At 41.5% G+C, this 122,414-nt stretch overlaps 2 protein-coding genes across 5 annotated transcripts; one reads left to right on the top strand and one right to left on the bottom strand.

Annotated features, from left to right (window-relative positions):
• Positions 1 to 13,081: 13,081 nt before the first annotated feature.
• cacna2d3a (calcium channel, voltage-dependent, alpha 2/delta subunit 3a) lies at positions 13,082 to 121,454 on the bottom strand. Of its 4 annotated transcripts, none has more exons than XM_069526665.1 (37): positions 120,790 to 121,454; positions 120,511 to 120,592; positions 98,116 to 98,232; positions 86,208 to 86,267; positions 76,251 to 76,413; positions 72,406 to 72,537; positions 71,375 to 71,586; positions 70,272 to 70,346; positions 66,684 to 66,773; positions 66,057 to 66,170; positions 61,457 to 61,535; positions 58,679 to 58,812; positions 56,931 to 56,948; positions 51,281 to 51,352; positions 50,887 to 50,967; positions 50,310 to 50,384; positions 48,170 to 48,253; positions 47,996 to 48,067; positions 47,239 to 47,300; positions 47,029 to 47,096; positions 44,651 to 44,696; positions 44,090 to 44,187; positions 43,884 to 43,977; positions 43,634 to 43,729; positions 42,870 to 42,991; positions 41,945 to 42,022; positions 28,482 to 28,543; positions 28,030 to 28,074; positions 27,888 to 27,950; positions 25,942 to 26,012; positions 23,239 to 23,314; positions 23,064 to 23,116; positions 21,972 to 22,027; positions 19,433 to 19,571; positions 15,286 to 15,398; positions 14,088 to 14,170; positions 13,082 to 13,963 (listed from the first exon to the last, which is right to left on the bottom strand). In XM_069526665.1, the coding sequence occupies exons 1-37, from the start codon at positions 120,912 to 120,914 to the stop codon at positions 13,871 to 13,873; spliced, it is 3,303 nt and encodes a 1,100-aa protein (XP_069382766.1). In that variant the 5' UTR covers positions 120,915 to 121,454; the 3' UTR covers positions 13,082 to 13,870. The 4 variants fall into 4 exon arrangements, with proteins under 4 accessions (XP_069382766.1, XP_069382768.1, XP_069382767.1 ...); XM_069526667.1 differs by having other exon boundaries at positions 19,457 to 19,571; positions 120,790 to 121,451; XM_069526666.1 differs by lacking the exon at positions 56,931 to 56,948 and having other exon boundaries at positions 120,790 to 121,452.
• Positions 33,020 to 39,544, top strand: LOC109635319 (leucine-rich repeat and transmembrane domain-containing protein 1). Its single transcript, XM_020096454.2, has 4 exons — positions 33,020 to 33,807; positions 35,592 to 35,976; positions 36,107 to 36,312; positions 37,579 to 39,544. Exons 1-4 carry the CDS (start codon positions 33,771 to 33,773, stop codon positions 38,097 to 38,099), a joined length of 1,149 nt encoding a protein of 382 aa, XP_019952013.2. The 5' UTR covers positions 33,020 to 33,770; the 3' UTR covers positions 38,100 to 39,544.
• Positions 121,455 to 122,414: the final 960 nt, after the last annotated feature.

Raw genomic sequence — 122,414 nt, 5'->3', positions numbered from 1 at the left:
TCTCCTCTGGTTGATGCATTAGTCGTCAATCATATGTGTTCTGTCTCTTTTGCTCCAAACACAAACTGTTCACCTGCAGGCAACCTAACCTGCTCAAACGTGATTGGTCAAACTAGAAATGGAAACCAGAAAGCCCCGGCCCCAAAGTCTTGTCCCTTGCCAATCGACTCTGCATATTCATATGCAGAATCTATCAGCAGAATTTATTGAGATGAATTATCAATCATTTACATTTTTATTTGTAGTCACAAATCACAATTTGCCTCAGAGGCTTCAGAAAGAGAGATGCAAGCAAGAGATGCCTTTCCCAGGATGGATAGAGGTGCAAGAGGTGTTGCGTTTAGCAAAGCACATCAAAATAATAATATTTTCAACATTCATAAGAAAAGAAAGTGTCCCATATAAATGGAGACAGGAGTAGATTATAAAGGTATCCTTTTTATACAGCTTGGCTAGGGCCTAATTAGGTAGCAAGGATCAAAAACACACAATTTAGTTTGACGTCTTGAGGAGTCAGGTATTACAGTTTGTCTATGCATGGACTACGCTTGCATCTGAACGTTGTGGGGAAATCTCAGACTTAATAAATCTGAATTATGTCTAAAGACCTCCTGTGCATTCAATAGGATTTCCCCCCAAGCTACAATAATGAGGAAGTCGCCAGCAAGGCCCAACATACAGATCTGCCCATGCAGGAGAAAACCTTTTCACTGCTGCGCCCGATCATGCTGTTCCGCTCACTTTGCTCCTCCTGCTGAGGGAACCAGAGGAAGACCAGTAAAACCAGTCACCCATCCCTGTGGCAGTCCAGTGGGAGCATGCAGACATGCTGCAGACCTATACAAATAACTCACTGTGTACAGAAGAAAAAAGGCAGAGGAGTTTTTTTTTTTTTTTTGGAAGCGTAGAGCGTTTTTGGATCTTGTCCATCTCATCTCACGTGGATAGTATTTCATTGCACTTTACATATTGAGGGCAAAGACACAAAAAATACTGCTGATGGTGGAAAAGATGACTCAAGCTATGCAGTAAATGCAGCATTTATATGGAATTTTGTATTGATGTGTGTGTGTGTGTGTGTGTAAGCACAAATGGCTTTTATGCATATTTGTGTGTGCATGTGTGTTTAGCCTATGCATGTGTGTTTGTGTGAAAGCGGACATTCATGAATGTGTATGTTGGATCAGGATGTTGAAACTCTCTGTACACTGGCCTGTATACGGTGCAGGTGTTTTCAGTCAGACCGTGGTTCCTAAGTCCTTACCCGAAGGGTTTTAAGAGACTGACATTCCTTTTAGACCTGTCCCTCTGCTCTGTAGCTCTGGGGAGACGGTGTACTAACTTAACCTACTGCAGCCACCAACACATATACTTCTCTTACTGTTCATTTACTGTGAAATTCTACAGATCTTTATTTCACAGCATAGCAGTGATATCATTTTTTTTTTTTTTAAATATCTCTGCAACTATCATCGCGACATCAAATGCATTCAGCAACCTCCGCTGTAAAAAAAACCAGACAGCATAACATCCGTGGTACAATATGTTAACCACATAGTCTGCCATTTCAAGCTTATGCTGTTCTGAGAAAAGGATTGCGGGACAAAGGAAAAGGTTGAGGAGGGGCAGAGACAGGAGAAGGACATGGTTGTCTTCTCCTCTATGGTAATATATGGCCGTTCCCTTGAGCACAGGGGGTTTTAAGAGAACACAAATCATCACCCTGCATAGTTGTAAGCTAACACACAGACTCACAGATAGTCACACGGACATGGCTTTGAGCTTTAGGTGGGTTTAAGATGAGCCCATAGCTTGTAGAGGTATATTTAAAGGTAACAGATCTATGATGCAGACTCAGGAAGAAGAGGTGGCAGTCACAATTTAGCATAGTTTAGAATCCATGTCTCTGGCTTTGCCTTAACATCACTAGGAAATCAAGTGTTTTTTTTGTCTAATTCTGCTTACGTTTAACTGACTATCCAACACTAAGTATAAATGAGCGGGAGGCAGCAGTAGGAGCTGTCAGTGGTGTCCTGGAGTAACACGATCCCTCCATGGGGGGGGGATTTCACTGCAGCCTAACACAACCTGATCATTTGAAAACCCACAAACAGCAGCGCAGATTAAAGCGATCAGTGCTGGCTTTAGCAGACCTGCAGTTATGTTATGTCACAAGTCAAATGGTATGCAGAGTGATAGATTCAATCTGACAGGGTAAAGTAAAATGAAGCTGCCACACTTCAGACTGCAGGTACACACACACACACAATTTGTTTTGATTGCGTCTCCGAAATACGACTGACTCATGAAACTTGTATGAGTTCCTGCAAAAATTCCAGCCGCAGCGTATTTAGTCTATCTGGTTTTGTTTTGAGAAACCAAAAAATGTGTACTAGTGATGTCCAGAGCAAAAGATTTAAGTGTGAGATTTAAGAGTTTTCAATCAGAAACAAGTATAAACCTGTCTGTGCACAAACCTTTTTTAGTGTTCTGGGAACTTGAGTCCTCAAAGGAGCTTAAACCATATTTCTGCTATGATAAGAATTATCTGTGCACGGGTGTAGATCACACTCTAAGTCACTGTACTTGCACTTTGTTTGCCTGACGAGCTCAGACACCCACTCCTGTGGTTAACAAATCAAGCTGTGTTTAAATGCCATGATACGGTGTGCACACGGAGCATTTTCAGCACTCACATTTGTTTTATTGATAGAGACCTGAGGTGAAAATTCCATATTTCTTTTATTACATGTCGAATTGCTAAGAATGTGAGCTAAAACATCCCATATGCAGGCGGCTTTCATCTCTTTTTATATAAAGTGCTTTTGATTTATGAGCCCGCAATGTCTTTTTCCTGCATGAAATAAATTATGGAGGTGAATTCCAAAAACAGAAAGAGAGAGATGGAGACACACGGAGAGAAACAGAGACAGAAAACTACAGGGAGTACGGCTAGAGAAAGACAAGGGAAGTCCTCAAACCAAAGTCCAAGTCTGACATGCCAGGTTTGGACGGCGTATCGGCCGTCCAGGTTTTTATAAGAAGGTATGAGTATGTGCGGGACAGCTCAGCTGTTTAACAGCTTGACTGTTTATCTTTCTTGTGCTTAGCCGGGAGATTAATGGGGGAAGTGGGTATTCATTAAACATTTACAAAAATAAACTTTGGTGAGTTTTATCATAGAACATAGTTCATGTTATGAAAACATTACGTTTTAGGTGTTCAGCTGACACTCTTATCCAGAGAGCTTCACTTCTCTCTCATTACACCTAGAGGCGACCATTAGGGGAAATATCTTTTTCTTTTTATCTTTGTATTTTTAAGTCTCTGGAATCATTTTTAAAAGACTATTTACACTTGACAGTTTGACTTTTTACCCAGTACACTGTAGCCGTCGCTCACACCACCACTGCTTGCTGATGTTTCTGCAGATGTGTGTCAATATTTGTGACTTGTGTTTGCTAAGGGGATGTTGTTTTTTTCCTCAAACCTTGTGAAACGTCACACCAGATTATACAAATTGAGGATTACCGGCCAAACATCATGTAGCCATTAGCAGGAGTGACTAAATATTTTAGACTCCGCAGTGGTATCTGCAGCAGATTGTTCAACATATGAAACATCGTAGATACACTTATAGTAGACATATCGAGAGGAAGAGAAGGAAACCAAAACACGGTGCTTGAACAATGAAGTCTTTTGATGATTTTTGGTCCAATGAATAAGAAGAATCTTGTGGATAGTAACACTTATAAAGGCGACACCCTGCGTTTGTGTGTGTGGTTGGTCAGATCAGGAATGAGATGTACATGAAATCTCAGAAATGACCCCGAAATGCTGCATTGTCGATTTCAATGCTGTTGGCAACAGATGTGGGTTGGAATTTGAATAATGATCTATTACATGGTATGTCTGCACAGAGGAGATCGTATCCAACAACATATCATCAGGTAACTCACGTTCTCACTGTGGTCCAGCTGTGTCCTCATGCAGTGCACCGACGCACGCACATACTCAGTGAGGACACTCATTGACATAATACATTCCCTAGCCCCTTATCCTAACCTTACCCATTCAAACTAAATGCCAAAACCCAACCCTAACCTAAACCCAATCCTAACTCTAACACCAAGTCTTAACCTTCAAACAGCCCATTGAAAAAATGAGGACTGGTCGACATGTCCTCATTTTCCAAAAGTGTCCTCATTCTAGGGTCTATACTTCAAATGGTCCTCACAAAGATATACTGTAAGTACCACCCTGGTGGCCAGCTGAAGTATAGGTCATAAACCCAACCTTCTCTATGTTAATGTTAAATAACGGCGAGACTTTGACTGTACACGTGTGCATATGATGATTTTACTGGAAAGAAACCAGAAACTATTGGGGGATAAGTTTTGCGAGGCAACTCAAAAATATTGCATGGTAACGCAAATTATATTGCAAAGGAATGTATAAGTTTCCTCTAAAAAAAATCTCCATATCACACTGATGCATTTTCAAGTGATGATTTTTCAGGAAAGATTGGTTTGAATTAGTTATTTGATGCTTTAAAAATTGGGAGAAACTTCAAGGTTGACAGGCGAGACTGACTCGCAATTGTTGACATGTGTGTATTGCTGGGGACTTCATACCACGATCAGTACTACACAGACACTGGAACCAAATAACATCCAAAGTGCAAGATGCGAGGAAGTGGAGACGCATTGTCCATCTATGCAAGAGACACACTTGCCTACTGGGACCAGTTTCTGAACTTCACTGACACCTGGCAAGTAACACACAAACACACACACAGACACACACACACACACACACACACACACACACACACACTGGCCATGGAGGTTCCACCAGAGCGGGAAAATAAACCAAAAAAATGTACAATCCCCAGAGTAACAGAAGCAAAATGTGGATTCAGTGCATGTGCCTACGCAATTTATGCCTATATCACCTTCAGTTCACCTTCACCCAAGGGTGTAATTTACATTTCAACTTCTGTGGAGACATAAGGGAAATACTCAAGGCTCGTCAATTATAGTCTAATTCATGTTCATAAGACACTGAGCATACTATGTAACCCTTTGGAACTCAAGACAAATTAGTGGTATATAAACATAATTTCTAGGTGACAGAGCTGCACTTAACTTGACATCCTGCCCTGGACAGTGTATAGAGAGAAAGGAAGTAAACTGTAATTCTGATTTACACAGTAGTGCTGATCATATCATAAAAATGCCACTTTGTCAGTTGTGATGAATCAATTATATAACACATACATAAATTAAAATTTTCATAAATATTCATAATTAAACTGGGTATAACTTTGGTGTTGAAATACGTCAGCTGTTAAAATCAGCACCTTCAGTGTTGCACAAGACCAAGGAAGGTTCTTGGATGTTTTATGACATGTTTTTTTTTTTTTCCCCCAACACAGGGAAATGTGTTTTTTATTAAGACATTTCTTTAAAGTTCCAGATGGGATTTTAAGCCATGACCTCTTTTTAAGCAAACCTGTCTCATAACCAGGGATCTCTTCAGGAGTTCAAGTGCGACAGAGTTGGGTGAGAGGAGGATTGATCCAGAAGGTCTCATGAGGGTTGGCGCTCCTCGCTGACAGCCTGCTGCATGTACCGATACAAGAGAATTGCAAATCCCTCTTTTCCAGGCCCACACACACAGTGTGTTTAGATCTAAGCTAATAAAGTTAATCCTCGGTATTAAATAAAATGCATGCGTACTGGGAGACTTTGCTTTTTGGTCAAACAATGTCCACTGAGAAATAAGTTTGTTGATGCTAAACATTTTTGAAGTGCTTTGACGCTTCTATTGTGCACACAGCAGGTGATTATTATTTCTCTACATATACAGCAACATTCTGTTTCGTCAGTATTAGCAAAGCTAGGTCAATGCAGTTTGAGGCCAGAACCCTGATGATTCTGTGTGGTTCAAGAAATCCAAACAACCAAAACTATTTTCTCACCTAACCGAGAATAATCAGCCGGGCATATCTATGGACCCTCACAATGAAAATAGAGAAGTAGTGGAATCTAATACTACAATTATTTCACTGTATTCTTCCTCTTATTATGCAATTTTTACCGTAACACTATACATCTAACATATTTTTGGCAGTGAGCACAGTGACGCTCTGGTAAACACTGGCGCCTAACTGCAAGAAGGTTATTGGTTTGAATCCTGGTTCACCCAGGTAATCTGGCTTCTCCCCACAGCCGAAAGTCACGGAGATGGGCCGAGCAATGCCTGTGCCTAGTTGTTTGTGTGTGAGTTGCGCTGCAAGTACACAGCTGAAGTGCCAGTGGCAGTAGAGATTCTATATGCTGGTATTGAGTGTCTTCCAGTAAGCTTATTTACAAATTCTCTGGCGTCTGTTATCTTCAGAACAATGGCCAGTGTTACTTATTGGATCATGTTGGAGCTGAAAGATTTTGAAGAGCATTTACTTTTTCTTAAAGAACTGCAACAAAGAAAAGTTCCTTCAACTCAATAAAAAAATGGCAGCGAGTCTGCAGGAAAAGTGACGCAACCAAGCGAACCAATAACAGCTCGTGGTCTGCGTCACCTTGACACGTAATTTCATTTTTGGGGAGGTGCACATCTGGGTATAGCATAGGGCTCTGAGTAGGGTACACATAGGCTACGACGTAGCTTCGATGCAGAAGCATGAATTTGACTTAACCTTCCTCTAAGAATTTAACTTTTCACTGTTAATCAAGCTTTAGTTATAATCACCATCCACAGCAATGCTTTGCTTAAAAGTAGCAGTGGTGTGATTGTATAACACAGCTGATATTTAGCAAACCACGCACAATGTTTACACCAGGGAGATAATCAAAAAAGATATATATATAAACAGATAGCCATAATTACTATTCTCACTCTACTTGTTACCCTCAGTGCATAAATACACAGTTTATTAGGACCAGGACCATTTCTACTCCATCAACACAATGGCAAAGACATTTGGCGAGTGAAACTGGGTTGGTCTTTGTTTACAAAGTCATTATTTTCTCAGATAAACAGCTCCAGGCCACAGAGTTGATTGGGAGGCACTGCATACAGCAGCAGCTCCCTCCTGTGCCCTCGACTGTGGCTGTGACACTGGCAGAGGGAGAAGTGTGATGAAGATGTTTATGTGTGAGGACAAGCTGAGATCAGTTTCTGGGGATTTATAAACTTGGATCTTTGTGTTCAGCTTTAACGATATGCATTTGTGAAGCACATTGTACAGATTCTTTTTGGGCAAAAAAGGAACTCGTCACAATCAACTCAAAGTTTGAACCTGTTTGGAAGATGATGATGAAGTGTGAGAAGAAGAGGAGGAAATAAAAAAGTTCAGAGGAGGGGGAGAAAAAAGGTTCAGTGAAAAGGGGAGGAAATAGGGTCAAGAGGAAAGTGAAGTACAGTAACGGGAGAAGGAGGAAAAAATAAAGGAAGAAATATGCTCGGAAGGGAAGGGAACAGTGAGGGATATATGGAGGAGAAGAAATGCTCATCCAAGAAGAGGATGAAAAAGGTGAGAATGGGAGGAAAAGAATACAATTTTAAGTGGAGGACAAGGGGTGAACACATGGACAAGATTGAAGGGGAGGAAATAAAGTCAAGTGAAAGGGGAGGAAATATGAAGCAGAGGAAATGTAGGTCCAAGAAGCGGATGATAAAAATGTAAGAATGGGAGGAAATAAACTGTTGAGAAGTGGAGGAAATAAGGAGTTTGAAGGGTAAGAAATAGTCACCATGTTTTAAGGGTAGAGGAAATAAGGATCTGTTCGAAAGGTAGGAAAAAATGATTAATTTTAAGGGTGTAGGAAATAAGGACCAATTTGAAGGGGTGGAAATAAACTCCAGTGAGCAGCACAGGAAATAAGGTTGATTAGGAAAGGGAGGACTCTTCCAGGTAGTGTGGGGAGGGATCACATCAGCAGATGTGTTCTGGACTCGGGCTGAACCAGAGATGTGTGTAGTAACACATAAAGGTCAAAGGACTGTATGTGTGTGTGTGTACTGTAACTGTGTGCAATTTATTTCTCACGTTTTATAAATCATGACAGGTTTTAGGAAAATGACTGCAATTGTGTACACTCAAAAAAGCACAATTAACCGTTTCTCTGTGTGTGTGTCTTGTAACACAAAACGCAGACACAAACATTTAACGGCCAAACACTATTACCATCCCCTTTGCTATATTCTGACCTTTTCTTTCTTTCTGTCTCTTGTAGCCTCACCCTCTTGTCCTCTTTCGACATGACGTTTGGCGAACACCCAAACCAGCTTGTGTTTGCTTCCTCTGCTCCTCTCCCAGTAATGACACACTCTGTGAATCTTTGGATTACACAGCTCATTAATAATACACTTCATACACCCACGGAAAAGAAAAAGAATCTCAAACACATATTTTACCACTGACATGCAAGCGCGCGCACACACACACACACACACACACACACAGCCACAATGCCTCTGAGCTATGATGTGATCATATCCCTGAGTATATCATAACGCTGATTATTTTTAATTACAACACGGCCTTTAACTGTGGAGCTACAACAGTTACACAAACGAAAGCCCTAATCAAGTGGCTCCCCGGGCCTCCCGTCCAACTGCGGATCTCAAAAAAACAAACAGACGGCGTCACAGCCCCGCTCGCCTGCACCACAAAGCACACGTCAGCGCCCAACATTACCCCGCTGTGATGTCATGTCCTCTAAATGCTCCAGACAGTTAGAGTGAGTGAGAGCAGGAGGACCGCATGAAGGAAGTAAAGACACACACAGTCACACATGCAAATACACACACAAATGAATGCTGTATGCACACATGTGTGGAACAAGGGCCCATGTGCACGCTCACTAACAGATCAGGAATACAGAGCAGGGGTGTGATGGTGGTTGGAGTGAGAGAGAGCAGGAGGACGTGCAGAGCTGCGGTTGATGTCAAGAGCAAGGCTTTGGATATTGCTACGGTCAAGAGGGTAATGATGGGTGAGGGCAGGGTGAGAGAGGGGGTGAGTGGGGGACACTAGGGCATATAAATGTCACATTGCTGCAGTGATTTTTCTGTCAGAGCCTGTGGTTGTAACCTTAGCCTTCCTTTCACTGCTCTGCTATGCAGAATAAGGGCGCTCAAATCCCAGGGCCAGGCATACGCAGAACATGCGGCTCATTGGCTGGGCCAAGTGTACGCACACACACACAGACACATGCATACAAACACACACACACCTTTGATCAGGCACTCATGTAAACATGAACACAAACCATACAGAAATTAAATGCAGATACAAATTAGATTTATGGCTGTTTATTCACTATACACTGCATGAATAAAGCAAAACCAGCTTGACATACACACCTACGCTAATGTGCCAATAAGAGCAACCATTTAGTCCTGTCCACACTGAGTTCATAGAGGCTTCGCAGGAGCCACTCTCCAGCTGGGGGATACAGATACTAATCAAACACGACAGATGGACACACACACGCACATGCACAGACTTCTATAAAAGTTTGATGTAACCACACCATGCCCAGAGACGCCATGTACGAAAAAAAACAAAACACTGCATCAATTATCACATCAAAATTCAGCCTTCATCAGCACAGCGGGATTTATTACAGGCAGGGGGGAGCCAACAGCAAATAGTCCCTAACTCATTGATCAGTCCGTCATCCAAGACAAACATGGTGATGCTGATGAGCTGTGATCTGATGGAACTCCACAACGCTCATGATACTTATAGCGGTTCTCAATCCAAATCCAGCGCAGAGACCTGGGGACAGACCGAGGCCGCGGGCCAATGATGTTGCTTTCCTGCGAGCCATGATATGGTGAGACCACCTACTCCGCTGCAATCAGCCCGCCTTCTCCCTCCGTTGCCTCCCTGACCTCCAATCTTGCTTTTCTCCTTCCCTCGCTTTCCCTCCCCTCCTGCGTCTCTCTCCGCTGCTGACTGTCCATTCTGTTAAGCTGGCCTACGCTCTAAAAACAGCCTGGGTGCTTTTGAGTGGCAGAGGCGAGGCGGGGGGGCTCCGGGGTCTCCATTTAGCCACTTCCTTCTCAGAGGGAGCCAATGTGTATGCCCCTCCAGGCCATTGCTTAGCTTTCCATGTGTAACAGAATGAGGCATTTTTCGTAAACTTGACGAGCTGGCAGGGCTCAGGTCGCAGCTACAAAGTCGGCTGAATATGCAAATGTTGAAAAATCTCCCTCAGCATGTTTGCACAAACACAGAGTGGAATGCTAAATATATGTGCCTATGATTTGTTCTGGTTTTGTTATTCAATATTTGGCTGATGAGAGTTCAATGCCTGCAGAAAAGTGATGAACTACAAGCTGGTGAATAATGTGCACGATTCTTTCCAAACATATACTGCACGCTAAATCTAATCAGAGCACACAAACAATGAGATATAGTTTCTCACACACAAACACACACATGGACAAACACACGCATTATTAGTACAGCTGGCTGTCAGGTCTTTAAGCTCACCAAGAGGTCCATACTGAAGGCTACTCTTCCTGTCACAGTATGGGGTATACAGCTAAATCAGTGTATGTGCATATGCGTGTGTGTTTGTGTGTGTGTGTGTGTGTGTGTCAGTGGAGAGGGTATGTTTTCAGCTGGCACCTCTCAACCTTGGCAGCAGCGTGTCTCCTGGCACCCGCAGGAGCAAATTTGTCTTTGGGGTTTGGTTCAGTTTTCGTCTCACATGTATGTGTGCGTGTGTGTGTGGGTACATGCATGTGTGGGTGAGGTAGTCGAGAGGCCTGGTCATTATCACCACTGCAGCCACTGAGCATGTGGCCAGACTAGCAGGGAAAAGGGTAACTCAGGGCGGAAGGAGGAGGTAAATGAGGACAGAGCTTATAATTAGAGGCCGAGGGGTGAAAAGAACGACCACATTTAAAAAAAAATCGAATGCAAACAGACAATTCACACAATAAATCATAAAATCCTTCGGAGCTCAATTCTGAAAAACAAACGCCAAGTCCTCTCTCCTTTTTTTTATTGTTTCTCTAAAATTAAGATATTCACTACTGTAAACTTATCCTCTGTGCAAACATGAGAATACATGCACACAGTAAGTTGCAGGGCTGATATTTTGTTAGTCGCCCAGTGGAATGCTGTATGAATCGTATGTGTGTTTTCCCAGCTTGTCTTAGCTGTGGCGTGTTGTGGTCACCGGGCCTGTGTGTGGTCCTGGTGTGGTTCAGCTGCTCAGAATCATTTCCATTTAAACATATCTGTGGTCTTCAAAGCAAACCACCACTGTTATCCACTCCATTGGAGGCAACACCAAGAGCATTGCCCTCTGTGTGACCGCCTCTGTGTGTGTGTACTCTGTGTGTGTGTACTCTGTGTGCATATACGTGCTTGTGTTAATGCACCGTTACGACTGTGAGTGCATGCACAAATGTTGCGATTTACTGTCATCCGTCTTCCGGGTTATTAGCAAAAGAGATCTCTCATGTAGTCAAGATAATGGAGAGCAAACAGGATTGGAGGAGTGCGAGGGCTGATGGATGGGTGTGTTTTTCTACTGCAGGGCCCCTTCAGGGCATTGTGTCCCAGTGATCAGTGGCTCCTCTCTCAGGGGTTCCTTCCCACCACAAACAGCAGCGCAGTTCGGATCATTTGGGAAGGAATGTGGACGCCTTCTCATAAAACACCTTCATTGATGTTTCCCTCGCTCGCTGCGTCTTTGAATGTGTCTCTTTTGATGGACGGGGGTTATAGGTGTGACCTGGCTTGTCCACGTTAACATTTCTTTACCGAGCCAAACCTGTGAAGGCACACATGTCTGTTTCTATAAAAAAAAAAAAAAAAAGAGGCAGACAGAATACACCTTTTTCTTTTTACATTATTTTCTTTTTCAGCTGCTTTTCCTTTTTTCTCTAGAGCCCCAACTGAATCTCATTGTCACCCATGTTTGCTAGAACAGGACGCTGTGTGTGTTGTGGGAAATCTGGAAAAATGTGCCTGTACACATTTGTGCAATTTTTTTAGCATCTGCATGGATTAAGTTCCCCCCCACCTGTGTGTGGAGAAAACAGTTTATAGAAAACAGAGATGAGGATTTATCAGTCACAGGAGCTCAAGGTGGCAACAGGGTTTCTATTGTGGCGTCTGCCCAGAAAGAAGATTGCTTTCTGCCTTTTGTACACACACTGAATGCACTTTCCCATAACTCATCTGGCAAACAGGAAGGAAACTGACCAGATTAGATCCGTGTTGACTCAAAACACCTCTGATCCCATTATGCTGTGATAAGTGGCCCATCAGCAAGTCAGGGAGTCTTTGGACCATAAAAAGAGGAAGAGAGCAGGATGAGCTGAGAATGATTAGAGACTCAGACGGTTCTGCTCGAGGCACAAGATCAGCAAAGCAGTTTGAGCGCAGGCCGCTGGGATGGTGAGAATTACCTCGTCAGGGGAGGAGGAAGTGGTAGAACTGGCGAGCAGAGAGGTGGGGAAAGAGATACAGACGAGGCATTTGCACTTGTGGACCGCAGGAACCTTGGTGTTGACGTGGAGACCACAGCAGAGTGGCCTCCTTCTGGGACTGATAGAAAACGTTTGTTGTTATTGTTTTTACTTATTGTGCTCCACACACACACACACACACACACACACACGTTTGTCAGAAAATGTGATTGTTTGCATCTATTTTCTAAACAAATACAGATGTATGTTGTGGTTGGCCTTCCATTTCCAGTGTCATGGTCTTCATTGTGTGTCTTTGTGTGGGGGATGAGCCTCTGGGAGAGGCAGAGGCAGAGACATGAATGACAGAAGAACAAAATGCCAGATGCACACGCACACAAATGCATGCATGTGCGCGCACGCAAACACACAAAAAGAAATCCAGCCACATCTCATGTGGAGGCCGAAAAGCAGCCAAACATTCCCCTTAACATTTAAGCAGATACCGTATTAATCAGTCAACAACAATAGAACAATCTATAGGGATGAGAGCTGAGCTTTCATAATAAGTCTATTGTTCTTGTCAAGGTCTGTTTTATAGAAGAGCCTCTCAAGAACAGGGCTTTTAACGACAGCATCGATTTTATACATCATTTTATTTCAAAAGTACACAAACAGGACCAATATCGTTCAATAAGGCAAAGCTCAAATATTAATAACCACTCACATCAGAGGACTCAAAATCTCATAGTCACAGTTTATGGGTACCACTTGCAAATCATAAATAAAACTCTTTATCTTCATATTTATAACCAGAGCTTTTTTTTTTTTTTCTCAACATGAAAAAAGACCATTACAACCCCATTACAACCCCAGCCACATATAATCATCTTCAGTATTATTTTTTTTCTTCTGAATCATTATTGTCCATGAAAAGTCAGAGTGGGCAGAGGAAAGGTGCGCCTGTCTTTCTCCACATTGGTGTTACGTGGCTCTAATGCCCAGTTCCAAGCCCAGCTACAGAACCAAGCCCTTAGCTGCTACCTGAAAGGACTGAGCATATAGAGGTGAGTGTCAGTGGGTATAACTGGGACACATGTGCAGTTTTAAGCTACTAAGTGCATTGTAAGCTTTATAACTATGTCTGAAACTTTGCATCTCCCCAGAAAACTTTCCGTGCAGCTCGGGCTAAAGCACACTAATGATCACTATTCAACAGGTGTCCATTCTCAATCCTTTCAAATAAGTACCTTGTAGGGACGCACCTCTGGGCTTGGGGCTTTGTAGGTGGTGAGTTGAAATTGGGCACATTTTTATTAGGGGCAGCAGGAGTGCTCTTTTTCTGTGGCATCGTTGCGATTCTTTTGTGTGCAGAGCCAAGCCGATCCAAGTCGAGTGCTGGATGGAGAGGCGTGGCCAGCTCTGGTCACCTGGGGAACAGAGCCAGCAGGAAGCAGAGCAGCATCGCCGCAAGAGACGGAGTGAGAGAACCAGCGCCTCCACACTCCATTGAGTTTTCCTGGAGACAGAAAGAGGCATTGTATGGACTGATATGGAATAATTTAGTAAACAAATAAAAAAGCATGAATTAATGGAGGAGACATTGTAAAAGAGTACTCTGTGTGTGTGTGTGGTGCAAATACCTCAGGGTGAAAGGGGTGACAGGTATCTGGGCGCCTCCTGTCCTTTTGCATCTTCAATCTCTCGCACTTAAGAGATTCATTATGTGCAGCTGAAGTCAAGGTCAATAATTCAACAGCAGACTGTGTGTACCCTCTGCAGGGCGTTTTCCTGCTCAACTGTATTTCTTGTGCATAATGGAAAGGAATGCATTATACCATAGAACGAGGTAGGGAGATTTTCCATAGAGCATGACGTGCAAAAAGAAAAGGCTTTGAGCAATGTTTGATGATTTTTTTTTTTTTTGCATGACAACATGCAGGTTTTTGGCAGCAAGATCTCTACAACAAAATAATCAGTGGTTGACATATAAAATATATGTACAGAGCATGAATCTACAGTGAATTAAACCTGTGGTAGGGTGCTGTATTGGATTCAGATTCATCCATCCGTCCATCCATCGGCAGTAAACTAAGTAAGGTATTCCAGAAGTCCCTCCCGCCAGCAACGACTTCCAGCTCTTCCTGGGGGATCGTGAGGCCTTCCCAGGCCAGATGGGATACATAATCGCTCCTGTTTCAGATGTTGTCCCACACACTGTCCCAATCTCTTTCATTCTCAGAAGAGGCACGGGGCAAATAAACTCCCCGAAGCTTCCCCACAAAATAAATGCTCTTCATTATTCCCACCAAATTACCTCCATGGACATATGCTGGCTATAATGTTTCTGTGCAGGAAGAAAAGAAACGGGTCCAATAATAATAAAAACATAAGGTAATAAAGATGATGAGGTAATAGTGATATTTTTCTCGGTGGGGAGAAACAGTCAATCTAGGAAATTTGCAACAGGTTGGCTGTATCACCCATTTAAGATCACATTCAAGAACCATCCATCCATTCAATTATTTATTCATTAGATTGTTCATTCATTCTTTATAAACCTCTACCCAGCATGTCTTGGGTGGAGACGCCACTCTGAATCTTATCAGCAAAGCGACACATCCCCTCCCTTATATTATAGTATTATAGTATTTAATGCGTTTGATGACAGTATAACTCATTCTCAAGTCCCAGTTGTTTCTTTGATCCAAATCATGAAAAGGCCATTTTCTTTCATTCAGGAGAAATGAATCAAAGAAACTTTGCAAAGTGTTGTCCTGCAATAACCTCCCAACCACCCCCCCACCCCCAGCTCTCCAGTCTTTGGCCAGCGAAGGATATACATGATTTCGATGGGGTCCATGGTGATTGGCTCGAACATGCTGCAGTCGCACTTGCTGTCCACCACCACCATGAAGAGATTACTGCTGGGGATCTGCTGGATCACAAAGGACCTGCCAATCACAGCGCAGACAGCCAGAAACAGGGAGATGAGTCAGGGGGGGAGAGGAGAGGGAGCAAGCGAGGTCAGAGTTGGATTGGCAAGTAGACAAGGTGCATGGTTATGATGTAAATTTCCATGTGTGTCGGAGGATTTGTGTTACGAGTGTTCACATTCTCCCCTGGTAGAGGGGAGATGAACTGAGGAGACTTCACTGGATGGATGTCAAGAAGATGACTGGTCTCACCGCCAGCTGTCAATAAACAGACAGAGACGTAGACGCGCTCACAACAAGAGACACACAGATAAAGTACTCTAGCATATTTCTCTAACTCACTCCATCCGCTCTTCTTCCTCATCCTCTTCCCGTCTTTTGTCTTTGTTATATTCCATCCAAGGCGAGCACCAATGAAGTGTTACTGAATATAAAACACTCCAAAGGCAGACAAATGGGAACCACACTTCTGTGCTCATAGCTTCCCATGGCTGTGTTTTACTGGACTGAAAGATCAGGCCTCGCCTCAGCCTCCTGGCCAGTGATTTACGACCACGGATAAGCTTTATGAAGAGGAGAGGTCATAAAGATGATCTCTTCTTTCTGTCACCCTTTCTTTCTTTATCTCTCGCCTCTCTCCCTTCCTCTCTTCTGCCACAGCTGGGTGATTTATCAAGTTCTCCGCGAGGCATTTATCAGACACGTATGAGAACATGCACGTGTGATGGAGCGAACACACACAGATGTAAAAATAGATGCTTGTGCACTTTCTCGACTCGTGTCAAGGAGGACAGGAACTAAGACAAAGAGGGAGAGACCTGATGGATCAAAACAAACTTAATATCTACGGGAATATCTCCATCCTCTAATTTAATACCATGACCAATTTCATCTGACCACAAATGGCCTCCAATCCCTGAGTAGCACCAATCCACCGCACCGTAATGCAGTTATCCCACCGTGACCGACCAAACCCAACCAAACCAGCCCAGCAAATGGGCCAAGCCAGTTCCAATCAGGGTGAATTAGGATCTGCTGATGTTTAATAATCCTTGCTCACCCCTGCACAGTGCCGGGCCCGCCCAACTCAGCCCGCTGATAGAAAGCAGAGCAAGTGATCTTGGAGAAAAGACTTAAATGTATCCTGACAGCACAGCTGCTGGCCTTGAACATACTCGGTGCTGGGAAAGGGAGCGCTACACCCTATACGAATGCACACACACATACATGAACGTTTACAATACACTGTGCATAGATTCACAGAGACAGATATCCGTGCACGCTCTCTTGCACAAACACAGACGGCATAGACAGATATTCTAGACATGGTGTCCTAATGCTGTTTCTTCCAGGGATTTTGGTCAAGAGAGAAACAGAACAGAGACATGAACACAGAGACAGAGTGACAGAGAGGAGGAGAACCATCTGAGCGACATAAAGACTGACGGCAAGAAAGATAAATCAGCAAAAGAGAAAGAAATCAAGAGTTAGATTGATGTAACAGCTGATGTACTGTAATAAAAGATAAAGAGACACGATGGCATGATGACAGATTGTGTCACAAATCGCACAATCTGTTGCTGATCTGATAAAATCTTGTACAGATTATCGTCAGATTTTTGGTCACTGAGAAAATTTTTTAAACTTTGCAGCGTTATCGTCACTGATCCTCATTTTAGTGGTCAGAGCTTCAACGAGATGAGTTTAATCACGGCACATTTACTAAACAGGTTTTTTGAACTTTTCATGTTTCACATTTTCTGTGCTCAGCTTTGGCTTAATGAAATACTTTGTGTGTGTGTGTTCTGTGGATAAGTTTTCCAACAATTTAATCACTGGATAACTGAACCATAACTGCACGCACTCTATGGCTTTAAGAAATATCTGTCATCACCATTGGGAAATGTGACCAGTAATTACTGTGAGTAATTTAACAATTATTAATTCAGTGAGCTGAAATTGCTCCAATAAAATCTCAATAAACACACTGGTGGGTTTTCAGAGTAATGCCGTCATTTATTTCCATTTCTCGCTATGACTTCTGGGGAAAATGGGCACCATGAATATAGAATTGAATTTATATTTTCAAGGGGATGGATACCATGATACTTTTCTATAGATTTAATTTTCCTTTATATTTCTATCTACAAGAAGCTCTAGGTGCAAACGCCGCGATGGATATGTGGCTGAGAGAGATTAGTCATGAGAAAAATCATGTTACATGAATACAAAATGTTAAAAGGGGACAATTTTAAAGTATTTAAACAAAAAAAATAAATAATGGGACTTAATTTACCATAAAATAAATACTTAATTTAACATTTTAAACTTGGAGACAATTAAAACATCAAGATAATATAAATGATGAATATAAAACAGATCGTATAATTGCTAGTTTTGCAGCAAAAGTTTTCTTCATCCTTTCTGTTAGATACTATCTGATCTGAAAAGCTCTTCTCTTCTGCAACTGTAGCATAGGCATCTATTTAAAAAGCTGAGTGGAAGAAAGTATGGCCTATAGCATGTTCAGAGTTACAACATAATAAACACAATTATCTCAGCAATGCCACAATTATTGTTGTTGCCATGGAAAAAGGAGACAGTTTTTTACTTCTAAGAGATGAAACCACGTCTACGTGTGCGACTGTAGACTTAGAGCTCATTGCAAATCGAAACAGTCGACAGTCGGACAGTCTGGGGAAACGAGAAGGAGCCTGTGGAGGGGCAGGATATATAGCCACGAGAATTGTCACTAATAGTCCCCTCAAAGACCTTCTCTGGTTGGAGACATGACACACATGTCCTACATCTCATGTTACAGTCTGGAGAAGCTGGCTCCATACCGACACTTAAACTATAATATCATTCACATGATTTTGATGGTTTTTTTGCTCTATCGCTGTTTCAGCCATCAGGAAGTCATAGACAAATACAAATACCCACATCACACACACACAGATTCAAACAGTGCAGTAAAGAGAGGTTTAACAGGCGAGCTCTTAGGGTATATTTCCTAGAGCATAAAGTACACACACGTGTCCCAATGAAAATATGAGAGAAAGGCCTCAGTCAGTCTGTAACGTGAAACAGATGTTTATCACCAATATCCTCTATTACTAATATGAGCTATAAAGTTCCATATAACCAAAATAAAAACTCCATTTTACTTTGTCAAATTCATTGTGCTTTAAAAAAGATTTATTAGAGGGCGACGCTTTGCCCAGAGCCCAGAGCCCAGAGCCCAGAGCTCTGCCAACTAATCCCCGTTCTGGTGTCATCATTGGAGATGGGGGCCTTTATTTTTATTTTTTTAAACATGCTTATGTCATGTCTTGTCGTGTGTGTGTGTGTGTGTGTGTGTGTGTGTGTGTGCGTGCGTGTGTGTTTGGGGTCTGACAGCATCCCCAAACCTCATTTTGCTCCTGGCACCCAGGGCAGTGGTTACCCTGCTGACCTTGTGGGGCTGTACCGGCTGCAGACACACAATGAAAACACTTGCAAGGGCACGCACACACACGTGCACTCATGCATGCACGCACACACACCCACTCACTCACACACAGACACACATAGACTTCCCTGGCAGTTCCACAGCTGGGAGCAATGATGGACCCATTGGAGGGATCCAGAGAACACCCCACAATTGCCTGACAGAAAAGCCCAAATTGTTAATGGGGACCACACTCATTTTCCCATTTTTAAAGGAAGCATTTTTTTTTCCACCTCTCTCCCTCATCTCTAAATGCCTTGTATTTCAAACTGCCAAAGGAGAGAGTGAGTGTCCGTGAGCGGCGGTGTGTTTATTTGTGATGGATTGCCGGGATAAAAGTGTTTTCAATGGACAACAAATGATTTAAATGTGTTTCTCGTTATCAGAGATTATGCAGATAAAAATATTTCACCAACACAAGAGTTAACAGGATAATTCATTTCCCTTGTTTGCTTGTTTTTTGAAGTGCGGCAGCCAGCTTACATCCAACAAGTTTCATGCTGCAACATTCAGAAATTTTGGTTATTGTTGACGTGACTTATTGTTGTTTATTTATGTTCACCGGGTCTGTTTGTGTGCGTCATACTTGATGCAGCCGTCACAATCGATGTTGCCTGTGTTCTCTTTGATGGTTCTCTCAGAGACGAAAGCCGGGTACTCTGTGTCACATGGTACCTGCGTGGTCCGACCCAACCTCTGAGCTGAGGGCAGGAAGGACACAAGGAAGGAAGGAGAGAAAGAAAGTAAGAAAGAAAGAATGAGAAAGAAGAGATGAGAGAAAGAAGAAAAGAGAACATGAGTCAGAGTCTGTGAGTAAGTCATGGAACAACCATCTCAAAGTCAAATATATATTTAAAATAGTTATGCAAATATATTGCAAGCTAACAGTTAAACAGACCACATCCTTACAAACATACACGTTTGAAAGAAAGCAGCATTTCTGGAGCGGAGCTGTCTCCTGTCCTGCCCCAGACGTTTCCAGTGTGAATCTAGGCCAACCGCTCATGCAACATTGCTTGAACTCTCCTGCCACCTAGAGGTTTGAAACTATACTGCAGAGAGAAATAGACTAAAGAGGGGAAAACCCTAAATTTTTATGTTTGGGATGTTTTTTTTTTATAAAGCAGGCTTATTAAAACAGGGACTGATTGGCCTAATTAGCATAATGCACATTAAAATTCAAATACATGTGGTTTTATTTTGTATGCTCAGTTGTATCACAGAGATCAACACGTATTTTTTATTTTTTTTACAACATACAAAAATTTCTAAAGATGGTGGAATCACGAGTGTAATTTGAATGGAGAGGTTTAATTACAGGGTGTCAGCAGCGCGGCAGCATGAAAAAATGTGTGTGTGTGTGTGTGTGTGCAGTTGTGTATTAAGTATACATGTGAGGAAAGCAGCCTACATGTATAAACGTCTGGGATTAGTTCGGCTCGAGGGGCTGTGGAGATTGGGTTACGGGCTGCTAAGTTGGGGTGTTTCAGCTGTGTGTCACCGGCCTGTGTCTCTATTGTAAAGAGATATAGAAAGTGCTGCTAAGACCTGGGGCTAGCCAGCTGTGAAATTGTCTTGACTGCTTGGCGAGCAGCGATGCCCAGCTTCACTTCACTCAGGATAAGAGTGTGCAAGGAAAGCATTTTATACACTGTCGTGTTGTGGTTCTCGCACCCCCCCAACCTCCCTCACTCTCTCTTTCTTTCTCTCTCTCACACACCCAGATTCAAATATGAAATATTTTCATATTAGTTTTGGCTGGAGTTAATACTACAATGTGACAACGCTTAGTGAAACAGCATTCAACACTCCATAAAACATAAGGCATCAAAATATAGCTTGGCAGCAATAATATGGGAACGTGTGTGTGTGTGTGTGTGTTCATGGGAGAGAAAAAAGTGAGACTGGAAAAGAAAAGAAAGACATAAAATAGAGAAGGAGAGAAAGAGAGTGTCTGAGTGAGAAAAAGAGCGAGTGAGAAGCCTTTTTTCTCCTGTTACAAAGCGGATATTGCTTTCCACCGCTACCAATATGACACACATCCTCACAGATCATAAAACCATTAAGTATAGCCCCTCTGGACACACAAACAAATACATATATATGTGTAGACAGACATGCACGCACACACACACACAAGCTCTTGCTCTCACACTGAGGTCACTCGAGGTAATCTCATGTTCTGCCATTTTTACTTTTGGGTTTTGGATTGTGCCTCTTTATTCTGTTTTTCCAGTGGTCACACTGACTCAGACTGAGAGGAAATGGAGGGGAGATGGTGAACATGGAGACAGAAGGTCAGTGCTGGGGACGCTGGCTGTTGTTTTTTTTCTGTGCGCAGGAGAAATTTTTCCATGTGAATTCAACCCAAAGTATGAAAAACGGTCATGTTTCGGTCAGCGTTTGATTTTAGCCTTGGGTTGTTCTATCAGAAATACACATTACATCATTTTAAATGAGATTCCAAACTTGAAAAACATTATGATGTGTTCTTTGGCCGATGTTCAAATATAACAAAAAATAAAACCGAATAGAATTTTTTTTCTGTCTTTTGAATTTTCCAGAAAAAAATAAAACTGTGTAAATTTACTAATAAGCCTTGAAAGGGTTTTTGTTTGATGTTTCAAGTTTAAAATGATTATGTAAGGTAAACCGTTAGAGAACTGTGAGATTCATAGGAATAATGTGTCTGTGCTGTGTCCAAATACAATATCTGCAATATACTAACTTTGTTTAACAAAAAATAATATTGGCCATTTCTAGAAAAGGGAAAACATTTTTCGATCTTTCAAAGTAATTCAAATGATATTTAACTTTTCTTTTGCCTTTTTTTTTTTACTTGTTTATTTTTTTTTAAACAATCAAATCCAAGAGCAATAAATTCCTGACATCCATGTGAAATTATAAATTAAGTATTACGTATAAAAGTGTGTGGTAAGAACAAAAAACTACACAATTATTTTCATTTATTTAGTTTCATTGGATCTATCAGTGATTATTAACAGGGATTTTGTTTTTCCAATTTATGTGTCTTATATGTCAACTGAGTTTATATGTGTGTGTGTTTGATAGAGACGGTATATGATGGAGTGTGTTCTTACCTTTAGCTGTGATGTCAGAATACCACCAGCTGTACAAGTTGAACTCGACCAGGAATCTAAATATGGAGACACATCGACCATAACAATCCACTCCAACACATGCTTATATAACACGCTCTGTAGCAATCTCTCCTGCAGCCATTTTTTTTACCAGCATGTTTAAAGTTTCTGCAGACGTACACAGGAGAAAAACGTATTCTCTTTCAAACTATAAATAATAAAAGGAACCATGGCACACACATGAATCTTTGCTAATTGCCAGTTATCGAAGTTGAAATGTAATCATGTTTATACATTTTAATCGAATCAATCATATTTTTTTAATGTGTGTAAAATATCCAATGAGAACTCTTGTTTATGATTTGCCTGCCACATCTTCAGGTTAGTGCTCGATCTGACTCTTGCAAATCAGACTGTTAAAAGTATCAGTGTTGTGTAACTTGTCAGATCATGAGCTTGTAAAAAAGTTTGTATAATTATTGTTTTTAAGTTTAAATATGATTGTACTTTCCCAGTTGATACAGTAATTCAATAAATAACTTTCATAAATATGTCTTAAATATGCAGAGTATTAAAGCATTTAAACTTTTATAAATTTTAGTATACACGTTATATATAATTATATATATATATTTACATCTGTAATTTGATAATGCACAATTAATGAATTAGTGGGAAATGAAGGACATGAAAAACCTTTTATAAGACATTATATAAACATTTTCTAAGACAAAAAACGTTTGCGCTGTGACAGACTGTAAAATTGCAACTGACAACTCAATCTTCCCATGATGCACTGTTGCGACAACAGACCACCCAGAACACTGCACAACGTGGCATCACCCGGGCTACAGGAAACATCAGGTAGCCATTACTGCTCACGATCACGGATGATCACGTTGACGTACAAGCGAAGGCACTTGTAAACAAACATACAGGATACATATATATATATATATATATACTCACAAACATGCGCTTAACCTCAGACAGGAGAGGCCACCGTGCGACTCTCAGGAAAACACATGTATGCAGCATGTGTATGCTATTAGCAACAGATACAAGACACTCTCGCGCACACAGAAGTCTTACATGACAAGCTCGGTCAGGATCCACTTCACGGCTGAGAAGAAAGCAAAGTAAGGCTGCGAGGGGAAAAAAAGAGAGAAAGAAAATATTGATCCTTGATGCTAAATACACAGAGTATGTTGCCTCCACTTTGCGTTGCAGAGTGCAAACAAAAAGTGTTAAAATATGGGGTACTCACATCCAGCAGTGTGTGTCCACTGCCGCTGCTCTCTGAAAAAACCCAACAAAGAGCCTGGTAGTCGTACAGAGTGACCCTGGGTGGATAAATATAGAAAAGAGAGGACAAAGAGCGAGACAGACACATCAGACACAGAGTTTAAGTGAGGAAGATAGAGGTAGAATATTTTTAGAGCTTGACGTTTCCTAATAATGCTTTTGTCAGGTCAATAAAGCGCGGATAAGTTAAGTCTTGATTCATACAACCCTCCACTATTAAATGCCTGCGGGCCGTTTGGACTGCTGTGTGGGAGCAGGAAGGAAAGATCCCACCTCTGCTATAAATGCTGCTTTACCTACGGATAATATATTGGATGGATGTGGCAAGAATGGGAAAAGGAAAGCAACGAAAAACCGAGGGCTTCCCACGAGGTCCCTCAAAGTGATGTAGGGAGGTGGGTGTGTGTGTGTAGATGATTTGGGGATATTGGGGGGGATATCAGGGGATTTAAGGGTTTAGTAGACCCCGAGGGTGTGAGGTCTGGGTCTGCCTGCATGGGTGAGGTTATTGAGGGGGTTCGTAACACAAATACACACACACACACACATTCAGGACACTCATTCTCATAGCCTGCAGACAGCTCCCTATATACTTGACAATACTTTGAGTGCGAACGTGTGAGCGAGCACGTGTGTGATGTCTGAGTGGGCCCAGTCTATCCGCAGCCCTGGGCGATGTTCAAACCTCAGTCACAGCACTGGTGACACGTAGCTCCGACACACCGCCAGGAACCAATTAGTGCTAAGCCAGGCCACATAATGGTGTTAGCAGCAGACCCAGACCGATGTCATATTTGTATATTTGAGTGTGTCTTTTTGCCTGGGTGCACAACAAAGATTCCATCCTCTACGGCTTGGTTTAAAAGATTGATAAGTTAACTGACAATACAGTGGTTTGCCAACATTTGTGTTCATCTACGGTCTTTATGCTGACAGTTGAATTCAAGCCGCCAGCTCGTGCCAACTGTAAGTGGCACACTTTAAAATGTCTTCTATGCTTTTTTAATCAAGAGAAAAACTGTGCTTCAACTCGGCACGTTAATTCCCCACAGATGGCACCGAGTTAAGACAGATCGTATCGGATTCATTAGTGTTAAGATCTATAAGCTCTATTACTCATCATGCTAATACTCCACTGACACGAGTTATATTAAACATTCATCATACGTCGCACTCAATTTTAAATAATCCCTCATCATCTGACATTAAAGATCCAGTAGAGAAAGCTCTCTTAGGCCTCTTTGTCTTTATGAGTGGGACCGTAAACCATCTGCTGTCAGCTTTTGAGTTTCATCCCCATGATAAACAGGCGTGGTCGTCTACATGTGCAATGATTTGTCACCCGTGATTTTTATACACTAAGACAGCATGGCAACTAGAATTACTGCCTCGTGGTTGTACGCCTCCGCCAGCCAGTCAAGTGGCAGCTTACGTCCATTTCTGTCCAGACTCTAGTGAAGACTTGAAGGGAATTTAATAAAAGCGATGAAGGCTGTTGTCATAATTAGCCTGGACCAGAAACAATGACCTTGACCCTTGATCACTAAAAGTTAATCTTTGAAATGGATATTTGTGCCAAATGTAATGAAATTCTCTCTATTCAGAAGAATAGAAAATAACTATCCACCCGTATGGGTTAATAGATGGATGGACGGACAACCCAAAAACATGTTGTCATAATTACCATGTGAAGAATAGAGTTCAGCCAGAAACAGGAGATTCTCTGGGATTCTCAGATGCATTATGCAAAAATGTGTAAACATTTAGACGAGGGGATGCATCTAGAGATTCTGCTGCGGAAATCACTCATTTCTGTTTACAGCACATCGACACTGGCCACAGCTCTTATCACCAAAACCTCTTGATGTCTTGATGCTGCATTTACAGTGACCTTGACCACCAAACTTGTCCTTTGTCAAGGCATTACTGAGATATTGTGTTTATGACAACCCTAAAAAAGAGACTGCCTCAGGCGCCGAATGTTGCTGGTGAAAAAGGGATAAAGTTCTCCTCACGCACATGAAAAACACAGAGCTGAATGCTGGGTAAAGTCCTGCTGGAATGTGGTTATAAGCTTCTGTGCAAATCTGAATTTACACTTAACTGTGCTATGGTTCCACAAATATTAAAACACAGCACTGTGACTTCACATTCAAAGTACAGTATGTGACTGTCAGTGTTGGCTTCTCTGTGTTTCTGCTCTGTAATTCTAAAAAAAGGTAACATCCTCCTCACTTAAATTTCCGAATGAATTGCAGAATGTCACCACCCACTGCTCCTGGCTTTTTCCAGGAGACACTGATCTAAAACAAGCTGTACATGCGTGAATGTACTATGTGTGCGTGTCCGTGTGTATGCAACTTCAAGTTTCTCCTAATTCCATCATTTCAGGAAAAGATTTGCTGTAATCCCCTAACGGAGAACTCTGCTGAGCGAGGGGTCAGAGGTCAGCGCTGAATAGCTCAACAGGATTGGCCACGTTAAGAGCTGTCAGCACCAGGGGAGACGTGCTCTCATTCTGCAGCCCGCTTGACATTAGGCACATACATTTACACGCACACATATGTGTTGGCACATATATGGAGACATTCATACACTCTCACACACAAAGACACACACAAATTCATACACACACACACACACACACACAGTTTGAAGTCCTTACCTCTTAAAAGAGCCCATCTGCAGAAGCTTACTCATTACAGCTCCTTCTGCTTCTCCAAAAAATTTCCCTGTCTGAGAAGGAAAACAAAGAGATTTTCTAAAATAAAACAAATTATGATAAAAATGTAACTAACTTTGAAAATACGAGTTTAAAGATCGACACATTCACAGTGAAGAACATCCACAAAGAAAACTTAAATTCAGAGACTTTCTGGGAACTGAACTAAGAATACATTTTTTCACACAAAGCCTTTCAGGATCTCATATCCCACATGTTCCAATCACGCACAAATAACCTGTTGACATTATTCTGCAGAGCTTTATCGACCCGTCTCCTTTAATTAAGAAAGTTAATTTGCTCACTTCCACAGAAGATTCTATTTCTGTTCTGTCCTAGATTTCTGTTCTCTTCGATAAAGCTACAACTAACAACTGAGAAGTGTTTTTTTTCTGTAGTCTGATCCACAGCCCAAAAAACTAAGATAAAAAAAAAATGCATATTTGAGAAGCTGACAAGAGAAGATTAATTTTGTGGCTTGATTAGTTAATTGAACTTTAAACAACTATTAGAATGGCACCCTAAACTGCATATTTCCACATATAAATTCACTGGATCCTGAAATGTATTTGCATTCACACCTAATTGTGACACTCTGTAATGGTTCCCTAAAAAGTCTGATTTGTTTCATTAAGATCCATCCATCTGAGAAATGACAGAAAATCTCACAATACTAAAGACAGTGAAAAAAAATTCCTTGATCCATCCCCTGATCCAGATCTGTACTAAAATGAAATGGGTTCTCTCCTCACCCATTCTGCTGTTGTTTTTGTTTATTCCTCCTGACGTACTATCAAACAAAGGCCAATGACAACATATCGTCCTTCACTGAGGTGTCTCGGTAATATTGACTGTTACCCGTCAATTCCTGACTGCAATAGTGTTTTATGAGGTCTCAGTTCCGGCCTGTGCACACTACCTCAAGCCAGGTGATCCCACCAGACATAAAACAAAACACTATGAAACATTTTCATCCATACACCATATGAGACATCTTGGAGGCAAACGATCTGACCTCAGCTGCTCCTTGCCCGTGTAACCACTTCCCAGAAACAACACAACATAGCCTGATATGACCCAGCCTGGTATAGAGCCTCTGGATTATCTGCTCAGACCTAATCAAGACCCTTCACACATTTTAAAAACAACAGTTTGACAGACCACATTCGTGTCACCTTGTTAGTCGATGACATTTCCGCTCGATAACGAAGAATGACAGGAAACAACCTGATGAGAGGAAGCCTAAATGCTCTGTCACCTTCAAATTAACAACGAATAAAGGATGGGAGCCGGCAAGTGAGAGATACGAGAAAAGAACATGCAGGGGAAGGGAAGGGCAGTGACGGCCAGCGGACTGGCTCCTGGATGAGCCAAAACCAGAGTGACAGCATGTCTGGTGACAGCTGAGCAGAGAGTACACGCTGGGGCAGCACTGTGTCTCCTTGCGAGCGGCCAAATCAACAACATTGTGCATCACATGCAAAAAAAAAATCATTAGAAACATATCGAGGAGATAAACATGCACCGTGGATTATAATGTAAGGTCAGCTCTGGATTTGCACAAGTTATTTATAACTTCAATAAAAATGCAAAAGCATGACGCACATTCTATCCAAACTTACCACTCATACATAATTCACCCAGATTTAATATGAATTGTAGACCTCAAACTCACAATTCACTAATAATCTGGCACAAAAACAGTTGTGTCTGTAATGTTCCTGTAATCAGATTTAGTTTTCAGATCTTCTTGATTTGAAGGAACATTGAAATTTCTGTGTTTTTTCAACATGCACCGGGAAACACAAATAAATTCCATCAACACCCACTTTTTAGGCAATATCAGCACACGCTCATTTTTATTGATTTTGCCTGTGTGCATGTCTTACCAGAGTATAGTCCTCGGCCACCAGAATGAAGCCATTGTTGTCAATGAGGTAGCAGTTGATATTCTGTGAAACAGAAAGTGTTGTGAGAAGCAAAAGTGACAGAATCATGGAGGGTTGGCTGAGGAAAGGAAGAACGACTGACCTCATCATCACAGCTGATGGAGCATTTCCCATCCAAAGCTGCACACTATAAGAAAAGAATATATATCTGCACATACTGTATCTGAATGTCACACCAAATCGTTTTTTTGTAAGGAAACAAACTGACGACCTTCTGCATCAAAAGTTCTCCCAAGTTCATAGGTCTGTGAGTCGTTAAATATTCTTAACATGTGGAGACGTTAACAAAGGCTGCTTTATGAAAATGTGTGCTACATATTCATAAGTAGGCAGCTAGGGATAAGATCAACATGGTTCATGTTTTCTCTTTTGACTTTACTCCCCTTTATGTTTAATTTGTATGTATTTTTGTGCGACTTTGGGCAGCCAGGGTCAATTGGCCAAGTCGACATGGGTTATTTTAGTTTTACAAGTGTGTTTGTATTATATGTGTAAATGTGCAAACATGCTGGATGTGTGTTTATGCATATGTACCTGTCTGCTGGCTGTCCAGAACTTCCTCTGAAAGAACTCCAGTTTCATCTGGATACCCACAGCTGAAAGAGAGACGACACAGTCACTGAGGTGTATCAACAGGGCGTGTGTGTGTGTCTGTGTGTTGTGTATGTGTGTGTCTATGTGTGTGTGTGTGCCTCTCAGCTCGTTGAGGTGCAGCAGCACAATGATCTTTATCAGAGGTCATTTCATTAACCCCCCCAAACTGACAGAAAAGGCAATCCCCTGCTGGACAAAAGGGGCCATGACGGCAATTACACCCTGCATCATACATGCATCAGCTAATTTAGCTGGAAGGTGTGTGCACGTTTGTGTGTGTGTTGTATAGTACAATCTGCACACATCTGCCGCTAACCACACTCAAAATGCAGTTTCACACGATTCTAAACCAGACCTCTCTCTCTCTTTGCCCACATGAAATCCATCCAATTCCTCAGTCTGCCTCCCTGTAGTTATCCCAACAGACATTTCCACAGTTGGTACACAGAGCTGCTCTTACTTCCATAAGCCTCATCACAGCAGGTCCCTCAACGCACAGATCTGACCAGAATTCCTTGCGTTGGAAAAAAAACACCCGCTGACATTAAATATGTCAACTTTTTCAGAGTTGGCGCAGGAAAGATTGACATTCACCACAGGCTTTAACTTCCCTCCTCTCCTCTGCGTCCTGCGCTCCCACTACCCCCTGCTTCTAAGACTCAGAGGACCCTAGCTTCTCAGTGGGGGTTTGCAATGCTTTTTTTTTGGGGGGGGGGGGGGTTAAGTATTTCCAGGAGCAAAATTTAGAGCTTGATCCAAGTGCGCAGCCACAGGTAGTAAACTAAATGCAAACGAATGCAGCATTTAACTACAGATATGGAAGTAGTATTGATTGGCCTTTTAATTTGATAAAATATACACCAGTCAGCCACAACATTAACATATACAACAATGAGCAAAATAATGTTACGTTCCAACTAAAATTGGCAATTAAAAAATAATGAAGCCTAGAACCAGGTATGGACAGGCCTCTGACACAGGAGTCAAAGGATGCTCTGACTATGTACAGAACATCCTGAGGTTCACTGTGGTTGTGTGCCTTCACCAACTAGTGCAGTTTCTGTCCACATATTTTTACTTTTATCCCCCGGATTCATTCTATGTCACTGTGAACTTAGACCTAATCAGTTCATCTTTGAGTCAAAGTGAAAACTGATCAAAGTTCCCTCATGGCAGTCATGAGAGATCCGGTTTTTGGAGTCCACTGTGACCTTGACCTTTGACCACCAAAATCGAATCATTTAATCAGTGAGTCCAAGTGAACATGTTCCAAATGTGAAAGAACCTTAATATGTTTGTGACATATTACATCCACGAGGCATAACATGTGTTTGAGAGGTCACAGTCACCTTTTCAGCTTTGACCACCAAATTCTTATCAGGTCAAGCATGAGTCCAAGTGGATTGTGCCAGATGTCATGAAATTCCCTGTGGGCAGTCCTGATATATAACATTCACTTGGACATGAGGTCACTGTGACCTTGACCTTTGACCTCCAAGCACCAAAATCCATTTGTATCAAGATGAGATGTTCATAAAAATATAAACATACTTTATGAGGCAAACGTGACCTTTGATTAGTTCCTCCTTGAGTCCAAGTGAATGTTTGTGCCTGATGAGAAAAGATTCCTTCAGTGCGCAGTTACAGGGCAAAAATATATCTTTGTGAGGCCACTGTGACCTTCACCTGCTGAATTTGAAGAAAGGGTTAAATTGCTAAAGGCTTTCTTTTGATATCCTGTTCACGGAAACGGGATTGACGACAACCGGAAAACATCCAGCAACTGGCCTTCGCTGGCATGGAGACATAAAGGAAAAATGTGCCAGTGCAACAGGCAAACAAACAGCAACTGTATGATAAAAGTACATAATCAGTCATGGAACTTTATTTATTCTGTCTACAAGTTCCCAAACAAACATGTAACATCCAAACTTGTCGTCCCCGATCTGCACGTGGTAAATAATCCAAGGATGTATTCATTTATGGGAGATTTATTTGGGAGAAGGTATTAGACAGTTTAATGGGAGCACAGATGATAAACTTAATGGTAACTAAAGTGGTATCCTGTCAATCTGTTATATGACATATATGATGCAGTTTAGATTTATTCTGAAAAATTGATAAAACTAGTTTTATATTTCTCAAATTTGGTTTTAGTCTTATTGAATTTGAATTCTATACTTTCATGCTATGTATATGCTGTAGGCCATCAGCAGTAGTATAGTACAAGTGCTGTAGTAGTGGTAGCAAATGTAAACTGATGGTGGTTTTGAGTCTAAAACAGTGTTTCAGTAGAGTCACATTTGGAGAAACAAAGTAAAAGAGGAATGACAGTGAGAGATACAATGAAGTGAGTGGACATACAATCAGGATCGAAATGAAAAAATAAAAAGTCTCACTTAAAGCTGTATGTTGAACATGTGAAGGGAACGTGATCGGTATTGGTGAGGAATGTTCCACTGGTTTGCACTTCTTTTAGTGTGATTGCATGTTTGCGTGATTGTTTAAACACAGAGGGGTGCTGCTGTGGCCTGTTTTAGCCCTTGCCCAGAGAAACAGGTGCAGATTATCCCATCATAAGCTTTGCCAGATCCTTTCAGCAGCCCACAGTTTCTACACCCACATGGAAAACCCAGGAGGAAAGTCTAATTTAAGATGCTGGGCAACAGCAATGGAAACACACATGGTATAAAATAGAGAGTGAACCTTTATCATTATGCCAATAAAAGATAAAGGGTCATGAACCCTAAATAAATAAAAGAGAGAGATGCAGAAGGAAAATAAGCTCATTTGATAGTTGAAATAGTCGATTGATATCAAATGCTCAAATGCAGCTCAGGAAGGAAAATAACTCAAGGAAACATACATCAAACATGAGCAGTGCATGGGTTTGCTCGAGAAAAGGCTATTAGAGGTTAGAAGTGCGCGGATGTTGGCTGGTACCTGAAAGTCAGCTCAGAACAAAGACAAAAGCCCAAATCTGTCTCACTAATGCCTGGGAATTTTTCTGTATTACAGGGGAACATTTAATTTCCCTAGGTATGGTTTATGAACTTGGGGGTATTTATGCCCTGAGCTGGTTTTATGAGTCCAAAGATGAAGAGACATCAAATCCACTCCAAATCCCCCCCATCACCCGTCTCCTATCAGCGCAATCCCAGGCAGGGAGAGATGACAAGCACTTTAAAGCCTGCAGATATTTGGGAATCTACTAAAGATTGCATTCATGTATACATCCATTAGCACAAGGGAGCATCTGAGTTTGTTTATGCACGTGCTTGTGTGCAGTGCTAGGACGAGCATAGACTCACATACAAGTGTCACAACCAAACAGCGCTGTGGGAGAGATGTGATGATTTGCAGATTTGGTGCTCCACGGCAGCTACACAGCGCAGGGTCAAGATGCTGAGGAACATTCAGAGGCTGAGCAGAACAGGAGGCTGCTGTCAAGGATGCCAGCAGTCTGCAAAACTTAGACTCCTCTGACCTTTTCTTCCAGAGCGTTCTTCTCAATAATATAATCAAAGTTTTTTTACCTAAATCTCAGAATGAACAAGACGATGCAATAGAAACAATCGTATCCAAATCAGGCAAATCATCTTTGTATTTTGCCCTTAAGGCTTTGATGCCACATGCGTCACAGGAGATACACATAAGTCACATGGTAGTGATAGCATTCTGGTCACAGGAGGAATAGAATAGGGTGTATTCTCTCCTTCTCTCTCTTGTAATTTGACGCCTAACATTTTTAGACGTTGCAGCACAAACACATCAGACTGTCTGGACACATCAACCATATGGGCTCTTGGCAAATATTAAGGTGTCATCACACATTTGATGATGAAATTCCCTTTGTTGGTACATGCCCGCTCAAGTGTGCATGTGAGTGTGGAGTGTGCACACTTATGCAGGTGCAGGCCCCTATACATGCATTTATGTTTTCTTTTAACCCATCCTCATGAGTGCATTATTTGCTCAAGGCTGATATCTTCACACATTTAGCCCAGTAAAGCTAAACTAGATATGAGCTGGTGCCACATATTGACTTTTTATTATTTATGACAGGATGAAAATAATTGTTATGCCCCTCAGCGGAAGAAAGGATATAAACACGGACGGACAGGAGGGCAAACAGGAAGGGAACAGAAAGCCAAGGTCATCGTGTAAGCTTAATCATTTTCATCGTTAAAAATGATTCAATCATTAATCTCTCTGTCTCTTCCTTTTATCATTTTTTGCTTCTCCTTGAAGCGACCGATAAGCTTGTACAAGCTTAACAGTCAATCCATTTACATGCAAAAAAAATATTCCATGTAAATTTCCCGCAACAGCTTAATATCCTGCTGTGTGCATGTGCATGTGTATGTGTGCATTCGTGCGTTCTGTGTTGCTGTGCTGGGGGCGTGTTCTGTCAGCCCTCCTGCCCACGGCTCATGCATATTATCTTCGGAGCATGCCACAGCAACGGGCATCCTCCGACCGCGCTCACTGCGTTTGAGCATTTGTTTAGACACGCTGCAATCCAGATCTAATTTTGTCTTGTTCAGCTCTTGCCAGAGTAATAGGAGGTAACGTGAATGTCAGTGAATTTGTGCGAGCTGTGATTTAAGAGGCACAGCTGTCCACGGGGAGATGACACACCATCCCACTCTCCAATACAACTGGGGACAGGGAAAGCGAGCAAGCAAAACAGAGAGTAAGAGAGAAACATAGAGAAAGAGAGAGTGAGCAGGGCAAAGGAGCAGAAATTAAACAAAATCAAGCAAGAGAAAAGGGAAAATAGAATCACAGGCACAAATAAGCATGAAGAAAAATACAATAGACAGAATTAGAGGGTGAGAGACTGTGAGAGAGCAACAGAGAGAGATACAGAGTGAGCTTGATAGAGAGAGAGGGGGACAGAGAGCGAGAGAGAGAGAGAGAGAGAGAGAGAGGCAGATCTCCCTGTTACTCCAGTGATTCCCAGACTGGCTGGCTGGCAGGAAGCTCTGTGCTCTGATCTGCCTGCTCTGATGGGCTTTCATGCCCGTGCAAGCAATGCTGGGGATCCTGAGGGCAACACAGGTTTCTGCTGCTGCTGATCTCAGCCTCTTCAATTACTGCCTATTGACCATATCAGCCAACGCAGGTGAGACTCAGGAAAAGCTCAGCTCACCCTTACTGATGGCTAATGGATCATCAGCCAATCAGTGGTGCTAGACTCCAAAAAGGGCGCTAAAAGAAGACCGAATGCAAGCGGCCCAAGGACGACTGGCAGATATGAGAGGTAGGACCCCCGTGGGTAAATATGAATACTTTGGTTTACACGTGTGTTTTTGTGGTCTGGCTAGGTGGGCCGCCATTAGCTAGTGTGTATATGTGTTGTGTAAATTGTTGTATAACTGAGTGGTGATGATACAACACTTTGCTAATGCAGTTCCTGACTTTAAACGGTGCAGTGACATGTGCAACACACATCAACTTTACATCAACACTTTTATGTTAATAGCTGTGCATTAACATTGGCTCTGAATATTTCCTGTTGCAAATAGGTATTGACATTGGTACTGAGCCGATTCAAAATGGCACTTGCTGTGGGTTGTGTGTACATGTCATTACAAGCATCTCTGTGTGTACTTTGGGCTGAAGAGACACTCTCCTGTGTTGACCTCATTCCGGAGCTGCTGCCACAACGCTCCACTGAGCCGATGCTCTATTTACGCGTCTCTGTGTATGCATTTTATGTACATGAGTTTTTTTATGAGTATAGAACATGCACACATGTGTAAGCATATGTGAGCCAAATGCATTCTAGCATACAATTCATTAACAAGGATGCAATTAACACATGGCTTTGCACCACAGTGCACTAAATCTCAACTCAACCATGTTCTGATGGTTTTTTTTGTTTATGAAGCAGGCAACATAATATCATAACAGCAACATCAACACCTGAGATTAGATCTAAGAACGCCTGCACCTTGATATTTATGTAAATCACAATCCACTTCAGGAAGCCAGGCAAGGACAAAATAATGATTACACAATTTTAAAAGAAAGCCTGTTAATCAGGTTTGTCTATGATACAACAGTGTTTATTCAAAGAGGTTAGGAAAAGCAGTAAAAAGGCTTTTTTATGTTTTACATGATACTGCTGGCTAACTGCTGTATGCTAAATAGTAGATGCTTGAGATTAGTCTGCAACTAAAGATTTTATACACAATCCTGATAATAGTAACATAATTTAATGCTCAATTATTACTGTTAACAGATAAACACTGATCCTTGGTTCTATTACTTAAAGCTGCCTTATGAACAAGGTGAACATGGAGGTAGATGTTGCCTGGTACAGGGGGAAAACAAATAATTGCCTTTTGAGAAAACATTGAATATTCCCAATGGATAAAATGGCTGTTGAACTGCTCATTTTAAATATTGTGCCTATGGAAACAAAAACACTGCGCAGCTTGTTTATCTGTCCAGGATCTATGAGTGCAACTTGTGAGCTACATTTGCAGGTGCTGCTCTGAGCTTCATTTCGTTGAGCCCTGTGTTGGTCCAGCCAGTGCTATAAATACTGTTGTAATGCACCAGAAGGAATGGACATGTGAAGTCATCTCAAAGGGAATCAGACACCCAGTATCTGCTGTATATGGATTTGTGTGTGGGTGAGGGGTTATAAGGCCTTTGTGAAGAGGGGCCACTGTCTAAGGGGGGGATTGGAGGTGGGTGTTATTAAGTAATAAGTTTACTTTCTTGTTTATTAGATAAAGGATGGTGCAATTTGAGGAAAAGGAAAAAGTGGACCAAATTCTTTACATAGTCATTTCATATATTCATGCCAATACAAAACAAACAATCCTGGAATTTCCTTTATCATTTATTCTCGTTTTTTGGTGATTGAGACATTTTGGTGGTTTCCTGACATAGGTCACATCTACAGTTAAGTTTGAAAATGTTATGCAGTTAGGGTTAGTCCAGTATTTAGAAACAACTGCAAATACTAGTATGCAAGTACATGCAGGTACTTTTATTTGTCTAATTCAATATTATGTTCCCCTGTCTCCTCAGTGGTTCTCGTCTGTGCCCTGCTACCCCTCCTCTCTGCGTCACATGCCTGTCCGAAGGAGTGTAGCTGCAACAGCAACACCAAAGTAGTAGACTGCAGGGGTCAAGGTCTGTATGACATCCCCCGACGACTGCATCCTGACACCCAAGAACTGTATCTGCAAGATAACCGTATCAGGGGGCTGGGATCAATGGCGTTCAGAGAAATACCCCTTGTACGCATTGTGGATTTGTCCAATAACTCTATAACATCTGTTTCACCAACTGCTCTGCTGGGTCTCCGGACTCTACAGCGCCTCAGCCTCGCACACAACAGCCTGAGAGAGCTCGACAAGCGATTGCTTGGTTCTATACGCTCGCTTTCACACCTTGACGTCTCACACAACAGGTAAAGCAACAAAACTAGAACAGATCAAATTTGTTATTTGTCCTTCTGTCAAACAATAGCCACTGAAAACTTTATGCAACATTCCTCAATGCATATTCTCCCATTTTCTTGCCATGTCCCCTCCTCGCAGCTTGTGGGGTTTACCTGGAGCCATGGGGGACAGTTTGAGGAACCTCAGCCACTTGGGGCTTGCATACAACAGGCTAACACGGATGGACCGCTCCCTTTTAGAGGCCCTGACCCGCCTGGACAGCATCACACTACGAGGCAACCCCTTGAGGTGTGACTGCCAACTCATAGGCCTCAAACTCTGGCTGGAGACCTACCTCTTTAAAGGTTAGACCACTCGTAGCTCTAGGCAGTGGCTCGGGGAATGTCTGCAATGTTCCCAACCGTCATTCATCACACTGCCTTTTTTGTTGGGCATAGTATTAAATTATGGTAATGTTTAATTATGGTAATACTGACCTTTAACACAGGACAGTATGCTAAGACTTGTAGAGTAGGAACAGCTGTTCTCCGTATTGAGAGACTGAGAATGACCCACCCCAAACATTTGTTTTTAAAGACATTGACATAGTGGAGTAAGTTGGATCGTACTTCAAGTTGTTTGGGGTGTAGCTGTGAAAGAAATATGTAGCTCTTGCTTTTATACTACCATCAAATAATCAGTAATGTTGGGGAATGTAACCAAAAGCATATCAGATAATTGAAAGCATTGTGGTGGCAATTCACATTTACACTTGTCTTTAATGTAACTCTTGGTATTGACTGAGCTTAGGCAAATGGTGAGATACATCAGTGAGAATGTATTGCATACTGGCGTGATGTGAGGCACTCCACACAGCAGTTCTTACAATGGTGGTAATCTCTACAACCAGTGATTCCACACGGGGTGATAAAGAGTTAAATTGCCAACCGCATTATTTTCCATGCTAGACCAACCCCTGCAAGCATTAGATAACAAAATAACCACTGTGCAGTGAAAGCTGGGCTCACTCTGAGTTGGCCAGTCCGCCTACATTCCAGTGTAACCCTGACACAGCTTTCGTTTTAAAGTCTGAAAATTCTAATTAGTGCAAACCAGAACAATGGACCCAGATACTAGGATGTATGCTTAATAGAAAGCCGGTGTTTAATCAGGCAAGCGGAAAGGAAACGTGTGACAGAGCTTGCTCGACATGAATACAGAGAAATGAATAATAAAGAGATTTACAGGGCACACAGGGGGCAGCTGATGAAGTCTTACCTCCACTCTCTCCCCAACAGAGTCGATTTATTCAGCTCCAGTGATCCAACAGAGACTCATATTTGAGCTGTTAATCATGTAACACTTGCACTGCGGCCCATAAAGTGAGCAGTTACACCCTAGATTAATAAAAAAACATATTATTATTAATTAAAAAGTAATGGGTTGGTTCAGGCTCAGATATGATTATGATTTTGGCCTCCTGTAAAAAGCTGCTGCAAAAAGCAATGGCCGATTAAAAGCAGGTAATGTGCTTATAACACACATGAACTGACTGTTGACATCCTCTGCACTCCTACCCCTTTGTCTGTCTGTTACTATCACCCTCTGATTAATCTAACTCTGATGTCAAGGTGGAGTGGTGGATGAGGTCCTTTGCTCCCAGCCGGAAGAAATGAAGGGCAGAGAACTGCAGAAAGTCCCTTACCAGCTCTTTCATGCCTGCATGACCACAAGCTACCATTATCTGTTCGCCAACATACACCACCTGGAGTCTGAGAGGCTCCTTCGAGGCCACACCCATGGCAACCACGCTCATCCCTCAAGCCACACTCTCCACGTCCCCATGGCAATGGGGGAGGGCTTCGGCGGCGGGGGAGGCGGAGGAGGAGGGAGCCTGCCAGAGTGTGAACCTAAGCAGAGGCCGCGGCCTGTCAACTTGCGCCACGCCATTGCCACAGTGATCATCACCGGCGTGGTGTGCGGAATTGTGTGTCTGATGATGCTGGCTGCAGCGGTATATGGCTGCGCCTACGCCGCTATCATGGCCAAATATCAGCGGGAGCTCAAGAAGAACGAGGAGCTGGCAGCGGTGCAGGGGGCAGATAATGCCACAGCAGATGAGAAGGAACCTCTTGAGAACGCTATTGCCTAGGGGATGAAAACATGAACCCTGGACTTTAAAAACCTGGGCCTCAACCCTTTAACCTAATCGTCTCTGGATGCCATGTGTGTGCTTGTGCATGTATGTTTGGGGAAAAAAAGAAAAGAGTGTGAAATCCTTTGTGTGCGTCTTGTGCGTTTACCTCATTTCTGAGACTTGGGTAGCTAAATTCCACAGGTATTTGACTATGCACTGACGATAGTATCGTGTACTGTGTGCGGGTTTGATGGGCAGGCCAAAGAAATCAAACGTATCAATTCCATTTTGTCTAAGAGATGTATATCAGAGATAGGAACAAATTTATATATTTATAATTGTGTATTTGTAAGTAGAGTTGTAGAGCAATGCTATTTAAAAAAAGTGGATTTCAGAATTAGGTTGTCTTTTGGTTGTTGTTCATAATTTAGAGTCTGATTTTGAGGTAACTTTGAAAACTCATATGTAGGCAGCTGCTGTCATGTTAAGATCTGTTCTAAGTTTCTTGTATCATTAATGTGAGTGTGTGAGGAAAAAAGAATGAAAGTGTTTGTGTCAGTGTTTCATGTGTGCGTTTGTGTGTGTGTGCAGAAGTACAATGTATGCACATATTTACAGATGATTTAAGTCTGTGCCTAATAATGTGATATCATTTTCAGGAGGAAACATGTTTTCATAAAAAAGCATATTTTTCTGACAGCTGGAGTGAAGGTGGGAAATTCGTTGAAGCAATAATGAAACAAACTAAAATGAAAAAAAAAAAATACTGGACTCAGCCTTGTTGCTTTTCTACGACTTTACAGATTCATGAGTCTGCGCTCGGTCACACAATCTTTCAGAACTACACTTTTTGAGATCAGTCCTACTTGTGAGTTAATGCTGATTATGTCCTCTTATATGTATTATATAATATAAAGAAGAGATGTTTTAATTGATTACTGTGTGGAATACTGACAATCTATTTGAGAAAGCATGCATTCTTACATGGAGAAAGCGTCATTAGAAGAGGGATATTTTGTCCATTTTTACTGTTAGAGTGCACCTTTCTAATTTTCATGAAGAAACTGCACAATTGGGATTGTACCATTTTAAAATGATGTCAAAATCAGAAGAAAAGCTCAACTCAACGATATTCTATTCTGCAACCTCAAAATCATATTTTCTGAAGCCACTCAACTGAAGAGTAAAACATGTTTGTCAAAAAAAAACTGAAGAATATCCATCATTTGAAGTGTTGCAGTAGAAATCTTGAGTGGTCATTGCATGGCTGTTTCTGTCCCTCTCAGTTCAGTTTGATTCTACTGTGACATTGTTATTTTGGGGTCAATTAAGTTGAAACATTATCGTGTAAAAAATGCTGAAAAGACAAAAAACAATCACATGTCAACGAGAATACTGTGGATTATATTCGGTATTACCTTAATAATTTTATACAACATAAATTTGAAAAGACAAAACAATGTTTGTGTCTTTGACATTTTTATTCTCATGGATATTTACCAACATTCTTTCCCCCCCGATGGAGATCACTGGTACAATTAAAAATGACTTCTACAGTACTGTTAGATAATGCGATAATCAGGTTTCTGTTAAATCTAAATTGTGTCTCTTTATTATTCTATATTATTTATCTATTGATTAGTTATCCATCACATGTGATCTTTAACTCACTCAGTGCCATGTGGAGGCACGTGAATGTAAACAGATGCCTCTGGTCTCAGCCCCTCGCCTGACTTTTACGACTCTGTGTATATTACGGCAGCAGACTCGTGGCACGTGGCTCGGGATGTGACCACAAACTCTGACGCACACGTACACGAGTGTATGTACACACATGATAACATTGTGACTCAAGCGATGTCTGCAGGCCCCCTCGGTGTGTGATGTCATCAGCCTGTCCTGTTCAGTTATCGTATTAGCGTATTCACAAGTCTGCAGCTCGGTGGAGCGCGGGGCAGTGAAAACTGGCCCTAACCGGCCCACACTACATTTGCATTCTAGCCTACATCTCCGCTCCCATCTGACTCTCTTATATAAAATCATTCTTACATACATCCCCGGATCTGACGAGCATGACTGACTCAACATCAGCACCCACAGTAACAACAGGGTCGTGGTGAATCCTTATCACTGATTGGTTATTTGGATTGCTGATAAACAGGATTCAAGAGAACGACATTATCTTAAAAGAACAGTGATGAAGTCAACATGGTCAAATAACACTGTGTGCTGGTGTACACTGTGGGCTGCCTGTGTGCCACATGTGTGTGTGTATTTGTGTGTGTGTATGTGTGTGTTTGGCACCACACAGACTCTCCCATCTTTGTCCTTCTGCTCCAGTGCTTTCCCCCGGGCCAAGAGTACCCACAATGCACCGCTTTCATGTCAACGCATGCAGACACAGTGAAATAATTTTCTCTGTCTCTGCCTTTTTTATTTCTTCTCTTATTTTATCATACGCACTTTGGAAAAATTCTCCTTTTTTTCCCATTTTCTTAACTTTGTCTTTCCTGTGCCCACGTATTTCTCTGTTATTTCTCTGCTGGCATCATTAGCCCTCATGTGACGGGAGAGCTAACACAGATTTTATCTTAAGATAGGTTTAATTTGAAGCAGAAGGCGTGCTCCAGCTTGTTCCTTGGTTTATATACCAAGGAACAATATTGTAAAGTGTATAGAAAGTGTAGAAGGCACCTTACTGCAAGCATAAGAATAGCACTCAGCCTGACATCAGACATCCCTCTGCATATCAAAGCAAATATGTAGCATATAAATTATAATTCTATCAATATTATATATGATATTTTAGTATGATTTTTGTAAACAACGTTTTATTACAATTTTTGGTAATTTGCAAAAAAATATATATATTGCGTATTTCCTAACTTGTCACCCTCGCTATTTCAGTAAAGTATGGTATTAGTCACATATTGACAGATCAATGACTAAAAGTAATTTTGTGTCTTTGGGGAGAGGTGGATGATGATGTCATCTCACAATTTTCCTAAAGATAATACTGTATCTACTGTACTCCATATGTCTCTGTTTCTACCCTCACACTTTTTTCCACCTATGTTTTCCATTTAATCTGTTGTTTCTTTTCCACTGCAACCACGCTGATGGCTAACAGAACAAGAGCCACACTGCATACCATCAACTTGCTGATTGCACCAAGTTATTATATGGGCGTGACATTGTGAGGCTTCTGAGTCACCGGGACGTGAGATGAGGCAGGCCACAGAGAAATCCTCTTGGCCACACTCTGTCTTAAATAAGCACAGAGGCAACGCACCCAACGCGTTTATGAAACTGTTTTCTAGTCATATATCTGGCCATTGTATTTATGGATGCAAACGTCTGTGCGGTGATGAACTCACGCCTTCTGCTGAACATACGCTCATGCAGGGGCTGGCGCTCCGACAAATAAAGCAGCATAGTCGGTATATGTGGGAAGTGAGTGTTTCAACTCAAAGAGGAGAAGACGTCACGGCAGACAACTGGAGACCAGGAAAACAAAGCCTAGCACAGCAGAGAATTTTATGGTTTCAAATATTATGTGTGTGTGTGTGTGTGTGTGTGTGTGTGTGTGTGTGTACTGACTTTACTGAGTGAGGAAATTTAGACCAGTCCTCACTTTTTCAAAGGGTTGTTTGAGGGTTAAGACTCGCTTTTAGGAGCAGGGTTAGAATCAGGCATTTAGTTGTGATGGCAAATGCATTATGAGTGTCCTCACTAAGATGGAAGTACAAGAGTGGGTGTGTGTGTGTGTGTGTGGGTGGGTGGGTGGGTGGGTGGGTGAGAGAGAGAGAGAGAGAGAGAGAGAGAGAGAGAGAGAGAGATCCACTTGAGTTCCCACTTACCCGCAGCTATGGGCGATTTCCTCTCATCCAGAAGCTGAATGGCAGTGCTGGCCAATACAACGCTCTTGTTTTCTGATCCTAAGCCACACACACAAGCACAAAAACACAACACACACACAGTTCGCATCACTGTCACATCATAATTTCTTATATTAGTTCTAAACTGACCACAGGGTGATTGGAGGGAGAAACACTGAACGTAAATACCACAGAGTACTATTTCATGGTTACAGCTAGAACTGCCATGGTCCTGAGAGGAAGAGTGCCGAGTGGAACTACGCAGAGTAAATAAGAGGCTTTCAGATCACTTGTATTAGCTGGCACTAATGGAGAGCCTGAGGCCGAGGACAGACGAGAACACATTCTCCCCCCTTGGAGGAAAAAATCATTTCTCTGAGACGTTGTTGAATATACTGTGTGTCTTTCTGTGAGTGTGTATTTGTGTATTCTGGCCAAGTCACTATGGAAAGGGCTGAACCTCTTCCTAACGTATCTTGTTTCAGCCCACAGCAATCAGTCCTTTCCACAAGAACACAGGCTAGAATTAATAAGAGAGGAAGGGGAGGCAGAGATGCATGGCGAGAGAAAACGAACAAATATGGGTGAAAGAGGAATAAAAGGGATGGAGGATATTTTAAAATGGTCTTTGAAATATAAGTGACTTTATTTGTGCCTGTGAAAAAGTGTAATTCCATTTTTAATTAACTTAGATGTGTCCTGCAGCACTTGCCAGCATTGTTTTTTTTCAGTAATCTTTGCAGACACTTGGTGGTGCCATTCCTATATTCATTTTATTACGCTAGTGACAGCTACTGTGTGGAGCTAGACAGAACTCAAAATTGAACCTGACTTATTTCTATCTATTTGACTCTGTGAGGAGAGTTGATTTTTTTTATCTTTTGTGAATTCCAAAAGAAGCACTGACCTGTGTTGAAAGGTAGAGAGTAGACAAAGGTACCAGGAACTTGTTCTGCCGCTCTCTTGTACCAGAGGGGAAAGTGATCGGCGTTGAACACCCCCTCTTTGTCTTCAGCTGTCAGGAAGTCTCTTGAAGCAGAAAGGAAACAGAGGTGAGAACACAGCACCCAAATAGAGCATGTGTGCACATTGTGTAAACATACTAGAGCGTGAAGAGTAAAACATTTCAGATACCGATATATCTGCAGATACATATATTCAAAGACTGCTTTTGATGAAGAAATGTATTTGAGACTTAATATTCTAAAGTTTAACCATAAACTTTATTATAAACAACTAAACATAAATGAAAACACAAATAAAACTAAATATATACTATTGAATTAAGAAAATAAAGATATTTTTATGTAAAATTTAAACTTAAATGCACATATTTCCTGTGTTGTTGTAAAATAAATGTATATCATCAAACATAATTTATCTACCTATTTATCTTGTGTTTTTTAAGTGCCCTTGTCCTGTTCTGTGTTTTTATTTTGGTTTTTATTGTTTTTTTAATTCTTTTGTATTTTTATTGTATTGTATCCAAATACCGAACTGCTATGATGACCTAATTTCCCTTTGGGGATGAATAAAGTGATCTTTCTATCTATCTATCATAAACAATGATACCAATACGTCTCTTTTTAGCAATTTTATCGGAGACAACCAATGAGTTGTACAGGTCGAAGACATACACACAGACAACATACATAAAGTCAGCATACTTACTGGTTGGTGAGCTGGTCAGGCACCACAAACATGTTGATTCTGGAAAGGCCTGTTCTTGTGCCGAGGTACGCAATCTCCACCCCTTTATCTGAGTTCCTGTGAAATATGACAAATAGATAAACTACAGTTTTGCACAAATACACAGAATCTTTGCTATCTATACTATCAAAAAGCTTCAAATAAATATGAAATAAACCACAAGACTTTTGAATGTTTTCAATGAGAACGTGGAAAAAGAAGAATGACATACTCAGATTTATTTAGCACCAGGCTGGTCCAGTAGGCCTCCAAAGGGGCAGTCACTACTGCATCAAAGAGAACCTCCTGAATCAGCTCCTTGTCACCTAACAAAACAAAGAAATGTATATTTTCACACATAAATCACGCTCATTAGTAACAGACGACCACAAAAACATCTGTTAATGCGCTGAAGGAACGTGGGCAGGTTTAACTCACATTGTAGGTGGGGTTCATGGCCACTGAGGTAAAGTTTGATCGCCTCTATCTGGGACAGGTAGCGATGTTCTGGGTGCTCGTCTGTGTTGCAGTAAGTCCTGTTGTATAATTAAATAGGACAATGCAAACATTTGTCATGATGATACATGAAACGCAGTAACAATTAGCTCTGGATTGTTTTTTTTAGTCGATTCCAGATTTTGTGCCGAGAATTGCAGTTGAACCTCAGTCCTACATTCCAGTTGTTTTTTTAATGCTACTCATCCACAGTGAATAAAACGTGGAGTAAAACAAAGATGGTTTTACAATTTAGGAGCATTAGTTTGAAAAGCGTTTACTGTAATTTGTTTAGATGTTGGTTCCCAATCCTGTTGACCACAAGTCATCAAGTGACACAAACCATCAAGTCAAAGTCCAACAGATCCCTAAGCTGTTGTGTAACTGCTTCATTGCAGTGGAATTGTTTGATTTTACAATTTGGCAGTATATTTAGGACCAGGTCCAATCACAATGTCACTAAAGAATGATGATGTTATCGCAGCGACGTCAGTTTGCTCTTACCATTCGTCTGCCAGCGCTACATCAGGATGCTCCAAGTCATGAAGTCCTGTACCAGAATAAGAACAATGTATCTCAAATTAAATAAGCAAAAGCACACGATATGAACTCATAATAATAGGAATAGGCATCTATAACTCGAACGCACACACTCTAAAACACACACAGAAACACACACTGGGGGTGAAAAATGTGTTTTTTGAATGGAACTGACAGGTCTGATTAGATCAGGAAGAGCCAAGTCATGCTCAGAGGGTTCCTCTTGATGGACATGTTTAGAGAAACACACGCACACGCGCATACGCACACACACAACCACAAATATTAACATGCATGAGGCTTGACATAAAAATAGACGCACATACTCACAGACACACACATACGGACGAAAGACGAAAATAAGTAAAAGAACACACCTAAGGAGCCGCTAAAGAATTTTTTTAACTTCTTGTCCAACTTTGGACGTTTTTTTCTACATTAAGATGGAATGTGTGTGCGAGTGTGTGCGAGCAACAGAAAGACGGAAGAAAATGGGAGAAAGAAAGACCAGATGTAAAATGATGCTGCGTTACGTATATTACTGGTGTGGTGGATTAGTAAAAACATTTTTCTACTTTTGAGCACTTGTACTTTATATATTTTCATTTCATGCTACTTTGAACTTTTAGGCCATTCAACATTTGAGAGAAAATCTACTTGAGCTACTTTGCTACAATTTAAAAACGACAGTGTCAAGTTAGTCCTGTAGACTTTCCATACCAATTATATGATCAGCTTATAAAATATGGTGCATGATTGCTAATTAAACTACCCAAGAGTATAAAGTAGATAAAATTAGCTCCTCATTAAAATTCCCCTGACATTTTAATCCATAAGAAATAATAATCCTATTACATAATAGTATGAAGCTCTGAAAGGGGCCATTCTGCTCAATTTAGAAAACTATGGAGTTCAAACACATAGTTGAATTCTGCATCTTCTGAATGTGGTTATTTCGATTCCTTTTAATTATTTGTTGAAAAGAGTTTGTTACAAAAAAACACATTTGATTTTCATGTGAACTTCAAACTACATGTTAATCAAATCATTAAATCCTTCTACTTCCATCTATGAGACATTTCTAAAATGAAATCTGTTCTCCCTGATTTAGAAAAGCTGATACATGCCTTTGTTTTTTCCCGCCTGGATTATTGCAACACCCTGTATACATGCCTCAGCCAAACCGTGGTAACTCTTTTGCAGCTTGTTCAAAATGCTGCTGCTCGTATTTTAACAAAAACAAAACGTAGGGATTTTTACGGTTCTTTTAATAACTTTTACAGCTCAACATGGGCTGGCCCCCACATACATTTCACAGCTCTTGACTCCCTATACTCCTGGTCGTAACCTGAGATCGGCCAGCCTGTCCCTGTTGGCTGTCCCTATAGGTCAAGGCTGGCTGCTCAAGGTGACCGGGCTTTCTATGTCATGGCCCTGAGGCACTGGAATCCCTGCCTGATGAGATTAGGCTCGCCAACTCACTACCGATCTTTAAATCACTGCTCAAAACACATTTTTATAGGAAAGCATTTCTGTGATGTGACTTGTAATCATTTTCATTACAACAATCAGTCTTAGAGAGTTCAAATGTGACGTTCCTGATTTTTATTGCCTGCCCAGGAACTACAGATGAAAATCAGCCTGTCAATAAAGTAAATAAGTCAAGCACAAGAAGTACGATAAACACTATTGGACGTTTTCATATTCAACAATAGACTGTAAATATACCTCTAGGTCCCACCTTTACACATCCTCAACCCATCATAAGTCAGTCTCAGCTGTCAATCATGACGTTTTATTCCGTTTTTATAGCATCAAAAAATTAATTAAAGCCAAACTTGTCTGATATTAATTGACCAATACTGCAGCCAGCCACCAGGGGCCAATGCAGATGATTTGGCTTCATGTTTTGGGAGCTAGGTACGCACATAGCCTACGCACTGGGCCTACGCCATTGTGAGCATTCGTAGTTGTGTGTAGGTGTTTGTGCGTCGCTTTGCAATTAAACCACCAAAACACTAGTGCCCGTAGAGTTTCTATGCCACTGTGCTGAGTTTCCACTTAATTCATTCTCTGGCGTCTCTGTTTACTTATTAACAACAGCGAGTGCTATCATGTCTGAGCTGATAAATCTTGAAGAGCACTTAGCATAGGCTGGAGCTACATCGCAGATTCCACACAGAGGCATGAATTGGGCTTTTAGAAGTGTGAGTTGAGCGAGAGACACAAATACGTAAGACCATGTAAGACAGCGGGTGAGAATGGGGTTAAGATGTTTAGGCAGACAGATATGATACAGATAGAAAAGAGTAAAAGTGAGTAACAAAGAAAAGGAGACACACCTTCCTCCACAGTGACGTTCCCTCTGAAGAAAAACTTCCCGTGGCCTCTGGAAAGAGCTACACCTAGACTAAAAATAAAAATAACAGAAACAACAACAGGGCTTTTGAATCGATATCATTCCCCAGTTCTTTGTTGTGCAGAGAGAACAGGAAATACTGATCCTTCAGTCTCTCTAAACTTTGTTCACAGCTCACAGAAACGTCTCTTACCTGAAAGGTGTCCCCTTGATATCTGTGTAGTAGTAATCATTATGCAACACCAACACACGCTTCTGAAATAAAACAGAAGAATACATTCTGTGACACACTGCAGTAAACAACAGTTTGTGATGGCTGTTATCTGCTCTGATTCCTTGCACTCTGGCGCCATCCAGTGGTGCAGGCTGAACATGCCTTTAGTTAGCAGTCTGCCTCACGACCTGTTACTCCTCCTGATGGATGTGTAGGTTTTGCAGTGCGAGTGTTTGGATAAGGATTGTAAATTTGCATGTGTGTAGTTTTGAGTGCGTGTATATGTGTGTCTGCAGATATGCATTTACATATTGAATGCTTAATAATCAGGGTAATGTATAATGCTCTCGTCTAAGCTCTAAAAATGCAAAGTACACACACACACATGCACACACTAACGTGCTGCCACACACCTGAATGCCTCTCTCTCTCAGACAGAAGTAAAACAGAATCTCTGGGCTGCTGCTGTCTCTCCCGTATTCAGCCACATGTGCTTGGCGGAGATAACGGGCTCACACACAGACAGACACACACACCCATGCATGCAGGGCAAACCAAAATCAAAAACAAAATCCCCTTGTCGATCCTGTACACGACTGCTCCAAGTGCAGCAACCCCTTGGCAGCATGCACTCTCCCCCTGTCGAGTATTTTCTCTGGCTCACCCAGCGGGACAATTCGAAACGTGTTTGTTAGTGTGTGTGTGTTGTTTCATTTCTGGATGTCAGTGTCCTCACCCCTTTGTCGACGCTCTTCTTCACCTCCATGGAGAAGATCCCCGTCTTCCTGTTGACCATGGCATTTCTCAGCTGGCAACACAGAGCACACACACAGAGATTTCCACACATCAGATTTTTGTTACACTGACGATGTGAAGATGCTTACTGAAGATTTGGCTGCAAGTGTCTCACCGTGTCGTCCTTATCCTCCCATTCCACCTCAGACAGATCCACACTGCTGTAGTTTGGCTTCCTCCGCTTTTTGCCGTCCCCGTACTGGAGACACAGGCCCATGTAAACACACATACAACATCAGGCATAGAGAGATATTGGAAGAAATTAAAAGTATTCTATACTAGACGGCTGCTGGCTGTTACCACCTCTGCCAAGGAGATTATGTTTTCACCTCTGCCCATTTGTTTGATTAAACAAGCAACTACACAGATTACCACAAAATGTGGTGGAAGGATGTGTTATGGGTCAAGGAAGAACCCGTTAAGATTTAGATTTGTTTTTCATTCGCTAAAATATTGCGCAGATTAACGTTTTTCAACATTTTCATCCTGTTCTGATGGAATCATTCATTGATGTTGATTAAAGAAAATCAGGCATAAATGTATCTATGAGTTTGTGAAATTAGCTGCAGCTTGATTGAATTAATGTTATTGATAATTAATGGATCTATTAATGCATTACTGTAATCCTTTTTTATTATGTATGTATCATATCCATTTTTTTATATTATAGTCAGCGAAATATAAAAGAATCAGTGAAGTAAATAATGTGAATGCCAGTAAATACAACCCAGTGAGAGTCAATTCACAATGATTTAAACCAGATAAAATCAGCATATGAGAAGCAGGAAAATGGATGCCACACAAAAGCAGCAAAATTGATTTTCCATCAGAATACGACATAGGAGGAGAGAGACAGAACAGTTAGCTTAGCATAAAGATTGGAAGTACATGGAAGTACTACATGGCGAAATACTCACACTCTAAATCTCATATCTCATATCTAATTTTACACAAGCAGAAATGTTAAAAGGTTAAAGGTTTTGGTTTTCACACAGCATTACATACTTTATAATGTCTTGGTGAGTGCAGCACCTGGGCTGATATCAATCTTCTCATTATTAGGCACAAACTAGCACTCAGAAAAGCTCAAACCACTGCCAAGGCCCAACAGTCCCCTTAAATTCACGCAAGTTGCACCAAATTGTACACAATCAAAATATTTAATGAATGTTAGTCACAATTTTTTGTATCTAGATCCATGCATTACCAGATAGGAAGTTGGTGAAAACAACAAATCACTTCCCATTTTGTAAAATTAAATCAAACTTTAATGGGTTCCTCCATCACTGATACCACATCCAGCAGTTTCATGGTAACCCATCCAGTAGTTTTGTGTAGTGCTGCTAACTAACCAACAAACTTACTCAGTTAGAAACTATTTGGCCGAGGTTTTAAGCTAAATTCCCACAATCTCAAACAATTACTATTTTAGAATAATGACCAAATTCATGCAATGTGTGATGTTCATACTACTATCATTTCTCCTCTCCCTCTTCTCCCCCCCCCCTCTTCCTCTCCTTCTTCCTCTCCTCTCCTCCAGCAGTATTGGGTTTATAAATATGTACTATACTATATGTTTGTCTGTGTGTACACTTGTGAGTCCTCCTCTCCATTCATCTGTCAGTGAGAACAGCTTCCCACCTCTCATTAGTTGTTAAACACTGCTCATTAATGTCTTTAATTAGACCACCATCAAACCATCCGTCTGCCTGTCTCACTGTCTGCTCTGTCTTCTCCTCGTCTGTTCTCTTTCCTTCCCTCCATATCTCTCCATTTTCATCCAGTGCTGCTCCCCACCTTATCGCTCTGCACCTATACTCTCACATTAGGCAGGTTCCTTGCTTTCCTCAATCTCTCTCTCTCTCTGCACTCGCTCCCCTCATCCTCTTGTGGTGGGAGAGGAAGCACAATGGAGTTAATCACAGCCATTCAGAAGCTGTATCTCTGTCTATTCACAGCACAGTGGAAGCCTGGAACATAGTCCCCTCATCTGCATACCACCATGCAGCCAACACACACACACACACATAAACATAGAACACAACCACGCACACATTTATGTCAATCAGCATCACAAAGTGAAAACGAAATCAGTAATCGACTTGACAGGAACTCAAGACTTACTATTCCTCCGTCGTCTGAACAAAATAAATTAATACATTTGGACTTCAACCTCTGAGCTGTAAAATACATTGTTATGATAATAAGATTCATAGTCAAAGTGGTGACAGAGAGATTGAATAGCCAATACTCACAAGTGGCCGTAGATCTGGATGCGTAAGGATGTAGCCATTGTTGGTGATTGCAAAGGCGTAACCGTGAATGCCCAGCTAGGTAATACACATGCAAGACACAGGCAGAATGTTTGTCTTTGCAGTGAAAACTGCAAAATACAAGAGGATGACATCATTTGTCCATATCCAAAATAATGAACTCGCAAAACTGAAAATCTTACACCAAACCAAGGTTTAAACCTACAAGTGGATAAAACAACATCAGGGCATGTGATGAGGCAGGGACAGAATGCATTAGTAAACATAATGTGCATAATTTTCCCGTCGGAGCTGGACATGAGGAATGAGCTGTGAATAATCTGCGTCCAAACATCAGAGAAGCCTCTGATTTAACTGCTTTAGCATTCAGTTACTGCACTGTGGAGCTGGACTGGTGTATGCACAGACCTGAGTCAAAAAAGAATTTCTGATCCAGGTGAAGAGCACATTCACACTGCTCAATCATAAGGTTTAAATGGCAGTAGAAGTCGTGATTGTGAGGAGGAGTAACTCATGTTTATAATTACCCATAAGGACTGAGTGATGTTGAGTGTGGTACCTTATATTTGGGGATGGTCTTAAGCAGCTCAGACACAGGCACATCTGTCCCAACAACTCCCAGAAGGATGCCACGGTTTCTCTGGAAGCACACACATTAAAAAATATTTTGAAAGCAACACGCTTTCTTAGAGATGCACTGTTGAAAAAAATGTCATTGTGCAATATATATTTAATTAGTGATGCTCTCATGCATCGTAATTTACTGACTCCAATCAAAGTAAAATTAGCGTCCATCAAAATGTGCACATAATGAACCATCATTTCACAATTTGCGTTTATACTCTCGAAATCGAATTCCTCTCCAGTTATGCAAAAAGTAATTGATTAAGCTTTCAATTAAAATGCAAGTTCGCAGGAGAAAATAATTCAGGGAGATAGTTGTGGCAAATTACCGTCTCATTCTTTGTGCTGAACACAGGCATTGCCACCGTGGTCATCAGAACCGGACTCTGACCGTCCTCCATCTGAGAGTCATGTGATGCAAAGAGTGAGAGAGACGGCGATGGAGAAAGAGAAAGGGAGACAGGGAGGAGAAAAAGAGGGAAGCTAATGATGAAACATTGTTATAGTCACAAATGAAAGGTAACTGCACATCACACTGCACTGGCAGCACACATACACATGTTGCTTCATAACTCTCAGTGAGTGATTATTTCAAGCTGCAGAAACTCCTCAGCAGTGAACCTGGTAGGAATCCTGCGGCAGACCTAGTTGTGTTATCTTCTTGAGGGACCTGCAAAACTTCCACGACATGTTTTATTCATGTTTATTATTTGCCTTAAAATGTACTCAATCAGAGCCTATGCTTTGATCTCATACAGAACAAGCTTATCCACAGGCAGTTTGGATCTAGGTATCTTCCCTTCCCACAGACTGCTGGAATTATTATGATATTTATCTTTCCGCCGGCCGTCTGTATCTGACGATGATATCCATATTAGATGAAGGCTTAATACTGTCCCATTTTCCTTTTGTTTTGTCCCTTCCCTCGTGTGTGTCCATGTGAGTGTATATGAGTGTGTGTGTGTGTGTTAGTTTCCATCCTGGTGTGGCTCCTGGATTGTTTCCCAATCAACTCACCTCTACACCTTTGCTTCATCAGCCAATCTACTCATCGCTCCTGTTGCCGTATTTAAAGGCGTACTGCACACTTCAATGTATATTTTGAGCTGAATGGGCTGATTTGGCTCATAACACCACCTAGTGTTTTGGACCTTGCAGGGCCAATGCTGACGAAGAGTCAACGGGTCGACCCCATGCTAGGTTATTTATATATTAATTTGAATTTCCCTACGGGATTAATAAAGTACTTCTGATTCTGATTAATAAGTTTTACACCCTCTAATGAAAGGTAGGCAGCCCCCTGCCACCTGGGTGAGCAGGAACCTGGATTGCGGTGGTCATTTTCAAATCTATGCTAAATCGAAACTCTTAACCCCCACATCGTCAGCCTTTAAAGAACGTCCCCCATCCTCTCCTGCCCCTCCATGTCCAAAGATATGGCTGCTTCAGCCATGACCGTCTCACAGCTACCTGCGCAAGATGTTAGAACAGCTCGGGACAACCAAGCTCCAAAGACACGGTTGCTCCAGGTGTCTCAGCACCAGCTGCCTGTGCCAGCATTTCAAAAGGCTTGGGACAACTGTGGTCTTGGGAGTCAGTAAACTCCAGAAGTAAGAAACTGTTGAACTATTTATTAAGATTTTGTTGGGGGTGTGCTCTTAACTGTGACAATGATGTCATGACCCACCACGCTCATGGATTGCACTTAATAAAAGTGAACTCTTCTGGTTCAAATGGTAACGATGTGTTTGTTAGTTAAGTGAAGTAAAGTGTTTAGTTTAATTGACTGGCGGTTTTCTTACCCTCACTATGTCTAGACATTACTGGCACAAAGGTGTGTGTGCTACAACTGGTGTCGTCACTCATAGCTAGACAACTTTGATAACTTAGCACAAGCATAATTTGGGGAATTTCCAGGGAGAGGCATTTCAGCCAAAACTTAGAGGTGAGGTTACACTTAACTCCCGGCTCTGTCTTCTGTTCAGTCACTTTTAGTGGTATTACACTGCTGCACTCCTTCGCCTGTAAATTTGAAATTACTTGTCTGCCAGTTGTTTACACGTGTCTCTGAATCATCGGTACCTGCCTGCCAATATTCCCCCATGCCCTGCCATGTCTTTGTCTGAAACCCTGGATCTGAACCCTGAACAGATCCCTTGCCTGCCTGCCCAGCTCAGTAACCTGGATCTCCTGCCAGCTCTGTAATCCAGAACCTCAGTATTTGTTCCTATCTTGCTTTTTGCTCTCCTTGTATCACTATTGCAAGTTTTTAGCAACAAATTTCTCAGGCTTTGTGTTCAGCAAAAAGTGGTTTGACCTCATCATAAATCATAAATGATGGTCACTTGTGCAATTTGTGTTAGAGCCGTTTCAGGTAAGTGGTGCAAAATGAAACCTGGAAAAAAAAAATTGTTAAATTCTGCAGCAATCAATGGAGTATCGTTTTGTCTGATTCTGCCAAACGCACTTTATCATCAGGTTCCAGCATGGTCAATGCGAACTTTCAAGGGGAACTGCCCATTTAACCAATCATTTCAAAGGAACATTACACACCTCCTGTACCTTCTCCTTCCTCCAGCGCTCACCCCCTTTCCCAGCAGTAATAATGGCTAATGACAGGAAACTGCTAGCATCCATTCGGTCTCCCTCAGATACCGGGGGAAAGCTGAAGTGGTGACCAGAGTTGCGACAGCTGTTAATAGCAATCCAGAGAGCAGTGAGGACTTCAAAGAGAGAACAAAGTACAGCTGCTGTAACAATGGACGGCCTTGCTGCTGCGGAATGGGATCGATCACAGGTCAGGGGAGGCGAGCAGAGCCTCATCTAAGCTCAGATCTATTGGATCATATATCACCGGTCTTGAAACATAAAAAAACGACATTTACTGTGTATCCCCATCAAACGTGTACTCTTTGTACTTAATTCTAAAACCCTGTTCAGACCTGGTATTAACATCCATCCTGAGAGATCCAATCACAAGTGGACAACATTAAGAAAGTGTGTTCACCCTTAGTCTCCTGTGACCACTTGTGATCCAATCTCACTTTCCCGTTCTATATTCAAATAATCATATATGTCATTTGTGTTGGCAAAGACCATATTATGATGTTTTTACCTTGTTTGAGTGTACAGGTTTGCGCCATAACACGGTGTGTGTGTTTGTGTTTGTATTGGTGTGTTGGCACAAGTGAGTAAACAAGAGATAGAGAGAGGTAGACGAGTCAGGATGAATCTTGTACGGCTGTGCGATGAAGAAATATTTTACCATTTAGGAGAAGTATCAATCATTATGTCATGGTTAGTGTTAGTGTCAACGTGTGGGCATGGAGAAGTGTAAAGATGCATTTGATTCATTGTGAAATTATAGTGGGTCAGAGGACATCAGCTGAGGGGGCGGTCCTTCACATAGGCACAGGACGCATTTGCATTGGGTGAGTTCATACCTGCACTGAGAGCTGTCCACATTTGATCAGAACAGATGTTAAAACCAGGTCTGAACAGGGTCTCAGATGCTCTATTTTCTGGATTTGTTGAAAATCAAGCTTTCCCATGCTGCTCTGGGAAATGACTTGGTATAATTAAGCAGGAGATGAAGAAAGGAAGCGAGCGACTGCATCTGCTGGATTCAAAGCCAACATCACACAGATGATCCTCAGTTGCCCTACCCAGGGGATGGAAGCCCTTTAAACCTGTGCTTCATTATCCAAGGAGAGGAAAGAGACACTTCCTTGAACCCTAAATGAGCGTCCTCCAACAAGACCTTGCCCCAAGTCCCAAAGGGAGTGCTCCTTATCTAGAATTTGGCTTATCATACAAAATCTGCAACCTCTGAGTGCAAGGTCAAAACTAAGCACACATTTGGGCCAATTCTGCATCATCGTTGCCTCTGTGGCTTTATCTGTATCCATCAGAGTAAATGAGGTGTGCAAGTCCTTTCTCCTGCTGTGGGTCAAAGAATGAAAAAGAACCCCACTGGGATCTAATGCACTCGCTCCCCGCTGACACAAATACCCACAAGCTTACACCCCTCAGAGAGTTCAGATACACACCCGTGCCCCATGTTTGGTGTCTCACAGGACACCCCTTAATCTAGGTTGCTGTGAAAGATTGCGTGCTGGTGGACGAAATGACTCTTGTTTCCTTGGAGACAGGGCTTAATGATGTTGGTGTGTCTAAGTGCAGGAACCAGAGCCCCCTGTGGGCTCCTACGGGAAAACATACCCGAAGCAGAGCTGGCATGGACCCAGCAGACTGTTATCCTTCACGGGTGTTTTTGGGATTATCTATGAAAGCTCTCAATTACCTCAATCAATGTTATAGAAGCAGACTTTACATTCATCTGTTATGACATTTCGAACAGCTCACAACTCCAATTTATCATCAAAAGGTAATCTATTGCTACTGGCCCTCCAATCTTCCAGTCTTGTTCTTTGAACTTTAGCATTTTTCCTCTCAAACCCACATCCTTCTTTATATCCTCCATATTCTCTTACCCTCTCATACTGCCCTTACACTTGTCCTCAAATTCTACCCCCCCTCCCCCAGACACACACAGACACACACAGACACACACACTCACACTCTTCTCCCTCCTCCTCCACCACCCTCTCATCATTCCTGAGCTCCAGTGTCAGTTCATCTGACAGAGTGGGAAACAAAGCCAAATGAGCCAGAGAATGATGGATGAAGCCAGTGAGACGGAGGATGGGGAGGGAGCAGGAGGGAAATGGTGGAGTGGAGGGATGATCACAGGTGGAGAGACAGAGCTGGAGAGGGAGACGAAAAGCTAAACCGAGAAAGACAGGGGAGATCTGTTTGGAAAGATTATTAGGTTGCGCTGGAGGGTCGGAAGGAGTTAAATTATAGGATGAAGGCTATGTCTGGAAGGACGATACCCATCAGCCCTGGAACGCAAATCTCAGATTCCTCTGACTTTCTTTACACTGGGCCAATCCGAGGAGTTTGATAAGTTCTAGACACTATGACCACGCGGGATGTCAGTTTGTGTGTCTTTATGTCTTTATGTCAATTCAATGTCAGTTTTACTTTTTAGACAACTGTTTGTGTGTGTGTGTCTGTTTGTGTGTGTGTGTGTGTGTGTGTGTGTGTGTGTGTGTGTGTGTGTGTGTGTGTGTGATTTCTTTTAGCAGCCCGAGCTGTGCTGGGATGATTACAGATTCCTGGCTAATCCCAATTATCATGTCTGACAATGTGATATCTATTTCTGTTTTCTGCTGAGCCACTGCGATGTCAATCAGCTCGATTCTATCACACCAAAAGTACCATGTCAGACATATGGCCTGCCAGCTGTCTAACGCGACTGCTCTGTGCTCAGCTCATACTGATAAAAGGGGCATAATAATCTTATGACTATAGAGCTGCTTATCTCAACCCACATATGATTCATAAAGTAATGAAAAACAAAACACTGAAAATGATAAAAAGGCATCAAAACAGATCATCCCACCCGTCATTACAGGCTATTGAATTTTCAACTTCAAGACAACAAAACATCTTATTCTGGAGAATTCCACCAAAACAAATAACATAATATAATCTTGTTTTCACACCAAACTCACACAAGCAAAAGAGCAAAAATGTCGCCTCACATTTACAAACACTGCAAAGCCCAGAGATACTGGCACAGCACGACCAACACAGAATCGTCAGTGATGAATGAGCGCAAGCGTGTGCACAGACGTGCGCGAGTGTGTTTGATCAGACGTGCAGAAGAGAGCGAACGATTGAGCCAATGCCAACAACGATGCATGGTTGGAATCAGGAGGTTGACGGGCAACATACGACACTGACACACAAGAAAATGCCGTCGGTATGGTAGTTAGTTCACCAAAATTACGCCTTGTTCTCACAGAGATCGAGGTCCAAAATGCACATGCACACGGAATGCACATGAACACACAGCAGGCCTCAACACATGACAATACAGCAATGACCTGAAATCAGTTTTTTTTCTTTTACCTTTTGTGCTTGGGGTAGCTAAAGAGAAAAGATTAAGGAGGAGGGAGGAGAAGGCAAAAGAGGAGGAGGAGAGAAAGGGTCAATACGTTTGTGTGAGAAAGTGTCAGAAAGCCTTCCAGTGTAGTTTCCACCGAATGGAGCTCCAGCTCCAGTGGGTGCGTTAAATCCACTGACATTGACTTGACTGCAACTTTAAAAACATTGACTGTGTCAAGAGAGGAGAACTTTATAGCTAGGAGGCTCACGGCAGAGGAAACAACACTTAGGCTGAAAGTGTTGAGTCACTGCTGAGTGCATGCACTTTGACTGTGATAAATGGACGGGGATAATGAGGACAAAAAATAAGCCGTGAAAGGCAGAGAAAGGTAAAACATGAGGGACATGAAGAGGATTGCGGAGAGAAGAGTTCATTTTCATGTTGTATTGCACTGAATGCCTGTGGGCATTTCTGCTGGAGGGCACTCACCTTTGTCTCCTTACATTTATGAAGCTCTCTGTCTCTTGATCTATTTAGAAACAACTGAGGACAAATGGCTGCCGTTCACTCTCTCTGACCAAAAACAATAACTTGAACAAAAGAGGATTCCTGTGGATGCATGAATACCACAGTTCATTGTGTATAGATTATGCATTTCAGAGAATCCTTTTGTCCGCTACAGAGAACTATAAAGCATGTATAGGGGATCAAGCTGTGATTATCTAATAACAATATTAGATATGTGCCATTTTCATGACTATTTGACCCAGCAGCCACTTTATACCTCTCGCTAAAACTAAACCAGTGAATCCTATCTCCATGAAGCTTGTAATGTTCAATTTTTAAGGAACTGCTTTAGAGAGGTGTTTTAATGATTTGGAGGCGATACAGTCTGTGCTACTTTTGCATTATACTGACAGCTGACTTTATTAATTGGTGCACTGCATTTAGTGAACCGAACATCAGAAACACCTGCCAGCAAACATAAAATAGCACAAAAAACGCCGCACACCCCAGTTTATTGTCATAAAATGAAATGCACTTTCAAAAACAGTCCTAACACGGTGTACCAAAGAAAGTGGAAAGTGGAGTGAATTTAAGGTGTTTGTCTGTGTGGGCTATGAAACAAGGTTGGGAGCTCAGAACCAATGTTCTACTCACGCTACACAACTCCCAAACACACACAGGAGGCTCATTGACTTAATAGTTTCATCTGCTGCGCACACATTCTTTCACACATTCAGGGACATACAAAGGCAATGTGCTTTGTCAACCCACTGCTTTTATTTTATCACTACCATCCAGAGTTTACAATTCATCCCAACAATACACATGTGATAAAACAAAGTGAGTGGTAGATTAAGCTTTCTCATGTAAATCTCTCAATCCATCATTGAGTATTGAAGGACACGTATAACACTTGTCAAACAGCTACCTGCTACAACCCAAACCCTAAAAAGGCCGGGTCACACCAGAGCAGAACATTTCCTACACGCACTGGAGGACACGCCCCAATCACATGGCCAATCAGAGTGGAAGAAGCTTAACAGGAGGGGGCTTAAAACCCAGTGTTTCAGACAGAGGCTGATATGAGGTTCCGCAGCAATGGACAATAAGCAAGAGAAAAGTGATGTGGTTTTGTAAAAACCTGAAAAGGAGCATAATGTCTCTTTTAACGATCCATAATGTGCAGAGTCCAGTGGGCATGTGTGGTTAGAGAGGACGACGGGAACGTCCAGTAGCATGTGAAAGATTGTTGTTGCCAACTCACGGTGTTGTCGATGTAGGCCTCAGTCCACACTGTGTCGTGCTCCCGGTCGATCACCTTGGGACGACTTAGGACATGGAGGTACTCCATCACGTTCTCCTGCACGTCGGCCAATGTGGAAATCTGAGTGAAGTATCCTATTGGGCAGAGAAAGGAAGACGGAGAGAGAAAAATGATGCCGGGGCAACAGGGTCATGTCCTGGCTCATCATTGCTGCCCCCTCAAAAAAGGGGTTAGGGATCTAAAATAAAAAAAATCTAAAATCAGGCCCTGAGTCTCCAAAACTGTCTGTAAGTGTCACGTCCAATATCAGCTTGGCCATCACTCCCATTTTACTTACCGTGGTACCACAGCAGAGAAGTTACATCTGGAATACAGTATGGTAGGCAGCAGAGATTTTGCTTTATGGAGCAGAACCTGGTTGCATACAGGAGTAATAGCTGAAGAATTCCCTGCAGTGATGTACAAGTGAGTGCAAACCAGCATGGGCTTGTGGATGGGTAAGTGGTATGTAAATTTAAACCCAATGTGATGCCATTTTCTGCGATGGTAATGCTGCTATTATGATGCTAATGCACAGGAAGAAATATACCGTTATCTCAGCAGGGCGACAGAAAAGAGGGAGAGGAAGAGAGGGAATCAGGACAGCAGTGAGAGAGAGAGAGAGAGAGAGAGAGAGAGAGAGAGAGAGAGAGAGAGAGAGACCACCACATTTCCATCCATCTGTAATAACAGCAAACTGTCTTCATCACTGTGAAGAAGTCAAGGAGAAAATCATAGCTGGAGGAAATAGATTTTGGGGTCATCTTTCCCAGCGACGACCTTTTACTCCACAGGGAGAAAAGAGCCAACGTCTGGCCTCAATACTGTATGATGTATGTCATACCCCCCCCATATAACTCAGAGGATCCGTCACTGATAATCCAATTTTAAATCTGTCACCAGAAAACAAAAACTTCCAGTGAAAAAGGGTAAACTTTCACATTATATAATTTTTAAAAACTGCAGTCGCTGTAGCATGTGTGACAATTAGAAATCAAATCTTAATTTTAATAAAATCCAAATTTTGTTGATGTAAGCTGCACCACAATCATCATCATTCAGACTTCACCTATTATTCCATCAGACAGTGCACTGACGCCACACACACACACCCACAGACTCACATCACACACAAAGCAGGCTGCCTCAGTCTAACGGCATCGTTCATCACAGAGGTGAGTGAAGAATGACTAGTCCCACTGGGAGGCTGAGGGCGTCCTTCGGGCTGAGCCACCAGGGCCAGAGAGACGAGCGGGGGGGGGGGGGGGTGAACGCTCCTTGCTCTCTGTGACATGGAACACCTGTCGTACAAACAGGACAGGACAAGACAACCTCAGAAGGATGAGGGCATTAATGTATTTTTAAAGGACCTTGGTTTGTGTGACATGTCAGCAAAAATACACACCAAGGTGTCCTCATACATGTAAATAATAGATGAGGTGGAAAATGTCATGACATGAGGCCAAGCCTAACTACACTACAAGAGTATGTCAACACCCTTACATAGACGACATAGACGATGAGTGAACATCAATATTTAGAAACTAAGACATCTAATTTATACTGCTATATGCTTTAAACAGCTTGCTGACATTTTAACTTGCTCTGTCTAATCTAGTGCAACACTACTTGAAACTACTTCTTCTTTGCCAAAACTGTACTTTCCAGGGGAAGTACAGTGCAACTGTTGTTTGTGAGTAGGAGAGATGTAGTGATTTCCAGGAAAAGAAAATGCATTCTCATCTGGGTGAAACTAATATACTATAAAGACGTGGTATTGGATCAGGACATAGAACTGCATACTCGTCGATGCCCGACTTGGCATTTCCAACAGTATCTCTGGCATCCGTATCGGAAGATCTAATATTTTTACCAAAACACATTTTGTAAAAAAAAGTTTAATTATCAGAACCGTAACAATATTATTTGCTGTATTTAAAGGCCACTGGGAGATTTTGACACCACAACCTTCAAGGTAAAGCTGATTCACCTCGACAGCAACTGAAACAGTGAAGAAATGAAACCAAATGTTCTGCTGTAGTTTGGAATAAAGTCGTTGATTTGCCTTGGAAGCAGAGAGAAAAGTGTTGGGCACAGCTCCTGCAGTCTGGAGAAGACGTCACAGTCACAAGCCTGATTCATCATTCAGCAGACACACACACACACACACACACACACACACACACACACAACAGACACACACGTGCATCATCACAACTGACTGGATGGGTTCTCTGATATCACTTCCAAGCAAAGCTATGGATGTCCTTTTCCTCCAGTCTACACACACCCACACACCCACACACCCTTTGTGTGACCTGTGCCTTGCCTGTCTTATCTATCGCAGCCTGAGGAAATGGATCCAGACCGTCTCTGTCACCCACCTCCCAGCTAAATATAGAACATGCTGGAAAGTGCTCTACACACTGAGACAACCATGGCCACACACAAAGCAGCGGAAAAGTGGTTTGAACTTAAGACTTAGAGAAAGATGTAATGTGACATATCTGGTCTGTGCAACTGGGACCAGCTGCCTGCTGTCACATGCACATGCTAATACTGATGAGCACTGACAAAAACTACACGCACACACACACACAAACATACGCCAACAAACCCCCAAACAAATCCTGAGCTCCTTCGTACATTCATTTGCATCTGGTTGACAGCAACATGCAACAACTTTCCTCTGCAAAAAACAGATTATGAGGAGAAAAAAGTACAGCTGTAAAATCCCACCTTTGTTAGCACACGCCATCCATTTCAGATTATCTGCGAAGGCTGACTCTCGACCAATCAGGTAAGGGAATATGCGGACCTGCGGAGAGAGAGCAGATAGCTTCTGTCAGTCATTTTAATCCCATTTTGACACAGCCCACCACACCACCATATAGAAGATCACACTGCCAGCCAAAAGGCTCGCTCTTTATCTTCCGCTGATAAGCAGGCCCATTCTCTTTGTTTAATAGAGTCAATTAAGAATGAATTAAAGTTTTGCATTATTTTATTGAAAGTTTAAATGAGCTTTTTAAATAAGATATGTGTATCAAGAATCTGTAATTATAATGAATACAGATAATAAATTGTATTTTGATTTGAAAAGGCAAAACTCAACTTCACGTTCTAATCCAGAGAATCTTCTTAGCTCTCTGCTGCCAAACCCATTTTTCATGGCAGTGCTCAGTTAGGCTCTATCAGCAGGTGTAGGGGCAGGTTTGTGTGTGTGTGTGTGTGTGTGTGTGTGTGTGTGTGTGTGTGTGTGTGTGTGTGTGTGTGTGTGTGTGTGTGTGTGTGTGTGTGTGTGTGTGTGTGTGCATGCAGCATGTGCGGAGAGCAGGTTGCCAGATTGGAGCAGATGCAAGCCTCTGGGGGCACAGCTGCCATAGCACCCATGCCTGCATTTTTCACTGCCTCCCATCACCCTGACAGCGCGCGCGTGCGTGTGTGTGTGCGTGTGTGCGTGTGTGTGTGTGTGTGCGTGTGTGTGTGTGTGTGTGTGTGTGTGTGTGTGTGTGTGTGTGTGTGTGTGTGTGTGTGTGTGTGAGTATGCACACTCATGTCTAGATGTGGGTATGTTTATGTCTTTATCTGTTTTAGGCTGAAGAGAAGGATTTGAAAATCACAGTAAGTCTATGGGTAGTTCCCTTTTGAGCAATACTTCCGTTCAAATCATATTCATTTCATTGTTAGTGACAGCTTTCAAAGGTCAACACCTTGTAAATTTAGCAGTGATTATAACAGCTTTAGCAAACAAAGATATAAACCACAGACAGACAGTTCTAGCCTCTGATTTTCTAGTATGGATATTGTTGGTCTATTGTCAGCTGTAATGAGTTTTGCTGTGAATAAGAACAATAGTCACACTGTCATTTGTGAGCGGCCCTAATCATCTATAATCATCTTCTATTCATACAGACCTCAGCCGTTTGAACGACTCTGCTGGATTGACAGGAAGACACAACAGACACAACATAATCGTAACTGCCCAGTGTGGCGCTTTGGTTCAGAGGTGTCACAGTGGGAACGCCTTGTTGTGCTTGTGTGTTTTACTTCACTGGTAACCAAGCCTGGGGTCAAACTATAGCAGGCTGGTTATGAAATATGGACGAGGTTTACGGCTCAAGTAAAGTACAGTGGAGAGGGCAGGGGCTCTGGCTACAGCATGCAATCTTCAACCTACTTGACTGCACAAATTTTATATAGGCAGGAATAAAAATACACACGCTCATGAGAATAGAAATGCAAAGACATGCAAGTATACACATCTGTACGTGCCTATGAACGCACACTTACTGGTTTCAGGCCGATGCATATGCTCTGCCCTCATTTACAATGAGCGTCCATACGTGAATGAATGTATTTATTTACACTTTTAGATTTAACTCAACAGTTCATGCAGTTTTTCTGTGTAAACATTGTTTGTAAGCCGTTCAGTTTGAATAATTTTGATTGTCAGGACTACTATCATCGCAAATCCAGATAACCTTAAGCTGCTGATTTTATTTCTCCTTTACTGACTTATCTTTTTCATCTATCATTTGCCTCTAATTAAATTCCTTATCTCAAAATCTGCTTTTGTTCCACCACAACTTTTATCTGGTGAACCAACACTCCTGAATTAGTGCAAACCCAACTTTAATCAGTCTCAGGAAAGATTCTGATGATCATTTCTTTAATTTTTACTCTAATAATATTTGATCAATTTTAATCAACCTGGCATTTTTGAGACTAAAAGCTCAGAGAAGCAGACCGAGATGTTAGTTTAGTTATTACCCCTATAGACCCTCTTTGGACTCTGTCTTTCTTTTTGTCTTAACGCACGTGCCAATGCAGCTGTGCCCTCATTCATGGGGCTGGGTCCTCTTTAGCTTGTTTTACATGCACATACAGTTTGCCCTTTATCTGGTGCTACAGTAGAATTAATACTGGCAGAAAATATACAGGAATCAGTTCTATCTTTGAACACTATATCCAGGTTTTTGCTACAGGTTGATGGTTTCATGACGCATTGTTTCTGTCTGTCGTTCAGCAGATCACTGGTGTATTAGCTCAGGTGGCTAAAGGTTTGGTGCCACTACAGACAGGAACTGGCCAACACTGTTCTAATCAATGTCAAAGCTTGTTTTCAGTTTTCAATTTTATACAGGGCTTTCAAATATTTTCAAGGCTGCACACATTGGTTCTGTTCTGCCAAAATTCAAATAAAGCTTTTGTATATATTTGGTCTCTATTGACAAGTGTTTGTTATGGCCGACTAAAACAAATCAAAAGGTGAAAGACTTACACAGTATTTTGGTTGAACACACAGACAAACTCAAATATAACTGGTTCCAATCATGAAACACAAATTGTACATTGATAAATAAACTGGGAATAGCATCACAAGGCATCATTCAAGTTTGTAGTTGCATTTGTAAGTGCAGTGGGTGTGCAGATATGTCCATATTTATGTTTCGTGTGTGGCTGCAGGCACGCGTTTGGACACCTTAAAGCAAACTAGGAGGGAAATATGTATTAATGACTCATCTGGGAGATCAGATTTCCATGCAAGCCTTTAATTGCACTAAACTTCAGAGAGTCAGGTCAAAGTCAGGTCTTTGGGGAGTACAACATTTAAACCTCCTTCTATTGAGCCTTTTATTTGCATTATAGCTTTTTGAGGTCACGCTGCAAAAAGTAAAGACGAATGCTAAATAACGTCTGAGTCATTATGTACGAACGGCTGTTATCTGGAATTTGTGACAGTATATCTCTAAAAGTAATCACTGGAATATCATGAAACAAAAACTCATTATAGAATATATTTGAAGTTTAACAGTGTTTTAGACATTTCAGCTGTTTTTCATGGCAACGCTTCCTTTATGATCTTATTATCTCTGTAGCTTTTTGGCATAAATATTATCCGCATACTGATATTCAGAAGCTTATTTGCATCCAGGTTTCCCTACGCATGCTTATACGCTCAGTGTGAGGCTATAGAGTGGGGAAGCTGGTTAGAAGGAAGCCATTAAACCCCAGCAGCGGAGGGAAAGAGAGAGAGGGAGACTGACAAAGACTGAAGACTTCTATTATCAGCGGGGCCTCTTTTTTTAAATGGAAGCATCTAGCAGCCTTGTCCCCTCTCCGCGCACTGCTGTACAGCCTTGAGGCAGGAGCGTGTGTGTGTGTGTGTGTGTGTGCAGGAGTGTGTGTGTGTGTGTGTGTGTGCAGGAGTGTGTGCGTGTGTGTGTGTCTTTGTAAAAAAAAAAAAAGGTAACTGGTTTTAATGTTGGCTCATCAGTGTAATATTTTCCAAGGCAGTGTGGCTTGACAAAATATGTGAGGCAATGGGAGCTTGCACTTGACGCACATATGTACGCTTTAAGCTCTGGATGTGCCTGTATAACTGCCTTCAGTATTTCAATCCTCAGCCTTTTAAGGATGAAGACCCTGCAGGCTTTCTTTTACGAAGGAAAATGACCTAAGAATAAGCCTTTTTCTTCCCCTCCATCTCCTCTCTCCCACTCTCCTCCCATTTCATTTCATGGCCTGTCAGTGGAGCACCACAATTACCTTGCAGGACAGCAGAGAGACAGCTCCGACCTCAGAGACAGGGCCATACTTAACTCTTGCTTTAGAAAGGACCTCAATCTGGACCCACTAAATACCTTCTGCTTGTCAAAAACATGTTTTGAAATATGACAACAGAACAGCAAACAGAACGTGTTTTCATATGAACAACACTGATGCTTATCTTTATGGTGATCATGCTTTCAAGACGTTCAGTTTGTAGGAACTGTCTATTTCTATCAGTATCTGATGTATTACAGTTACAGTGATTGTATATAAATTGTAATAAAAGCCCAAATAAAGGGCTGTCACAAGATCAGATTATGCCGGAAATAATTCACAATTACAATGTTTGATATACAAGCTTTTCTTTCATTAAAATACTTTTGTCAAATGTTTAAAATACTTCAACATATAGCAAAGTATCTGCTAATACCTACTAGGGTCATGAAAGGGTTCAATGATGCTGTGCTAGAGGTAGAGATAGGTTTTGCTCATCACAAAGAGTAGAAATAATAATTAAAAGTTATTAAGCTGTTGGAGTGGGAACCCGATAGTTACTGCATCATAAGAGAGAGAGAGAGACAATAATTGAGTCCCAGGATATTATTGTATGCATGTATTTTTAACACAATATTTATAATTGTATTTTGAAATATTTATTTATATGATACGATTATCGTCAAGTTATGAGAGGAAATAGAGTTCAGCCGACCTCACTACACAACTGTCCTGGAACACAATTGCAGAATAATGTGATGTGTGTGTGTTTGTGTGTTTAATACACTACCTTCCTGTCTGGCCAGTTATATTTGGCAAAGATGGCATCATACGTGTCCACTGCTCCATCTGTCACCAGCATAATGGCTTGGCTGCACTCACTCCCCCTGCCAGTCTCGTTGAACTGGAGACAGAGGTGGAGAGGAGACGTTAGTGCAGGTGAACAAAACAAACCAAAGCTACTTTTTCATCCAAACAGAAACTTTTTTAATCCCTAACCAAACTGCTAGTCTAGTTCCTTCCTATCTGAGCTCATCGTGTACATGACTTACCTTCACATCATGGAAACTTTCTAGTGGATTAGAAATTATATTCTTTCTCCTGTACACATAAACTATACTCTCACACTAAGGGAGTGCGTTACCTCTCTAAGATTAAAGAGTCATTAGGCACAATGGAGAAATTTGTAATAACAATGTACCTTACATGTGTTTGATTAATTGCTTCTTCATAATTTGACATCAAACCAGGGACCTTAGGCATCAAATGTCTTGTTTACTTGGTTTTTGCATGATTCTGTTGATTTTTCCATTAATTACAGTGGACTCATTAATTTTGTGCATGAGACCGTTGTGTGTGGGGGTGTATGCATGTGAATGTGCCAGTGTGGGTCATTATGCATGAATGTGTTACTTACGTCACTAAGAAGATTGAAGGCCTCAGTCAGAGCTATGTCTAACATACCAATGCCTTGAGCGAACAGCTTGTCCAAGTGCTCCCGGAAGTGCTGCGGTGACGAGAGAAGAAAAGAAAAAAAAGAGGGTGACACCAATAGAAGTCATCATTGATTTAAATGGGGACCACATAGCTACAGTTAAAGGATAAAAATACAAGGATTTTAATGTTATTCTCTTATAACACAAAAAAGTCTGTACATGATTCACCATCATTTGTGTGTGGACTGACATTCTGTTTAACACAACACTGAGCCAATTTCTGCAGCAAACTGTGACATTATTTTAGAGTGAAATGTCACATCCTGTCTAAAGACCTAAAACGACCAGATATCCTTTCAGCTGTCAACCATTTTCTCCACAGTGTGTATGCATACGTGTGTGTGCCTTTGTGTGCACGCATCTACGTGCACTTGTGTTCAAAGTGTTCAATATTTAACGATGAGTTCAATGTTGTCAGCAACCTAACAGGTCTCATGAGTATGTCTCATTATAGGGCTTATTACTAGTCTAGAGGACACACACACACACACACACACACACACACACACACACTTAATCTAAGTATAGGTATTCAGATCCAGTTGGTGGAATTCTAATCATTTCTTCTATTCAACTTCCTGTGAAAACATTCCCTCCTCCGAGCAACCCTCTCGAATACGCTTCTATACTACTGGTGACAAATGAGGCATTATATAAAGGATAGGACTCTGACGCTCACTTTCTAAGATCCAGGAATAATTTAGAACTGGGCCCCACCCACATCGTCATCCTCTCATCACTCTCTTATCTTTCTCTTCCTTTGCTTTTTCTCCCTCTACATTTATCTCCTCCAGTCTTCTGCTTCTTACTGAGGGGAGGAGGAAAGTCTCTCAACACACAGTAGGAGGCTTGAGCAGCATAAGGCCATGCCAGGGCTTGCACACTTGGGTGCAAAACATGCATGCAGAACGCACGCACGCACACACACACACACACACACACACACACACGCATAGGCGGCAGCAACACACAAATAAATATGTGCACAAAAACAACCTCCAGCGTTTCCAACAACACCCCCATATGGAAAAAAGAACCTTTACTTTGATGTGGTTAAAAAGGGTTAATCGGTTCCCACAAAAGGCTGTACCCTGGAGCAGAACAAACTTTACCCACTGTGTGTGTGTGTGTGTGTGTGTGTGTGTGTGTGTGTGTGTGTGTGTGTGTGTGTGGATGTGTGTACGTGAATAAAGATCGAAGAGATTTGTCTCAGCACAGCATGCAGGCTATGCTCAATCCCTGTAGCAGCAGTTTACTGAAGTGGCAGATTCAGAAAAAGTGTGCGTATCCGTGTATGCATGCAATACTGAAAGTGCTCAACCTTATGTGCAGCAACACAAGGTTCAGAAATCCACGGTACATTGGAAATCAAACCCTTCAATGCTGCAGACACCTTTTATACTCCAAAACGATCACAGCATGCAGTTTAAAGAGGCCTGAGCACAGGGGAAGAATAATGAATGAACAAAAAAATATCTTAAATTGCAGCTTGCTGATGCCTTAAGGTTTTGACTTTAAATGGCAAGTAATTATGTCAACATGGAGGCATATGCATGGAAAATAACATTTGGGTTTTGCTTTAATGATGGCACTTGGGCAGTCTGCTCCTGTTTGCCAGATCTGGGCCAAAAGCAAACCATAGCAACATCACACGTCAACAAAAGCTGCCAAGCACTTTTGTGCAATTTGGGCCATATTCGCCTTTTACCCCACAGGCCACATCCAGATTACACCTTGCTGAGAGCACTGCATGTTTGCTATTTAACATCCATTTTGTTCAGACCCCAAGCAGACCAGAAGGGCTGCATCATTGCCTGAAGTGGCCTGCATCTGTATACTATCTGGGTTCTAACCAAGACACTGTTGGTATTATTTTACCTGCAAATCCAACATTTATTATCTTATACCTAATGCACAGATTTTTTGAAAAAGAATCCTACAAAACTGTCCATAGTTTAACTTACGTCACTAAAGCTCACACAGTTCAGTTGTTTACTACTGCTCACGCCAATCATGTGAATCTCTCATGCAGAGTTTCAATGCAAAAAAAAAAATCAAAAGGCTCTAAATATTTCTCTGGAACTGCTGCCTATGGGAGCAATAATTAGACAGGATGGATTCCACTTCCTTGCAGTTGACAAGTGTAATTAGACAAATAGCTACTTGCGGTGATAAAGCCTGATGAATGTGTATCCCTTGGAAGCTTGAACAGGTATTTATGACCCAGTTGAAGTTTGGGTGTGAAATAACAGATTTTGCAAAGACAGATCAGTGAGTTTAAGTCTCCAGTGTGACAGTCACTTCCTGCCCCCAGCTCGAGTAAAAGACATTAGCCTTATCTACAAGTGCAGACTGCCTTCCCCTCTGAGCTGGCTGACTCGCGCTACATTAAACTACCATCTGGAATTAAACACATAATGCTAATCCATATGCATAAGTCTACATCACGGTCAACGCTCTTTTCAGAATAAACAGAAACTAACTTAAACACCAACAGGTGCACATTCTACAGTGTTCTGCACATGGCACATGGGAAGTGGTCCATGCATTAGAGAGTACACAGCTGCATCCCGAAGATTTGACCTGGACTAATGGAGGTTAGCAATTTTATTTCTAAATGGAATTTTAAAGAATTTGGAAGTGATGGAATTTTTAATCGGCGTCTGGAGATGGAGCCTTTAGTGCAGACACCAGAGAGGAGCAGAGACTCATATGCAAAGAAGGTAATCAGGCTATATCACATTTTCCATCTTGATGAAAACATCCTAAAGTGCAATTAGCATGCATACAAATAAATACAGACAAGCACACATTTTTCAAAACCATTTAACATGGAAATATTTATAACAATCCACCAATTCAGCATTAAGAAAAAATGTAAATAAAAACTGATGCAGCAGAACAAGAGCTATCACTTTTCATAACTTCATTCTGTCTTCTTCTTTCTCAAAACCTGGCACCGATATTACCCACATAAAGTTCTGCTGGTTAAACACCATTGGCTTATCTGAGTTGCCCTACGAATCCTGAGGCTGAGGTAGCTTAAACCTTTTGTTCACAGAAAACCTTCGAATTTTAACAGAGCAAAATAACCGTAATTATTTCTATCCTATTTATATGCTACACTTACAACTACAGATGATAATAACAAAATAAAAATGTTTCTTATTGAAATATTTTATTTATTATATTGTTCATTTAGACAGTTTCACAATGGTAAAAAAAAAAGTCTGGATCTGTTAAAGACTATATATTGTATACTACTTTTTATGTATATTTCGATTTTAGTAGATTCCAGTTTTTGAATTGATCGTGCTGTGGTACAAAACATAACTGTATAGATTATTGATGTTACTAGATGAAAATAAATTTGAAGCTGAACCTGAATCCTTTTTTCTCCTAATATCTTCTTAAAGTCACCCTGAGCCTGGACAAAGCTTCAGTCAATCAAGGATTTTTAAATGACTGCACATGAGGAAGTGATGAGAGACAAGGAAAGAAAGACTCACGTCTTTGTTGGGGACGTCTGCTTGGACCAGAGTTCCGTTCAGACACGGTTCCACATAATGAAGTTCCTCATTGTACTGGAAAAGTACAGGTGGAATCATTAAAGCAATGACAGTAATGGCTTTAAATGTGCTGTGTGCTATATATAGAAATTTTCAATTCAAGGTTCATCTTGATGAAAAGCACACACGTGCACAGTTCACAATGTACTCAGAGCCTGCTATTCTGTGATAGTACTGTACTAATGCAAAAGTATGAATCAGACTTCAAAGCAAATGAATGAGAATGAGAGTGTGTTCTACCAAAGCCACAATTCTGCCCTAATCTGTGTAGGTACATATACATCAATGTGTGTGTGTGTGTGTGTGTGTGTGTGTGTGTGTGTGTGTGTGTGTGTGTGTGTGTGTGTGTGTGTGTGTTGCAGCATGAAACAAATACTGACAATGCAGATACCTCGAACAAAGTCCACAGCCCCTTCTACAACAGTCTTCCAAGGTAACATAGCAAAAGTAGCACAAATTAAAAGACAGGAAAGCAAATGAATGATGAGTTAAAGTAACAACCCTTTTAAGAATTTGGGGAAAACAATATGTTTCCGCCTGATTGTCGAAATCCTCTTTTTCGCCATTTTTCAAAAGAACAATTTTCAAAATAACATGATTAGGATATCAAGTGATAATGAAGACTTTGTTCTCTGGAGGAAGAGAACGGAGGCTGGCAAAGTGACGAGCTAAGTTTTTGATGTAAAATAGCATCAGACACACACATGCGAGTGCATGGTCGCACACGCACACACACACACACACACACAAATGGAGTTTCATCAGACTGAGATGCGATAACAATGGTTTGGGTGCCTGAGGCGGGATCCAATCATAACTGTCTCTTTTGCAATTCAAATCTTCATTCAGTCGACTGCTAATTGGTTGTGAGCGTGACAGAAGAGAAAGCTGATTCGTTCCAGTGTTGGCTCTGATCTGAGGGGAGAGAATGTGGGCCTGTGTTTGCGTGTGCGTTCGTATGTGTGTGTTTGTGCATCTCTGACTCTACAGCAATATAGATGGGTTGAGTTAGTTTATGTGTTTGCACATCTGTGTGGACTCACAGCGATGATGTTGAAAAAATCATCATCTCCAAGAGTGTCCAGGATGGAGGAGACAGTCTGTCTGGCAATGGTCAGCCTGAGGCCTTTCATGCTGCCGCTAACATCCACCAGGATCACCACGTCTTTCGGAGAGGTGGCAGCCTGGATGTACCACTTCCGGTTACGGCAGTCAAAAGCAATGACCCCGTGTTCGTCTGGCTTCCACTTGATTCCTTCAAGAGCATCACACAAGTCAAAGACGATCAATTGCAACAGTGCTGAAGTTGCATGATTTGCACAGAATGAAAAACAAAACGGTATCATTGTAGAAACAGTACAAAAAGGTGGCCAGGAAGTTTCATTCTTTGAGCCTCAAAGGCTTTCTGCTAAAATGCACTTCTTTTTCTGTCCCAGCTCATTTTTTCTAAAACACTGATCGGCTGTTTTTAGAGCTCCCTCCACCACGTTCCAAAAATATGTCTTCTTACTTTTAGTTTTAGTGGTATCTAGCCAGGAAGATAGAGATTTGAGATTTATGCTGGTGGACCTGTAAAATAGAGGTAATTGCTCAAAATACTGAAAAATTAAACAGCAACATTTCTTTCTGGAACATTTTCCCATGTATTCTGAGAACACAGTCAGCTGTTTTCCTTGGGACCGTTTCTTAAGTAGACAGACATTTTGAGGCATTGAATAACACAAGTTTTACATTTTGGAGTCTTTATGTCGAATTGCTTTAGGATAGTAACGATGGGACTTTTTACAACCATGGCTGCACAGATACATGTCAAGACTAAGGTGTGTGATATTAAAACCATAAACAAAGAACACATATGGCAGTTCAAGAGGTCAAAAGGAAAAAATAAGAAAGCTTACCAGTGAAATTTCCACACACTCACTCACACATACACATCGAGAGCCTCCAGTTTAGCTGTCGCTCTCTTAAGATTCTGCTTTTAAAGAGACAGCAACTTAATTGCACGCACGCACGCACACACACACACACACACACACACACACACACACACACACACACACACACACACACTCACCTGGGTATTGCCTGAAAAATCCTTTGGCACTGCCAAAGTACTGCCATATGAGCGATGGGTCTCTCTCAAAGTTATCCACAAACACTTTATTCAAGGCCTCAGACCAGAACACACCGTTGACAATTGCAGAGTCTAAAAGAAAAAAAAAAGGAAAAAATATGCAAGGTGAAAGACAAGTGTGAAGAGGAGACAAGAGGTGCTATTCTGATGCAGCTTTGTGCTGTCCAGGAGGTCGAAACAGGTTTTCTCTAGTGGCCGCTCATCCAGTCATATCATTTCACACACTGCGCCTCCACAGATCACTATCAGGGCTGATTCATTACACAGAGATGCAGGCAAATTTTAGCAGAAAAAATTAAGGGAAAAGATGAGAAGAGAGAAAAGGAATGAGAGATATGAAAGACAATAAGAAAGACTAGAGAATATTCTGCCATCTTGTTTGGACAGAATTAAGCCCAGAGATGTATCATTTATTTGCAGTATATAAAAGATAAAAGCTAAAACACAGTAACTCCACCTCAGCTGTTGAGTTCACAGTTAAGTTGCACCCAGTAAGCTAAAACTAAACTTTTAAACAGATTTTGCAATCTGGTAATTATGATGAATTAGTAATATTAAATTATGAACTCACATGTTAGTAGTTCAGTTCATCTATGATTTTTGGTATTGACAGCCATTATATGTGGTAAACTCAGAATAGGATGATACGGCTGTATAGTAGAAGCAGTTTCTGGACACATACCCACAGCTCAGTGATGTAAACATCCTGCACAGGTAAGATAAGCACTTGATATAATAGATCCATCAATTTATTCCTGTTTGTCATATCATCACAAATGACCCTTAGGCCAGGAGGAAAATGTCCTAGTGATCTCAACAGACTGTCCACAACTGTCCCTCCCTGAGTGGATGTTGGATGTCTTGCTTTGCACAGCTCAGCTCCAGTCCAATTTAACCCCTGAGTGTAGGGGCAATTATTCTTTGAGATCATCATTTGACAGAAGAAAGTTATGAAACAACAATCTGCCAGTCAACCATTTCTCTTTTTATATTCTCCAGTATGTCTGTAGTTACTGCTCTCTGCCTTTGTAGGGCAGTATTGATGTGTGCACATATGCAACATACAGTGTGAGTCTCTGCACAATATTCTACGTTTAGCTTTTAATTCTCTCCAACCTGACTGTAATAGACGGTGAAGCATATCCAATCATTTGAGCTTGCTTTCCTTTAACAGACTAAGAGACAAATGAGTGTAACTGGTTTCCAACCAGACAGCCAAGCTTATTACAGCTGCTTACTACCACAATTTTTCTTGGCTCAGGAGCGCAGAAGGGAAGATGGAAGCAGAACGGGATGAGCAGGCCGACAATCATACAGTGAGACGGATACACAAAAGCCTTTAGTGAGTGATAAAAAAAAAAAAAGAGAGAATCCAGGAGGGCAGACGGGAAACGCAGGCAGAAAATCACTCAGAGTGACAGAGAAGAACCTAATGGACAGGGAAAAGAAAAGGAGATAACAGATTTCCCATCATCTCCTATACTGGCAACATTGTTCTGCTGTCAACAGTCATGCCAATAAGCCATGATTGAATTAGTCTTCTGGAAGTTAGCGCCCTACAGCCCCCACCTGATAGTAAACACCTATCCACCTCCACAGAGTGAAGACTAAAGACATTTCCACAGCGATACAGTCACTTCTGGTGCAGTTTGAGTGTCTATCACAATCTCAGCTCATCATGATGAGGGAGAAGGTAGGAGCCCTGCTTTCCCTCTAAGCTGTCATTTAAATTCATCACAACTAATGCAGTCCTTAATTCAAACTTATCAAAGGAGCTCCAACGATTCACATATCATTACATTCACACGTACACACAAGTGTTATCAGATTAGAAAGTAGAAGTGTCTTGATTTCCCTGCTGCACCACTCCGAGCGAGCTCAACTGAATCTATCTTTATTTGGTTACTTACGGTGATTATGGGGGATGGTTTTAACAAGAGGAGTAGAAACAGGAGAGGGGTGAGGAGCACTGTGTGTTTGTGTGCATGAGTGAGTGCATGTGCTCATGTGGAGTAGTGAACACTTCTTAGTGTCAGAGACTATAAATGTAAGTACCATATACGGACATTAGAGTGTATCGACCTGCCACTAATGTGAGCGTGGGTTCATTGCAGCCGTGGTACATGATCCTGTCATGTAGCCTCATAAAGCATGATAGTGGGAGCTGGTGTTTTGGTTAGGATGGAAGTTTGGAAGATGGATGTTTGATGAGGTGCACTCCTCCTGCAATTAATCTCTGGGGGCACAAAGCTTTCTGCTATCAAGGACTCAACCTCCAATTCATCACTGCTGCCACCGAACCATTTATGAATAGCACAGACTACAGCCAACACCTCAGCAGCATAAAGAAAAGCTTCAGATGACGATGATGTAGTTCATGTGAGGAAAACGCAGCCGCTCCGTGCATATCAGCGACACAACAGTGTTGACACAGAAGGCTTCCAATGATGCGTTACTTTAAAGGTTCAGTATGTAAGATTTAGGTGAAAGGGATCTACAGGCAGAAATTGAATATAAAATAATCCTACTGAAGTTTTTACCAGTTTGTTTCATTGTAAATAAAAAGTATTTTGTTGACCCTAGAATAGGCCCTTTATATTCAAATACTTTATATTTACATCAGGAGCGGGTCCTCTTTATGGAGGCCACCTTTTTTTTTTTTACAGAAGCCCAGACTGGACAAACTAAACACCTCCTTGGGTTTTTAAGATGACTAAAGGCTACCACAGGTTCTCTATCATGTTTGGGAGGGGAGGGGGAAGTGAGGGGTATTCAGCTGTAGCATGCAACTTCTCCACTAGATGTCACTAGATTCTACACACTCAACCTTTAATGCTTGGTGCCTAACATTTGGTACTGGGGTCATAACTTCAACAACAAATCAGATTCCCAGAGAAACACGATATACTGTATCTGGATGTCATGCTAATGTCCCACGCTAGCTGTCCATGCAATGCTAACAGCAAGTGCACTTGAAGTAAGCTCCACTAACAGATGAACACACAGCAGGTTCACAAACTGCCTCTGCCTCCTCTCCCAGGCTCATTTTGACATTTAATATCAGACAGAACCTGTATTTGCATATATGTCAAATACATGATTTGATTGATCAATGTAACGTCCCCAAAAATGATCTGTGACCGTGTGTGTGAGTTCATGTCTGTGCATGCACATGTGCACATGCATTTCTGCTCATTTGCCTGAATCAAATCAAAATGACTCTTCCTCTCCCTGTACCGCTCCGCCAACCTCACTCTCCGAGCACTTTCATTCAATTCCTCTGCCTTTTATTCACTCTCCTCCCGTCACTCTTACTTTCTCCTTATTTCCACATAGCTTTAATTAACCTACTTTCTTGCTCATTTACTCTCTCCTTCTTTTTCTTCTCCTCTCCCTCTCTCGCTCCAGCTGGGATAAGCCGACATGACATTCACTCTGTCCACTGAGCATTGTACAAGGCCATGACTTGATTGGTTGGACTTGAGTGGATGGTAAATCAGCAGAATATCCGATAATTTAACTGCTAATTAAGTCAGTGTGTGGTAGAGATGATCCACAGAGTTACAGTTAATGAACTCAAATCCTCCTCCTGACGCAGGCGTACATCCATGTGCACCAACACCCATACTTACTATTGTACTGAGCTCTTTTCATTTTCAGAGGATTTCAATCATCTAAATGATCTAAATTGCTGAATGATTCAGAACAATTATATTTTCAAAGTATTAAAATAATCATTGTCTGCATATTTGTATTTCTAACATTTCCTTTGTTGTTGGACATACCTTTGTTGTACATGTTGGTGGGTACCTGGACCACGCTGAGGCTAAGGTTGACTGACAGGTTGTTAAAGTGGTCATTGGGTTGCAGGATGAATTCTCCTCCAAGCTCTGCACTGTTCCCCTCCTCATCCACCTCGTTGATCAGCACTGCATTGAAGTATTCATACTGGAAATGAGAATAAAATATAGGGAGAGAAGGCAACAGAGATGGGATTAAACACAATCAAACACACAATACCTGAGCAAATACCTCAATAAGGGTTGTGTATCTCACTTCCAGCTTATTCACCTTGTGTTATTACTGTACAGGATGGCTGAGTCACTTAAGCGCTGAGTCAGAGAGCAGTTTGTGTACTGAGGTAACCTGAATCCACAGATCATTTCATACATGCATGTTGCTACAGTGGAAAGCTGCTGAACACACAAATCTCTCCTCAGCCTCCATGCACTCCCTTCGAAGCTGCAGATGCTGAATGTGGTGCTCTGGCTCCGCTGTATTTTTAGTGCTGCGCATACTGGGGAGACTATTAATAAATCATGGCGCTAGATAAATATAGAGCACATGGCTCCCCGCGTCCCAGAAGCTCTGAAGTCTGAGATACCACACAGGGGCACATCCTACAAAGGCTGCAGCTGATGCAGAACAAAAGACAACAAATAGATAAAGATGCTCAGGCGATTGAAAAGAGAATTTGACATTTTAGTCTAAAATCCCATGTGTACTTTTGTCTGTTCACATGTAAAATAACTGCACATACATCCACATTAAAATTAGACATGCAAACTAAGTCAAAACATACTGAAACCAGTGGAGTAGATCCAAGTTATCTTTCTGCATGCTCATCATGTGGACTTCAGTCAACATGTGTATATTACACATACAATGACTGAAAATCAAACTCTATATCTATGTTGAGGGTTTAAGAACGGAGGATGCTGCACCTTGTACAGACTGTAAGTCAGTTTGGGGTCCACGAATAAACTACGGACTTTTCTATGATGCATCACAATATTGAAGCGTATTTACTAGCATTGCGTATAAATGGCTTTTGATAAGGTAAAGGCTGGTGAAGCCACTTTTATAAGTCTGGACAAAATCTTTTTTTTTCCATTTCAAACCTACTTTGATCGCACCTGAACTCTAAAATAGAAATCTCTTCACTACAATGAAATAATAACAATGAAGTGATAATAAATACATCATTGTTCTGTTTAACAAACTTGACAAGGATAAAAATATATACAGTTGATGAACAACACCTATTCTTCCCTGAATAAAATATTTTTGACTGTTCTCACTGCTTCAAATTCCTACTGAAGGTGAATAGTGGTGATTATGTGGCACAAGGCCAAAAGTGATTTCTCTTGTAATGACCAAGAGATTAGGTTTTTGAAAGGGCCTCTAAGAAGAATGAATTGCCGTTCTCAGGAGTCCTATACAAAGCCTGAGTACACGTGTTTTCATTCAGACTGGGACAGACACTTTTTGGACTTTGATGTCTGAGGGTTGCAGTGCACGGGCAGGACTGAAAAGACTGCAGGTTTAAAGAGAAATACTTTTTGGGAAAACAGCAGCACACAGTTTAAAGTCAACATTCCTTAACGTCCTCACACTTACCTAACCTGACTCTTTCCACTGTATTCTTCAATCAGCAACCCCCCCACCCCTCCACCCTACCCTCTCTCTGTTCTCGCACCAGTAACCTTCATTTGGGCTAAATCTTTCCAGCTCCTCCTGAGGAACACCATCACCCCCTCAGCCTAGTGCAAAACACAGATAAAGCCATCAATTAGGCTGGCAAATGCAGCGCCTATCAGTGTAATTAATCAGGCCTGATTAGGCTTATTAGCGCTTTTATCAAGGGGAACACTGCCATTTCAAGGTGAGGGAGCACGGTGTTGCATATTTCTGCTGATATTTTCCCTCCACTCTTTTACTTGGCTCAGCATACCCTTTGTGGACATGGGAAGTTTTCCCCACTTGGCAGCAGAGATCCCAGATTTTAACTCAACCTAACATCACCACTGGCTGAAAACTAGGATAGTTAAAAAAAATTGCACAAAATGTGGGCATACAGAAACAACACACGAACACACACATTGTGACACATGATACACTGCACCTGCAGAGGACAAGACCCCATTGCGTCTTCACTCTGTTCCCTTTCTGCCATTGTCTAGTTAGTACCTGTTCTATCTTTCCCTCCCAACCTGATTTATCCCTTTTCCTTCTCTGGCTGAGCCTCTTTCCTTCTTTGCATTGATCACTGGCTGTATGCTGTTCTCAGGTTTCCCACCACCCTCTGTCTACCATGGGCTCTCTCATACATACAGTTCTCATTTGCAAAGGTTCGGCTACTATCAGCTCTATCTGTGCCAATTCTATTTCAACTGTGAAGCTGTCTCGGTCTAAAGCTCCCATCTATATGTTTGCCGTGCTCTCTCGTTCCTCCCTGATTGTGTGATGGAATAAGGTACAATAAGAAAATGAGATAGATCTGTACAGCTGTAGCAGTTTTTCCCAAACACAGATTATTCAGCAAGGTGCACAAATATCCATTAAGACTTTGCATTGACTTGACACACACACACACACACACACACACACACACACACACACACAGACACGATCTCAAAATCAAAGACAGAAAACAACAGTTATTAATGACTCAATTTGTTTGAACAATTTAAGTCGTGCAGATGTAAGAGTCTTGAAGGACAGTGACAGAAAAGAGAGAATACGCCATCAGAGGCATTAGTCCTTTAAAACACAGGGACTTTAAACTGAAGTTTAAAACAAACAATGGTTAATGAGTCTGCTAATAGACTTATTTAAATTCACAGCATGTGGGCTTTAATTTGGATTAAAATTGCACCCATCAGCCTTCAAGTTTCAATAGTGTGGGAGTGTGTGTGGGTGTGTGAGCTGAGGCAGGGGCATAGTCTGTGAGCATCTGTGTGTGTGTGTGTGTGTGTGTGTGTGTGTGTGTGTGTGTGTGTGTGTGTGTGTGTGTGTGTGTGTGTGTGTGTGTGTGTGTGTGTGTGTGTGTGTGTGTGTGTGTGTGTGTGTGTGTGTGTGTGTGTCCAGGCATGAACCCCAGCATCATTTGATTTGTGTGTGTACAGCATGGTTGGTAATGTGCGTGTCTTCGTGCATGTGTTGAGTAAGTCAATTATGCCGTTCCAGCATTACAGTGAAGGAGTGCGCAGTGCCACTAATGCAGTCCCTGATCATGGTGTTAACAACCTGATCTTTAACGCTGGAGTGCATTACGCTGAGAGATCGCACATGTACTATCAGCACCCACTCACTCAGTGTGGGGCAGACATCGAGGGAGCAGATTCCTGTTGCCTGTTTCGAAATATGAGCCAGAAAAATTTATACATTTGTGATTTTTTAACTGTCAAAGCTGCATTAAGTTTGATATGTATGAATAAATGTATTCAATAACATGGAGGATGAATTCATTTGGCTAAAATATACACTACTGTATATACTGCAATGTATTAATTTTGTATTGCGTTTATTGTATCTGTAGGTCTATTCATCTCCCCAGTGTATAACTTGGAGATAATTTGTTCTTTATTTCAATTAAGTGTTGGTCATTGTTTTTAAAGAAATGTACATTAATTTAGACATTTATGTGTTTAAAAAGCAAAATTCAAAGTTATGTCCCATCATGAACTATTCCTTTTTGCTTTTTTCTTTAACCAATAATACAAATAATTACACGACAGCAACATCACCATTCGCCATGCTCCTTCAGCATCAGTTGTGCATTTGTGAATTACAGAAATAAAATTCACAGAAAAATATGATAACCTTCATGATTCATTCTTCATTATTAAAGATCATTAAATGGAACATGCATGATACACACTACAGTAACAATAATTGTCTTATCACATTTTAAAATCTTGAGTGTAAGATTTCTTGAGTAAGTATTTTAAAAAGAAGCATTTTAACATAAAATATATCTCTTAATAATTCTTTTCCTAAATCATCTCCAATTTCATTTGTGTGTAAAACACCTTGAAATGGTCTCAGTCGGTTAAGCTTTAGAACTAAACCCGCTTCAGTGCTTCTGTGGACATGTGCAGTTAACTGGTTTCTACAGACTTGTCAGAATCGTTTTGTGTGTGCTAAGTGAGTAAGGTATTACAGTGAAGCACACACTTAATGCTGACTTTAAATACTGCTATTTCCCTGCGATCACTTTGAGTTCGATGGCTGTCTCTTCAAGCTACACAATTACGGTGAGCAATTTTGTTAGTGGGTGCCTTTATTTATTTATTATGTGCCTCTTCTTTTAAGCATTTGGGATTTCTTTTCGAAAAGCCTCAGATATTATGACTAAAACCGAGCACGGCAGAAAGACATTGAATTAAAAGTGCCTATGGAGCAGGAGCAGCCTTGCAGTTTATTAAGTGCACAACCTACATATGCCCATATTCAAATAAAAACACCTACTGTTTATTTTGCTAAAACCCGCAAAGAGCACAACAATGAGTCGAGAGCCTCAAAGGGCAAAAAGAGAGTGAGACAGCGGGTGGATGGGGGGGCGGTGTTTGAGCGTGACGGCCCACCCTCTGGTGTTCACTTTTAACTCTCATCTCCTCTTCAGCTCCACTCTTCCTTATACTCTTTCTTCATGGCGGGGAAAATGGGAAAAGACGCCACTCCTCGAGTGTGGAAATGTGACTGGGAAACAACCAGGGGGCCATGGATGCAGGTACTGAGCAAACAAGACAGCAGAGGGACTAAATTAGGCCAAGAGAGGGTCCATGAGTGTGCTGTGCTTCAAATCTCTCTTTGTGTATCTTATACCTTGTGCACATAAAAATCACACGATTATTTTTCTTCAAAAAATAATCATTGATTTGATAAGTGGACACAGACTCTCTCTAGAACTTTGAAGACATGACACTTATTCTCCCTCATGTGTCAGGTATAAGGGAGAATTGACTTTTTTTGTGTGTTTTGTGTGTAAATCTCATGAAATCAAACGTTAATACATTTGTGAAATCCTAAAGCAAAATAAAGGCATCTTTAATTTTGAGACAGTTCTTGTTGTGCAATATCCCAGGTAATAAGAGCGTGGAGTTTCTACTTGAACTGACATGATCTTTTGACTTTTCCTCTCAGTGTGATTTATAGAAAACACAGTGAAAAAAATTAGTAAGTTTTCTCAAGTTTAGTGTTGGAAGTGTCAATGTTTATGTATGTATGGTTGGTTAATCTAAAAAATATATAAGATAGCATGGGCAGTGTATGTGAATATGTTTCAATTACAATAATTATTTATTAACCAATTTCTTTCATTCTCAGTGTTGTTACCTATGATGACAAATTTAATGAGTCAGGTTTTCTAAGCTGTTTAAATGGTGACTGAACATTTTTGTCATTGATCCTTAGTAGCACACTGTCTGTCTGTGAGGGACCTCTCTGAACTCCTGTCTCTGAGGCGACTGTAACTTGAAAATGTTAGTGTCTCGAGTCGGCAGTGGGTGGGTGAGAGGAAGCAGTGTGTGTGTGGTATATTAGTGCATTACATGTTGGGCAGTCAAGGCCAACTCTTGAATAAACAGCTTAAAAATCCTATATTCACATCACTGGCCATGCATGCGACTGGACAGCAAAGCAGAGGATATTGCGGGTACACATGCTGGAACACTCACACAGGTTAAATACTTTTTTTTTTTTGTATTACAAGCACATTGGCAAACTAACAAGCATGTGGCCACCTCTCTGCACTCTATGGTAATACCCTATAGACAGGAGTGTATGAGAACAAAAGCGACAGAGAGGAAAAAGATTAAGCACTTCTCTCCCACTGCTCCCACCAGACTGGGGCTACGTTTTCAGTAAGCATCGGGTTTGGCAATTGGCTGTTTGTCTTCAGCCTCCAAGGAAGGATTTTACTGGCTGCAGAGGGCATAGGAGGCTGCTCTCTGCTTTCCTATTTACAGTACATGAGCACTGCGGGTAAAAGAGCGAGGGAGGAAAATCGCAGCAGATTACCGTGCCAATTTCACATGGAAGCAGAGGAGCTCTGGAAAGGATAGATAAGGAAATTCCTATCAAACCGCTGCCAGCCAAATATGTATCCAATGGCAAAAAAAAACACACACAAACATTTTATGATAAACCCCGAATAGTGATGGAGGAGGTTTCACCCTACAGCGTGGATGTAGTATTTTTAGCGCAGCTGGTGATAATTGCCGTCTATTCACCATGTTGTGCAGTAAAAAGCTCTATTAGCAATACCACCGCCAGAGCTGCGCGCACGCAAAACACACATGCACAGCTACACAGGTGCGGACACACAAATGTACATGGATATTCACATGTCGCCACAGTGGTTTGTGATCGCGACTAACGAATGCTCACATATTGAATTTTACGCTCCGCCAATTCAAAACTAAATTAGCAATAAGAAATGAATGGCTGGGACGTTAAGAGGTGCCGAAAAAGCTGCTTAACTAAGGATGAATACCAAGAAACACACACACATTTACGCACAGACAGAGATACACACATGCCAACAAGGACACACTAACATAAATGCAGAACAATAGCATAGTTGCCATTCATTTATAAAAGGAGTCAGTCTTATACAATCAATCAGCCACAATATTAATTCTCATTTTACTTATTAAATAACATCAATTCTAACTATTACATGACTGCACCACCCTGCTGTTAGAAGCAGCAGGGTGGGGTTAGAAGCAGCAGTGGTGAAAACGAGGAGGAAGAGGGATATGACAAAGATGGACACGATGAAGCACATCTGAAACGTAGGGCCATTTTTTGTCAAAATAAAACCAGTGAGGATGACTCGCTGAGCCAGTAAAGTATTAAAGAACGTTATTTGGTGTATGAATAGTTTGTTATAGTATCCCACAGTTAAGGAGTTATACATTTGTGATGCTAAAAAAAACTATAGCAAAACTGATCTGTGGTGCGACGTCCTCCTTACTCAACCCACTATCTCCATGTTGTGTATCTTCCTGGTTGAAAAATGTAGCTCTGTAATTAGGTAACACTGGATCGAACACCAACTGCCATTAAGTTAACGTGTGATTAAGATGATGCTCACATTATGGTCACACAAGCCGACAAGCATCTGGAAGGTACATGAGATTGCCATCATGTTCATTTTGTCTCCTCTTTTATCCCTCTGTGCGTCTATCTCAATCCTGTCCTCTTCCAACTTTTGTTTATTTCCTACTCCAATATTCTTGTCACATTACATTTAAAATACATAGAATATGTTGTTGAACAAATGTGTTTATGCTTGATAATGGTACATCACTCTGTCTTAAACATTGTGGAACTCTACACTTCACTATATGCTCTTTACCGTCCATCAGCTCTGTAGCTGTGTCATTAAATCTGAAACAAAGGGACACTTTGCTGGGCTCATCTCATCACTGTGAAGCAATTACTGGCATAAAGCGACAGGGTGAGCCCACACAGTGTTGCTGTCCCTCAAGCACGCACACATGCATGCACACAACACGCACACACACACACACACACACACACACACACACACACACACACACACACACACACACACACACACACACACACACACCTTAGTAAGTCATTTTGCAATGAAATGTTGCAATTTTCTTTTCAGGTTGATATCACTGGCTGAATCAACAGGTACATGAGATTACGGGGTACATTTTCCAAAATGCTTTCAGAAAGTAGAAAGTGAAGTTGGCTTTTTACAGCTGAAAAAAAATTAACTTTTTTAAAACATTATATAACTTTGAGAAAATCCTGCCTAAATTTGGAAGGAATCTATTTCAGTGAAAATCTGTTGACCTTCTGATTATAGGAACTAAAAGTATAATAGTAATTATATTTTCTTACACAGAACCCACTTCAATTGTCCATATCTGCCAGTAATAATGTTTATTTTCATCATTAAGTATCTCTATTTTCTAGATTAATCGCTCGGTGAAACAATACTGTAAAATAGATATTGAATAACAATGATACAAAACAGAAATTAGATGTACTGGCCTAACAGTCACCATAGATTCAATCAAGCTCACCAAATTGCAAACACTCATAGATATCAGTTAACTGAATATGAATAAAACATGTTTTTTTCCATCAAGATCCATAAATGATTGTCTGAGAAACCAGTGAAAACAAATTTAAAAATTGCCTCATCTCACGATGTTAAAGAACGTGGAAAAAATCCTGGGTCCGCCCCCGATCAGAATCCAAATCAACATTATGTGGGTTCTTCCCTGACTGATACCACATCCTCTCGCTAAGTTTTCAGAATAAGACGAAGATAAGATGAAAACAAAGGCCGTAATTACTCTGTCACGATTGTTTGCTTCTGCCAACCATTCAAGTTGTCTCTGTCCAAACTGTACCGTCTGTTCCTGAGTGTTGCTGTTAAATAGGACAGTGTTTTTGCAGCCACAGTGAAGTTGACCGTTGACATTTTGGATATACAGTAAAATGATCAACTCCATCATTTTATCTTATAAGACAGTATTGCTGGATGAATTATTGGGTTATGGCTAAAAACTAATTTTGTAAGGTCACAGTGATGTTTGACCTTCAACCACTAAAGTCCAGGTGAACATTTGGGCCAAATTTAAAGATATAGGACAAGACAGACAAACCGGAAATAAATAAAACCTCAGACCACAACTGTCGCCAGTGTGGAGAAATAAAAAGCAGCACATCAAAACATTATCAAAGCTGGAAACAGACAATGTTTTGAGAATATGCTTTAAACTGTGAATTCATTTTCAGTTGAATTCTAGTTATCTACCTTAAATAATAAACATTCCATACAATAGAAACCAAATAGGCCTGTAGATAGCAGGTCTTGCTAGATGAGGTGTTAAAGGTTTATGTGTAGTATAAAAAAAGATGTGGGGAATCAAGCATGTGACCGAAAAAAAAAAAGAAAAATGCTCTGAGAGAAAGATTCAGAGCTGGACAGCAGTCAGTGGTTAAGTTTAATAATTGATCCTCCTTAATTATCCATGACAGCAGAAAACCACAGGGCATTCGCTGTAATGTCTTAAAGAGCTGACAGAGTAAACACATACTCACCGCCACCGGCACACATAACACACCCCACAGAGTTTAAAAGTAGTTTAGCCGCAAATTCTCCAGAGTCGGCTTAGCGTCATATTTCCTCTTTAAAAGTCAAGTAACTGTTGTTGCTCCTCCTACTTTAATAAACTCTGTTCTGAGATGGGCAAGATGCACAGCAAACTCAGGCAAGTGCACACAACCACGCACTATTCTTCCTCTTCCTCTCTCTCTCACACACGCACGCACACACAAGCAATACAAAGCTGCACTCTAAAAATTAAAGCTTCTCAAATGGATTTGAGGCAGAACCATGAGAGCAGAGGCTGAGTTCGGGGGTGCTTTTGCAGATATGATTAGCTGAATGCATTTGCCCAAGTCTGCAAAACTGAGGGTGGAACTCCCTGGGTTTAAAAGGGGTTGAGTTTTTGAGAAGGACTATAACAGTAATATATTACCAGAAATCATTCACAATTTATGTTTTAGACACAATTGGTTAGTCACAGAATAAATCCTGGATAAACAAGGATTAATAACCTCAACTCTGAAGACAATCTCAAAACAAAGCCTCTGGCTGCAGACCTGATGTGAAGGTGTTGTTTTTAGATTGTCCGTCCACCTGTCTGTCCATGCAAATGTCCACTTGGTCTCAAGGATGTAAGGTCAAAGTTGCTGTAATTTCAGAAGAAACTTCCCCGGAATTCTTTGAGAAAACCTTCTCTTGGACTCAAGTGTGAACTAATTAGATCACATTTTAGTGCAGACATGCACGTAAACTGCAGCTTGACTGGTTGGTGGCGGAATGGTGATCTTACAAGAACAGGAAGTAGACATGTTGATTAGAAGGGCAGTTGTGTGTTCAGAATATACAGCAGACGCACCTGAAGGTCTGGATCCTCCTCGTGCTGGAGGTGGGCTTCCTCTGCTGCCTCCACCAGTCTCTACAGGAGGAGAGAAGAAGAGAGAAAGCACAGCCTTAGCACAAAAATGAATTGATTAGAGGGTCAAGAAAATAACAAGCGCAGCAGAGACATCTATACAGAATGTAGTTTTACAGCTGGCTTTACCCCAAAGCATTGGAGCCCTGAGGACACAGATAGCAGACAGACTGACAGCAGACAGACTTTGGGCCATCTTGTGAAAAGAGACTATTTTCCTAAATGGTTCAGCAGTAAAGGTAATGAGTGCCTCGGGTTCTTTGGACACCACTACAGCAATCTCCGTCATCACTTCATGCAGTTTTACACATGCACTCAACAACACGCATGTGCACACACACAGTTACTCTATCAGCACCCTCTTACTGCCACCGTCTGCTGCGTGTGCCTGTAGGCTAGTGCGGGTATCTGAGTGTTCAAGTCAACGTTATGCTCTCTACCTCTCTCTCTAGCTCTGCCTCTATCATTCACTCTCTAGCTCCCTCTCTCTCTCTCTCTCTCTCTCTCTCTCTCTCTCTCTCTCTCTCTCTCTCTCATGGGAACAATCACAAGAGTTACAACATAATTTGAATCGGAATCCAATATTAACACTTTATAAAGTTTATGGATGTTAGCTTATAATGTCAGCTTATAAGCGTATGTCATACTCATAGACTGTACATAAAGATAGACGTGGTGAGGTATGACATAAATAAATCATCAGTGATTGAAGACTGGTGTTACTGTTGTGTCAAAAATGTTTTATTACATTATTAATTCTTCAAATTATTCTTCAGCTAACAGACAAGCAGGAATCCCTCATTACTGGGACAGAGCAGACGGATGTTTGGCACTTTTACTTGATGAGTCACTTTCTGTTGATTCATGTTTGTTGCTTTTCTTATTGATTATTCATTCAAGGACTAGTGAGTGTGTGTGTGTGTGTGTGTGTGTGTGTGTGTGTGTGTGTGTGTGTGTGTGTGTGTGTGTGTGAGTGTGAGACCAAGAGTCGTGTTGCCTTCAAGGGAGATTTGTTTTCACTGCTTGACAGATTCCCACACAGAAACACAGACATAAAGTACACAAGACTTGGTCACATACCATATACACATACACATTCATGCTATTTGTCTGCCAACACTTACTCATATACACATACCTAGACCTTTATAAATTGCATCATTGAGGCAGTGTATTCACACATACACAAACATGTGTATGTTCTTTTTGTTGTTATTTTCCTGTTCATTACAATTATTGTTATAACCATTGTTTTTGTAGTTTTTATTGTTATGATGATATTAATATAGTCTGTTTATTAGTTTGTTTGTTGTACAGAGTTATGGTCATGTCTGCCAACTTCACTGACTCGAACACAAAACTTGTTTTCAATTACTATTATGTCTCGCAAAACTCAAGTGACTGAGTGGGAACTGTGTGGCGCTGTGTCGTGCTCTGCCCACATGAATACATAACATTCAGCATAGAAGAAATCAATACCCATCGGTGTTCCACAATTACAAACATAAAACTGGCAGTGTCTCAGACGTTATTATAGGAGGACACTGTAGGTGACAACTTTCCCATCAGCCTTAAATACACCTCCTTTTAATATTTGGCAGCAAAGTTATGGTCAATTTACGGCAATTATGACCTAACTTTCATTTTCATTTAAAGGTCCAGTGTGTAAGATTTAGGTGAAAGGGATTTTTGGCATTAATTTAATATAAAATAATCCTAGCAATGTTTTCACTAGTGTGTTTCGTCTAAATTGTATGAATTGTTGTTTTATTTACCCTAGAATGGGCCCCTATATTTTAAAACTTTATATTTACATGGAGGTGGGGGGGTCCTCTCTGTGGAGGCCACCATGTTTTTTACTGTCATCCAAACTGGACAAACTAAATCCTTATGAGTTTTTATGACAACTGAAGACTACCAGAGGTTCTCTTTCAAGGAGAGGGTGGGGTGAGGGGTATTCAGCTGCAACATGCAACTTCACCACTAGATGTCACTAAATTCTACACACTAAACCTTTAAGACTTTTTAAGGAGCCGTGGGAACCCTGAACAAGAGTCGCAAAAGCACTTGAGTCCTCAAAACAAACCTCAGACTCAGAGGTTGCTCAGAGGTTGCTCACCATATGGTAAAGAATCCTGAAGATGGAGGGAGATAACGGCTGCAGTTGAAATTTAACATCTGCAAATATGTGGCACTTCTTTCTACTTCCAGCTGTGATGTATATTGTCTGTTCTCACAGCAAGTCATCTCTGTCATTCACAGCTGGTCCCGGTGTCTATGAGTTTTGGTAACGCACTTCCACTTCACATTTCCATTCAAATGGCTTTACTCGTGAAACTACTGCAATCAACCACCTTATTTCAGCAGAGCTCAGTGTGTCTGTGTGTGTGTGTGTCTGTGTGTGTGTGTGTGTGTGTGTGTGTGTGTGTGTGTGTGTGTGTGTGTGTGTGTGTGTGTGCTGCTACTGTGTGTGCACGCAGGCTGTTTTGGAAAGTGAACACTGTAATCTAGAGCATGGCCAATCATTTTCCTCACCATGGCAACACACCTGGCTGATGCATATCGTTGCATATCATTCTGTACTTGGTTCTATTTGAGTATAGATTCATGTATACATTTATTCAGGTTCGTCCCTGGTCTCTGACACACAGCAAAAAAGTCAAGTTTCCCATTTGGCCTGGTCTTCAAATCTTTTCTAAAACCAAACAATGCCTGTGTAAAAAGCATGTATGACCATTTCGAGCGTGGACCTTACGGAGTGAGGACATTATGGTCGGTCCTCACTTTTTCAAAAACTTAGTTGAGGGTTAAGACTTGATAGAGTGTGTGTGTGTGTGTGTGTGTGTGTGTGTGTGTGTGTGTGTGTGTGTGTGTGTGTGTGTGTGTGTGTGTGTGTGTTTGTGTGTGTGTGTGTGTATCCGGTCATTGACAGGCACCACAAAACCTCAGGCAGGTGCACCTGCTGGAAGCGGACAACAAAGCATGCTCTAGGAACAAACATAGATAAGAACGGTGGAATAAAAGGAGAATGGGAGAGGAATGAGAGAATAATATTCTCGAAAGGTCTGAACGCTTAGCCTCACACTCCCAGCGAAATGTCAGGAGCTGCCTGTGAAGCCGGCGTCGATAGAAACACACTTTTCAGCATTTGCATGTGTGTGTTTGTGGACATACGTGAGTGCTAATGATTTTCTTTGCTGACACATGTTAAGAGATTAGCTCTTTGACCTATTATGTCTTGTACCTGCTTTTGCAGAAGTCAATCACTCAGTGTGAGTGTATGCATGTGTGAGTGTGGTCAAATCTTACTGAATCTGAGAACCGCAAAAATGTGTCACAGTGGTGTTTTTGTGAGACACTAAAATTAAACCTATTAATGTGTCATACTCAACACACACACACCCACACACAACGTCGGCTATTGCACAGCATTACATCATCTCATGGAATATATATTAATTGATATTCTACATGGCCAATTATTTAATCTCTCCTACACTCTGCTGAAAATTCAAAGACTTCATTCTGACCTGCGGATAATCTATGCTGGAATATTATTCATTTATTGTATCTTACCATGTAGAAGATGGGAATTAAAGCTCCAGGGTAAAAATAACTAATAACCGGGAGATTTTCATTCGGAAAAACAGATTAGAGATAAGTAGGTACAACTCACCGCTGTGAATTTTAATTCAACGCATCACCAGGATTCCAGGTGGTGTGTTTGTCTGAGTGTGTGTGTATGTGTGTGTGTTGTTTTGCTGTGGGCAACTGCGTGTGTTTGCGTGTGTCTCACATATAAATATAAAATTCAAATGAACCTTCCACATCTTCTTGTAAAAAGGCGAGTCTATGATCCAGTTTAAAAAGAGAGAGGAAATGACTTTTCTTCTCAAGTCATTCCATCCAGGCTCAGTATAAGATGACAGCGCTAATTAAACTGACATAGTCAGAGAGGCCGGCCCTGTTGTCTCCCTGAAAATACACGAAAACAGATGCACACACGCTCCTACTCAAACGTACGTGTTCACAAGCCTTCACTGTAGCTGACAGGGTCAAAACGGAACACACAGAGCAAACAAGACTTGCTGTGGTAATTGGATTAAATGTGTTAGCGCCAGAAAAAGAGTCTGCATCTCTACCTGATTACAGATCCCTGATGTGTTTCCGCTGGCCTCTGTGTTCACTACGGAGCTTTGATTCTCAACTCAAACCTGACGAGACCCAACTCAACCGTTCTAGTCTGGATAAGGCTCTGTTTTATATCAACTGCCTCGGTTTCACATCCATCCACCATCTATACCACTTGTCCTTTGAGGGAGGTGGAGCCAGTCCCTGCTGACACTGGACTACGGCGAGGTACACACTGGACAGGTCGCCAGTGTTCTGCAGGTCCAACATACAGAGACAAATAACCATTCACACTCACACTCACACCTCACAAGTAACCTAACCCCAATCTGTCTGTCTTTGGACTGGAGGAAGCCAGAGGACCTGAAGTAAACCCACACAGACATGTAACTGTTTCCTTATGTTTTTTTAGCCCAAATCAAACCACAGGAAACAAAATGTTGGGTTAACAAGTTCAGATTTACGGAAGCATATTGCATTTATATAAGAATATAATCTGCTTTGTTTTTTCTGAATTGACGGCTTAATTATCTTTTTAATTAAGAAAAACAGAGCTGAATTTTATTTTATTTTTTCAGGGGAATTATCTGTTTTTCTTAAATAAAAAAATAAAGAAATCATGCAATCTCTCACCAGCACGGGAGCTACAGTTGTTGAAACATATCAGCCCAACCCTGATACAACCCTCTAACAGTGCTGTATGGTTACAAGTACAGTGTCAACAGAGGTAAGACACTTATAGAAAGGAGTATCTCCAAATGTCTCAAACCCAAACCAAAATAAAACCAGATTAAACTAAACAGAAGGGACATGTTTGCTTCCATGAAAGTGAGAGCCAGTTGCTGGGTTGTACAGGAGACTATTTTGTTAATTCAGAAAAACAGAGCTGAATATCTTTTTTTGAATTATCTGAGATATCATGAGATAATCTTCCCTATAAAATATATCTGCTCTGTTTTTCTGAATTAATGAGATGATTGAGTAAAACGAAAAACAGCAGATTTTTCTCAAGTGACTGCAAAACGCTTCCGTCCAAATATAGCCTTGTCAGCATTTTCCACGATGCTTTATATCTGTTAAATAAAATAATGCATATACACACAGAAAATGATGCCTGAGAAAGGCCCCATAAAAGGAATTATTTTTAATTTACAAAAAAGTCTGATGCATGAAAGAAACATCCTGATATTAATGTCTTCCCATTCAATTAAACACAATCTCAATCATTTCTCACCCCGTCCCAATCCACCCTTCCAGTCAGTTTCTCTGACATTTGCACTTCCCCACCCCCTTTCATTATCTGACATCCTGCGATCATGATTTGCCCGACAACAGATTCAGCTTGTTTACGCTTTTGAAAGTTCATAAACGATCCCCCTCATTTAGCTGTCAACGTGATTGTCTTATTGTTCTGGCGCTGTACTCGCTCTGCCACGGCAGGTTTCCTGATGGTTGAAGCTGCTGACCTTAACAAATGCCGATCCATTATGAATGCAAACGCTAAAGCTGTGAGAGTTAGCGAATGCTGTCATATAGCTGATCTATGCCAACAACCGCTGCCAGAAAAGCAGAGGAGGAGCGGATGACAGGGAGGGCACATACATTATTGACTGGTAGCGGAAGTTAAAGTACATTAAGCCTTGCCTCGGCACATTCCCTCCACCAAGAGGGGCAGTGGCCTAAATCTGAATATTTTCTCGAGGTAGCAACGGACAAGACCGCAGTCGACTTCAGTTCTAAATAAACTCGCATAAAAATATTCCCAGAGGTGCTGCGTGCTGTTGGTTTAGCATGCATTTGTACTTTGGGCTCAAACTTAACTTTTCTTTCATTATTTGTTAAAGAGATCTGGACATTTTATTGTGTTGCTTATTTAATGCTCCAATTACAAAGAACAACCAAAATGAATCTACATATATCGGCGCTGTCTGCGTAGAAAGTAGCTATTGACTTTTTTCTCTCACTTGAAAAATGTGGCATGATTCTAATTGGCCAGATATTTTTCCTCAGATGTAAGAGGAAATGCTAACTAAGCCTTGGCCTGCTGGATCAGGGCAGGTCCGACGGGTCTCGGTTCTGCCAAAGGCCTGATCCGTTGAGGCCTGAGCTGGGCTGAGCAAGACTGGCTCGGGTCACCCCATCAATAGCACTGGGGACAGCAATTAATATTGTCATACCAGGCCAGAAAGAGTTGCAGCATCAACAAAATGGAAAAGTGCTCTGTGACACTTTGCTTCCTCTGTTTTGCACATTTAGATTGGGCAGGAGCCAAATAGACAGAGCATGGTGGAGAGACAGACACGGATGGAGGGAGAGGGAGGAGAGTGGTGTGCTTTGAAACATCAGATCCCAATAATCAATACTTGACAAGTTCTCAGCAGTTCTGCTGACTGAAAGGGAATATGAAGTGCTTAATCCAGCCCAGCCAGCCTTCTCATATTTCCTCTTCCTTCACTTTCTTCACTTTCATTTCATGTTTGGAATGAACTTTTGACTTATGGTACTTCTCTTGTCTTTTTCTTTCCCATCCTCCCAGCTGATGTCCTGATTTCATCATTCTAGTAAAACAAACCCCTCTCTCTCACTTTGATGACTTGGTGACAAGAAAACAACCGAAGACAAGGAGAAGGAAGAGACGGTCGCTGTCCTGTCCGGTCCTGACATCTACTGGCTGGCGCTGCCTAGTCATTAGTAGCCATCATTCTCAACACACACACACACACACACATGCACACGCACACACACACGCACACACATGAAGACAGCTAATGAAATGAGGGAAATGAGGGGAGCAGTGGTGTGAGCTCAGCATGACAGTGTGGTGAGCCAGGGAGGAAGGCAGATAGGAGCAAAGGACACTGCAGGGCCGGATGACACCAACTCGCAAAATCTGAGATAAGCAAATGTACCTCTAATACACTGTACGTCTGAGAAAACAATCAGCAGACAAAATGGTGAAACAGGGAACTGGAATATATTGCTTCTCACATACTGAATAAATGCCACCAAATCTTTATCTTGATGCTCACAACTCTGAATATGTATAATAAAACTGGACAGGAATGTTTATTAATTTGAAATTTATTTTGCAAATTTAGAGGAAGTTAAAATATACACTACTAATGGATGACAATTTGGATGTTTGTGAAAGTGGTTTATCGCAAACTTGATCCCATTTTTATAGTTTGGCCCATTATTGTTACTGGAATCACAACCTCACAGTTGTATGCCCCAGTTAACCAATAAAGTTTCAATTCACATCCATGACTTTTCCAAACTCATATGATTAATGAGAAGACTTTGACTGGATTCAATAAGAGCGCATTTGGTCACAATTAGCATACGAAAGCCTGAGCTATGCCCTAAAACATGATTTCTAAAGTCACACTGACCGTTGACCGAAATCAGTTCATCCTTGAGTCAAAGTATCACTACTACAAAGATCGACAGGAAAAAGTAAAACAACAGAAATTGTTGACACGTTTCAGCTAATAAGAGGGAACACATCTATTCAAATCATCTCCTGCAGACGATGAGTTACTCCACATTGTTGACATGCGAAATTCATGTTTGAAATTCACTGTGCACGTTAGGAACCGAAAATTAATGTTCACAGGAGGTTTAGCTGGCAGCGAAAATTTCATTAAAAGTTCGGCGTGTGTGTGCCTTGTATTTGTGACATACACCTACGCAGGCTGCCTCCGCTCTACACTGGTAATCATGTTGAGGACCACAGAGGTGTAGCTGCCACAGGTAAATGATATCAGCAGGTACAGAGCAGAGACTGAATGCCATTACAGGAGAAACAGCCCTAGCAGCAAGGCATCCACTGCGCTTTGAAGTGCATTTGTCACATGAAACACAGTCGTGCTTGACTTCAAAGAGGACATTACAACAGTTCCACGCCTTTCAACTTTGATAACAACATCTTCACTGTTTCTTTAAACGGTCTGCTCTGGCTTTTTCCAGCGAGAGGAGAGAGAGGAGAGGAGAGAGGAGAGGAGAGAGGAGAAGAGGAGGAGAAGAGGAGGAGGAGACGAGAGAGCCTGCTAGACAATGATAATGATAATATCCCACTGACTCAGGACCTGATGAAGGTAACAGTAATTAAAAAGCAACAATGGCGAGCTAAGATGCTGAGCCCTAAAATAAACATAAATATACACATGGATTTACAGAACACACGCACACACACACACAAACACACACACAGACACACACACACACACATCCTTTGCAAGCACATGTTTACTTTCTAATATGCGATTGACCTTTTAAATCTAATAGTGGACCAGCAATTTAATTGGTGAAGTATCTAAATGACGCAACAGCTCAAAGTTTTATTTCCTGTCAGAGTTGGCTGTGCTTGCCATAATAATGTGGAGGTGACAAGGGAAAGAGACACGAACACAATCAAACACCAGTTATAATTACAATTACACACAAATACATACACTGTCACTCTTTGTTCCTCAAAACTGCAGGAAGCTTATGCTATTAATTAATTTTAGAAATCCGTTTCTCTACTGTCTTGCTTTCTCCAAATCAAAAAGAATGAACAAGAGCAAACCTTTTCTCACCTAAACACACAGTAAGAGAATGACATCAGCAACCCGACACACTTTAACAGACGCATCCTTTTACAGCCGTGGAAGCTGCTGTCTCTCCGCAGGTGGCGGTGAGCGATAAAGAGGGGGAATCGATGTGGAGACGGGGAGATAAAACTACGGTGACGGACAGCGGAGAGCGCCTGCACGGAAATTGGATCACTGAAGCGCCACATATGCTTTAGTAAAAGGCAGAGAAACAGGAGGAGGTGAGGCAGAGAAGGAAGGGAAGGATGCTTGAGGACAGCAGCAGGGGTGCACAAGAGGGCAGACAGAAGAGAGTCCAGATTAACTGAAGAGAAAAGAAACCTCAAAAGGACTTCATGTTGGTGAATAACCATTCATCACATGGTTATCACTGTCAGCACTGGAAATGAGAAGGGTGGAGCTGATCTGGAATCATGATAACAGCTGACAAGGTTTAAATACTCCATGAACGTGTGCATGCGGCTTTTCTTTACCTCCCTGCTTTCTTTTCGATAAAATTAACTCTTTCTTTTCCTCACAGAAAATGCACTTCTGCTAAACCAGTATCCAATGTTCCCCCTCTCAACGTCACAACACCACATCACATTTATTGCACTCTGTAGTGCACACAACCTCTGAGGTTTGGCCGAGGTCCACTGAAATTTCAGACACAAATGGCTTCAAGTTTTCTAGGCTATTAATCTAGGCCAATAATCATAAGCAAGTATCATTAGGATTAACGTTCTCATTTTATGCACCGACTGGTCGCCGTTGCCGCTTCATCGTACTGGCTATTACTAATTAACATTACGTCAGATCTGAATTACACTTGGCTGTTATGAGTCTACTCTCGCTCTGCACGCCACTGTCCCGTCAAAGACAGTTTCTGAGAGAAGATCAGCCACTGTGTAACACCACTGTACAAGCCTGAGTGGACTGGGTGTTTCTGCAGCTCCAACAAATCTGATAGAGTGGGACGTCTTCATGTCCTGTCATTGTTGTGGATGCCGTTCTCCAAAATTAACTTCCATTCACATCATATCAATCAATAAAACTTGTACTTTAAATCTTTGAATGATCACCTTGAATACTTTGATCGAAACTGTCTAACAAACCAGTAATGCGTTTTTGTTTTTATCTTTGGTGTATTTTTCTTTTATATTCTATTAAAAGTGTCGTTGAGTTTCAATATATATAATGTATTTAATGTGTGTGTGTATGTGTGTGTGTATGTGTGTGTTGCAGGGTGTGTCCAGCTGTCTGGGAGTGTGTTGGGTGATCATGATGGTGGGCTGAACATTGTGATGACCCTCCCTGACATGTACAATCTTCAGGCCTCCAGCATCCAGGCAGGCACCTTTAGAGAAGCCATTAGCAAAGTGAGCCCTTATATCTCCAGGGGTTTGACACGCTCTCTGTCACCAAGCAAGTTTAGCAGACAGTTAAAACTGTTTAATAATGAAAAATTACACTAGATTAAAACCAGCCAATAATGGTTTGTAAAGCATATGGTGCTGATTTAATTACAAAAAAAATGTCATTATTATCAGAGAACTGATTACCTCCTAACGGGAGATTAACACTATTCAATTAAAACCATGTGTTTATGCCAACAATCATACAAGTAGGAGCCATGTTAAATGCCAGATGACTCACATACAGGTGGGAATGTCAACAGAATGAATGTAACACTGTGAAACAGGCATGGTCATGTACTCAATGTGGGCAACTGTATCATACATAAGACTAATAACACAGGCACGAGCAAAACTAAAGCACGGAAATTGTTTGTCTCTATCAGCATCCCCCCCCCCTCCCCTCACGTCTCTTTCAGCTGTTATCCTCCAACCAGACTCTGAGAGAAATCCAATTTCTGTGAACAGCACCATGTTGTCCTGATAGGATCTATCACCCAGAGCTAGAGCTGCAGCCAGAGAGGCAGTGTTCCGTGGACACATCCTGAACTGCACCTGCCACACACACACACACACACACACACACACACACACACACACCTGCATCTACAAATGCAGACACAACATAAACACATGCTGTAAGTGTCTATATCACATGTACCAACAACATCTGAATGAAGCATTCAAATAACTAAGAAAGGAGAAATTAAGCACGCACTAATAGTCAGAGCTCAAGTATTAGCCACAAAATGTAGGGTTAGGGTTATCAAGGGATATTCCAAGCTTTTCAACCCATAACTGTAGCATCTGTGTCACTATGGCTTGTCTCCACTGAGATTCAGGGAAACAAGGACACACAAAATAGTTTTAGAATCCGTCTGAAGGTAAACACAGACAGCAGCTGCCCAAGTCAACTGACTCCATCGTCCTGCATTTCTATCCACGCAACCAGCTTGTTTACATGTGTGCAGTTACAGTTATTATCAGACACATGTAACATGTTTGATGTAATACTATTTTATACTTACATTAGATATTAAAGACTGTACGTAAACAGGCTGAACTCATTTTACTTGTATCTAAATCTGCAAGTTAACTGACTATTCCCATCTGAAATGTATTTGAAATGAATGAGGTCTACACACAAGCACATACAAATTATAAATCTTGTGATTTCAGTTTTACTTTTTAGGAGTATTGTCCTAAACTGGCCTCTTCCAAATACTGATGTTTGGTCTGAGCTGATCGATAAAGTGACACAGGCACTGATGGGTGGATCACAGCCTCTCCGTGTCTGTCACCTCAGCCGACAGCCTCTCTTTCACATCTCTCTCTCTCTCTCTCTCTCTCTCTCTCTCACACACACCACACTCCAGATGTGTCTGGTTTCACTGGGGCAATTTAACACGACAGCACTTCTTCAGACATCCAATACGGTGGACAGAGCGCTCAGAAATAAGCACTTTACCAAGTAATTTCATTCAGCTCAGTCCTGTATCTTTACATCTGGATTCCCAGCCGCTCTAGGAATAGATGTAACAGTGCAACAGAAAATGTACATGGTACTGTTATATTGTATTAGCTAAATGTGATGTACTGATTGTTATGAGGTTATTTTTTATCAAATCTTTGTGTCAGAGTTGTTTCAGAATTTTATATTTTGGCTCAATTCTGAATACATTTTTGGTTTAGTGTAATAAATGAAGAGTAAGTCAAAGAAACAAGTCATACCTTCATCGCCTGTGCTTTCTTGTGAAACATCTCCTCCATGTCCTCTGCCAGCCTTTTCACCAGCCGCAGCCCATCAATCTCCTCCACCCGCACCGCCCGCTCAAACTCCTTGTATTTCTGAAAGTAAACACACATGTTATCAGGATGCAATACTACCATTGTTAAAATCAATACATATATTGAGCTCATGCCAATGTTCATGATCCAATCAATACATTTCATCTCACATCAGAGAAATAACCAAATTTTTACAGCAAAGCAAGGTGATGAAGAAAATATGAAAATGTAATTTCCTAACTGGTTGCAGTCATTAGTTGAAGTTTTAAAAACAATTAAAACGCGAAGTTAAGACAAGTCAATACAAACAAGAATGATGCTCACTAGAGTGCATACCTCTGCCAAGGCAGTCCCTTCATGAAACCACATTAAAATTCACTTGCTGCTGATTTTTATTTGGATCTGCACCAAATTACACACACTCATAAATATTCCCTAAACATGCTTGATTTGTTTCATTAAGATCTGTGAATTACTCTCTGAGAAACTGGAAATGGGAATGAGAAAGGCCCTATCTCACTATGTTAGAGAAAGTGAAAATATTTTTGAGTCAGCCTTCGATTTGAAAATATAATGGGTTCTTCCTTGACCCATAATGTATGCATTTGTCCCGACCCGACTCAGAAGCCATGACAAAAAGAGAGGGAGACGCAGGTTGAAAGCCACACGATGAGTAATTTATTTAAAGAAAATTGTCTGACAATGGACATAACACAGAGTTAGCATGTAATAAGGTGAGTTCATCAGTGGAATCAGTAGCGAGGGTGTGTGTATGCATGAGTGAAGCGTGTGCGGTGAGGGGATGATGTTGGATCGCTGAGAACAAAGCAACTACAAGGCATGAAAGTCAGGTTAGTGAGAGAGAGTCACAGCCGGAAGGACAGAGTTTTTATAGCAGGGAGAACACCAGGCGCAGGTGCTTCCAACTACCAGAGAGTCCGCCCAACAATTACCTGCTGCATCACAACAACAACATAATAAGTTTACATCCCCCATCCACAAGAACAGGCTCCTGAGGGCAACCCCTGCACCAAAACATACATTTCATTCAAGAATACCTGTTACCAGTACCCCACTATAATATTTGACCAAACACCTTTATGTCTCATCTGTTACACCAGGATCTATGATGATCATACAAGTTTTGTAAAAATATGTCTAGTACTTTTTGTGCCCACCCCCCAAAAAAATAAATAATAATAATAATAACAAACCTACGGACATAGGTGAAAAGAACCCCCTTGGTGGACGTAACTAGAATCACGTGCAACAGGTCTTTCTGTATAATGGAGCCAGAAGTAGTGGTGATTGATTGAATTATAGTACATCCATCTATCATCTATACCGCTCATCCTTTGAGGGTGCTAGGGGGCGCTGGAGCTAATCCCAGTTGACATTGGATGACAGGCATTGTTCACACTGGACAGGTTGCTAGTGCATCACAAAGACAAACTACCATTCACTCAATTTAGAGTCTCCAATTAACCTGACCTGCATTTCCTTTGACTGTGGGAGGAAGCTGGAGTACCCAGAGTAAACCGTCTTGCAGCACTAACCACAGCACCACCGTGCAGACTTGAATTACAGAAAAATACAATACACAATGAGGGACTAACAGCAATGCCGGAAAGTGCAAAGCTTTGTCTGTGTTGCTTCTCCAAACTAATCTACATATAAACGAATCCAATCAGCTCAGCAGAGAGAATTATCAGCCACCTTCAAGTTTTACCCACCACACATTTAAGTACTGATGACACACAGCCGCCCCTGGTATCTGCACTACACTGAAATCACATTATTCTCTTATAAACCCATGCCAGGGTGCTTAGCTTAACCAGCGCCTTAACCAGGGGACAGTGACATTAAGTCTCACTAATACCCAACCATACATGCCCCCCCACATCCACACACAGACATATATATATTTATATATATACGCACACACACATGCACACACACAGAACTGATCTGGACGAAGGGTATATTTGGACAGAAAAAAAAAGGAAGAAGAAGAGAAAAACATTTTAAACATAAAAATATGTGCAAAGCTGCAGGCGGCTGTGTTTCACTCTTTGGGGATTTAACAGAAGATTACCGCCATATCAAAATGAATACCCTCTCTCATGTTATGCCAACCTGCTTAGATGCAGGCTCTTCGCTGCTCCTGCACAGCAGCACAAATGAGTAGCAGGGTGAGCAGAGAGACAGAGAGCACCAGGAGGAGGGGAGCGGGGAAAGCATCAGACACTCAGGCAGTAGTTTTAGGATTTAGGCAATCATCTGAAAAACTGCAGGACATCGGCAAACAAATAGAATATCTTTGTGCCTCAGACTAAAACTTTATAAGCATCGGTTCTTAGTTAGAAGATGACAAGAGAGAGTACAGCAACTAAGCAAAAAGTTCACTTGACTTAAATTAATTTCTCCCTAGACGTATCAGTTAACCGTGCCACGTCACTGAAACAAAAAGCAGTCAAAGCAATCGAGCACACGAGGGACGCAGAGAGAGGATGCAGGGTTTGATCACTGATCGTTCTCTTTTTTATAAATGATCAAATATGGGTCAAATTGCTTTTTGGTGAAAGAAATGTTTGCTTATTTGCATTTTCTTCTTGCTTTCAGAAATACATGCAAACAGTTTCATGTAAACAGACACAGAGATAAAAGAGAAATAAGGGAAGAAACTAAAGAAAGATGGACAAACACCAACCAGTGCAGTTTCAGTCTACAAACATTTCACCTCCAGACCCATATGAGGTCACCATGACCTTGATCTTTTACTATCCAAATTAAATCAGGTCATCTATGAGTCAAACTGAATGTTTGTGACATATTTCCCAAGCGGTGTTCCTGATGTATCACAATCACAAGAGGTCACCCTGACCTTTGACCATCATAATCTATTTCATTCACCTTTGAGTCCAAATGAACATTTGTATCCAATTTGAAGAAATTCTCTCGAGGTGTCCCTGAAATTTTGTGTTCACAAGACCAAAAAGTGGGCACAGCAGCCTTGACCTTTGACTACCAAAATCTAATCAGATTATCCTTGAATCCAACTGAATGCTTGTACTAAATTTGAAGAAATTCTAACTCTAACCCAAAGACCTGCAAAGACAGGTATGGAAGAAAGGAAAAAGGGAAGATGGAAACATGTTAAGGGTGAGAAGTGAAAGTAGAACGTGGAGGAACCAGAAGATGGATAATCATTAATAACACTCAGAGATGATGTTGCAGTGGGAAGGTCAGAGTGGTGTGAAATGCTATCTGTAGTTGCAGAGCTGCAAGCTGACACAACTGCAGGAAACCGGCTCAAATCACTATATTTCCATTTAGCTTCGTATTTCATGACAAACATAGTAAGAAGAATGACTCGGACCACACAAAGTAATGGATCACATTCAAATCAGTTGATTACAAGCAAGCAATTATACCGAGTGCAAGGGCCAGAGCCCAAAGGTAGTGTTCCAGTGACGACAGAACAATCATGGTGCTTGGAAACTAACTGAAAAATTAAAATTGAAAAAAAAAATTCTCAGCAATTATAGCGATTAGAGGAAAGGTCTAATTCATCGAGGTACATTTTGAGGAGATGAGTGTCCATCTTACGATGTAATGTAAGAGTGGGGGGTGGGCTTCTATTATGAAGGAGTGACAACTTTCGAGCGGGGCTCTCACTTTTTATTTTGAAATTCATAACAAACAGTCTTATAGCTCAGCAGACCGTCTGAAGTAGTTTGATTCATGATCCAGCAGGGGGCACTCACGATCAGCTTGCGTGGTCTCTTGACAATAGGATGTTACGTGGTTTTTCTGTGATAAAATGGAGGACCCTAGCAAGCAAAGCAATCCAATATCGTTTGTAAAAATTCTAACAAAACGCGATTTCTGGAAAAACTGACAGCCCTGAAGGAAGATTAAAGAAGCTGGAGCAGCGGGAACAGAAAAGTGCCAGTTAGAAGTCTGAGGGGAAACACTGGTTCATCTTTATATCCACATCACGCTGCGTTCACAACCACGACAGAGAACAGACTGCGTGTTGTTGAAAAGCTGCCGAAGTGGCGCCATCACTGTCACGATAATTTGCATGTCATGGCCAAACAGTTTGCGAATAAAAATTATTTCCAAAAGCCACAGCGACACCCCCAAAAAATGTCTCTTTTCCACATATGATTAATAGTAAATTATGAAAGAAAGAAGAATGCAGAACTCACATTTATTTTAGACACAACCTTTTCTTGAGACTGTGTCACAACTGCCACAACTTTCTCACAAAAAAATTATTTCTGCACCCAACATCACTGCCAATTAATTGCAGCCTGCAGTAACATGGAGTCTGTGGCCAATCAAAGTGACTGGCTGATGACTCACAAGCCAAACTGCAGTGACCGTAGCCGTATGAAAGCCAGCATGATAATCCTTCTGCAGAATGTCAGCGAGACCGAAAAATCCAGCTTTTAAACCAATCCTGGCTCCTGGCTCGTAGGAAGCTGTCAGGTCAACCGTGGCTCAAACCTGAACTGGCTTTACTGGTTTCTTCCCCAATTTCTTTTTTGTTCATTCGCCCTTTAGTGTCTCCTCAGAGCCTCATCACTTCTCTAGTTAAAAGTTCCTCTTTCATGTCGCCTCTCCTCTCCTACTCCCACTTCTTTTGCTAATTATAAAAATGAATGGGCTGACTTCATGGACACACACATGGATTATTCTTTCTCAAGAGGTTTCCCCAAGTCTTTCCTATTGAAACCAAAATACCTTTCCTCCACAGCTCAGCTAAATCCTCGTCTGTGAAACTGGTCCAGGCATAAGGAAAGCACACCGAGAGCCCACAGCCTGTGCGGAAGTGTTTATGTGTTTGTGATCACATTTGTGTGGTCAGTCGAGAGGCTGAGAGGCTCCGGCTGACCACAGGCTGTCTGCGGCGCTATGTTCAGTCAGGCTGACCGGAGCGGAGCGGGCCCAATTAGCCCGGAGCTATACTGGTCACATCACATCATCATAACAGGAGAGCCAACTGACATACATCCAGAACCACGACTTCCCAGGAGAGGGGAGATGGAAGCTTCCACAACAAGCTTTAGCAGCAACTTCAACACAAGAGTAGCAACGAAGTGAACAGGAAGACAACCAGATGAGTCTGATTCAGGCTCAGACAGAAGAGACCCCCTTCCGGCTGTAAGGTTGCTGCTATGTGGAGAAATCTGTGTTCTGATCTCTGTGCAAGTGGCCTATTGCAATAAGTGAATCCTTTGTTTCTATTTGTTTTGGTTTAACAGAAATTTGAAGACGTACTGGTCCTGTGTGTATTGGGATATAACAAAAAATAGCACCGGTCTGCTAGTCTAGCTGCTGACGACTGACGCAGAAGTTTTGGTCCAACTTGCTGTGAAGCACAAAGTAAGTTTTTTCCTTCTTTTCTTTCCCCAAGGGTTTTCATGTTTGCTGGAATCGGCTCGAGCGTGTGCACCTGCTGGCCTGACTTACATTCCCAGATGTGCACGTCCTGCTCTTTTCACCAGGGGGAATTTCTGCTGACCTATAATATTTGATGGGCTTCAGCTCACATATTTTGCAGTTATTCCAATTTTTACAACCCAACTCCCTGGGTTCATTACCTCCACCGAGGAGGTAATGTTGTAAAGTCTAAAAAATACAATTCTAAAGCTTTATGAAATAAAAACGGGCGTGTGTGAAATTTTATGCGGATCCAGATAATGGTCCAGAACTATCTGATCTCAATACATGTACATGTAATATGTGATATAGTGGCGGACCAGCCTTAGAAAAGGTGTGCCCTGACCTACTGCCCTTCTAGTTAACCTGTTAATGCACATGTCTGTCTGTTTGTTTGTAGGTTGGTTTGTATGTTTGTAAGCACAAGGACACATAAATGACTGGACAGATTACTGGTTAGGATGTGGTATGGGTCAGGGAAGAACCCATACACTTCTAGTGTGGCTCCAGATCAAGGGGCGAATCCAGGAATAATCCATCAATCTTTCATCAAGATGGATTGGCTGCTACAATAAAAGGTTGTGGGTAGCTCACAAGTTTTGAGATGTGTACCAGTCATTTCTGCTGTTACTGCAATATAATGAAGATGAGTGGAGTTTTATTTGTATTGTCCCATAAAGTGAAGAAATTATAAAATCATTCAAGTGCAATGTGTCTTTTGTCTTCAACGTGTTTTTAATGTAATATTTGAACACTGTGAGCACCAGTAATAATAGTCCATTCATCACTATTGTTTGAATTGTTTACATTGGAATACATTGTTATTGTGAAAGCAAGGTGGAGAGTCTTGAAGTCTTGACCTCTTCTCTGCATTAAAGATACAATGGATCAGCTTGAGCTTGAGTAATTAACCATGCTCCTCTGAGCCAAAACACTTATGCCGGCCCATAAACCAAAGTAGTTGCAGCCCAGACACAAATGAACTGCCCCCCTATAGTGAGTTCCATCTTCGGATACTAAAACTTCCTCATGCGTCCACTAAAACAAGTCGTTTAAGCTGTGTCGAGAACAGAGACAATCAGTGGTGACACATATTGTGCAGTGTTTTAACCTAATCCCTGTCTTTCTCTACCCCCTCACCTGCTCTGCTTTGGTGCATCACATGAATGAGCTGATGCAGCTAAGCTGTCTCCTACACAGTGAGCTCCGGGTCACAGGAGAGAAACCCTGCATCCAGGCTGCACAAAAAGAAACAACTACACATGGCATGCTGGATGAACACATGTATACAGAACACAGATATTACAGTCACAGATCAAAAAGAGCGCAGCGATAAGTAGGCTACATGCTGGGTTTTTTGTGAGCATCAATTTTTTTTTTGTCCTGTGAGCGTAGACATATGAATGACATTATATAAAAGGTTTTTGTATCTATGTATGTGGATTCATTGGGGTTAGACAATAAAGTGATTAATGAAAGGGAAAAACTTCATTTCACACTAAGACTGAACCCCAATCCCCCAAATCCCAGCTCATTTTACACTCCACCGGAGCCCACTTTACCTTAACCCATTCGCACATAATCTCACAGCTGTTTGAATCCTCTCTATCTCATATACACACAGAACAATATGTCTTCAACATCTGTGCAAAGACAGACATATAAACAATATTCTTTTAATTCCTTGCTTATCAATTATAGATGTTTTATTAATAAACACAACTTTGTAAAATTTTAAAACGTGACCTAAATGACTCAATTCCAAATTGTTTTTTTGTCAATTTGTTGCTCAGACGTTTTCTGTCACTATGATTCATTTAATGAAGCTGAACCTTCACAGCAGATGATAAGACTTAACTATTGTGTATGATGCGTCTGTATGGCTTGGATTTCATTCACAAAAATCCGCTGTGTTTGTTCCTGCCTGCTTTTGTGTGTGTGTGTGTGTGTGTGTGTGTGTGTGTTCTTTACCTTGACCTTTAATGGGCTATTTGAGGGGTAAGACTTGGTTTAAGGTTTGGTTTAAATTAGGGTTAGTCATTTAGTTTTGATGGTTAAGGTTTGGGAAAGTGGATTAGGAATGACCATGAATGTCCTCACTAACATAGATGCACAAATGTATGTGTGTGTGTGTGTGTGTGTGTGTGTGTGTGTGTGTGTGTGTGTGTGTGTGTGTGTGTGCGTGTGTGTGTTTTGAAGCAGGAGAGAAGAGATAAAGGACACAGGGAAATAGTGAGCAATAAGTCCACTTAGCAGACTCTTTGATGTACTGAGCCCCTGATCCGGATGAGAAATAAGTGACTTGAGATATGAAACTTTGAGTGAAACTGAAAAACATTACAAGCTACAGATGCTCAAGGAAAAGGGGAACTGACAAACCGGTGAAGAAATATGTGGGGACATAACCACATTTCTTAACACTACAATTTCTGTTTCTTTGATTCTTTTATCCAAAATTTGGATTTTGGATATTACATTTTAATGTCAGTCAATAAATATTATTGTCAAGGATTATCATATGTCAATTATGTCAAATGCTCAGTTTACTAAAGCTGCACATTTTCAAATAATATTAATTAGTTAAAGATAATTAGCTAAAGTAAAGCTCCAAATCAGGATTTGACATCCGTGGTTAAGATTCCTTAAACTGTACTTGACCACAAAAACCACAGTTTACAGTACTTTAAAAGCACCAGCAGCATAACAGGGGTGGAAGTCACACCAGAGTATTTATATATAATATAATTGCTATGCTACGTCCTGCTTTTACAGAGGAGGAAAATATTCAACTTTCTCCCTCCAAACAAATACAAAGCATACATGCACCATGTAATAAATATGAAGTATTGAGTTATCCAACACTATCTGTAAAAAGTTGTAAAATTAGAAACATATTCTTACTGTATAATAGTTAACAGTATCACATGAATTAGATAAAGGTGCAGTGTGTAGAATTTAGTGATATCTAGTGTTGAAGTTTCATGTTGCAACTGAATACTCCTCACCTCACATGAAACAAACTGGAAAAAGAACCTGAGGTAGACTTCAGTTGTCATAAAAACTCAAGAGGTGTTTAGTTTATCCAGTTTGGATGGCTGTAAAAAAGATGACATTCTCTGTAGAGAGGACCCCCTCGATGTAAATATAATATATTTAAATATAAATGGCTTTTTCTAAGGTAAAGAAAACTACTATTCATACAATTTAGATGAAACAAACTAGTCAAAACATCATGAGGGGTTTTTTTCACATTAAATTTCTAACAATAGTTCCCTTTCACCTAAAGAGATTGAAAATGAACTGAGGGGTTCTGGACCAATTCCCAAATTCAAATTGGTCTAGCGATGCAGCAGCCTATTAACACATAATGTTACATCCAAATTGTGTTGGCAAACTTTTGCTAAATCATACCAACTAAACATCATCAGGCAGATGAACTTTCTGACCTTAGAGACCACCCTCTTGGTGCGTTGAACAGTGTACAGGACTTTCTCAGTTTTATCCTGGTTCTCAGTTGGCATTGCTATATTTAGTCAAGTAAAGGATTTGAATAAATATAATACAACTAGACAAAAGAGTTCCTTGTCATATGTCCATGTAATATTCATATGTGTGACAGTGCATACTTGATATTGGTGGGAAAAATGTCAGATATAGGCGTATCTCAATAATTTCACAGAATCCCAGGACAAATATGTACGATTAGGATGTTATTTCTGTCTGGATGAAGTTTTCACTTGCATTTACTTGCATGTATTGATTAACAGCCTTGCAGGGTCATTATTTCATATAAAGTTCCACTGACTCCCCAAAACCATGTTTGTGATAACAGCTAACGCAGCTCAGGAAAGAGGTGGTGGTGAGACAAGGAGACAGGAGTTGAGGAGAGAATAATCCCATGATTTAAGTTAATTCAGTTTTCTGCCTCAGTGTCACTGGGCCACATGCACGTGTCTGAACGAGCAGGAACGAGAGCCAGGGAGAGAGACCATCTGAAACAAATGCACTTTGACTGATGTTGCATTACTTCTTCTGTGAAACGCACTCTGTCTGTTACATGAGCAGGGTGACGGGAGCGTCGGCCCAAATCCACAGCCGGAAATCACTGCTGGATCACAGGATCTCCCAGGAACGGCGAATCGTTGCCATGCCCTCCTCCTTTCATACTCTGCCTTGTACGGCAGCCGACAAATTGTTCCCTCAAAAGAAGAGCGCTGGACGCAGATGAAGTGGAACAATTAATTTCACGCTTGTCCTCCCTGCCTCAAAAGCATGTTGGTCTGAGTCCTGTATCTGGTGGCACAGAGACACTTCCTGCAGATTGCAGGGCACAGACACACAAACACACACAGACACACAAAGTGTAAATGCTAATAACATGGACATAAAAACAAGACATCCTTTAAACACAAATAATTCAGGGATCATAAACTCCTTTTGCCTGCCCGGCCACACCTTCATCGTTGCTCTATTCACCATAATGCAATCTATCAGTGGGGACAAGTATAGTATTGATCATAACGCAGAGACGTCTCATAGTAAGATCAATGCTCTAAATGAACGGGGAGGACTGGGAGAACACAGTTCTGACAGACCACTACATCATGTGGTGTGAAGAGGACAGCTCCTGATTGGAAATAAACTGTGCGGCAAGAAGTGAGCTGGGAGCTCTTTTAGGCCTATTCCCGATTCACCCCTCAGTCCTATACCACTTGGGCCTATACCCCTTCATTTTGCACGTGGCTGTGAAAGGTTAGTGTTTTCCCATTTCTATATGGGATGTAGGGGAAGTGGCCAACCCTATTGTATTCAGGACCCCCTACAAAAGAAGGGGTAGAGGGAAATGCCTGAATGTAGCAAGCTACAAGTAGTAAAAGAGCTGCTGGGACATTAGCCTTGGCAGAGGTATGTGTTCTCCAAGCGCCCGTTTGTAAAGAATACTTATTAGTGCAATAAGTACACACACACAAGGTTTGATCTCTGCTTTTCATCTGTACACACACTAGCAAAGTAGTGAGTAATGAGAACACAACTCTAGCAGCAGTGGGCAGTTGTGGGCTCAGATGCCTTGCTTAGGCAGAGCCATTAATGTTGAGGGAGGAGAAGCACTATTCTTTCACTCCATCCGTCAAATATGCTTTGCAGACTCACATCTCAACGCACCTGTTAAACATACACATGAAAACATACAGTAATCTCTCAAAATGCAAACTTAACACAACTGAATTTGTCTCCTTGTGTTTACAACATCTTCCTCTAAATGGTGAGACAACAGCTAAATGAAGTTAATGGGTTATCATCAGAAATCCCCTTCACACGCACCTTTCCAATGTGTGACAGTTGTGTTTGAACCATTCCTGTAACTTTCTCTCACACACTTCCCATTTATCTTAACCAGATGTGTTTTCAGGAAAACCAATAATTTAAAAAGCAGCACAAGTTGTTCCAATTAATAAGCAGCATATGCCGAGTGGCGTACTAAACATCTGCAGCAGCCAGATGTCAATTTAACTTTCTACTCTCTAGAAAAAAGGATTTAGTACATCAGGTGAGAATTTAAAGGATGTTTTCATATCGTGTCATGAATACTGAAGAGAACCACCACCGCAATATTAGTAAAGTTTTCCAATTAGCACTGAAGACAAAGGACAGCTATGGTTCATGGGAATTAGAATTTTGGGGGGGTATTTTATCATAACTCAAAGTACTGCAAAAACTCAAGTGACATAAAACTGTGGTGGAGCCAAATGAAATCAAAGCACTGTATTACAATTAAGAGATTAGTCAGAGGTAAATGAGCTTTTCTACAGAATTCAATGGCAGTCAATCGAACAGTGGACCAAAGCGGCCTTTCAAACAGACCACATGACTAAGTGTGGTGGTTTGCCTCTGTGGAACATAAAAAGTATTAAAAGTTATATCAAATGTCACCGTGGATTTTTTTTTAAATATCTGGTTTCATGTGCTTTTTTATTTTATTTTAGCATAAGTGAAGCCACTTACACACCTCACCCATGTGGCTCCCACCACAATTCAACCACCCTCAGCTCCTCACTGTGTGTGCTTCTGCAGTGATAGAGTGTTTAAAGGCTGCCTGAGGGCTTTTGAGAGGAACAGTGGAATAACAGCTACACACACACATACACTCACATACACACACGCGCACGCACACACGCACACGCACGCACACACGCACGGCCTTATGGCATAGCTCGTCGCAACGCTCAGAAGTTTGTCCCAGGCCGCGCTGGGTCTGTTGGGTATGCACCATTGCCCCTCAGAGTAAGTGCCAAATACCTGCTCTTAATGACCACCATCTTTCAATGTCTTCACATGCCTTGCCATCATGGTGTAACACACACATATGCACGCACACACGCACGCAGACGCTCCAAAAAGTCAGGTTGACATCAGCTTAGGGCTGGGCGATAAAGCGATAAAGATAATTATCGCGGAATCACTTGATGATGGTCGACACCTCCATAGAACTCATTGCATCTATGTTTTGACAGACAACACGAACAGCCAATGATAATGAGAATAGCGCCACGCAAACCAATCACGTGGCTGGAATAAAGTTACAGCCACAACGGACACAGCACAAGGCTCAAAAAAATTCTTTGTGAAATGAAGTGTCTAAGGAATTCGGTATTGTGGAGATGTTTTGGTTATTTAAAGTCCAACAAGAAGCAGAGTAGCGTGCACTGCAAAGACAAGTAATACCACTTATCTTTGTTTATGATCTAAAGCAGAAATGACAAAAAATTGTGATTTGATTTATATTGTGAATATATCAATAGACTGATGTGAAAATAATGATTGCGATAAAAAAAAATCCATTTCACCCAGCCCTACCTCATGAGATCTAATCTACCTTCAAATCATAATTTTATGAAGCAAAAAAAGTATTTCTCTTTCAAAACTTATACAGCACCTGCAGGAAGTAGCCTCTATCAATTCCACTCCAGTTCTTTCATACAGCCATAATTCACCTCACCAAAAAACATAATAGCACCAGGAGCAGGTATAATCTGTTCACGTGGAACTGATTAATTGTCCATAGTCTGTGTAGTGGCCTGCATTCAGTTGGTTTTAGCAGAGTCCTGGAAAACATTCTTCATGCTTAGCAGCTCATTCAGTGTGGCCCTGCTGCTTCCCAATTCCGCTCCATACGTTCTCACAGTCTCAAATTGATTCTAGCAGCAGCCAGCGTGAAAGTGAAGGGAGAGAGCAAAACATTGTGGTGGATGTATAAAAGCAATATTCATCCTTGCAAGTGGAGATTTATTATGGCAAGTTACTCTTTTTTGGACTCCAGTTTCATTTGCATTTACTTTGAAAGCACAACAAAAGAAATGAAGGGAACAAACGCACCACCTGCAGTGGAGAAGAACTCTTCCGAGATCCACAAAACATTTATCTGGAGACACAGATGAATTGGATACATAAATATAATGAAGATTATAAGTGTTAACACTGAACTAAGATAATTTACTCAGAAAGGAATGGATTAACAAGTGTAAACTGCGTCAACAAATACCGTGCAGATTTAAAATCATCATGGGATGGTGAATACTTCATGACAACAAGTAGTGTTGGGATGCATGCGGTCAGCATCTCTGTCAAGAAAAGCTGTGCCATTAAAATATGTTTCTCAGTGCAAGAGTGTTAAAATTAGGGCTGAGTAATAAAATAATATCATTTTTAATCATTTTTGCCATAACATTTTCATTGATACCAATAAAACAAAGAATCAATACAAATCAGTATATTGCTCATTATTGTGCAAGTAATAACAGTGAGGAGGTGCTAACCTCAGATTTGTTGTTTTTCATTCTGAATAGAAATAACAAGTTTCACTTAGGAGCAAAGATCAGTCTTTAAACTTGAAAAATGTGTTATTAATTATGATAATTATCAGCATCAATGAATTTGATTTTTTTTAGTATCTAGGAATATTTTTTGGACAAATCATCCAGCCCTAGTTAAAATCATTCATTAGACTGGTCTAATCGACGGAAGGTCGCAATTTACACCGACTTACGCGTTCCATTATCATGTACAAAAAATATATTTGTGGCCCTGATGTCTACCAAAACATTTTGTTTTGTGATGCTGTAGAACTAATACAGGGAAGCAACAGACACAATGAATATAAGCTTTCCTGACTCAGTCAAGCTGTGAAGAGTTAAGGCAACATTAAGCAAGATAAAGAAAGACTCACTAGTTCCCCTTTCTTCTCCTGAGTTCTCCTGTTTAATGACGATCATCTAACAGTGATATCACTGCAGACCGTCTGCTCGCTGCACAGATGTCAACAATGAACATAGTGATTTCACAGCTGCATTTTCCTGCTCAGTAAGCAATCGCATCAAAATGATGATCAAGTTTCACTCTGCATTCATTAAGATAGTTGGATCGCTTTCATATTAGCTGATATTGGTCAATTAGCAATTATTGTATTTTCTAACCTGACTGGACACCAGATTTAACAATCTAATAGCAGCCACCTGCCCACTAATTCAAGAAATCTCTGTCTGTGTGTGTGAGGCTCCAGTATCTAAAGAATCGTTCATCTTATTATCTGTATTTATATATAAATGTTCTGTAGTTATATATAAATGGTCTGTAGTTGTATAGCGCTTGTCTAGTCTTGAAGACCACTCAAAGCGTTTTACAGGACAGTTTATTGCCATTCACCCATTTACACATACATTCTAACAGTGTTTCTATGGGCAGCACTTTTTTCTATTAGGGGTAATTCTGGGTTCAATATCTTGCCCAAGTATACTTCGGGCAATCCAAATAGGTAAGACTAGGATAAAACCACTGACCTTCTGGCTAGAGAACGGCTGCTCTACCCCCTCAGCTGCCCCCCCTATCTGCTTCAAACATGGTACGTTTATTGTTAAGGGCCCAAAGAAGTGCAGAGTAAAATTGGTGCAATTTGGACACACAATGTTTAATATTGATAAGCTTTGAACAAACAAGTTCTCCAGTTGGGGTTCTACGTACCGAGTTGAGCTTCACCAGACTTTGAATGAACAGGCGAACAGCTCTTTGTGCAGCAGTGGTGTCTTCAGGGTTCTGTGGACCGATCCTTGCTGTTGGTTTTTACTTGCAAGGATCAGTTATTGCAGGTCACATTTACAGTTTCAGAAAGAAAACTGCAACCAGCTTTACCACAGGCCAAACAAACAGCCCATTTCAAAAAAGCAGGTTTATAACGGCCACTGCACTATCTCAAATAAAGCTCCTGTTGTTGTTAAGCTTTTTTTTGAAAGACCAACTAAACCTATGTCTGAAAGCAGCATTTATAAAAAAGTTGTATAGTTTGGTTCAATGGTAAATAAAGAATCTACACATCACTGCACACCCTACAGCACTGCAAGTAATATATTTAACTTGAAACAATCCCATTTTGTGACAAGGCAACTCACAATTACTTTTTCACAGACTGAAACATTAAATGTATTTTTGTTAAGTTGAAAAACAGACCGACTGATTGAAAACTCAACAACCTCCCTTCGGATGAATCGTGGCCCTCTTACTTTTCATAGAGTATCCATCTTTGTTACTGCACACTCCAACAACACCATGTAATCAATACAGCTCAGCATTGATCCATACTGATCCTTTGTGTCTAAGTAATCGTTCGTCACTTACTCAGTGCTCAGCATTTCCTGAGAGTTGTCTGCACATTATCCAGCACAGACCTCTTGCCAGTAAATGTGATACATTGCATGTAACATAAGCAAAACCTAAATTAATACACACTGTGAGAAAAGTTTGTCACATGCAATGAGTGTGTGTAACATGGAAAGGTTAAATAAAGTGCTTGTGTGCTGATGTGTGGTTTTCTCATTGGTGTTTATGCATAATCATATTCCTCCACACTGCATTAGCAAGTGTGTGACAGTGTGAGATGATAGCAAGTGCAGGTGAAGGTCATCACGAGGATGTGCCACTGTCGTCCCACTGAGCTGGATTTGGCAGCTCTCACAGTCTACAACAAGTGTTGTGTAAATGGGGTGCAGTGCGGGACTCTGTAAAGTAGTGTAAAACTGTGTGTGTGTGTGTGTGTGTGTGTGTGTGTGTGTGGTTGTGGTTGTGTGAGCGTGTGTTGGAGGAGTTTATGTAGCGGCAGAGGGAGTGACTTGGGACTCATATTCCGAGTGCAGTGGGTGCATGACATTGTGCTGGGGCAGCAGAACTATTTTTTGTGGGTGTGGGCGCCATCGCTTGCTCCGAACTCTGCCATGTCCCAAGATCCCCTCCCATGTATTCTTTAGCTGCATCCTATCCATTATTAAAGCAGAGGGATGGAGGGAGAGGAGGAGAGACCGAGAGAAAGAAAGTGCGAGAGGAAAGAGGAATGAGAAAGAATAACTGGGGAAGGATGCAAAAACATGTGGGGGGAAATATTGACAAAGGAAAGAGTTCACAGCAAGTTTGAGGATGATAGAGAGACAAGGTGAGGGAAAAGTGAGGAGATAAAGAAAAAGTGAAGAAAGAAAGAAAAGCAGTTCGATTCTTATTGTGAGTATGTGAATTACCTGAACAATGAGAGGTTCGTACAAAGGAGGACTTGTGATTGAGAGAATCTGAAATGGGCTTGATGTCCTTCCTCATATTGTCTCACTTTATAAGAGGCATCCTTCCTTAAAGCACAGGGGGCGGACCCAAGCAAGCAGCAGGATGATTGATGCGGACGGCAGCAAGTCACCGACAGTCCTTCACACAATGCCACACACGTTAATGTGCTTAATAGTAGGTAGTCCCGCCCCTTTGCCAAGTTGGCTAATGTTTACTCTCTGCATGCCAACTGAGTCTGGAGCACACCAGGCAAACAATCTGTCATAATTACAGAAATCTGTAAATGTGTGTGTGTGTGTGTGTGTGTGTGTGTGTGTGTGTGTGTGTGTGTGTGTGTGTGTGTGTTCGTATACGTGTGTCCATTAATGTCCGGTGTAGCCACGGTGAGATGCTCTTTATCTGCGGGCCAACAGAGGCAGTGCCAGACCTGAGCAGCCAATGACGGATGACAGTGGATATTTATCTTCAGTGGTCACATTCATCATCTGTGCACCACAGAGCACAAGGTGCTACACTGTACGCTAACGCCGAGAGAGTTTGTGTGGCTTCTGCAGAAACTTCAGGAACTAGGTGGGGGGGGGGGGGGATCCGCTTGCTCACAATCACAAATTAACTAGTAAATCAAACACTTTTCACAGTGGCAAAGACACTTAGTCAGAAACACTGGGGGATAAATCAAAGACGTAAACTGCACAACAAAGTCATCAAAAGACACTTGATTTTCTGAGCCCGCAAACACAGCGTCAGCACTTGAGCTCTTCAAGAGTTTAAGTTCTTTAATCTGGTAGCAAAGGGCCGCGCTCTCTGCTCCTGATCTCTCTACAGTAAAGACGGGCGTTTGATTCACTGTGGCTTTTCTCCTGCTTTTCTCACCGACAAAGCACTAATTACACGAGGAGTAAGTGGCTGTGTTGGCTGAAGCTGGCCTGCTACAGAACATGAAAGGATGGCGGCACAGGCTGCACTCTCGCCCACTAACGTTGTAATTAACTCTGTGACACGGCATTCCTTCGTCATTTTCTCTCCCCCTTTCTCTCCTGCACACACACACCTCACTCTTTTCCCTACCGCTAGTAGAGGGGGAGGGGAATCAAATTTAGCAAGATCATGCTTTGGTCAATGAGAACAAGAGACGGAGGGAGAGAAAAACAGAAGAAGACATGGGAGGGTGGGGAGGTGAGGGGAAAGGAGGGACAGTCACCAGTACACACTGTGTCACACACACACACACACACACACACACACACACACACACACACACACACACACACACACACACACACACACACACACACACACACACACACACACACACACACACCTCCCCTCCCTCACCTCATCGCCAGCCGGGCTGAACCAAACCTGACAGCTATTCAATTTTCCCAAAGCTAAATCTAATCTGCAGCCATCTCCCCCTCACTGACACACTGTTACACTAAAACGCCTCAGCCATCACCCACCCTTGGCAGCAGATTGGCACCATCACACATGCCCCCCCACCCCACTTCGCAGACGCGTGCGTGCACATGCACAGAGAGAGAGAGAGAGAGTGAGCCATGGAGTAAGAAAGGCAAATAGAGGTCAAAAAGATAAATAAGTAAAACTACCGTTAAGATTGGCCTGAAGAAGAAGTGATAATCAAGCAATTTCTTAAATCTGAATCAGAGTTATCATAATACAATCAAATTTCATTTAACATATTTTCTCTGCTCTAATTTTGGAGACATAGGTTAAATCTATGATTTGTGCCATATATTTTCGAAAGACAGAGGCACTGTGCAAAAGTATCTCAACAACAATTACCAAGGACACCTTTAATACGCTTCCAAAAAAAAAGTCTATGATGTTAACTTCTTGTCTCCTCACTGCATAATCTCTTGTCTGAGAATGTGGAGAAATATATCACTTAATTTATTTGTTATTAATCTGTTTAAAAACATCTTAACCATTACAGAATGACCCTATGTGTTGGTATTCTACTCTATTATGTAACACATTATTTATTATTTTCCTTATTCTTTATAAAGTAGCCTATATGATACATGTATAACTTTAATCAAAATGTTAAACTTTAGGTTCTGTTCAATGTGAGAACCATGTGAAACTTATATTTTTAACCTTTATATTTTCAGTTCAACACAGTACAAGTCGTTCTCCCACTAAATCTGAATATGTTATTAATTTTAAATGAATGTGAAAAACTGAAATGCATAATCATTTCCACTTCGGAATTAGACAATTAGTCAGGCTCTTAAATCTGGCGAGTGTGACTAAAATACACATTCAGAGCAGAAATAGATCTTTATTCCCCAACAGACAAATATGATGCTGTCAAAATATGAAATTAGATCCTGCATAGAGGTCTTCAACACATCAAAATGTGTTTGTACAGTGTAAAGCATTTAACTCATCACATATCCTGTATGTTTGTACGATTTTTCCTAAAGCCCATTAGAGAATGACAAATAATAAACTGTTGTTGATACTGAGCTGTTGTTGACACCAAGCTTCTTTTTTTTTTAAGGTTACACTCAGTTTTTAGTTTAACTCAGTGATAATATTGTATTTCAAATATGTAAAGGTTTAAAAGGTGGTGTAAAAGAGGAAGAAACAGGAGGGATGCGTGTTGCTTGCAGGGCGTACTACTACATTGACGATGCTGGTAACTGCATGATGAACATGTGTATATATTTGTTTAACTACAGTAGCATAAACGTCTTTGAAACCACTGCGTGATAATATAAATATATTAGAGTAAAAACAGATGACATGGCAGTCAAATCAAGTCAAATCAAATCTGTGGATACAAAGGTAAGCACATATTTTTTCTCACTTTGCTCCATAGACTCAACATGAACACGTGTCTGTCATCAGCCTTTTGCTTCTTCACCTCACTGAACGACTTCAATACTAATTTATGTTCTTCATCCACCGAGTCTTGTTCGAGAAACCACTCTGCTCCGTGTTCTTTCACTCATTCTTTAGGAATATCGCCAGCAGACATGGCAGTTGCTTGCAGCACTAAGCTCTTTGGTAGTAAAGGAAAATGGTATGGCAAGCAACACTCACAGACCATACATGCACGCGCACACACAGACACACACATCCAGGCAGAAGCACACGCACTCTTCCTCCTCACCCAGGCAAATCGATTCCAGCATACTCTTGTCACACATCATTACACCTTCCTATCATCCTCTGCTCTTTGGCTCTGAATGTGTGTCTGGGTGGGAGAGAGCCGGTGTGTGTGTGTGTGTGTGTGTGTGTGTGTGTGTGTGTGTGTGTGTGTGTGTGTGTGTGTGTGTGTGTGTGTTGAGATTGAGCGTGCTTCAAGAAGTTATGCAAACTTAACACACAAACACGCAGCAAATAGATACACCTGCGGCCTCCTCCTCGCCCTCACATACAGCTTATGCTTTTAAAAATATAGGAGAGCGGACGTGCACAGACAACTTTCAGACAGCTGTGGTGGCGATCCCACACAATGATCATTTATCTTGTGTCTCTTCCATTACCAAGAGGCTTGGAGTTATTTCAGCGTAGCATAATGTCCCACTACTATGATTCCAGAGAGCCATAACATCAGTGAGTTGAAAACTAGTCCAGCCAATAACACACACACACACTGAGCCATCAACCGGGCTGGCTCGTATAGACAAGGTTGCTCAATGATACATGAAATTAAAGATTTCAGCAGAATAGCAGTGAAGAGGGTAAAACACACAGAGCTAATTCTAACTGTCAGTGTGAGATATTTAATGTGTCTCCAACACAAGTCTCCTGTGAGCAGATATACAGTGAATCTGTAGACCTCATGTAATGTATTTGTACATATGCAGATGAGTAAACTCCTAAAGCCTGATTTGTGCCACAAAGTGATATTGATCATGGTATTTTTCTTGCACAAGAAAACACACACACACACACACACACACACACACACACACTGATTGTTATAACCTTGAAACAAGAGCTGTTTCCGATGGATACAGGAAGCAAGCTGTGGCGTGGGAAGGGAGGACAGATCAGGTCATGGAAGAGGAAAGAGGAGAAGGGGGGGTTTGGATGGAAGGCTAAATTAGGTCCAACTGGATTTTCAAACTATATAAGATGTAAGACGGCAGCAAACTAATCAGGTAAATTGAATTAAAGTGATTATTTTCAAATATTTACATTTATATAATTTTGTCCTTTTGTGTTGTTTTTTCAACATAGCAGTAAAGCAATTATTTCACTGACAGTTTCAAACAAAAGGGATCCTACAAACCTGTTTGACTGAAAACTCTCAAAGCACATTTGTGAATTTTAATACTTTACATTATACGGGTGATGTATTTGGATTAGATCTGTCATTCATTTAAAACGAGAAAGTGAACGCATGTTTTGCATTGTTAACTGATGTCTCTCATTAAAGATGATTAAATCAAAATCAAATCAAGCATCAAATTAACACAGGAAGCATCGCATTTAATTTTGTACATTTTAACGAGGAACAAATTTCAACAATATTAGTTACAATAGCTGCCAGACATTCGACATCGTACAAAAATGTAAACACCGTTTCAGACGTCTGTGGCTTAACTAGATGTTTGCACTGCACTGATTTGATTTATACATCATCATTGTGTGTAACAAAACTTCCAGGGGAGTTTTGTTACGCTAGGGTCAGAGAGCTAACTGAAGAGAAACTCGGTCCATCTGTCCCCTGCCCACAGGAAACAAACACACATGTACGCCAACCCCCACACACACACATCGTGGTCTTTTCTCTTCACTACCATCCTCCTCTCTCTGCATGACACTGTATATCCTACATTCTTCCTCCTATCTAAAAGCATATGTGGCCTCAGGGGAACTGTGGTACCTCCTCAGCGTTCCTCCAACAAAAGCAGTAAAAGCTGCACCAGACACACAGCTAAGGTCGAACATACAGGGGCAGTGAGAACTGTTGCCAAAACCTGTGCGATGTGCACATTCATACATCCTGCATGGTGTATAATCCAGCAAACTGGCCCCGTGAATACACTGTTCTCGCAACACACCGCGGTTTGGTGTGAAAAGATGCACTTTTCCCCACAAAGAGGTCTCCAGTCTTTTCTTTACTCAATTAACCCTGCGGCCTTCATTTCCATTTCATAAAGAGGTCGTCACTCTGTGGGAGGGTTATCTTCTTTTAGGAGGCAGAAAAAGATGAGAAGGGGGGGAACAGTTTTTATCCTGTCAAAGAGATAACACCGCTGCTCTGCCTTATCAGCAGCTGATACAATCCTATGCTATAGGGCTGTGTGTGTCTTTCCGAACTGTGCATGTGAATATGCAGTGTTTGGTCATATGCATATATTAATTGTGCGTTTGTGTGTGTAGAGGGGACTGGATTCTGTATGTGTGCTTGTGTTTAGAGGTAAAGTGAATTTAGGTTGTGGTTGAGCATCACGTCCTGTCTGGTTTTGCCTGTATGACACCTTGCAGCTGCCACACACACCAGTGAGTCTCTGCATCCACCAGAGCCCTGAACTGCACGCTGTGTGTGTGTGTGTGTGTGTGTGTGTGTGTGTATGTGTGTGTGTGTGTGTGTGTGTGTGTGTGTGTGTGTGTGCGCAAGTGCGTGCGTGCGTGCGTGCGTGCGTGCGTGCGTGCGTGCGTGCGTGCTGTTATGTTGCATTAATGCCACGAAGCAAAGTGGAGGAGAAAATGGGAACAAGCTGCAGAGAGGTATGAAAAATAGCTGTGTATTCTGAAGAGTATATTTGTGTGTGTGTGTGTTTGTGTGCCGGAGTGCTTGAGAAGTGGACACCCGTTTAAAAAAGGCACATGCTCTGAATAAGCTTTTAAAACTGTAGTCGGCATGCATTACTGATTCTCAAGTGGCTAAAAGCACAGGTCCTACAGTTTAAGAGATGAAAAGTGACATTTCTCTCAACTCAAAGATTACTCAGCAGCGGTTCCTCTCATAGGCTGGGCTGTCACATCCTCACTGCAAATTTAACAGTCTCTCAAAAAGGCGTGTTTAAGCTTTTTAATAAACTGGGAGCCACAGGATCACATCATTTCAGTTTGGGAGAAGAAATATATTCGTAGTGAAGTGTGTGTGAATGTGTACTTAAACACATTAAACACTTGAACACTTTTTTTTCAAAAGTAATCTCTTCTCCCCCCCACCTCATCTTATCCACAGTATTTTGCATGAAGAGTAAAAGTGCCCATGAGAACACCATGCTCAAGTTCAGTCATCTGAATAAGAGTATAAGAGTGTTTGCTGTTGTATTTTTCAATTTGACACCTGAAGCTCACCTTCTGCAGCAGCTGGGAGCCAGAGTACTTGGCAGAGATGGACTTCATCTCTCCACCAAACGCTGAAGCCCAAAGCTTCACCCTGCAAAACGCACACAGCAAGAAATCAGACATGATGACTTCAGGACTGGTTTTAAAAAAGCTTTATTCTAACGAACCAGGTGATTTTATATTTTATACTTTGAAGCACACATCTGTAGTATTTTTTTTTTTATCAAGTTCTGATTTGTAACTTCGATGCGCGCCGTGCACTTTGCGTAAAAGAGCGTCTATACTTACACGGACGGGGGGATGCTTTGGTGGGTGGCTCCCACCTCAGTGACCCTGGTGCTTATAGTGAAGTAAAGTAAAAGCAGACACGCACACCACGCACTGGAAACCACACAGCTCCGATCCACCTGCATCTTGGGCAAAAAAAAAATACCCTCCCTGCGCGCACACAGCGAGTTTTGGGCTTATGCTGCCACAGTGTATTTTTTTCCTCCTCCCTCCAGAGAATCCAAAAAAATGAAAAGATAGAGATAAAGGAGGAAATTAAAAGTCACCTATGCTGGCTGAGTAAATCGTGCATGGCAATGTGTTCATCTGCTCCTGGTGCAGGACGATGCGATGCGCCTCGGAAACACGGCACGGTCCTCAGCTGTGGGAGTTTATCCAAAGTGCCGCGGCGTGGCCCCGCTGCGCGGTGCGGCGCGCACAGTTCTGCTGCCCGGCGGAAAGTCGGGCTCGACTCGTCCGCCAGGGGAAGTCCACTCAGTCGCCTTTTTACTCGACCGACCTCACCCAGGGGGAGCACGGAGTGGAGGTTCAGGGGAACCGGGGAGATCATCAAACGATGCAGCTCACAAGAGCACGCCTACTCCTCTTGAGTGGTGCGACCAACCTCCTCTCTCATCTCTCTCTCCCCCTCTCTCTCTTCATGTGTGTGTCTCTCTCTCTCACACACACACATACATACATTATCCCCCCCTTCCCCTCAGCATCAGAGGATAGCCTATTGAGGATGCTTCCATTGTTGATGAATTACGCCATACTTCTGACCTGCCCCCCCCCCTCATGGGCTCTAATACAGGGCTTTAATAACTAGCCTGCAGCTTTCATGTTGGATAAAGTCATGCACCGTATGTCCAGTTCACTGAAGCAGGAATTACTGCCAAAGTGCTGACTAAAGACAGAGGGGGAGAAAAAATGTACACAGAGGTGGGGGGGGGGGGGGGGGTTCCAGCTTCTCGGTGGACAGAGCAGAGGACAAGTCAGCTGTGCTAAATAAAAGCATGTCAATTAAATTGCACTTTGCAGCAGTGATGTGGCGCTGGCAGTGAGTGGGCATATGGGTTGTGAAAAAGGATGAGAACCCCGAGGCAACGGACCCCATGTGATGGATCGCGTTTCACATAGAGCTGGGAGGATTCTGGCAGAGCACTGGAAGGAGATCAACACTGGCTGAATAGCCTCTCTCTACTGCTGCAGAGGGGACACCCTGTTGATCACAGGCGTTTACCCATATCATATTGGACGACTCACTTTTGACATATGTGGGTCAAGCATCAGCATGAAACAGCTGGTCTCGATATGGTTCAAAGGTTCAAAGGTTTTATTGTCATCTGCACAACAGATACATCTACATGTTGGCAATGAAAATCTTAAATCCCAGGCACCTCAAGCAACTCAACATGCAAGTGTCATAAAATAAGATAAGAGTCACTAAAAATACAATAACATACACTAGTGCAAATGAAACAATAAGTACAAATGTCAGTACTAGTGCCAAAAAATTAAGTAAGCATTATAAGGTGCAAAAAAATAAAATAAAACATTACAATAAAATAATAAAACATTATAAGGTGCTAAATGAGATATATACATGTCAGGATTTAGCAGCAGTAATGGGGAGGTATGGACAG

Source organism: Paralichthys olivaceus, chromosome 6 (assembly GCF_024713975.1).
Source record: "Paralichthys olivaceus isolate ysfri-2021 chromosome 6, ASM2471397v2, whole genome shotgun sequence".
Lineage (NCBI taxonomy): Eukaryota > Metazoa > Chordata > Actinopteri > Pleuronectiformes > Paralichthyidae > Paralichthys > Paralichthys olivaceus.
This window is presented reverse-complemented; position numbering and strand designations above follow the sequence as displayed.

Bases quoted from the DNA above. Each gene is read 5' to 3' on its own strand.
- LOC109635319 (XM_020096454.2), top strand. From the start codon at position 33,771: ATGCAAGCGGCCCAAGGACGACTGGCAGATATGAGAG. The intron at 33,808-35,591 runs GTAGGACCCCCG...CTGTCTCCTCAG, and splicing joins ACGACTGGCAGATATGAGAG to TGGTTCTCGTCTGTGCCCTG. The intron at 35,977-36,106 runs GTAAAGCAACAA...CCCTCCTCGCAG, and splicing joins CTTGACGTCTCACACAACAG to CTTGTGGGGTTTACCTGGAG.
- cacna2d3a (XM_069526665.1), bottom strand. From the start codon at position 120,914: ATGCAGGTGGATCGGAGCTGTGTGGTTTCCAGTGCGTGGTGTGCGTGT. The intron at 48,068-48,169 runs GTGAGACACTTG...CTGTGTTGCCAG, and splicing joins GGGAGGATAAGGACGACACG to CTGAGAAATGCCATGGTCAA. The intron at 44,697-47,028 runs GTGTGTCTCCTT...ATTCTGGTACAG, and splicing joins GAACGTCACTGTGGAGGAAG to GACTTCATGACTTGGAGCAT.